General features: G+C 51.7%; 2 protein-coding genes across 3 annotated transcripts; one reads left to right on the top strand and one right to left on the bottom strand.

Annotated features, from left to right (window-relative positions):
- The first annotated feature begins 37545 nt into the window (after window positions 1-37545).
- SLC1A7 (solute carrier family 1 member 7) lies at window positions 37546-80585 on the top strand. 2 transcript variants are annotated; one of them, XM_021683912.1, is made up of 11 exons: window positions 37546-37729; window positions 42630-42709; window positions 60077-60292; window positions 68276-68318; window positions 70539-70761; window positions 74403-74502; window positions 75205-75438; window positions 77374-77568; window positions 78346-78480; window positions 78912-79014; window positions 79634-80585. In XM_021683912.1, the coding sequence occupies exons 1-11, from the start codon at window positions 37553-37555 to the stop codon at window positions 79850-79852; spliced, it is 1725 nt and encodes a 574-aa protein (XP_021539587.1). In that variant the 5' UTR covers window positions 37546-37552; the 3' UTR covers window positions 79853-80585. The 2 variants fall into 2 exon arrangements, with proteins under 2 accessions (XP_021539587.1, XP_021539588.1); XM_021683913.1 differs by lacking the exons at window positions 68276-68318; window positions 70539-70761; window positions 74403-74502; ... (3 more) ...; window positions 78912-79014; window positions 79634-80585 and adding an exon at window positions 64642-64687 and having other exon boundaries at window positions 37595-37729.
- A 1782-nt stretch (window positions 80586-82367) lies between these two features.
- PODN (podocan) lies at window positions 82368-104967 on the bottom strand. Its single transcript, XM_021683911.2, has 11 exons — window positions 104936-104967; window positions 97985-98301; window positions 96590-96683; window positions 95165-95229; window positions 93473-93582; window positions 92250-92406; window positions 91829-91944; window positions 90601-91258; window positions 87416-87564; window positions 85936-86146; window positions 82368-83312 (listed from the first exon to the last, which is right to left on the bottom strand). The coding sequence occupies exons 2-10, from the start codon at window positions 98294-98296 to the stop codon at window positions 85963-85965; spliced, it is 1845 nt and encodes a 614-aa protein (XP_021539586.1). The 5' UTR covers window positions 98297-98301; window positions 104936-104967; the 3' UTR covers window positions 82368-83312; window positions 85936-85962.
- Between the last annotated feature and the right edge of the window lie 486 nt (window positions 104968-105453).

Here is a 105453-nt window from a genome sequence, read left to right as displayed (position 1 = left end):
CATTCCTTTCCCCCAAAGTCCCAGACTCTTATCCCACTTCTCCTTAGTTCAGGATGGTTCCAATATATACCTGATAGTTGTTTCATATTATGTAATATTAAACAGATAGTTCAGGTATATACCTCATTTTGCCTGACTGTCTTTGGAATATCCATGTCTGTGTGGATTCCTCATATGTAGACTATTAAATGTGATTTTCCCCTGTAACTCTGTCTCGTGTCAATTTGATTCTGAGTCCAACTAGAAGGACCCTTGAAGGGGAGAGCAATTCTTGCTCCTCAACACCATCATGTCACCCCAGGGATCCTATGCCGTAATCACACTGAACTACTCAGCATTCCCAGACCTTGTCCTTACTCCATGCCTTTTGTTTAGCTGTGACTCCATCTAGGATGTTCTTTCCATGCATCTCTGCCTAGTATACCCCAACATCCTCCAAACCCCACTTTAAAACCCACAACCTCCATGAAGTCTTCCTCAGTCCTCATCCTTCCTCTTTCCCACAAGAACACATCCCTCCCTCCATTGCACATTTACCCTCCTTTATTGTCATATATGTGAACCCTAACTAGATTATGATTGATTTCATTAATAGTTCATCTACAATAGATTTTGAGGTCCTCCAAGACAGGGATCTTGCTTTTATTTATGCACCCAGGTGCCTAACACAAGGCCTGTCATGGATAGCTGCTTTCCTTCTTTTTCTTTGGGATGGCCTTCGTGCCTGTATCACGTTAAGGGTAACCATGAGTTGGAAGACTGGAAACATCAACTTTTGCTATGTAAAGGCCAAGAAAGTTCCTCTACTTAGAGAATCCTGAAGAGTACATTGTTTGTATTGAGTAATCCCAGAGTTTTGCTCTGCTTCAAATTAATATGAAGGGCGCCTGAGTGGCTCAGTTGGTTAAGCGACTGCCTTCGGCTCAGGTCATGATCCTGGAGTCCCGGGATCGAGTCCCACATCGGGCTCCCTGCTTGGCAGGGAGTCTGCTTCTCCCTCTGACCTTCCTCCCTCTCGTGCTCTCTGTCTCTCATTCTCTCTGTCTCAAATAAATAAATAAAATCTTTAAAAAAAATTAATATGAAACAGCAAAACATGGTGGTCAGGTTAAAATTTTTGTTGTTGTTGTTTTTGTTTTTGTTTTTTTGTGAGAGAGAGAGAGAGTGTGTGCGTGTGAGGGAGAGAGAGAATCTTAAGCAGACTCGGCGCTGAGCACAGAGCCCAACACGGGGCTTGATCCAAGGACCCTGAGATCATGCCCTGAGCCAAAATCAGAGTCAGATGCTTAACCGACTTTAAGGCGCCCCTTAAAGTAATATTCTTATTCAAAATCAAAGTTCTTAAGGACAACAAACTTTAAATAGACATCAGAAGATTTCACATCTCAATGAAAAAGAGACCCGGGTTTTAAAGAAATGACAGGGACTAGTACCTAGACTTGGCCTGGCAGCCCCACATTCTTTAGTTCTACTGGCTCTTACCTGGACTAAATATTGCTTAAAATAAGGAAACTCACAGGCCAGGCCTCAAAAATTGATTTAGTGGGATTTGTTGTAACAAACTCCAAACCTTTAAAGAGAAACAGTATGTGAAAAAGTATTTAAATACAAAAAATTGAAACCCAAGTATAAAAAATGTGCTCCCTGCCCCATTGTGATGGTTAATTTTATGCATCAACTTGACTGGGCTAAGGGATGCTCAGGTAGGTGGTAAAACATTACTTTTGGTGTGTCTGTGAGGGTGTTTCTGGAAGAGATTAGCATTTGAATCAATAGACTGAGTAAAGAAGATTGCCCTCAACAGTGCAGGGGGGCATCCTCCAATCCACTGAGGGTCTGGATAGAACAAACAGGCGGAGGAAGGGTCAATTTGTTCTCTGCTTGAACTGGACATCCGTCTTCTGTCCAAGAACATCAATACCCCTGGTTCTCAAGCCTTCAGGTTTGGACTGGAGCTACATCACCAGCTTTCCTGGACTTCCAGCTTGCAGACAGACTTCTCAGCCTCCATCATCTTGTAAACCAATTCGTTATAATAGATCTCTTTCTGTATATCTATATATATTCTATTGCTTCTGTTTCTCTAGAGAACCCTGACTAATACACTCATTAAAAAACTTTTTAAACTCATGTGTGGATACACTAGATATTTGATTAAGCCAGTGAATGAGGAATTCATGGTATGTGAAAAAAAAATCTGTCCTTTTAACTCATAACTAACCTGACATCTATATATATTCTATTGCTTCTGTTTCTCTAGAGAACCCTGACCAATACACTCATTAAAAAACTTTTTAAACTCACGTGTGGATACACTAGATATTTGATTAAGCCAGTGAATGAGGAATTCATGGTATGTGAAAAAAAAAAAAATCTGTCCTTTTAACTCATGACCAATCTGACATTCACTTGAAGGTACTCTCAAGACACAAAAATAATGGCCTTGTCCCACCTCCTAGGTGTGATGGGTTATAAAAGACCACTTCCCAATGGAAACCTTCATCCCCACCGGGTCCTTAGGCCCCAGTTCTTTTCTGCCCTTTTGCCAATTTCAGTGACAAGAACCTTAATGAGAGTGTGCATGTGTATGCTCTGGGTTAGCAAAAACCTCACAGAATTCAACAACACAGAAACCTCAGTCAGATTTTTTTAAAGATTATATGAGAAAAGAACAAATAATGACAAAAGGAGGGGCGCCTGGGTGGCTCAGTCGTTAAGCGTCTGCCTTCGGCTCAGGTCATGATCCCAGGGTCCTGGGATCGAGCCCCACATCGGGCTCCCTGCTCTGCGGGAAGCCTGCTTCTCCCTCTCCCACTCCTCCTGCTTGTGTTCCCTCTCTGGCTGTGTCTCTGTCAAATAAATAAAATATTAAAAATAATAATAATAATAATAATGACAAAAGGAGCTGATGTCAAGAATTTCGCGTTTAAAAAATCACACACAACTTCCAGGTCTATGGGGAGATCAGTGCTTCTCAGGGATGCCCCGGAGGCAATACAAAGGTACCCATCAAAGATGATGAGTATCTGCAGACGGGCCAATAAAATGATGGCTTTTAGAGCAATCTAGGTTTGAAATAAAAGAAACGCCTGGCCAATATTCACTTTCTAATTATTCACAGTTAACAGAGTTATCTGAGAAAGGTTAAAGGGACAGACCCCTGGATACAGACAGCTTTTAGGATATGTAGGTGGATGACTGACAGGTGGAGAGGGATATGAAATAGATAGCAATGCCACATAGAAGGTCAATGGTGGAGGCACTGGGTAGACAGATAAATGTAGACATAGAGAATCACAGAACGCATTTTAACAAGATCCCCAGGTGAGTCATAGGCACCTTAGTGTTTGACACTGGTCTCTCCCGTTGGACCAGTACCGCCTACCTCATTCTAACAAGGAACATTTGTCAGTGACATTTGTACATTTATCACTTTGTAATTCACAAAGCACATTTCAAATAGTAAAAGGGAAAGCAACCGAAAAGCACTGATGGCCCCCTGTGCTGTGCACTGATCTATATAAGCTCATTAACCCTCACAACCACGCTTTGAGACAAGCAAGGTTGCCAACAGGTACTCCCAGAACTCAAAGAGTTTGACCAGGGAAATCCATCCAGGATGCATTCTCACATCACACTAATTTGAAGACACCCTACTGAGCCAGAGCAAGCTTGTGACCATGACTAAATTAACATGATTAACATGTACCTTCCCGAAGGGTCACCATATTGTCCGACACATTCTTTTTGGCCCAGAGATCCCGAGGTTCTTTGGTTCAATTTCAGAGTGCTACTTTAAGTCAGTTTGTTACCACATTTTTGAGGATCCGTTAGATTGGGTGCAACCAAGGCCTCTCTGTGATACACCTAATGTCAGGTTATCAGAATTTCCATCTACCTCACATGGTTTGAGCAATTTTGAACAGCGATCTATGGGTCACCCACCTTGTACTTTACAGGCTCCCTGATAATTTGAAATAGTGTAATATGAGATAACAATAAAGCCTGACTTTATGTATACAACTTTAAAATAATGCAACTCACTGGAATAAAAAAAAAAATCAATCACGACACAACTTCAAAGCGGGGGTAAATTGTGAACGGTGTTTCCATTCCTGCCACACGGTGGCGCCACTTCAGCCAGTAAACAGAAATCCTTGCCGGGTCCTGTCGGTATTGTCTAAACTGGGCTGTGGTTTACAGAGTGTCTTCTAGTAATGGTGGTGGCTTTTATGTAGTCTTTGTGCTTTAAAATCTCTTTAAACATCTTATAACGATGTCATTCAAACCTTCCATAAGGGGCAGTGCCACTGAGAGAGCTGAATATCGATTATAATAAAGGGAGATGTGTATAACCCCGTGATACCCTCTGCTGTTCATTAGCAGAGACCACACCATAAAATATTAGAGATAATACTGAGAATATACAAAGCAAAAGTATGCTACAGAGGCTGTTGACTGATGATTTCCTAGAATGCATTTCCCTAAGAAATACACTTCAGCGAAAATGAGCAGTAGGTGACAGGCACTTGGATTCCCGCCCTGAGTAGACAGGGTTTGTTTATCGCATGTTCTCAGCCATATGCTGGGAGATCCCTAGTGACCAAACTATGGTTTAGCTGCTGGTTCGTTTCGCAGTTAGGCCCGTGGACCAGGGAGAGACAATCTGGCTTCAAATCCTGCTCCCACCACTTCCCAGCAGCATGATTTGGGGCAACTCGTTAACTCTCTATATCTTATCAGAAAACTGGGCACTTAACAGTGCCTGGCTCACAGGGTTGCTGTATGAGAACTAAATGAAACGATGTAGTAGGGGCCTATCCCAGGTAACTTGGGACAGAGTAAGTGCTCTGGGACAGAGTAAGTGCTGGGACAGAGTAAGTGCTCATCAAATGTTAGCCACACTCCTCCTCAGCAATACTACTGTCCCAGCTCAGGGCCACGCCAAATCCCCCGGAGATGGAGAGCTCCCATCAGACAGAATTCTTTCCTCTTCATCTCTATTCAAATCTGACATGAAACTAACCGAGCTTTTCTTGGAAAATCAGGGCGTTATTCAGTTCCTTGCCAATCTCATTTTGGAGTCGTGGGAAAACTTCAGAGTTTTCCTGAAATCGTAGGAAGGGCTGTGATAGCCCCATGAATCAAGGCTGGCAAGAGGTTGGCAGAGTCTTCAGGGACCTGTTCCTCCCCTTTGCCATGTCCTCCCTCCTTCTCTGGGCTTCTCTAACCACCTCCTCACATCCCTGGACACAGCATCCCATGAACTTGGCCCAGAGTTCTCCCCGCCCCTCCACTGAATCTCAGAGAGCTGCACTCCATTAGAACCGTCCTTACTCCTCCTCTGGAGGCCTTCTTGCCATTTGTAGGGAACAGGCTGTTTTAGAGACGAGTTAAAGGGTGAGAAAGGAAAGAAGGGGGTTACGGGGACATGTCTTGCCCTCCTCAGAGTGGCATTTAGGTGGGAAGATTTAATAGTAAATATTGATGTCAGTTTGGACATTGGGGCCAGTCTGGAGGGCGGGAGTGGAGGTTGCTTCTGATTGCGAGACTGGACAGGGCCCCGCTACCGGCAAAGGCCCGGAGGACGGAGAACAGGAGGGATGCTTGGAGCTGCAGCCCTGCCAGGTTCAGAACCTTTCTACTTTTTCCCCATAGACCTCAAAGGTTTTAGCTACCAACCTGCGGTTTTAAAAGAGTCTATTCACTTTGCCATTACACACACACACACACACACACACCTGGGTATATAAACAAGAGAGGGGCCTCAGGGAGAATTGTTGGGGTAAAAGACAGGACAAGATATACAAGCCTTCCAGTGGTCTAGGATTCCGAGGTCCTCACTTGGATAAAATTCTAGAAAGAGCCCTGGAGACCTGGACCGTTGCCCTTAACTCCGTCGATAATTTGCTGTGTTACCTTGGGAAAGTCACTTTTTCCAGCCTTTGTTTGGAAAGTGAGGGGGTCTGACAGCATGATCTCTGCGACCCCAGGTGAGGACTCCCCTCTCGTGATGCTGTTCTACCCCCATACTGTGCTCCAGCCCCTGAGAGACACTCAGTTTCTGCCACAGCTCCTTGCACAGCTTCCAGCACAAAGTAGATACTTGGTAGATTGGGTGTTCAATGAGCGAATAATGAAAACATTGCCATTGTTGGCCATGCCCCATGTGCCCTGCACCGTGCCAGGGACCTTTATGGACATTTGTATAATTCCGACAGCACCTCGAGGTGGGATTTCTTTTTAACTTCTGATGCGGGAAGTTGAGTTGATCGTGCCTCTTGGTTAACAGCCCGTTGTTGTCATTGGTCCGGGGGATGTTCTTTTCTGCTTTGATCCCCCACCCCCACCGCTAATCTCCGCTCCTCTTCCTCTCCTCTCATAGGCATCTATTCTAACACTTTTGATACATCTGTAAATACGTATGTGTTCTTGTAAAGTATGTTCTCTTGCTTTGTGTGTGCTTGTGTTTTGTGTGTATGTCCATGGTATCGTGATACCCGTGCTCTGCTTCTTACGTTTTTAGCCAACACCGTTTTGCAGAGTCGCCCACATTGCTGTCTAGCCCACGGCCTCTGCCTGCTGCCAGAATCCCATAGCTGCAGCCCCCACAGCTTACTGGTCCGCTCCTCTGGCAGGGAAACCCTTCCATGCCTTTGCTCCCTGCTGGCATGGACACCACCACCAGGAATATCCTCCTACACATCCCCTTCTCTGTCCCCTGAAGAGAATTTCCCTGGGAGATCGTTCAGGAGCAGCCGTGCTGGGTCACAGGGCACAGGCAAAGCAGAGATTATAGTCCCTTTTCTTCGTTTTTGTTTTTTTTTGAGAGAGAGAGAGAGCGCGCGCGTGCATGTGCTACTGGGAGTGGGGGGGATGCCAAGGGCAGGGAGAGAGGGAGAGAGAGTCTTAAGCAGGCTCCATACCCAGCACAGAGCTGGACGTGGGGCTCAATCTTATGACCCTGAGATCAAGACCTCAGCAGAAATCAAGAGTCGGACACTTAATCGACTAAGCCACCCAGGCGCCACTGTAGTCCAATTTTAGAGCTGAAAAACAGTGTTTACATTACACAAACAGAAATTGGGGATCTAGGATTCATTTCCAGAATTTCTGCCTCCAGATCCTGGTCTAGTTCCAAGGGGCCTCTATAAATAACTGGTCCAAATCAGCTCAACAAGTAGTTTCTCTGTTATGTGAATCTCAGTAATGAACTCAGATAAACCGACTGGGTTGTCTAGACAGCTTGGCATTTGCTATTAAGGGCGTACTCGCCGTGGTGGGTACATTGCCCTGAGACTGTGGCTTGAGGAACTCGGGCTTCTTTGAATTACTGGCAATCTCTTGCACATTATAGCAAAAAGCAGTCAAAAGCATGTCCCACATGTATCGTCTTACTTCTCATAACAACCCTGTGAGGTAGGAACAGTCAACATTTCCATTTTATAGCAAAGGACTCTGAGGTTCAGCATCATTTATCTGCAAAGTGGCAGGGCTGAGAACCAACCCTAGGCCTCTGGACCCAAGTCTAGTGTAATTTCCACCCCCAGCCCCACCCCCACCCCATCACCCCCGGAGCTGGTAGCCTAGGAAAACAAGCCTGCCCCCCACATTCAGGCATTTGGATGAGATCACAATAGCTCAGAACCTTGAGCCAGTTGTTTGCAAATCCTGTCTGCAGATGTCTGGCATTCAGCAGTGCTAGCCCCAGCCAGGAGAGACCCCAGCTGGAGCACAGAAGGGAGAGGGCCATGGAGCCAGGGAGAGCTTCTCACCTGGGCGATTCTGGAGCTGCCGTGTTTCACACTGTTTTGGCTGGTGGCTGCAAGGGGCTGTGACCTGAACCAATGAGGGGACAATCTGGCTTCTCTCTCCCAGCCCTCCCCCAGACAGTGAGAAATGTCAGTGATGGCAAAAGAAAAATCAATGGGCTCTGCTCTTGAAGCCTTTCCTGACAAATACCTCTAGTTTACTTTATTCCATTCCATTCGGCTTGCAAAGCCATGCACTTTAAAAAATGTACTGTGGTTGCCCCACATCGGGCTCTCTGCTCAGCAGGAGGCCTGCTTCTCCCTCTCCCACTCCCCCTGCTTGTGTTCTTGCTCTCTCTGTCTCTGTCAAATAAATAAATAAATCTTTAAAAAAATTTTTTTAATAAATAAATAAAAAACGTACTGTGGTTCCATTTGACAAACATTTACTATCTGCCCTGTGCCAGGAAGCGTGCTCAGCACGGAGGTTTTCAATGATCAAGCTCATGAGCTGTGAGACACCGAGCAAGAAAAGTCACCCCTGCGAGCAGTGGGTGATACCTGCTGCGCAGGGGGGTTGCAGGGCAAGCACCCCCTCAGCACGGAGTGAACGCTTGACGAGCAGGTTTTGGTGGTATTACTACTCGATGTGGTAAGTGAGGAAGGTGGTAAATATGAACTATTAGGGAGAGAGAATGCCCTCTGGAGAGAGCCGCGAGGCCACAGTAGGCTCTTCTGAGCAGAGATGAGATGTAGCTGATCCTGAGCTGTGAGACAAGTTCCCTGGGGAAGAGACATGGGTAGCAGAGGGAAGTGTGGGTGACATGATGATGTTCCCGCCCTGTGTGATGCTCCTGGACCCCGTGCTGCCCCGCTCCCCTCTGTAGCCCGTTTGGGTCTCTCTCAGGCACTGCCAACCTGGGCTTGCACCCATGTGCTTCCAAGCCTGTCTTCCCCCAAGACTAGAGTGCCTGAGGTCTGGACCTATGGAGTCAGCCCTTAGCACAGGGGCATTCACAAGGGCATCCTCTTTAGCGATTTGTTAGGTGACTGAAAAACACAGAAGCATAAAAAAGCATGAAGCATACAAGCAGTGGTGAAGAGTTCTGTCAGCAGGCACGTTGGGCAGACATGGGGAATGGCAGAGATCAAAGCTGGAAGTTAGCAGTGGTGAGGCCGTCAAGGGCCCTGTGTGGTGGGCGGGGGATTTCTCTGGATGGCTCAGACGAGGGTGGTAGCAGTGAGAGAGACAAAATGCAGGAAAAAGAAAGGATCAGTCCCTAAATGGATTTGTGGGGGTGAGGGGTTAGTGGAAGCAGTTGGGGATGGCATTCTGCTGCATCCTGAACTGGCCTCCTACTTTTGGATAATTACCATGTTTGCCGAGAGTCGACAAATACTTTTTCAGATGGGGCCTCTGACATTCTGCCGTGGTTGATGGGTTTCCATCTTGACTTCCTGGCATGGACGGTACTTGTATTGTTCAGGGTTCTCCAGAGAAACAGAACCAACAGGTTATGTATATACCCAGGTATATACATATATATACATGTGTGTGTGTGTCTGTGTGGATGTGTATACAGAGACGGGGAGAGAGACAGAGATTTATTTTAAGGAATTGGCTTATATGATTATGGGGATACAAGTCTGAAATCTGCAGGGTAGACCAGCAGGCTGGAGACCCAGGCAAGAGTTACAGTTCAAGTCCAAAGGCCATCTGCTGGTAGAATTCCTTCTTGCTCAGGGGAGATCAGTCTTTGTTCTATTCAGGCCTTCAACTTATTAGATGAAGCTCACTCACATTATGGAGGGTAATCTGCTTTATTCAAAATCCACCAATTTAAATGTTATTCTTATCCCAAAACACCCTCACAGAAACATCCAGGATAATGTTTGAACAAATATCTGGGCGCCATGGCCTAGACAAGTTGATGCATTAAATTAACCATCACAGTACTCTAGAAATCAGCCACATTCCTGACATGGGCAGGATACAGCAGTGATACTCTCTCTCCCTCTCTCTCTCTCTCTCTCTCAGCTATTTTCACACTCCAACAGGGTCACTTTGGGGAAAACTTCAGGGGATGTCTCCGGCCCTGTATTGCCCACATAGGCCACACCGTCCATTGTTCTCTCCTCACCCCAGGGGCCAGGACATATCTGTAAGGAAGCAATTTCTGTTGTCCTATCTTCAAGTTCACTTATCCTTTCTTCTGCCTACTCAAATCTGCCTTTGCATCCCTCTAGTGAATTTTTCATTTCAGTTATTGCTTTTTTCAGCTCCAGCCTTTCTTTTTGCTTGATTTTTAAGTTTTCTCTCATCTTACTGGCATTTTTATTTCATACATAATTTTCTTCACTTTCTCCACGTCTTCCTTTAGTTCTTCGAGCATCTTTAAGACAGGTGTTTTAAAGTCTTCATCCAGTATATCTGCCGTTAGGTCTTTTTCAGGGACACTTTCTGTTGATTTTTTTTTTTTCCCCTTTGAATAGTCCACACTTTCCTGTTTCTTTGTATGCCTTGTGATTTTTTTTTGTTGGAAATTGGACATTTGAATCTAATAATCTGGTAACTCTAGAAATCAGATTCTCCTCCTTCCCCAGGGTTTGCTGGGTTTTGTTATTATTTTTAGTTACTGGTTTTGTTGTTTTGATTGTTGTAGGCTGTCTTTTTGCTGAGGATCAGCCTGAGGTATAAACTTAACATCTTCTCAGGTCTTTTCTAGGCACATGCTTTCATTTTCTAATTTCCCTTGAAAAAAAATTTTTTTAACGTCTTAGTCATTAATGTCTGTCTCCCAAAAGGAAAAAAAGAGAAAAATGAAGGGCGGTGGGCACCAACCAGTAAAATTCCCAGCAAGTCACTTCAGCTGGAGGGGGAGGGGCTTGCAACTATGGCGGGAGGTGTGACAGCCATGGCAGCCACCTCTCTGCACCTTCTGTGATCAGAAGCAGCAGTCAGTGTCAGAGCACAGATATTTGGAGAACAGGATTCTTTTTGCCTGCTCTGGCTCTTGCAAGTTGTGTGCAGTCTGCTCCAGGAACACTCGCACAGCTGCCTGCCATGTGGCTGGGGATGGGGGGTGGGGGGTGGGCAGCTGCTACTGTACTAAGAGCTAAAATTGATCAAAATTCACTACAATTTACTGTCCAAGTCTTTCCCTGGAATTTACAAGCCTTAAACAGACTCCAGAGTTCCAAGATAGTTACATCAGACAGATTCTTCCAGTGCAATTGTTGTCTAGGTGGGGAGACAGATTCCTAGTGCTTCCAATGCTCCATCTTCCCAGAACCCCCTCTTGTATTTAGTCTTAGAGTATTGTTTGGCTCACCAGATGGACTGAAAGAAGAGGGCATTCCAGGCGTTGGGAAGAGCATGTGCAAAGACTGCGACAAGAACGGGTATGGGTCGGCTAGGGAAATGAAGAGAACTTTAGTACACGCATGGGACAATGGGAAGAGGGGGAAGGGGAAGGAAAGTAAAGAGAGATGGAGACAAGAACAGTCTTTGGCTTTTGTGGTAAATAAATTCTCATGGCAAAATTCCTGCTGCTGTGAAATTCAAAATTGTATTCAAAACATAGGATATACAGTGATCAACCAAAAGCCCTGCGTTTGAAGTGTTAAGTAAATTTCATTTGTTCAGCTTTTCTAAACACAGCTATAAACAGAGCTAAACAGAGCTTGAAAGGATGTTTTGAATTTTTTGTTAAAAGGGCAGAGTCAAAAAACTTTTTGCTGTTTTCAAGGAAATTGTCTTCTCTGTGCTTTGGAAATGGTGTCTACCACCTTACATAGTTAACAGAAGTGGAGGGTCCTGTGGTCCCAACACCTCCTGGGCACAGCAGCTTCTCGGGAGCCTCTTCTGAGGCTCCTTCCTGCAGGTCCTCTGCCTTCCTCTCCTCTGCTGCCTCCAACCTTTCTCCTCGATAACAACCTAACAGCCCCACAGCCTGTTTACCCACCATCTAAACAACCAAGGAACTCCATGGGGGAGGCAGGGGGTGGTGGGTAATGAGAGTAGTCTGCATTCCATTTTATGGGCAATACATAATACACATTATGGGTAATACATAATACATAATACACAAGCTCCAATTGGGCATTTAGTTCAACAATAGCTCCCAAGGTGGGTATAGCCCCACAGCCAGCACCATCCAACTTCTGCCCATTGTGTGTGGCACTTGAGACTTTTCACAGCACTATTTTTAAATAATAGCATGCCATCTGCCTCTTTAAGAAGTATTAAGGTCTGTTCAATGAGGAACATATATAAGGGCACTTAGGCACTCTGATTGAGTCAACTAGAAAGTTCTATTAACTAGAAAATTCCATCTTTCAAAGAATTCAGAAAACAAAGAGTTCATTGGAATCTCCCTAAAATAAGTCTTCTGGATTTACTTCCCTAAACTTCATCTAAGAACTTGGAGTTGCAGCAATAATTTCAGCTTAACCTAGAGAGCTGTTCATTCCCTTGACAATAATTTATTTAGCATCTACTATGTGTCAGGCACTGTACTGGTTGTAGTGGTTCAACTTCACTGGTGATTCTCATAACCAAGGAGTAGGAGCTTATGTGCACTCAGTTGAGCAGAATGGAGAGACTGCCCAATGGAAATAAAGACCCCAATGACAACAAACAGAGGCTATCGATTTAGAGCTTGCCGCAAAAAAGGAGTCAGCCCCCATCACTTGCATTTGGCAGAGACTCAAAGGCAGGCACTGGAACCAGAAAGCTTTATAGTTTAAAAAAAAAAAAAAAAGGAGGGCTTCAGGGTGCTCTGCTGGAGGCTGTTGGCAAAGGGAAGCTGGAAACAGCTGACTAGAAGCAGGGCGCCTGTATGTGATTGGCTTGGGATGTCTTCAGCTTTCTCTGGCTAGTCCTGAGCTGGAAGTGGGGGCAAAGAATAGGAAAGTTGACGGTCATTGACCAAGTCCTGACTGTTCTGGGCTGATTACTGCAGAGGTTTGTGGTTTCTCTTCCCAAGCTGGTTGCTGCAGAGGTTGTGGGTCAGAGTTCCATTTGTCATTATGGTCTGGCCATTGTCTATTTATATATTCAGTCTCTCAGTACACACACATCCCTGATTTTCATTTTCAGACTATTTAAGGCATTCATCACACAGGACACAAGCCAGAGGCAAAACTGGGTTAAGAAGTGAGGAGTGGAGTTGAGCACAGTGATGGACAGACAGCAAACCGTGGAGTCCACGGTTCTATCAGTGAGGCAGGGAGACAAGTCTGGGATGTCAGACTTCTGTTATGGCTCATCCTCAATTCCTTTCAATTCATTCTGTTCACTCAACAATACTTCTATTGGTTATTTCTGGGAGAAGGGTTGTCTTCTGTTTCCTCCATGATGCTTCCCCCAGTAACCACCACCTGTTCTGATGTGTCAGCCGGCTCCCCTCCCCCAAGTTTCTGAATCTCCCTTCCTCCAGTTTCTTTCTTTTTTTTTTTTTTAAGATTTTCTTTATTTATTTGAGAGAGAGAATGAGAGAGAAAGAACACATGAGAGGGGATAGGGTCAGAGGGCGAAGCAGACTCCCTGCCGAGCAGGGAGCCCGATGTGGGCCTCGATCCAGGGACTCCAGGATCATGACCTGAGCCGAAGGCAGTCGCTTAACCAACTGAGCCACCCAGGCGCCCCCCTTCCTCCAGTTTCTTAAATGGGTTGAATGGTGTCTTCCCCCGCCACACACACCAAAGCAGGGGAAAATGTCTACATCCCAATCCCTGGAATCTGTGACTGTGACCTTATTTGGTAAAAGGGTCTTTGCAAATGTACTTAAGTATCTTAGGATAGGATTATTCTCAATTATCTGGGCAGGCCCTAAATCCAATGAGTGTCCTTGTAAGAGTGAGTCAGAGGGAGACCACACAGACACAGAGGAGAAAGCAATGTGAAGATGGAGGCAGAGATTGGAAGGATGCGGCTACAGACTAAGGAGCACCAAGGATTGACTCCAGTAGTCACTGGAAGCTGGGAGAGAGGCATGAACTGGATTCTCTGGTAGAGCCTCCGGGGGGAGCATGGCCCTGCTGACACCCGGATTTAGGACTTCTGGCCTTGAGAACTGTGAGCGACTAGATTTCTGTTGTTTTTTTTTTTTAAAGATTTTATTTATTTATTTGAGAGAGAGAGAGTGAGAGACAGAGAGCATGAGAGCGGGGAGGGTCAGAGGGAGAGGCAGACTCCCTACCGAGCAGGGAGCCAGATGCGGGACTCGATCCCGGGACTCCAGGATCATGACCTGAGCCGAAGGCAGTCGCCCAACCAACTGAGCCACCCAGGCGCCCTAGATTTCTGTTGTTTTAAGCCACCGAGTTTTGTGGTGATTTATTACAACAGCCACAGGAAACGAATGGTATTACAGATGAAGAAAATGGGGCTCTGAGAGGTCAATCCAGATAGAGCCCCCAAATCCCATAGAGCTAAGAAGGAGGAGAGCCTGGACTGCAATTTGATCTTTCTGACCCCAAAGCCCACACTTTGTCATTAAGCCATACTGCCTCCGAAAGGTTAGTACAAATAAAAATTCTAATTTGCATCCTATCTTCAAACTACATTTCCAGGAGTAAGATGACAAAGTCAGGAGTGGAACACTTGTCATGTTCTGAAAATGTACATCATAACCACCCGGGCTGGGTAATTTCCATCATGCCACCCCAGCGGCATGCACTTGGCATCCTTCTCTGCCCTGCTCTGTGACCCAGGAGGCCGAACCCTATAAACTCATCACCCAAGTGCCCTGTCCCCTGGCTTCAGGTTGGGTGGAAGGAGAGAGCGATTGGCTATTTCTTGCTCTGCCTCCTCTGTTCTGCCTGCAGTTTGGACCCTCACCCTCAAACCCACCACTGCTGGCTTCAGTCCTCTCTGGTTTCAGCAGTGACAGCTTCCTTCCTCTCCCCCTTCAGACCCATGTATGGGTGGGACTGGTTCTCCTGTTGCTTGTCCCAGAGTGTTTCACCATCTCAGCTTGGTTCCCTTAATTCTGCCCACTCTTTCCTAAGCACCCTCATTCTCTCCCTTGAGTTAACCTTCTGAGTGCACCATTTTTCCTGCAGAATGGTTGTACTGTTCATAAGTTTCTTGACCATGAATGATCCCATTGAAGCCTGAGATCTGGAAGTGCAAGAAAAAGTTGCCAGACAGGTGTGGAATCCCTTTGGATGGATCTTCCTGTCCCGTCCCCCAGCCATGAATTCTGCGTAAGGAGTGTGGGCTCAGCTACCCTGTCCTCTTTCCCCAGGTAAACGCACCTCTTCTAGATAGAGCCACCTTCCAGGAATTTGGGATTGGGACCCAGAGACTGCTATTCCTCATGATGGTGCTAAAGCAGAAAGTCAAGCAGGTACTGGGATCTGGGACCAGTGATCTACATGGCATGTTGTAACCTGGTCTGTACAGAAAGAGAGAGAGAAGACTGAGGGGATGCAGTGAGAGAAGCAGGTGTGACAGAGATCACTCTAGAAGGGATAGAGAAGGAATCTGAACACTTGACTTTTCAGTTCTTCGTTCTAGACCATTGTGAAACCCAAGTGGCCTTGTCTTCAGGCCTTCTGACCTCCATTTCCCTTCTCATAAATCGCCCCCCTTTGGTTTGAGCCAGTTGGAGCTTATCTCTGTTGAACCAAATTTTCCCTGGCAAAGACCCATTTGCCACATGACACAAAGGTTCAACTTGACCCCCTGGGGAGAGCTCCACCTAAGGACCCCATCATAGGTAAGCAGGTGTGAGGCCTTAACTGCATCTATTACAGGACCCATATGGTGCTCACACCTAGGAGGTGCAGGGATGTCTGAACATCATGGTGTTCCCCAATCCTGAGGGGTGGAGGCCTGTGCAGCACCCTGCCCAGGCTTAGACTACTGTCTGGAGGTGGAGGGGAGGGCGGCTGCTTGTAACAAGGGCCCAGCAGTGTGTACCAAAGGCCTAAACACTGTGCATACTCTTATCTGAAGGTCATAATCAGGCATGCAAAGGTGTTATTCACAAGGGTACTCTTCCAGCACTAATATAATATCAAAAAGCTAGAAATAAGCAAATTTCCAACTATCAGGGATTAGTCAACTAAATTGTGGGACAGCCATTTGACATATTATAAAGCAGCCGCTAAAAAAAAAGCCTTAGGAAAATTTGGTTATTCACAGGAAAAGTTGTTCATAGTATATTAAGAAGCAATATCTATAATAGTTAAAATGCAGAAGCAACCCAACTGTCCACTGACAGATGAATGGATAAGCAAAATTTGGTATATATATATATACACACACACCATGGAATATTATTCAAAAAAAGAAGGAAATTCTGTTATATGCGACCACATGGATGAACCTTGAGGACATGATACTAAGTGAAATGAACCGGTCACAAAAAGACAAATACTGTATGATTCCACTCACCTGAAGTTCCTCGGGTAGTCAGATTCATAGAGAGAGAAAGTAGCTTGGTGGTTTCCGCAGGCTGCTGGAGGGGGCGGGGAGTCCCTGTTTAACGGGTAGAGTGTTTCAGTTTTTTGTGTTTTTTTTTTAAGATTTTATTTATTTATTCATGAGAGAGAGAGAGGCAGAGGGAGAAGCAGGCTCCCAAGGAGTAGGGAGCCCGATGCGGGGCTCAATCCCAGGACCCTGAGATCATGACCTGAGCCGGAGGCAGACGCTTAACCGTCTGAGCCACCCAGGCGCCCTAGAGTGTTTCAGTTTTGCAAGATGAAAAGAGTTCTGGAGATGAATGGTAGTGATGGCACAACAAACAAATATACTTAATACCACTGAACTGTACACTTAGAAATGATTACCATGGAAAATTTCATGTTGTATTTCACTACAATAAAAAATTTTGGAAACAAAAAGCAATATGTATGTGATCCAGCAATTTCAGTTCTGGATATATACTCAAAAGAATGGAAAGCAGGGGCGCCTGCGTGGCTCAGTGAGCATCCGACTCTTGATTTTGGCTCAGATCATGATCAGGTCATGAGATCAAGCCCCGCATTGGGCTCCACACTCAGCTTAAGGTTCTCTCTCTCCCTCTCCCTCTGCATCCCCCCCCCCACTTGCACGAGCTCTTGCTCTCTCTCTCAAAAAAAAAAAAAAAAGAATTGAAAGCAGAGACTCAGATACTTGCACACCCATGTTCATAGCAGCATTATTCACAAGAGCCAAAAGGTGGAAGCCCCCCAAGTGTCCATGGATAGATGAATGAACAAAACGTGGCATATACATGCAATGGGAGATTAATCAGCCTTTTTCTCCTCTTTTGCTCATATGAGATCTTGTCTCTCCCTTCTTCACCTTCACCAGAGGATAACATCTGTTCACCAACAAGTCTAAGCCCAACTGATAACTCCTCCAGGAAGCCTTCCTTGACCCCCCTAGACTGTGTTTGGAGCTCCTTCTTACCTCCATGGTCTCCCAAGTCCCCTCTATGTGGCACGTCACACAAACCGTGAGCAACTTGAAGCAGTAGCAGGTCTCATCGTGCCCAGCTTGGGAAGGAGCTTGGGTTAGCTGAGCTGAAAGAACCCATCTCCTACTTGAGCTGGAGCTGGTTTCTTGAGGGAGATCACCCAGTGCTTGCAGCTAGATGTACAGCTTAATTTCCACCCCATTTGGAAAATGATGCCAAATTTCTATTTTCCTGAAAAAGGGAGATGAATCATAAATCTAGGGGTTTTCTCATCTTGCTTCTTTCTTTCATGATATCATGGTGAAAGCAGAAATATTCTGGCAGAGGCTGTGCTCCTGCAGGGGAATAAAGTTGTGGTGTGGTAGAAGACACACGACCTGGGATTCAGATCTGCGGGGAGAACATTGGGGGGATAAATCCTAAAAGAATGACTCCACTTCTCTGTGTCTTAAGTTCCTCATTAAATTTCAGTGATAATCTCTCACCAGACTATTTTGCAGGATTATTGTGGGAGAAAATGAAAAATAATGGATAATGAAAAGATGGAAGAAAGGGAGTGAGGGAGAAGGATGGACAGATGGAAAGAGATAAGGAGGGAGGAAGGCAAGGAAGTGAAGGGGGATGATAGATGAGAGAGGGAAAGAAGAAAGAGATACAGACAGTGCTAGGTGACCAGCTGTTTAGAGAGCCAACTCCAGGGCACAGCAATATCAGAAAAAAAAACAACAAAAGGCCGGAAGTCTATGGTCCTTGCCTGGACTCTCCAGAAGCCCTCATAGGGGAAACAGAGTAGAAATTAGTTGGATCAAACATGTTAAACTTCACTGTCTCTGGCGCCCAGTTTCACCATCAAAAATATAAATTCAATAAGATAATTAGCATTCTAAACTGACTTGATTCCATTATTTTTTAAAAAGATTTTATTTATTTATTTGACAGAGAGGGAGAGAGAGAGCACAAGCAGGTGGTGTAGCAGAGGGAAAGGGAGAAGCAGGCTCCCCGCTGAGCAAGGAGCCCGATTCGGGGCTTGATCCCAGGACCCCGGGATCACAACCCGAGACAAAGGCAGTCGCCCAACCAACTGAGCCACCGAGGCACCCCGATTCCATTATTTTTTAAGATTTTATTTATTTATTTAAGAGAGAGAGAGATCACGAGTAGGGGGAAGGGTAGAGGGAGAAGCAGACTCCCCACTGAACAAGGAGCCCAATGCGAGATTCAATCCCAGGACCCTGAGATCATGACCTGACCTGAAGGCAGACGCTTAACCGACTAAGCCACCCAGGCACTCCAACTTGATTCCATTTTTAGCCTTTATTGAAAATTGATCATTTTGGGGTGCCTGGGTGGCTCAGTCGGTTAAGCGACTGCCTTCGGCTCAGGTCATGATCCTGGAGTTCCAGGATCGAGTCCCGCGTCGGGCTCCCTGCTCAGCGGGGAGTCTGCTTCTCCGTCTGACTCTCCTCCCTCTCATGCTCTCTGTCTCTCATTCTCTCTCTCGCAAATAAAAAAAAAAAATTGATCATTTTGAAGGGGAAACATAACTTTCTTGGCAAGTGACAGGTCTGCGTATGTCCTGTATTTGAACTTTGTCAGTGTTTTTCACCTCAAGAGCAGGGAACCCATCATATTGGACATTCGGTGCCTGCATCGGCCCTCACCTAGAAGAGGGTCTTGGGCATTAGGGTACCCTTTCAGTGAGACATCCGGACCTGGATCTAGTATATACTAGAAGAACTAAGCAGATACTTCATTAATCCATAGAAGGTCCTCATCTCTGTGCTAATTAATTAAACAGTTAGTAGGGGCACTGAAAGCTGATAATGGATAATGAATGCCTCTAGGGCTATATTCTTCCAGTATTTCTTATACTTTTGCTACATGCCAGGAATTGTTCTAGGTGATGGGGGTACGGCAGGGCACAAGTATTACAAAATGTAACCCCACTTGCCCCCCCCCAAAAAAAAACCCTTACAAAATCTTACCAGAAGCTGGGTCCATAGATTTGCCTATTTGAAAAGAAAAAAAGAAAGGGAAGAAGCAAGGAAAGACTGCACTGCCTTACAGTGCAGATTAAGACGCAGAAGATGGGTTCATTTTGAGCTTTCTAGCTGTGTGACCTTGGGAAAGTCACTTGACCTCTCTGCCTCAATTTCCTCATCTGTAAAATAGGGTTAACAGAAATATCTAATAAAATTGTTGTGAGGATTAAATTAATTAAGGCGCACAATGTGCTGAGAATAATTCCTGGCACACGTTGAGCACCCAGCAAAGGCTGGCTATTCATTGCTGTTGCTGTCTTAACCCCGAGTGCGTCACCCCACAGATCTGCTTCAGCTCCCCTGTAAGATGGGGGATAATTGTAACAACTCCCTCGAGGGTAAAGTTCAAGTGAGAGAAGAAAGTGGAAGCGCTTTATAAACGGGGTGTTTAAATTAGGGACTCAAAGCCTCTAGGGGCTAGCTGTTCAGGGTGATGAGGGGTGACGAGGTGGAAGGTGGTAGAGAGTCACGGGGACTGAGCGGAGTGCAATGCCAACACCGAGCTCCAGCGATTGTGGTCATGCAGATGTTTCCAATGAAGCCACAAATCCAGATTTTTATGTAAGACCTCCAGTTTCTAAATGTTGGCAATTAAGTCAGATTTTTGTTAAACACTTTGAGGCCAATCAAAACAAGGGTGCCGGCTGCCAATCTAGATGTGACTTGTTATAAACTTTTACAACTATTACTTAATAAACCAAGGTTGGGGGGAGAACTATGAAAACAGCTGATGTAATAAACAAGCTGAAAAGCCAAGAAATAACTAACATTAGTTGGGTGCCACGTGTCGTGCACATTATTGCATTTGATTCTCTCAGCAATCCCAAGGGCTAGGCATAAGCATCCCCATTCTACAGTTGGGGAAACTGAGGGCCGGAGATGCCTAAGGTTGGTGAGTGGCCCATGGGGTTGGATGCCATGTCTCTGTGACTCCCAAACTCTTTTCAGTCTGACGGGGTGGCAAGATGAGCAGCACAGTCTCACCTGAGCCCACAGGCCCCCTGACTTCACTGCAGAACTAAAATGCCAAACGGAAACTTACATGAAGACCATTAAAGTAAACCGTGATTGGACATTCGGCACCTGAATCGGCCCTCACCTAGAAGAGGGTCTTGGGCATTAGGGTACCCTTTCAGTGAGGCATCCGGACCTGGATCTAGTATATACTAGGACTAAGCAGATACTTCATTCATCCAACAACTATTTCTTGAGCGCCTACTCTGCGCCAGACATAATATTAGTGTTGGAAATATAGTGAGCAATGGAAAAGCAACACCCTTACCCTAGTCTTACCCTAGGGGGAGAAAGAAAAGCAAGTAAACACAATAACATGATTTTAGCTATAATAATTGTTGGAAAGAAAAATAAAACAGGTTAAGAGGATAGAGGGTGGTTGAGGAGCAGTTTATTTTATTGAACACATTTTTTTAATTAAGATTTTCTTGAGTAGGTAATACATTCACATATTTTAAAAATCAAAATGATAAAAAGATATACCTGGAGGGGCACCTGGGTGGCTCAGTTGGTTAACCGTCCAACTCTTGATTTTGGTTCAGGTCTTGATCTCGGGGTCACGGGATGGAGCCCCAGTCGGGCTCTGAATTCAGTGCAGGAGTCCTCTGGAGATTCTCTCTCCCTCTTCCCCCCCCCCCCCCTCATGTGATCTCTCTCTAAATAAATAAATTTTTAAAATTTTAAAAAAAAAAAAAAAAGATACACCTGGAGAAGCCTTGCTCCAGCCTCTGTTTATCCCATTTCCTGGCCCAATGGGTCTCAAAATCCAACCTTCGGGTTGGCAACCTGGGAACTTGTTAGAAGTAGTTTTGGGCTCCATCCCAGACCTACTGAATCAGAAGCAACAGGAGTGGAAGCCACTAATCTGTGTTTAACGAGCCCTCCAGGTGATCCTGGTCCAGGCTGAAGTTTAAGAGCCGCTGCTCTAGTCTAACTAATAAACATTCTTCTTTATTTCTCATGTACCCTTCCAGCACTTCTTTTGTAAATACTCATAACACAAATAATTCATTTTTGTTTTCCCCCTTCTTATACAATTACCCTTCTGCACCTTAGTTTTATTACTTAATATATTTTAGAAATCTTTCTGTTCAACAAAAAGTTCATTATTTTCTATACATCCTTACCGCTCCATTGTGTGGACACACCATAGAATATTTAACCAGCTTCCACCTAATGATGGTCCGTTATCGCCATCTTTCGCTATTACGATGTGCTATTCCGCAACCAATAACCTTGTGCACATGCCATTTCACATTGATGCGAGACAGAGGGTGGGTTCCTAGAGGCCAGATGTAGGAGTGAAGGGTAGCTGAATTTGGGGATTTCATAGCTAGTGTTTGCTGCTCACAGAGGTTTTTGCTGTCTCAGGCGCAATGGATGAGAACGTCCTGTTTCACCACAAATTTACCAACAAAATGCGTCGGACTTTTGCCAATCTGTCAGGTAAAACATTGTAGCCTGGTATTGTTTTAATCTGTATTTTCTCCGACTTGGAAGGACGTTGACCATCTTTGCATATGTCTCGGGGTCATCCGTGGACTACCCATTCTTGTCTCTTGCCCATCTTTTTCTCCTCTATTTCTAGAAGCTTTGTTTATATTAGGGGGATTCATCCTTTCTGATATGAACTGCAAATAATTTTTCCCAGTTTGTCACTTGCCTTTTGACTTCATGGAGCTTTTCTGCTTGTTTACTTTTGTTTCCCATTTTTAAAATTAAACCTAACGTTTAGTGTTTGAATATCTGAATTTTGTAACGCATCCAAAATCAATTACAAGGCTCACGAGGGCTTGTCAGAAGCAAGTGACCAAGTCCTGACGAAGACAACTGAGACCCAAAAAACGTTAGTCTTTTGTCTACAATATTTGTATACAAACATTTATGTAGTACATACTATGTGTCAGGAACAAATAAAATGGCTTATTTTTTTGAGTTGTATATTTTTTTCCTACAGTATTTCATTACAAATATTTGCCGCTGTATATAATTATATCCAGCGGATGTAATATTTTTCCATGGATGGGGCCAGGAATACAACATGCAATGCAGGGAATAATTTTTTTTATTTCCCCAAAGAACACATTGTTGTAAGAACCAAGCACTGATTTACAACTGAAATTCTGGAATGCAGCCCATTTGCAGGTCCCAAGTAAGTGGTTTGGTGCATTTTATGTCTGCAACTCAATGCTCAGCTCTGTGAAGGCAAAGACCAGGTCCCCCACAGTGCTCACTGAATACTTCGGAGAACAGCTTACTAATTGACTGGTTATGGAGAAGGTGGCCTGGGTGCATCAGGTCTGTAAGTGCCGCGCCTGCGCACAAGCTGTGCTCGTGGTCTGGGCTCCTTCCCCGTCCCTAGTCTCCAAAGCCTGGGCCTTGGGAAGCAGGGCCCTTGTCACTTCCGGGTCACGCCCCCCCCCCCCCCCGCCGACACTGTTGGGCCTGGAGGGACCATTTCCTGCAGATGAGGAGTAGACAATTGGCCAGAGCCTGAGAACTGTCTTGGTGTGCAGAGTTCATCACCATCTGGGCTGGCCCAGCCCCTCTGACCACAAAAACCCCTGTGAGCTCAAGATAACCCTTCTCTCTCTGAAGCTTCTGGGAGGAGACAAGGCAGAAAAGAGAAAATAAACTAATATTTCTGTTTTACTTATTTGGACTTCCAAACCATGGTGAGGTCGGGGTACCATGAATCCCCATTGGTAGCCTGAGGAAACAGACTCAGAAAGAAAACGGGCTTGTTTATGGTCACAGAATTAACAGAGACCTGGCCTGGAATAATAACAGTAACAGCTAACAGTTATTGAGAGCTTGCCACGGGCCCGAAACTGCCGAGCTGTTCTAAGCGTGTGCATGACGGATGTGGTCCGTTAAAGTCGGTGTGGCCACAGTAGGAAGCGGGAACGGGGCTTCAAAGAAAGATGTGTATTATGCTCACAGATCCCAGAGAGGTAGCCACTGCATGCCACAGGGCAGGGCGACAGGGGAAAGCACCAGTGCTGCTCAGGGTACAGAAAAGAGTGAGGGAGAGCCTAGGCCAGAACCTTTGTTGGGGTTTCTTCAGGAAAGATAGGCAGGGCAGGGTAAACAGTTTGAGTCATTCTGGCAGGCTTTGGGCTCTAGGGGTGGCCGCTAGTTGCTCTGGTAGCCTGTCCCGGGATGACTTAGGGCCTGGTGTGTGAGGGTTAGGTAAGGAGGTGGGTAAGGGGGTATAGACTCAGGACTCACTGGTTTGCTTATCAAAGGCAAGCTCATGGGTAGGGTGATATTGTCTTTGGGAATTAGCTAGCTCTGGGAGGGGCAACCTCTTCCTGGGTCTGTAAAGCCCCCAGAAGCCAGAGCATCAGGAATATAAGAAACTGTAGTTAATGTAGTTGGCCCTGTAATGAATGGATGCCAAAGACAAATATAGCATCTAAGAAAATACACAACATAGTGCTTTTCGTGAGCAATGCTATCGAATGCTCATAACTGTCCAACAGTTATTAAGAGGTGCTCAGCATCATTAGCCATTAGGAAAATGCAAATTAAAACCACAAGGAGATGCCACTTTGTACCCACCAGGATGGCTATAATAAAAAAGACAGTAATAACTGTGGGAGCAGACGTGAAGAAATTGGAATCTCATACATTGCTGGCAGGAGTTAAAATGGTGTATCCACTTTAGAAAATAGTTTGGCAGTTTCTTAAAATTTAGACATAAATTTATATTTATCGACCTAGTAATTTGGCTTGTAGATATCTACTAAAGATAAATAAAAACATGTGTCCACAAAAAGACTTGTATGTGAAAGTTCACAGCAACATTATTCTGAAAACAAAATGTATGCTATGCATACAATGCAATATTGTTCACCAGTAAGAGGAATGAACTAATGATAATATGCTACAAACATGGATGAACTTAAAAAATATGCTAACTGAAAGAAGTCAAATGAAAAAAAAGTCCACATTGTATTATTCCACATATATAAAATGTCCAGAAAAGACAAATCTATGGAGACAGGCTGCACACTGGTGTTTGCCTGGGGATGGAGGTGGGAACAGGGATTGAATAAAGATGGGCGTGATGAGTCTTTTGGGGATGATGGAAATGTTCTATGATTGGATTGTGGTGATGATTGCACAACTCAGTACATTTACTAAAACCATTGAATTGTATGCTTAAAAGGGATGAATGATACAATATGTAAATTATGCCTAAATAAAGATTTTTTAAAAAATAACAAAAGATAAATAGGAAAACCTTATGCTGGGAAGTTATGAAACATACATTAAAAAAAAAACAAAAAAAACCCCACCAAAAAGTAGGGGCGCCTGGGTGGCTCAGTTGGTTAAGTGTGTGACTCTTGATTTCAGCTCAGGTCATGATCTCAGGGTGGTAAGATCAAATCCCGAGTGGGGCTCTGCACTGGGTGTGGAGCCTGCTTGGGATTCTCTCTCTCCCTCTCCTTCTGCCCCTCCCCACTCGTGCTCTTTCTCTCTCTAAAAAGAAAAAAAAAAAGGAAAAGAGAAATCAAAAAGTAGAAATCCTTTTAGCAAACTAAGAATAAAAGAGAACTCCCTTAATCTGATGAAGAGTATCTACAAAAAAAAAAAAAAAGACTTGGGGCGCCTGGGTGGCTCAGTTGGTTAAGCAACTGCCTTCGGCTCAGGTCATGATCCTGGAGTCCCAGGATCGAGTCCCGCATCGGGCTCCCTGCTCAGCAGGGAGTCTGCTTCTCCCTCTGACCCTCCCCCCTCTTGTGCTCTGTCTCTAAAATAAATAAATAAAATCTTTAACAAAAAAAAAAAAAGACTTAAACAATAATAATACTTAATGGTAAAATGTTGAAAGCATTTCTCTTTAAGATCAGGAACAAGACATGAATGCCCACAAATCATGGTTTTTCATTCAGCTCTGTACTAGAGGTCTTAACCACTGCAGTAGGCAAAAAAAGGGGGAAAAAGAAAAAAAAAGCTATAAAATGTATGAGGACTGAAATGGAAGAACCAAAGTTGTCATTATTTGTTCATGATATGCCTGTGTACACATAACCCCTCAAAGTACAAGAGAATTTAGTAAGTCAACAGGATACAAAATCCAGGTACAAAAATTAATTTTATTTCTATATACCCTCAACAGACAGAAAATGCAATTAAACAGGATACTATTTACAACAGCATCAAAATATATAAAGTATATAGGACTAGATCTAAAAAAAAGATATTTTTTTTACATATGGAGAAAAATGATAAAACTACTGAAACAAGATCTAAATAAGTAAAGATACACCATGTTCATGAAGATGTCATAAAGATGTCAAATATCATAAAGTATCATAAAGATGTCAAATCTATCCAGTTGATCAATAATTGCCATGCAATTACAATAAAAATCAGAATTTTTTTTCTGGAACTTGACAAGTTTTTTTTTCTAAATTTTTGTGTGCCTTTATTGAAGACCTATACATTCCTGAAGAGGAAGAAAAAGATAAAGAGACTTACGTGGCAAAGTATCAAGAATTATAAACTTATGGGAGGCCTGGGTGGCTCAGTCAGTTAAGCATCTGCCTTCGGCTCAGGTCATGATCCCAGGGCCCTGGGATCAAGTCCCACATCGGGCTCCCTGCTCAGAGGGAAGCCTGCTTCTCCCTCTCCCTGCTGCTCCCCCTGCTTGTGCTCTCTCTCCCTCTGACAAACAAACAAACAAATAAATAAAATCCTTTAAAAAAAGGAATTATAAACTTACAGTCATTAAGACAAAGTGGTGTTGACAAATGTATACAGAACTTGATTTTATTATAGGGAAGGCATTTAGTTCAAGGTGAAAGGATAGATTTTCAACATGAAGTACTGGGACAATTTGCTAACCTTAAGGAAAACATAATTTTTGATTCTTAGTCTTTAACGAGGTTGGCCAGACTGTTACAGAACCTGGACTGGATTGCCGGATGGAAGAACCAAGCAGCACCCGGAGATCTTGGAGGATAGGAGGTTTATTTATCATCGGCAGGCTCAGAGGAGAGTGGTCTCCAAAGGTCTGAGCCCTGAGCACAAACAAAGGGGGCAATTTATACACTTCTACTTCCGCATATTTGGCACTTTTGGCGCGTGCGCGAAGCGGGGCAGGGAGAAGAACATGGATTGGTGTGCACAGGAAGCAGAGCAGGGAAAAGAACCCGGAAGAGCCCTGAGCAAGGACTGGGACTCTCTGCTGGCTCGTTCGGCCATCTTAGGACACAGATTTTCCTTATCAAGACCTGTATGAGAAAAGTAGAAGTACACAACTTTTAGAAATTTACATAGAAAAGCAACTTTATTAGGGTAGGGAAGATTTTTAAAAGAAGACAAAAACAAGGGCACCTGGGTGGCTTAGTCAGTTAAGCATCTGCCTTTGGCTCAGGTCATGATCCTGGGGTCCTGGGATTGAGCCCTGCATCAGGCTCCCTGCTCAGGGGGGAATCTGCTTCTCCCTCTACCCCCCGACCCGCTCGTGCTCCCTCCCTCTCTCACACGCTCTCTCTGTCTCTCAAATAAGTAAAATCTTTTTTTAAAAAAAGAAGACAAAAACAAATCATAAAAAAAGATTGATACATTTGATTACATTAAAATTACATCTAAAGATATAGATAAGCCATCAACAGGGAAACTTTTATAAAAAATGTGTTAATATCCAGATTATATGAAGAGCAATATGAAAAGACAAACAACCCAATTAAAAATGAGTAAAAGAAATGAACAGAGGGCGCCTGGGTGGCTCAGTTGGTTAAGCGACTGCCTTTGGCTCAGGTCACGATCCCAGAGTCCTGGGATCGAGTCCCGCCTCAGCGGGGAGCCTGCTTCTCCCTCTGACCCTCTCCACTCTGATGCTGTTTCTCTTTCTCTCTCAAATAAGTAAATAAAATCTTAAAAAAAAAAAAAGAAATGAACAGAAATTTCACTGAAGAGGAAACACAGATGGGTCACAAACACATTAAAATGTATTCAATTTCAGCAATCGGGGGAATGCAAATATACTCCATAATGTAATACTATTTCACACTTACCAGATTGGCAAGAGTTAAAAAGTAATTAATACCAAATGTTGGAGAGCATGTGGAGCAATGGGAACTTTCACACATTGTGGATGAATGCATCAATTGGTAAAAGTCATTTGGAAAACGGGTGGTATTACCTAGTAAAGTTGAACATCTGCATAACCTAATGACCTAGTAATCCCACTGCTATGTAACCTAGAGAGTCTTGCACATGTGCATATAAACATTCAAGAACGTTTATAGTGACATTGTGCATTATAGTCAAAAATTGGAGAAACACAAATGTCCATCAACATGATAAATAAATAATACTCCATTCATACCACAGAATGCTGTGTAGCAAAGTAAAAAAAATAAATTACAGCGGGTGCCTGGGTGGCTCAGTCGGTTAAGCCTCTGGCTCTTGATTTCAGCTCGGGTCATGATCTCAGGGTCGTGGAATTGAGCTCCACATCAGGCTCCGCGATCAGCAGGGAATCTTGCTTGGGATTTTCTCTCCCTTTCCCTCTGACCCCATGCTCTCTCTCTGTCTAAAAATAAATAAATAAATATTTAAAAAAATAAATTACAGCTACACTTAATGAATTGAATCTCAAGAGCATGAAGTTGAGTGGAAAAAAAAGTCAATGTGATTCAACTTATGTAAGTTCAAAAATAGGCAAAAGCAAATAATATAATCTATACAGAAAAGCAATGAAATGATAAGACACAAAACTTGGGAGAGGGGAAAATAAATAAAATAACAACTCTTTTTTTTAAATAATCAGCACATGAGGTGGTCAAGACATTTAGTTCAAGGTGAACTTAATTGTGGCATCCTAAGATTTTATTGATCATAGCTTGGGGCCAAGGGAAACACACCGCCCCTTTGCTAAAGCAAAATTGCCCTGACCCATAACCCTCCTCAGAGTTTGGATGCTGTCAGTGGTCAGGGAGTCAAGGCAGCCTTACTGACCCGAATAGGAGTCAATCCCTGATCTTGACCTCTTGATTCTTGAGCCAATGAGTAATGATTCTTAGCACTGTTGCCCATATTGTCATCCTCAAGTGCCACATTCACCATCAATCAATCAATCATTAACAAGCTCTGGATTTAATGATGAGATAAAATGAGATTTAATTACAAGTCAGAGCCAGTTTATTTTTAACCTTAGGTAAGTCCCTTTCCTTTGCCGGCATCTCTTCCCTCCTCTGTAAAACATGGCGTAGTCTAGATCAGAGTACTTGACCCTTTCGAATACATACCTTCTGCAGAGGAACAGAAAAATTTCACACTTCCCAGAGCTAAGGATGCGGACTTTACAGGGGAACATTCTCCTCTCCCCTGACCTTGGGAATTTTCTTGGCTGGTGGCGTTAGGTAGAACCAGCTCCACTAGCCAAGAAGGTTTTGTTGAGCTCTACTCTGTTGTTCCTGGAGTAAAAAAGGAGAGGATTTGTGTTCATTTTCCAAAAATAAAATTAGGATATTGACTATGCTTTTTAAAGCAAAACCTCCCTCAGAGGTTCTGCCATGGCCCTCAAGAGGTGGTGGGGCACCCACTCCCTCCCAGAGCGGAGAATCACTTAATCAGACGACTGGTCTGTGGTTGTGCTCAGCTCTGGAATGTGGTCTAGATGCCTGAGAAGATCCAGGAGGGAAGGTTAATGAGCTGCTCTCCTGAGCTCCTCATTTCTGCCTTCGCGAAGGCTCATCTCTGGTCTGAAGATTCTCCATGATCACTGCAAATCCCTCTTTAGCCAGGCTCTGACTGAAGGGTTCCACTGGCCAGCCATCTGCGCCATGTTTTCCTGCAAAATCAGCCCCCTCCCCTTCCACCAGCTCTAAGAAAGGGAAATCATCCAAACACAGGCTTGTGGGATGATGGGGAGGGGACTGTGTGTATCTCAGCTTTCCTGATGGCCAGTTTTCAGCAGGATTTTCCTTACCGTTGCCCAGATGAGAGTTCTCAGGGGTCACCACCCACCCCTAGGTCTAGGGGTGAGCAGACACTATGGGAGAGAGGGTCTGGAAAAGATCACTGAGGGCCCAGTGCCTTCCTCCCCTCACCCTTATCCCAGCAGTTGTTTGAAGCCCTCCTGCTACGTGCCCCCAAGACATCATCTAGCTTTTGTTTGTGTTTCTCTGGGAACAAGGAGTTTACTACCTCCAGACGGAGCCCATTGTATCTTCAAACATTTATGGTTGTCAGATTCCAAAATGCTGAGGAATCAGGCCTTAGAAATAGTGATGCAGGGGGAAGGAGGGAAGATGGAAGAGCTTTTGAATAAATTGTTCTTTCGGCTTGAGCTTTCTTAATTGAGGTCTCTATATCTTGCAGCCATTTACTGAACAGTTACTACGTGCCAAGCCCATTAATGGTTTTTCACATAAGATTCTAAACTTCCCCAACAGCGATGAATTCGGTATAATTAATATTCTCATTTCATGGACAAGGAAATAGAGAGTCAAAGCAGTGAGGCAACATGCCTAAAAGAGACCCCAGTTCTGTTCCTGACTTGGCACCTGATTTCCAAGCTAGTTAATGGTGGGGCTGGGGTTTAAATCCCAGTCTCTCTGGCACCAAACCCCTTGCCTCCACCGTGATGTCTGCCTGTCCCACAGCCTCCTTGTAGCCTCATGAAGCAAGGAGTCATCTTTGAGTTGAAAAAGCCAAGAAGACTCAGGGAGGTCAAATGACTTCCTGATTGCATTCCTCAGTGTCAGAACACGAACCTAAATCTTTGCCCTTCTCCTGACTCTGCCATCCTCTGCCCAGAGCCTCCACGCATCACCTGCTCTCATCTTGATTTTTTCCAGAAACCAAGGCTCAGTCCATTTCTTGTTCAATTCCTTAATCTGATTCTCTAACATCTGTGGTCCCAATGGCCCAAGATCATCCTTTCCCCAGTCACTGGCCACTGTGGTTCTGCAGACGGCTATCCTGCGTCCGCCGTCCCGCCTCCCCCATTCAGCAACCACTAACCTCAGCACCTTCCCAAAGGACATGAGCACCAGGCAGCCAGAGGCAGCACAGAGCAACCTGGACACAGGTTGCACAGGAGGTGGTGGCTGTGGAGGGTCTGACTCCAGAAGGGGGTCTACTCAGTTACTGGCGTGCAGCTTAGGGGGTGGAGGCAATTCTGCACCATAAAGGAGATAGAGGCTGAAGACTAACAGCCAATGACAGGATTCTTTAAGAAGTGTTCTGGGTTTAGGGAGGACTGAGGAGGGAGAGACCCCAGTTCTGTTCCTGACTTGGCACCTGATTTCCAAGTGGCCCTGCCTTGGCTTCTTTCCTTCTCGGAGCTTCAGAGAGTAGAGCAGAATATCTCTGGGGCTCCCTGTGGGCTCTAAGCCTGGGCTTAGTGGCTGTGTGGGCCCAAACAAGTGAGACAATGAGGGCTGAAAAGGAGTGAGAGATCACATGGACCAGATGTGGCCTGCAGTCTCTTCTGTCCCTGCGGTGGGGCAGGGTGGGGCAGGGTGGGGGCAGGGTGGAGGCAGGGGGTGGGGTGCAGGTGCCTGCTGACATAAAGGGGAAGGGTAGACATCAGAGAAGGCAGAGCAACAGGGAACCTCGAGCAGCTGATCCGAAGTTCCGGAGCAACCTTATAGGAGATGTTAGGCAATTTACACAAGAAAGAAAAGAAAGCCAAGGTTAAGCATGATTTGTCAAGAGGTGAGGGGCTAGGACAATGTGCTAGATATTTGCTGTGTCTGCACAGTACATCCACTTTTGTAACTGCTATCACACACAGCTCCAGGATTACCACAGAAGTGGCCATTTTAAACAATGTGGCCCTGCCCCCTACCCCTAATGGCCACAGGTGATTGGTTCAAGCCGGGCCAATCAGAACCTTCCCTGGGAATTTTGGATTTGGAGTGAAACAGAGCTGCCGGTAGCCGTGTTTCCTCCACAAGGATCAGTGCAGTAGCAGAAATGCTCCATTTCTCCATTAGAGAAAGAATAATACAGCACAAATGTCATCACCAAAATTGTAGGCGCAATGAGAACAGAGACTGTTGTCTATTTCTCTTTATTGCTGTATCCCTAGAATATGCTTGGCATGTAATAATAATGATAATAATAGGGACATATATATAGTGCTTACTATGATCAGACAACTGTACTAAGTGCTTCAAATGTGTAATTCATTTAATTTCCATAACAACCCTAAAAGAACATTATTATTCCCGTATTCCATATGAGAAAACTGAGACACAGGGTATCTTGTCTAAAGTCACAGAGACAGTTGGTCTGGGAGCCAGGATGCAAACACAAGTCATCTAGTTCTGGAGTCTGTGCTCTTAATCACTATTTTACACATTACTTCTTAGTAAACATGCTGAATGCAGAATGAATGAGTGGATCAGGCATGCAGAAAGGAAAGAGAGAATTCTGCTGACAACTGAGCACCTAGTTCAGACGGTCTTTGCAGCCCGACTCTGCTTTTGCCCATGGGTTCTGTGAAAGTCTCACCATCCAGTCTTACAAACAGGATTGGTTCCATGGACAGCTAAAGGGTCCTGTGCTTGGTTTAATGCTCTGCTGTCACCGTCTCTGAATTCTTAAATTACTTTGAATTTGTGGTTCATAAGCAAAGTCTGACAGGCCAATGGAGCATCATGTGAGCAGAGAAGGCGGGTACAGTATAAATGACCCCCCCCCCCCAGTTTCTTGCCACTCCGCTTGTATTAGCGTCTGTGGTGCTCAGAATTTGGTTAACTGGCAACACATGGAAGCTCAGCAAAACCCAAAGCCAAGTCCAAGGAAAGCATGTTATGTCTATAACATGGCTGGATCCCACGACCCTGAGATCAAGACCTGAGCCGAAATCAAGAGCTGGACGCTTAACCCACTGAGCCACCCAGGTGCCCCTGCAGTGCCAGTTTTAAATGCAAATATAAGAGCATTTATCTTGTATGCAGAGTCACCAAAATTACACAATTTGTATTTAGTAGTCCATACATATATATGTATTTTGTTCTTAACCAGAACAGTGAAAACACCGTATAAAACTGACTCAGTGATCTTATTTCACCTCTTGATTCTTATGCATTCTACCAGTACATTCTCTACCTTTGGCTTACTGGTGAGTAAAGAAGGAATGAAAAGCAGAGGAACTATATGGGTAGCCCTGTCTTTCCTTTCTCTTCGATATCATTTTCAGTATCGGCGGTGGCTAGCACGGGGAAGTTACACCGGTGAGAAAGGATATAAGGTTCCGTGACCGTTTACCTTTCTTAGAATGCCATCATCTTCTTTCTGTGTTCAAAGCAAGTTCTGGCTTGAGGAAAGCATGGTTTCTCATGGCTGACAACACTCCTGCTTACTCAGTTGTAGACACGCTCAGTGTCGAGTCTGCTTGAGATTCTCGTCCTCTTCCTCTCCCTCTGCCCCTGCTCTCTCTCTCTAAAATATATAAATAAATCTTAGGGGCGCCTGGGTGGCTCAGTTGGTTAAGCGACTGCCTTCGGCTCAGGTCATGATCCTGGAGTCCCGGGATCGAGTCCCGCATCGGGCTCCCTGCTCGGCAGGGAGTCTGCTTCTCCCTCTGACCCTCCTCCCTCTCATTCTCTCTGTCTCAAATAAATAAATAAAAATCTTTAATAAAAAAAAATAATAAAATAAAATATATAAATAAATCTTAAAAAAAAAAAAACCCTGGCACTGCAAATATAAAGATGAATGGGAAAATTCATGTGAATAATCTAAATTTTTAATTTGTATTATTTGAGAATGACATTAAATAGCAAACAAAAACACCATAATAAGTTGAGAAAGAGACTGAGGAAGAAAGAAAAAAGCTTCGTATTTTAGGACCTTTAATGCACTTTTCCCCTGCTTTTTGAACAAAAATCTCCACATGTTCCTTTTGCACTGGGTTCCACAAATTATGTCATCAGCCTGCTTATAAATTCCTTTTCTACCTAAGCCAGTTTGATTTAATTTCCTGTTATTTGCTAACAAGAGCCCTAATTCGGAATCTTAATTTGAACTTGCTGGGGGTTGTAACTTTACACTTTGCTCCAGCTATTGTATTCAAATGAATGGGGGTATGATGCAGTGTAAAGAACACGGGCTTTTACGGAAGCGGAAAAGAGGCTCAGGGAGGTTTACTAATTGGGGCAAAGTCACAGAGCTTCCAAAGGAAAGATCTGAGAGTGGAATCTGGCTCATTGTGACTGTAGAAAGTTCGATAGAACTTTCTGTGATAAGGAAAATGTTCTGTGGCTGTGCAGCTCTACACGGTGGCCGCGAGCCACATGTGGCTATCGAGCCCTGGAAATGTGGCTCCTGGAACCAAAGAACTGAATTTTAAGCTTGATTTGTCATTAATTTGAATGTAAATAGTGTGACTAGTGCTACTGTATCAGACCGCCCAGATCCAGAATCTGTGTCCTCACCCTGTAACGCAGCACCAGAATGATTCTGTGAGTGTTTGTAGAGGGGCTGGATTGCCCACTGGTTCCCTCTGGTGCATGGCTCTCTGACAGAGCTTGGCACGTAGTATGTACTCAACAAACAGCAGCTAAGTGGTTTCATGGGTGTTCAGGCCCAGTTTCTATAGATGAACAGTCTGGACAGGAGGGGCTGGAAGGTGCCACGAGAGTCACTTTACCCCCGTCTGAGGCAAACATGGGAAAGGACCTCCTCAGTGGAGGTCAGGACAGCCCCCCAGTGACTCACACTAGCAGGAATCCACACCAAGATGGGTAAGATGTCCACAGAAAACCTTCCCGGAAGGACCCAGCCTGTAGTAGGCTGGGAAGGCTTGTCAGGGAGGAGATCAAGGCGCCTCTGGTATGTCTCTGGAAAGCAGCCAACGAACCCAGAGCTGTCATCACCATAACGCAGCTCAGAGCTCAGACAGCTCAACCCAAACTTATTTTGATACATGGTGGAAGGGGTGAGGTCCCAGGCCCGTGGGCCACTCCAGCACACTGCTCCATGGCGGGTTCCAGAACCAGCTCTTGCACCTCTGAACTGGGCGCCTCTTTCAAAACAGGCTCTCCTCTTGCCTCCCCCTTGACCAGCACCCCCTTCCTTGGGTTAACTCCTGGTTTACTCGGGTCTCTGACTAACTGACCCCTCCTCCAGGAAGCCTTCCTCCCCAGGCTGAGTTGACCCCTCTGTTGGTGCTGGAGAATCATCAATCAATAGCAAATAAATCTACTTCACTCTGTTCTCATAAATATTTCCTTGTCAGAGCCACTTAGTAGGGAGCCAGGGTTAATGCGCAGGTGGCGACCACAGAAAGGCCTGAGTAGGAGAAAGAGAAGGAATGCTATAACTGGGAGAGTTGGGGAAGGCTTCAAGGAAGATGGGGCATTGGATCTGTGCTTTTGGAGTCGGGGGAAGGACATTCCAGGCAGAGGAAACAGCACGGACGCAGGTGTGGAGGACGGAGAGAGGTGCGGGGCTAAGGGACTTGCGGTGGGTGGTGTCAGAGAAGCTCCAGGTCTGTCGAATGGGAGGAGGTGGGATGCTGGAGAGGTGAGCAAACGCAAGCCCTTGAGACCCTCAAACGCCTCCCTAAGGAGCAAGGACTTCATCCCGGAGGGTGGAGTGTTCCAAAGTTGTGTTCCCCAATCACTAGACCCACGGACATCTCTGCAGCAGAAGAGGGCTGAGAGTCTTATCCCCACTTGGAGACTTCCTCCAACAGATATTAGTATCGTAAAACTAAATAGTAAAACTAATAGTAGCTCCCTGTGAGTGTCTGCAAGGCACCAGGCAATGCTCTGAGCACTTAGCTTGCATCACCATATTTGATCCACATCACAACCCTATCAACTAGGTACTGCTGTAGTATTCCTATTTTATAGAGAAGCTAAGCAATTTGCCCAAGATCACATAGCTAGTAAGCAGTATACCTAAAATTTGAATTTGAGCAGTCTGACTTGGAACTGTCCTGGAGTAAAGAACCTGCTTGACTTTGTTTCATCCCGCATTTCCCAACTTGTTTTTAATTACTGAAAAAAATTTTGCATATCTAGTAACATTGTAAGGCAATTGATTCTGTGGGCAATGGGGAGCTATTAAAGAGTTCTTATCCAGGATCCTTTCAATTTGATTTGCAAATATCCTTAGTAAGCTCATTATCAGTCACTCACACTTCAGTGTGAATTAGTCCTTTCTTAGAGTCCCCTCAATTTTCTTACAAGCTTCCTAAGGGCAAGTACTCTGTCAACTCATTGCTGTGTCCCCAGTACCCAAGACGGGTGGCATGACATGGTGCTATAAAAAGGTTTGCTTGAATGAGTTGTACTTTGGCCTGTTGAAGACAGTGGGAGCAGTGGAAAGAAAGACCTAAGTCTGGGAAGTAGGGGGTGGTATTGTCAGAATGGGAAGGACAGGAGGCAGGAGCCATTGTGGGGAGTCAGAGTCTTGGGGCTAAAGTGGAGATCAAGACTCACCTACATGGTATGGCTAAAGGCCAGGCCTGGATATTGATTAAAACACAAATCCAAATATCTACTCAGAATATTTTCTCCTTTAGACAGTAATTAAACCAACTGGTTAACTGGAAAATGAGGTATTCCTTGGAGGCGAAGGTGTATCAGGAAATTCTTGGCTTTAAGAATCAGAGTTGGAAAAAACACACCTCTCGGACATGTATCCACTCCATCCTCATTCCCCCAAAGTTACTGGCAAAGAGCAGGGCCTTCGGAAGTTTGGCTTTTTGAACTAAGGGGTCCTTAGAAAGCATTCAGCCCCTTTCTTTCTTTCTTTCTTTTTTTTTTTTTTTGGAGACTTTTTATTAATTCTTTTTTTCACTAGGCTCCATGCCCAACGTGAAGCTCAAACTCACAACCCTGAGATCAAGAGTCACATGCTCTACTGCCTGAGCCAGCCAGGCCCCGCCTCCCCTTCTCTCATTCGACGAAGGGCAAGACTGAGGTCCAGAGAAGGCGAGGTCACAGAGCTGGTTAAGTTGGGACCAACACCAAAGGGTCCCCGCCCAGTCGGAAGCTCTGTGCATAGCTTAGGGCCTGCACCCAGCGCCCTCTGCCTGGACCGGCAGTTCCTTGGCCCCGTCCTCTCCATCTTCCTCCTTCTCCCCTATGTCAGGGAAGGCAGTCACCGTGCACAACCCCCCCTACCACAGACTGCGCTCCCTGCTGCCGCCTGACTGCCCCTAAGGAGATTACAGACTCCCAGGGAAACAGACTAGAGTTAATTCCCTCTAGCTTTAAAGGCCAGGCCAGGCCACAAGAAAGAGCAAAAAGAAAACCTTTCTCAAAAAATTGCTAAATGTGGATGATGATCCTCACAGTCCTTTCCCTGTTGGGCCTGATGCGGTCCAGCACTGCTTTCACAAATAATCTCAGGATGGGATGCTGCACCAGCCCCAACAAAGTAGACACTATTATTATGTTTGTCTTATGGATGGGGAAACTGAGGCACTGCGTGCTTATATGGCTTGCCCAGCGTCACGCAGCTGGTCAGTGGCAGAGCAGGGACTTGAATAGTCCCTTGGTTGTGTCATTTTTAAAAATAATAGGCCCTGAGAGCCTACAGGGTTCCCAGCTTCAGGCTTGAAGCAACCATGAGGGATACACGTCACAGTGAATGGCAGGCCCCAAGCCTGAACCCAGCTCCACTGGACTCAGATCCTACATGCTCCACAATACTGCTAAGCACTTTCGAAGCCATCTCTCTGCTCCTGGGGTACCAATCAAACCAACACAGGCCTGAATTCCACTCCACTACTGTGAGCTCCGTGACCATGACCAAGGGGCTCTGACTCCTGGGGTCTCAATCTCCCTTTCAGTAAAATGAATGTTGGAATTTTAGGGTTGTTGGGATGACCCCTATGACTCACACAGGTCAAGCAGGTGAACAGGCCTGGCACACAGCGTATACCCCTTGCCTCAGTTTCCTCATCTGTAAAATGATACTCATAGTACTCACTTGTCAGAATTGATATTAGGATTAAATGCCTTGATGCAAGTAAGCAATGTGCTTCTAGAACAGCACCTGGTACACAGTAAATGCTTAATTTATGTTAGTGACTGCTAGTATCTTATTGCTTTGCCACAGTTCTTTCTGGAATAAAGCGGGGGTAAAAATCAAACCAACCAAGCAAGTCTCTGGGCCCCTCCCGTTTGAGAGGTGCACTTGGCTTTGAGGTCCAAATCCCCAGACCACATGGCCTGCTCTAATTTCCCAGGCCCTAATCTGTTTCTGGCTCCTAATGATGCAGCTGGTAATAGGATTGTGGCTTCCCTCTGGGGCAGCCATGCAGGCCATGTGCCCACCTGCCTGCTGAGCAGCCAGACCCCCTGGCTGGGACCCTGTGCCCTCAGCTGGCCTCACGTGCATGGAATGGTGCTGTGCCCCGTGCCGGCAGGCTGGGCTCACCATGGTGCCAGGTGCCATCCTGGCACGAGGGAAGGACGTGTGCAAGCGAAATGGACTGCTCATCCTGTCTGTGTTGTCTGTCACCGTGGGCTGCCTTCTCGGCTTCTTCCTGAGGACCCGTCGCCTCTCACCACAGGTCAGCCATCCAGAGCTTCTCGGGGGTCCCCGTCGAGGAGGGGTATGTGGGCCTGAGGGATCTGGGAATTTATCTCACTCCATGGCTCCCTGGTGACATGATAGTGGGGGAGTCCCTTGGCCTCTCTGGGTTTCAGTCTTCTCATCTGTAGCATGGGTGTGATGAAACCCTGCAGAACTAGAGTGACAGCCAGTAAAATGGCAGAGGAAGTGGTTACAGATGGCATCACCAGGTGAGCGAGAGGCCAGGGCATCTCATTAGAACAAGCACAAGGTGAAGAGGACGGGAGCAGGAAGAAGGGGCTCAGGCATCAGAGAACACCTCCCAGAGCAGCTCAGATGACAAAAGACCCAGGAAGGGTATTCCGGGCAGAGGTAACAGCTGGAGCGAGACCCAGGGCCATAAAATACTTGGGCGTGTGTGGAGCAGACTGTTCACAGCAGCTGGGATGTAGCCCGTGAGGCAGGGGCTGGAGCCCCAGGGGCCCTCGGGGGCCTGGCCCGCCGCGAGCCACTTTGGGCAGGGGAGCGAAATGGTCAGATCTCAACTCGGAGAGATCACTCTGGTGCTGAGTGCAGGATGAGGGAGTGGTGGGACAGGCAGGGGACCAGGTGAGGAGGTGGTGACAGGGGTGAGACCTGACAGCAGGATGAACAGGGCCCATGTGAGAACTGTTTCCAGAAAAGGAACCCTCTGGACATGGTGGCAGATTGGGTGCAGGGCTGGGAAGCAGGGCCGGCCCCTGGCGTTCTGGCCTGTGTAACTACAAGGGTGGCAATGCCTTGCCTGGGCAAGGGCCCCTGTCCCTCTCAGCACCCATCTCCCACAGGACAGGGAGGGACACTCCCACGGCACTGGAGAAAACATGATTCTGACCCTTGTTAAAACAGTAAGGGAGACTTTGTTCAGGACTACTGGGATAGGTGTCAAGACCATGGGAACAGGGGAGAGAGATCAGGCTCATGTCCAAACACAACAAAGACAGCTGGGGACTTAGAGACAATGAACATAGTGAGGGGGCCAACTGAGAGAACATTGCTAAGAGGAGACGTGGAGGGTAGAGGGATTCTTGCTGAAGGTAGAGAGGGGGCATTCTCACTAACCTGACGTGGCAGGATTTTTGCTATAATTGGGCCAGGCAGGCCGAAGACAAGGCCCAAGGATGAGGCCTGGCCGAAAAGAGAGCCCCGATTAGCTAGTCTCATGTTTGTTCGAGGAGAGTCTTTGTCAATGGGCTCCTGGAAGATCCCCTATTTCACAAAATTCCTCTTCCTGCAGCTCACCAACACCTAATATGATCTACACCTGGGGCTCAAGCATCATATTTCATCTTCCATGAAAAGGGAGACACCCCCTCCCTGAGAACTGAGCCCCTATTACAAGGGTAACACTGTTAAGCCACTCTCAGCTATTAAGGGAGAGACTTGGACTCTGGAGGCAGCAGAACCTTGAACTTTGACTCTACTCGGAAACGGCTGTGTGGCCCTTGGCAAAATCCTATCTCCTCTCTGGACCTCGTTTTCCTTATCTGGAGTGGGGGGGCACTATATGTCTATTAGAACTGTCGTGAGAATAAACAAGGACTCATCAGTGCCAGGCATACAGTGGCGCTGAGTGGCTGGTACTTCACTCCTCCCTCCCTCATCTGCCTGTCCAAGTCCTAACTGTGTCGAGAGCCATCTCATATTCCATATCTTACAAAAATTCTTCCAGACCTGCCCCCACTTGAAATAATCCTCTGCTCCCCCGCTCACCCCACACTCAGCCTTCCCCTGTAGCCAGCTGCCGACTGTCCTGCTTCTGAGGCTTTTGTGCAGGTGTCTGGAGCTCCCAGCAGATTTTGACTTGCTGAACATCACATGGGCTTTCATGAGCCAAAATGTGAGTCTAGCTCAGGGCTTGTCACAGAGAGAACCCTCACCTCTTTGCTGAATTAAATGGGCAACGGCACAATCTGCAATCTTTCTTTAATTTCCCTGAGCAACAAAAAATATATTTCCTGCCGGAAGATTATTTTGTGAAAACAAATTGGAATCCTTATTATTAAAAGCCAAGCTCATCTGGGGCCTCCTTTGCCAAAGCTGCCTGCCCCATCTGCTTGGAAATGCAAATGTGTTCTGGTCTGGATTAACCTGCCAGATAAACCTAAGAAAAGGATGTGGAGTCTGATCAGTGATTTGGCAGGAATTGGCTTTCTCAGCATCTTACTTTGAAATCCAGGGGTTGTTTCTATGATCTCTGCCTGTGACTCAGAAATTAAACCCTCCTTATTTTGTAAGCTTATGCAACAGGCACAATTTGTAAACAATTTGCAAAATGGAAGCATGTCCTCCTTGTGAAAAGAACTTACAAGATCGCAGATTTTATCTTTGGAAATAGTATCTCATGTAAAAACATAGATCATTTTGAAGGGTCCCTGGGTGGCTCAAGTGTCCAACTCTTGATTTCGGCTCAGGTCATAATCTTGGGGTTCTAAGATCGAGCCCCATGTGGGGCTATGCACTGGGCGTGGAACCTGCTTGGGATTCTCTCTTTCCCTCTCCCCCTGCCCCTTCCCCTGCCGCGCACATGTGTGTATGCTCTCTCTCCCTCTCTAAAAACAAACAAATAAATAAAAATAGAGATCATTTTGAGAGCTTCAGTTAAACCATAGTGAATTTACAATTGCATCCATTTTCCTTTCCTTCTTGGAATTCCACTAAAACTATAGTAATGGAATTTTTTAAAGATATAGACTCCCAAGAGAATATAAAAGGAGACAATTGAGAAAAGTTGAGGGAATACCATAAATTAGGCAAAGATGGGAAGAAGATAGAGTTGAATGACCTCACTCAGCAGAGCACAGAAAGCTAAACCCTGTGTCTATAGAGGTAGATGCCATGTCAGTTTGGCTCGGAGAACTCCAGAAAGGTTCTGCACTTGAAAGTGCACAGAGCTGCAGGAGGCCAGGTGAAGCAAGGAGGTGAAATCAGAGACATTGGTTGGAATTTTGTAACTGGGGCACTTAGGCTGTCAGTCGCTTCCAGTTCCTGTAATCAGGGGACTCCTCATCCGCCCATCTCTACCGCCCTACCTGTGACTCACAGAGAAGCTTCACTTCGGGAAATTCGGTCCACCTGTGTGTACTGGGGGAGGGGAGGTGATGAGGCACATGCATCCCACAAATGAGTGGACATTTGCCTTCGAGTGTGGGATCCCCGTAAGACTGCTCTCAGCTGGGCTTAGGCACATCCTCACCCCCTAGTCGGAGGTGAGAAGAGACTTCTCACTGAGCCTCAGAGAAAAGATCTCCAAATCCTGCTATAAAGGCGATTCTTCCCCCATCCCATTTTATCCAGAGTAAACAAGTCAGACTGTCACCCATCACCTTCCTTGAGGAGCCATCACCTGACAAGTTCCACTCGCGCGCACACACAAGTTCAGGGCCTCACACTTACATCCAAGCAGAAAGCCAGAGTCAAAGCTTCTAACAGAGACAGGGACTAAACAAACGGAAAAGGGTCTCTAATGAAGCAGAGACAAAGTAGGAATTAGAAGAAAATTGTTTAAATCTTGTCTTAAGTTCTTCGGAGATGTGAGAGAAGATACAGTGACTGTAAGACAGAATAGGATGCAAAAAGAAGGAACAATCCGAGAACAAGAAAGAATTTTTGCAGGGCACCTGGGTGGCTCAGTTGTTAAGTGTCTGCCTTCGGCTCAGGTCATGGTCCCAGGGTCCTGGGATCAAGCCCTGCATCAGGCTCCTTGCTCCACAGGAAGCCTGCTTCTCCCTCTCCCACTCCCCCTGCTTGTGTTCCCTCTCTCGCTGTCAAAAAATAAATAAAATCTTAAAAAAAAAAAAGAAAGAAAAAAGAATTTTTGGAAATTAAAAATCGACGAGGCAAGATAAACATGTCAATAGCTAGGATAAAGTTGCAGAAATCTCCCAGAAAGTAAAACAAAACAAGATGAAAATAGAAGAAAATTAGAGGTGTCCAACATCCAACTCTCTAATAAGAGAGTTTTCGAGAGAGCTAACCGAAAAAATGGGGAGAAAATTTTCACAGGGCATGTAAGAAATTTTCTCAGAAGTGAAAAATACGCACAGCACTATGAATTTAAAAAAAAAAAAGAAAGAAGAAACTCTCATGCCGTGGTACATCACCATGAAAATTACAGAAAACTGGAAATTAACAGAAAATCCTTAAATGGTTCTGAGGGAATAAAACAAGTCTCCACCAAGGAATAGGAAGAATGGCTCCAAACATCATAAGCAACACCAGAATCTAGAAGACAAAGGGAAATACCTTTGAAAATTTAGAGGGAAAATTCTTTCAAACTAAGAATCTTATATATGGCCAGACTAATATCTGAGGTAAGGGTAGGATAAAGGCATTTTTGCTCATGTAAGGACTAAGTTTCTCTCCCATTCACCCTTATTTCATAAAGATTTTCTAGAGCATTGGAAATGATAGTAGAACAGGACAAGGGGGCCTGATTTCTGGTCCTGCACTGTCACTGCTAAGTCCTCTCCATCTCTTGACTCAGCTGGACTAGAAGATCTTTAAAATCCCTTCTCAGCACCAAAATTCTATGAGTTGGGGCTTTTCAAAGTATCAGACCATTAACCAAGTGTTTAGCTTTGGTGGAAGGAAGGAAGGAAGGAAGGAAGGGAGGAAGGGAGGAAGAGAAAGATGGTTGCAAGTACAAAAACTTAACTTGGATGATGGCCACAGAGCTAGTTCCGGGGGCGTCAAGATTAGAACCCAAGTCTGTTTGGCTCCAAAGCCGGTGCTTCCTCCGTGGCCTCTGCCGTCCGCGTGGTACACAGGAGCGTGCGGGTGGAACGGTGTTTGAAGACTGTGAACAACTGTCAAGTCGGTACCACCTGCTATAATCCCCGCTCTTGCTGTATTTTCAGGAAATTAATTACTTCCAGTTTCCTGGGGAGCTCTTGATGAGGATGTTGAAGATGCTGATCCTACCACTGGTGGTCTCCAGGTGAGGGAGGGGCACATGTTTGGCTGGGAGGGGAGGGGGTTCTGTACGAATTCGGTAGGTGCTACACTCCTGCTGTGGGCAGCTGGCCTGTGGCCACAGGCCTGGGGAATAGCATGCCATGGGGTCTCTGTGGTCACTGGGTTGTGGCATGGGCTGCTGGAGCCTTGGGCTTCAGTGGCACCACTGATTTCCAGCCCATTCAAGGGACTTTTTCGTGACTTGAACAAGTGATTTGGTGTCAGGGGACGTGACCTGACTCCCAGGTAACTCAGGGCCAGGGAGGTCAGGGATGGCTTCCCAGAGGAGAGGCTCTTTATGGTGAATGCTGCAGGGCATGAGGAAAAGACAACTTTGGAGATACTCATGAGATGATATCCTGGCTCAGCTGTGCAACCTTGGACAGGCGCCCAGACTCCTCTGAGCTTCAGCTTCCTCATCTGCAAAATGAGAATAATAACACCTACAATAACGGATTGTTGCAAGGACTGCCCGAGGCTATACGTATTTGCATGCGCTAGATGTTTGGGAGGGGCTGGGTTCTTGCTCAAGCATGAAAGACCTTGTATGCCCGGCTAAAGAATTCACACTTACTCACTGGGGGAGGGCCACTGGAAATCACTGGAGATACCTGTCCCCTAACACTGACATGCTGGGTGACCTAGAGCCAACCCCTGCCCCTCTCTGTGTAATGAGCTGGCCCCTCCAGGTGGTATCTGAGAGCCTTCTTTGCTCTGAGGCTGTGGGTTTGGAATCCTCACCTCCCAGGACTTCTGTGCAGGGAGGGACATGGACACACCTCTGAGTCCTGTGTGTATGTTGGTGGGGGGTAGTGGCTCTGTCCCCTGGGGCAGGGTCATCGGCTTCCCCAGCCTCAGCTCCTCCCCCCCTTCCCTCCAGGGCAGGGAGGCCAGTGAATGGTACCCTCTGCCCTCCACCCCCAGTTCATCTTCCTGCAGGTAGCATTTAGGTCTCTCAGGACTCAGCCCCCCAAGGATCTTGCTGAAACGCTGCCTCCCTCCCTCCAAAATCTTTCCCTGACTCCTCAACCCACTCTAGTTGTCTCCTCTTTATGCATCTTTTGAGTCATTCACTGAGTCAGTGAATCAGTGAAAGTCACCAGTAGCTTGCATGTTGCTAAATCCAAAGAACACTCAGTTCCTGCTCTCCATGACCTCTCTCTCCATAGCAGCTGATGCACTTGACAGAGCAGCTGATGCCCCTTTCCCTCTTGAATTCCTCCTCAGAGCTGTTGTCTGTTCTCTGTCCCTCCGTCCCAGTCTCTCTTCCTCTACTTCTCAGGACTTCTCTCGTCCATCCTCGTGGCTTTGATGTACCACCTGCAAGCCCGGCACTCCCAAGTACTCCCAGGCCTCTCGTCTGACCCCCACACTCAAACTACCTATTCGACATCTCCCCTGGATGCTTAACACGTGTCTCAAATTCAGTGCAACAGCTTGAGATTTTACCCCACAAACCAGTTCCTTCCCCTTATTTCTGCTGGTCCATAAATGGCGGCTCCATCCACCCAGTTCTTCAAGCCCCCTTGCTAATTATTCCCTTCCCACTCCCACCGTCAGCCAGTCCATCAGTGACTGCGGCCGGTTCTTCCTCCCAAACCCAACCCAGCTTCCCCCCCGCCGACCCAGGTCCAGACTCCACGGTCCCCTCACTGGCCTCCTTGCTTCTGTTCCTGTTCCCCTCCCACCCGTTCTCCACCTTGTGGTCAGAACCACCTCCTGAAAAGCCATCTGGGCTTGCTATCCATTAACCTAAAACCCACCCATGGCTGCCTCAGCATTTCAAACAAACCCTTCCACCCTTCCCCTGATCTCGGAGGCCCTGCCTGATCCTCCCCTACCTGCACCCCACTTCAAGGCCCCACTCACTCCAGTCCCACAGGCCTTGTAGACCAGACCAACCCTGCCCCATCTCAGGGTCTCCACACAGGCTGTTCCTTTTGCCTGCAACACACTTCCCCGCACTCTACAGCTCTTCCTCCTCCTCTTCCTTTAGATCTCCACCTGCACATCACTGCCTTAGAACGGCCCGCCTCACCCGTCCCTCCCCTCTCCCCCCAGCACCAGCTTCGCTCTGCCTCACCAAGCCCTGCTCCTTTCCCTGCTCAGCACTGACCATACGCTGTCATCCTGTTTGGACTCACTTGGCCCCTTGTTTCTTTAACTCCCATAGGACCGCAAATGCGGTAAAGGCAGAGATACTACTCTGCGGAGGTTCCACTCTCCACCTAGCCAAGTGCCTGGCACACAGTAGGTACTCCTTAATGCCTGTCAGGTGAGTTAGCGAAGGAGCCCAACAATCATGCCCCGTGCTCTCGGGGCACTTGGCCCTGTCATGCGCGCTGCAGATACAGAGACGCCTAAGGGTCAGGCCCCGAGGAGCTCACAGGCTGTGAGGGAGACGGAGAGAAAACACAAGGTTACAGGACAGCTAAACAAGTATGTTGGCGGAGGAAGCACAGGACTCTTTTTTTTTTTTCTTCTCCTTATGATATAAAGCATGGGACTCCTGTCAGGCAGCTTTCCCAACCTTGACCTCTAACCATCCTTACTTCCCCGGGCGTCGCCTCTTATTCAGAATCCAAACACCTCAGGGGCAGGGGCCAGGCCCTTGCACGGACCTGGAGTCACACAGACCTGGGGTCCTGCCCTGGCCCTGCCATTGCCTGGCTGTGTGACCTTGGGCAAGTCATTTAACTTTTAAAAAGTCCTAGAGTCAGGGGTGCCTGGGTGGCTCAGTCAGTTGAGCGTCTGACTCTTGATCTTAGCTCAGGTCTTGATCCCGGGGTCATGGGTTCAAGCCCCACGGTGGGCTCCACACTGTGTGTAGACACTACTTTTTTTTTTTTTTTTAGATTTTATTTATTTATTTGAGAGAGAGAGAGAGAGAGAGAGAAACAGCATGAGAGGGGAGAGGGTCAGAGGGAGAAGCAGGCTCCCCACTGAGCTGGGAGCCCGATGTGGGACTCAATCCCAGGACTCTGGGATCATGACCTGAGCCGAAGGCAGTCGCTTAACCAACTGAGCCACCCAGGAGCCCTGGGTATGGAAACTACTTAAAAAAAAAAGCCCTGTAGTCAGATTCAGAGGCCTGGGTCCCCGACCTGCTTCCTCCACAAATTATCATGTGATCTTAGGTAAGGCACCCGCACTCTGGGCCTTGGTTTACCCAGCTTACCTAGTGACTAAGGGCCTGTCCACCTCTCCGAATCCTGGCTCTCAGAGGCCCAGTCTTTCTCCACTAGATGAAAGTGCGTTCTCTGCGCTGGGAACGGAATGTTGTATTAACTTGAGAAAAGCCAGTGTGTGTTCACACATTTCCTTTGTTTATTATACAGTTTGGGCTGGTGCAGAGCGGCTGTACCACTGAAAAATGGAAGTGCTTTCAGTTTCCTACTCAGGGAGAATTAAATGTTCTCGGGGGGAAAATGACACATTTCTGAGCCCCAAACCCTGCATCCCTGAACTCATCTTCTTTTGGCTTCAACTGGTCTGTAATCCATCCATCCATCAGGCGCCCACAGTCCCCTGAGCTCTTGCTCCTGGCCAGTTCAGGGCTGGTGATCCCTGTCCTCAAGGGGCAGCCACCCTGGTGTGGGGGGTCATCACTTAGGATGGAGCAAAATCACCAGAGCTGCTTTGACCACTCAGATGTCAGGCTTCACACCGGGCTTACTAAACCAGAACTGCCAAAGGGGCCCAAGTAGGGGATGGTTTAAAAGTTCCACAAGTGTTTGAATGGTTAAGCAAAACAAAAAAAACCCTCAGTTCATAGTCCTGCATCTTCCCGTTCTTAGGCCTCTTTTCTCTAGAATCCACTCCAAGCCAGCACCTAGCCTGAGCCCCCTCAGCTGAGTGCATCCTCCCGTTGGCCAGTTGTAGCTTCATGATTCAGTGAGGGTGGGGAGCCCCAGGTACTGGCTGGCTTGGCTGAGAATCTGCAGGAAACTCCAGGGGAGGAGCTGGGGCTTTGGAGTCATGCACTGGAGGTGTGAACCTAATCAAGTCTCTCAGCTTCTGAGCCTTAGTGACCTTCCCTATAAAATGGGAAAAACACCCACTTCCCTTCTGAGAATGAAATAAGATAATGTCCTTGGAGCACCCAGCAAAGCTCCTGATATATGATGAATGTCGCCTGTTTTTTTCTGACTCATGAGAGCTTCACCAGGTTTCTCCAAGGCCCAGAGAGGTTTCATGAAACCCTCCACCTCGGTTCTGCTGTCTGCAGGCAACCCCTTTGGGTGACCTCTTCCACCCACTGCTTACTCGTCACTTCCTCTGGGAAGCCTCTCTGGGCTCAGGCACACTTGGGAACACGGATACAGACCTGCACCCCCGTGTTCGTGGCAGCCTTCGCAGGCGCATGGACTAGGTACCACGCATGTCCACGTGACACACACGTGTTGCCCTTGCCCAGAGCCATTCCGTGTGCCATGGCTGTCGCTGTCACCTCACCCTCCAGGAATTCTTAGTGCCTCTTGCTTTCCTCTGCCCTCACACTCCTGCAACTAGTCAGGGGACAGACAGCCTTTGCCAGTCTTCCATTCACACGCAGATCCCTTGCTTCAAACAGCACACAAATTTAGCAATTTCACTGACAGTTGGGAGTCAAGATCACAGGGACGGATTATATTGAGGAGTGTAAGCCCTTCAGCCATCTCTGGGTTCCCTCTCTCTCTGTATATTAGTTATCTATTACTCTGGAACAAATTACCACAAACTTAGCCATTAATTATCTACCTCTTTCCATGGGTCAGAAGCCCAGGCACAGCTTAGTTGGATCCTCTGCTTGGGGTCTCATGAGGCTGCAGTCGAAGCGTACGTTTAGCTGTGTTCTCATCTGAAGGCTTGGCCAGGGAAACATCTATTTCCAAGCTCATCTGGGTCGTTGGCAGAAGTCATTTCCTTGTGGCTGTATGTCTGAGGGTCCAGCTTCTTAACAGCTATCAGTTGAAGGCCAGCCTCAGGTCCTAGAGGCTATCAGCGGTTCCCTGACTTCTGGCTCTCTCCAAAGGCGACTCCCAACATGGCTTTTGGCTTCATCAGGGCCAAGAGAAGGATCCCTCACTCTCCAGACTTCTGAGACAGTCTTATATAACATAATCATGGGAGTGACATCCCATCACCTTTGCCATATCCTATTAGTTAGAAGTCACAGACCCCATCTACACTTAGGGAGGGAGATTATCCAAGGGTGTGGATCACTGGGGGTCAACATAGGGTGTATCCACCTCTTTCCTTCTCTCTCCCCACCTTCCTTCTCTTTACCACTATTTTAAGACCAGCCAGAAATCCTGTCCTCCTTGTCTTTCAAAAGTCACCTCCACTCCTGCCCCGTTCCTGTGGGGCGGGGTGGGGGGGTGTGGAGGTGCTGCTCAGCTTCTGGTCCACGTGGCTCATCAAGGAATTTCTTCTAAACAAGGACAACTCTCTTATCATAAAAAATTCTGAAGAATATGAATTCCTCTATCCCTTTTACAGGAACATCGCAGGGCCTGCTCTACAGTAGGTGCCTAATAAATGCATATTACATGAGTAAAGAGCAGTGGAAGGGCAGCTGAGGCAGAATTCAGGGACGGTTCATGACCGACATTTGAACTGACCCTTGGAGAGGATGATTCAGAGTTGCCTTTTAAAGACGTTTTTGTACTTTAAAAAATTCTATAATTATAAACCCTTTAGAGAATCCAGAAAAAAGATCCTCCTATCATCCCAGAATCCTAATTCTGCCACTGTGATCTTTTCCCCTATAAATGGTTGCTCTAACTTTTTTAGTAGTGAATCACCAGGCCCAGGGTGTGGTCCTTGGCTGACTGGTTCAGAAGCTCATCCTCATCTGAGCCCCGGAGCTGGTGAGACCAGTCCTCCGATGCTGGCAAGAGGCAACGAAATACACGAAATGCCGATGTATTCATTCACAGAGATAACCCCAGTTGCCAAGGAGGTCAGGTGCACGCAGTCTCTGGCCGGAGCATTTCTCCCTGTAGGCTCGCCACTCGGGGAACCCACTGGGTCAATGTTTGCTGGCAGGACGATCTAGTTTTTTAATTGTATGGCCAGTGTGACGCCGGGTCTGCCATTTGAGTTAACTTCTGGGTCAACCTGGTGGAGTCCCATCATATATGCATTTAACTCAAGCAAATTCAATGACATATGCTGTGGGAAACCGAGAAAAAGAGTTTAAAGGAGGCAGGAGGCTGCCCCCATTCAGAGAGCTGTGCTCCTGATGAGCGTACCATGCGAGAGGTGGGTGCGCTTCACCCTAAGCCAGTCTCAGTTCCCACGTGCCTCTCAAAGCGTGAGCATTTCCCTGAAGCAGTTGTGATCAGCTGGTGTTCACCTAAACAAACAGCAGCCCATAACATAACAATAAAAAAAATTAAAAAAAAAAAAGAAACAGCAGCCCATTTCCCAAGAAAACCGTCTTGAGTGAACTTACATGGAATTATACCTCCTCAACTTTATGGGCAACTTAAGGGATCTCCGGGGCAAATTTAATTCTCCTTGGCTTTTGTTCTCCGTACTGACTTCAGAACTGAATGTGCCGAATAAGGGCCTGCTCCTCTGTACAGCAGGGAGCCTAACGTCTTCCTCTTGAGGTTTATACCCCAGTGGCCAAAGTCAGCTTATTTCCTTTAGGGGAAGCTTCCAGCCAGGTAGCTGGAACTGGAGGATTTGATCTTGCCACTAGCCCTGTTGCTCTGGTTCCTTCCACATGGTGTTGCTGTCGAACACAGGCCCTGCATGGTCTGGTTCACATCAGCACCCTGCCCCCTTCAGGTGTGTGTCCCTGCTCTGGCTCCTAGATCCCCCAAGTGCCTGGTCATTGTTCTCAAAGCAGCCTCAGTCATGCCCTGAGTTTGGCTCCTTGGGATTGAGCCCTGATCCCTTTTCCCTCCTGTTGGGTTAGCCCTGGGGCCTTTTAGCGCCAGCAGATCTTGGTCATAGGTACCCTAGTATACCCTGACCCTAACTTCAAATGGCAGGGAGCAGGGTGTGGGATCTTAGTCTCTTTTCTCCCAGAAGGCCCCTGAGCCTCTCATGCAAACTGAGGCACTTTTCATAACTCTGCATGCAGATCTTAAGGTCTCAAGGTCTTAAGGTGTGTCCATCAAACCACAGAAGTCTCTCCTTTCCCCTGGACTAAGGTGCTTCTTACCTTGTATTTGCCATTTGAAAATGTTTTCTTTTTTTTTTTAAGATTTTATTTATTTGAGAAAGAGAGTGAGTGAGAGAGAGCACAAGCAGGGGGAGCAGCAAAGGGAGAGGGAGAAGCAGTCTCCCTGCTGAGCAGGAAGCCGGATGCAGGGTGCGATCCCAGGACCCCAGAATGATGACCTGAGCCGAAGGCAGACACTTAACTGACTGAGCCACCCAGGTGCCCTTGAAATTGTTTTCTAAAAATGAAATTGGTTGCAAGGAAACGAGCTATCTCTACCTATGAACACAGAAGCCTCAGACAAAATTTAGAAAATTCTGCCTCCCGGTACATTGGTGCAAGAATAGTCAGATGGTTAGGACCTGCCACAGCACTGTCATGTCCTTGAACTGGCCTCCCATGGGTGGTGCTTAGGTGGGTCCTGAGCGCTTTGCCGCTCTCCGCTCTCTTCTCTGTGCCCCTCTGCGGACAGAGCCGTGCTAATCATTCCTCTTCCACTAGAAAAGTCAATCTTTGGAGCCTTGGGGTCCTTCCTTTCCCATTTTCTCTGTTATAGCACCTGTCACTATTCGATCCCTTTTGCTTTTTAATTTATAGTTTACCCCAAAGGGTACTGGCAACTTCCTGTTCCTTTAAGTTCTCAGAGGAGATGTCACTGTTACTTCCACAAAAATAAGTCTATGTGTTTCTTTTTTTCTTTTTCATTCAATGTGATGTCATAAGAATTGTCCACACTGCACCCTTGTCTCCATAATCTTGTTTTCATCTTCCACTTGGGCCAGAGCAGAGTTTGCGAAACCCTTTTCCTTTCACTCGACACTTAGGATGCTGCTGGATGTCCTTTTGGGGCATCACTGTGTCCCACGACTCTGGAGTTACCTCAAGTTCTGTTATTTACCACATTCTTGGCTTCAGCCATAAAAGAGACACAATGCCGTCAGCCAACTGACAAAGCCGTAGCCAGCAGGTGCTTTCTTATTTTTATTTTTTGGTGGCCCATCAAGGCCCCAAATGGGCTGGAGTTTGCTTCTGAGCTTGGGAAGTCAACTGCGCCTTGTTTTCACACATCCCCAGACAAGTGACACCAGGAAGCAGGGGTGGGTGGGACCAACATCTGGATCCAGCAAGGGCCTCTAATTCTCCACTTGTTCTTTGCCAAACCCTCCTCTCCCCTCATTCTTCAGTTTCTTAAACCAGCCATCATTCAAGGGAAACTGAATCCATGTGTTTGTGATTCACTGATGCTGAACATGGCAGAATATTTTGTAAGCTTCACATCACAGCAAAGAAATCCAAGTGCGTGTGTGGGTTTGTGCGGGACTGTGTGGTGTGTATTTTCACCTGTGTGTATGGTGTGTACGTCTGCGCGTGCATATGCATTCCTGTGTGTGTGTTGTTTTCCTTTCTGTTTCTTGTAAGAATTTTCAACTGATTTTTCTTAGAATCAGGAAATCATGTTTGGCCAAAGAAACCTAACACTCCCTTCCCCCGCCTCCTGAGGAACTCCAGCTTGGCAGAAAACACCCAAACACCCACGTTCTGACTTATTGGAGACGGTCCTGGGCTGCACAGCCGTTGAGTCTGGTTCGGGAGCCAGTGTGCAGGGGGCAGCCGCCCCGGGCTCCCCAGCCCACCGTGAGTGGGAGGGAGGCAGGAGGAAGGAGCAGCCTGTGCTCTCGCTCTGCCCCTCACGCCATGGGGCGACTTCTCTTAGCAAAGCTCTGCTGACCTCTCTGATGGGAGCCCTGGGATCTGTCCTTGGCCCTCTTGCCCAGTCAGCTGACCGCCTTACTCATCAGGAGGGGGAACATGGCCCAGCTGTGGGCTGCGGGTGGGGTCAGACCTTCAGCCTGGTGACTCTGAAAACCTCCCGTTTTATCAACCGATCACAGGCTCCCATGCTCTTTCCCCTGTCCAGGTAGAGAATTCCTATTCATCCTGCAAGGATCCATTCAGCAGCCACCTCCTCCGGGAAGCCTAGATTCCCAGGCCGGGCTAGACCCTCTTCTGGCCTCTCCCAATCACAGCCATGACCCAGGGTTCCGTGTTGTCCAGTACAGGCCTCTCCACCAACTGGCTGGAGCTCCTTGAGGACCACGAGCCCATCTCATTCCCTCCTGGGACCCACAGCACCCAGAGCAAGTGTTCAGCATGGGGCAAGATGGGAACATACTGGAGTTTGGGGAGGTGGGGGAGGTTCTGAAAAGCTCCCACTGCCCTTCTCTGTGGAGACCACTGCCCTGGAGGGTCTCTTTTGACCTGGAGAAAGCCTCCCTTGGGCAGCCCAGCCTGAGCCCTCGGTGGAGAGACACCAGGAGCCCAGCTGGCAGAGGGAGAGGAGCAGAAGACCTATGTTCCCTTCTACCCTGGGGCAGGGGGTGGTTTTTCCTTCCTCTGGAGCAGGGCTCCTAACCATGGCATGGTGGCACTGGTCATAACCAGGCATCCCAAGGACGTTGTTCCTCATGGTAGAGAGGACAGTCTGCAACTGTAGACCAGAGTGGTCCTCCGTGGGAACACTCTGGCTCCCTCACACCTGACATTCTTTGCTTTGTGGGAAAGAAAGGAGTAGGAGTTCAGCTCTCATGGAGTTAGGACCTGGACAGGACCCTTATTACACATGGGCACACAGCCTTCCTGGTGGAGAGTGGTTGACTGTGAGCTCTGAGGGAGCTTTAGTTCCCCAACCTTTTACTTTCGATTCCATTCAAGCTTGTTATTTGCAGATTATTTGTGAGCTTGTTATTTGCGAGCCCCAATTAAGCACTGTTCTGGTGCCCAGGGGTCTGGCTGGGAAAGAGGGACCTTCAGAGGGCAGCTGGGGATGACAAGACAGCAGTGTCCTGCTAGACCCATGCCTGGCTCTGTACCCGCCCTCCACCCAGCCGTCCTCCTTTCCCATCCTACCTCTGCACTCTGAGCCCCACAACATCTAAAGTGGAACCAAAGAGCTTTGGTCTATGTAGCTCCAGAGGGCAGGGCTGGGCCCAGAATGGGGAGTTCTCTTCCCTGAATGTGGATTTCATTCTGGCACTGGGAAGGACTTTCTAATGAGCATAGCTAGCCCATATGGAGGGGCTGACGTAAGGTAGTGAGTTCTCTGCCCTCTCAAGTGTGCAAGCAGAGGCAGTAGAGAAATGTGTGCCCTGGGTAAGGGGTACTGGGACCTGACTTGAGCCAAATAGGAGTCTGGGCATCCTGCCTCAGGTCTTAGAAAGAGTTGGCTTGAGGATGGGGGTGTGGCAGAGCCATCTGGGAAGAGTAACTCGGTGCCAACGTGGTACTTGCTGTCAGCTGCTGGGCCTGTCATCTGCTCCGGGGAAAAAGCAAGCCGTGATGCTTGGAAGGGCTGAAGGGATTCTCATGGACCCCCAGATGCCTCCTTCCAGCTGCCTTTCTAGTGGACTCCCTGCAGCTGCATCCCGGGACCAGCTTGGGGGAACTTCCCTGACTGCGTCAGCCAAGGCCAGAGCCCAAGGACTTGGCCATGAGGCTCAGGGCTCCTTCCTGTCTCAGACATCCTAGCGCCAAGATGTTTTGACTATGGGTGTTGTCATGCTAGTAGACCAGGGTTTGAAGCTACCTATCGGGTGGCCTTAGCAATTGCTTGCACACTTACAGTGACTGGGAGTTCACTACTTCTCAAGGTGGTCCCTTCCAGGGCAGAAAGTTATACCTGGTGCTGAGCTGAGATCTCCTTCCCTGTGGCTTGCCCCACCAATCCCAGCATTCCCCAGGTTTGCTCTGCTCCCCGCTCTACAGCCCCCGCCCCCTCAGCTACTTCCCCAGGCCCGCATCTCTGTCACCACCACCTACCTCAGCTGCAAGACACACACCTCCCTCCCCCATCCTTTTCCCAGTGGGTCTCAATGTCAGGGTGGGTCCATGGCCTCCTTGACAAGCTCCCAGGCTTCCGGCCCCACAGGCAGTGGGCCCACCGGCCCTTCAGCAGCCCTATTCCTTACGTGACTCAGCAAGCTGGCAGCAAGCCAACCCCAAAGTTCCCCTTCCCACATGCTGCTGCTATGGCTCGGCCCCCACCCCCACCCCAGAGTCTCTCCTCTCCCCAGTTGTGGAAGCCTGGTCTGGCCCAACCTATGTCCGTGCTCAGTTTTATCGTGTCAGAATTGGCCTGTGGTCCCAGCCTGCTGGGGTCTGCGTCGTCCCAACTTCCTCATCCCACACATTAGCTGTTCCTCCCAGCTTCCTGTCCTCTGCAAATCCGATCCACATGCCGTCAGCGACCTTGGCCAAGCCATTGATAAAAATGACCAGGAAGGGGAGGCTGAAAGAAGAGGCCTGAATCACACCTCCAGGGACCCTCTCAGATTCTCTTCACCCAGGAGAGGGCCCTACCTGAGACAGTCACACCAAAAAGTCCCTGTCTGTTCCCAAAAGTTCCGGTGCCAACTGTCTCAACGTCACACAGATACACAGTGCCAGGGGTAGTCCCCTAAACCTGGTGAGGGGACCAGAGCTGGTCTAGGGGACTTGCTCTCATAGAACCCACAATGGGTGCTTATGGTCATCAAAGCTGACCTTTTAACAATCTCGTCTAGAATGGCACCTTGGCTTAACATCACACACTCCACAAACCTGCACCCAGACCAGGCCCTGGGCTCTGAGGACCTGGAGCTGAGCCAGATCCAGCCCTTCCCTGGAGGAGCTCAGTCTGCTGGGGCAGGCAGTCTCAGAAGAGACCATGACATCGTAGAGCGAATGCTAATAACTGGAATGTATTGAATATTTATGATGTACCAGAGACTGTGCTAAATCTAGATTAACCCTCACCACCAACCATCATTACCTCCATTTTATCCTCCTGTGGAAACTGAGGCACACAGAGGTTTGGGAACTTGACGAGGGCTCCCCTATTGAGGAATACGTGTAGGAGCAGGTAGGAGCTGCCTTGCCTAGCCAGGTGGGCCCAGAGGGGCCTTCCGAGGGACGTGGTGCCTCAGTGGAGACTGGACAGATGAGCAGCAGTAGGAGGGGACAGGGAAGGGAAGCAGGAAGGGCGGGGGCAAGGGGACTGGGTTCCTTTGGAATTCCCTGCTTCACCAGCACTCATTCCCTGCCAGCTTCCCAGTTGGGCCCTGGAGATTCAGAGGGGGGCATACCAGCAGAGTGCCCTCTAACTAACTGGGAAGCACAGGGTTCCCTCGGGCGAAGGGTAACATGGCACCTCAAGGTAGGTTTCCCAGAAGAGAGGACATCTAGGCTGGCCGTGGAAAGGGCAAGTGGAAATGAGTGGGGTTGGGGAAATGTGTGTGGGGAGGAGGGTGGGGAGATAGAAAGTTCCAGGCTGAAGGAATAACCGTGCAAAGGTGGTTCACGGAGCAGCATAGAGACCAGGGTGGCTGGAGCGCGTGGGTGAGGAGCTGGAGACTGAGTCAGGCCACAGGACCCAAGGCCACGGAGGAGTGTGCAAAGTTCTGAGGGCAGTGGGGAGCCGCCGAGGACTTCAAATGGGGTGGGGGTGGGGGGCGGCCAACAGTCCAGGTACTCTGTCCACTGTCCCCAGTGCAGTGCACGGCAGCAATGGTGCCTCCCGAGGTTAGGTGGGCATGATACCCACCTCAGCGGCTGGTGTTAGAACCAGTGACGGGTCAGTAAACAGCCTCTTTCACCCTCCATGAGGAGCCCGGCAGCTGCTGCTTCCCTTCCCCCACCCCTGCACGTGGAGCAGTTACCAGACTGAAACAGGCTGGGCCTTTGAGCCCAGCCTGCTCCCCAATCACTGCAATCTCTTGATCCACAATCCCTGGGCTCTGGGTGGTGGCCATATGGCTCAGGAGGGAGTCCCAGAGCTCTCAGCTCCCTGAGGCTCTTCCCCAGGGCCCTGAAGGACCGCGGGGGCTCCAAGGAGCACCCAGCCAGAGACTGGGAGTAGGTGAGGCAAGGTTACCTATTCTCTCCTCACCATAAATTACGTGCCAGTAGGGGCACTGGAGGGCATCCTCACAGAACCTCCCACTCAGTCTAGAAGCCTTGATCTAGCATCTGAACAGGTGGCTGGCCATCCAGGCTCCACTTGGATACCTCCAAAGATGGGGAGCTCACCACCACAAATCCATCATGGGACAAGTCATCAACTCTGAGTTGAACTATAGAGGTATGACATGGACTCTATGACATTAGAATCATGGTCAGCCAAACTAGAAGACACTTTTCTTCCACAGGAGTTAAAGCAGCTCCCTATTGTGGAGAGGCACTGGGATCAGGGGAAGCCCCACAGGGTTCTGAATCAGAAACCCCTGTTCCAGTCTTGACTCCACAGCTTCCCAGCTGGGTGGCTTAGCCAATTATTTCCCCCTCCCTGAGATCTATTTTCCTTCTCTGTAACTTCAGCTGCATAGTCCAATAAGGCAGCCACTAGTCATAAGTGGGTTACTGAACCCTCAAAATGTGGCTAGTGCAGCTGAGGAACTTAACTTTTTTAAGAAATTATTTTAAATTAAAAATTTAACACCAGAAGCAGTATAAACATTTTTATATTGATTATGTATTGAAATGATAATATTTTGGATAGACCGGGTTAAAGTATTAAAATGAATTTCACAAAAAAATGAATTTCACTTATTTTTTTCACTTTTTACAATGGGACCACTAGGAAATTTAAAATTTTACATTTGTGGCCTAGCTTGTAATTCCGTAGGGCAGTGCCGACTTAGAATGTTTTTTAAGGATCAAATGAGGTGGATGTTCAGGTGTTTGGGGACATTTAAGGTCCAGATTATGGTTTCTGTGGCTGCCAGGTACTCAAGGGATTGTGTTTTCCATCACACGAGCAAGACATGCTCATTCTAGAAATAACAGAGAACGTGGATAAACAGTACAACAGAATGAAAATCACCCATAATCCCACCACCCAAAGATAGCTACTGTAAACTCTCTCTTGCTAGTGTTTTTTTCTGTGCATATCCACGTGAGTCCTTGCAAGCCACCCTACCCCAGCTTACAGGTTCTCAGAAAGGTCACTTTAACAGCTTGGCCCAAAAGTATGGGACCTCGAGGAGCCCCCACTTGTCAAAGGCGGGACCTTGAACTTGCTTTCTTGTTACCATGAGTCCCTGGAGTGGCCCATGCGCACGTGGGGCCCAGGCTTTCCTCGTACTGAGCTCCCAGTCTTCTTGGCCTCCGCCAACGCCCGCGGTCACCAACCTGGCTGCTCCGTCATCAGCCGTTGCCAGCGGCTCCCTCCCCGCGAGCTCCCGCCTTCGCTACTCACCTCCCTCTCCAGCCAGTAGGAAAACCCTTCCCATTTTGGAGCCTCCACAGGGGAACTGCTTGGAGCCCAGGTGATGGAATTCTTTCCATGTTTTCCATCAGCCCTCTCCTTTCCAGAGCCCCTGAGTCCAGGGCCTCTCTTGCTGTATCTAGAACCTACACTCCCTCCCTTCCCACATCCTGGTCAGTCCCTGAGTGGGAACCACCTCTGTGTTAGACCTCTTCTTCTTCGGGTCGCCTTCGGAGGGGCCCTTTGTCCCTTTCTGCAATGTGTTACGGACACGCTTCTCGAGCACAATCCCTCAAGCATGTCTGCGCAGGTGCATCTGGACTGCAAACCTGGAGAAGGGTCTCTGTCACAGGAGGCTCTAGGGCTCCCTGCAGAGCTACGGACTAGCTCGGACCTTGCTTTCTCCACCTAACCTTCAATAGGAACATCTTTCCAATGACACCATTGCTTCTAATGGTTGCTCAGAACGCCACTGTGTGGGTATGCTATAATTTTTAATCTCATTCTGCATTGACGAACTAGGGGCCTGAGTCCCGGTCTAATTCTGCATTGACATTCTTAGGTCCGTCCTAGATGTTTGCTCTCACAAATACCACTTTAGGGTCCCTCCCAGTACACTTCACTTAGATGTTCTCAAATCTGACGAGTTCTCCCTTTTCAGACAGCCAGCCAATTCTGTGGGATGAATTGTACTGGACCCCACTTTTCCCCCTGTCCCCCTTGGCCTGGCACTCAAGGCCACCCCCACTCCTGAGCACAGTCTGTCTGTCCCCCATATCACCGTTCCTCGAATTTGACCTAAGCTCTGATCACACTGTGCCCACACTTGCCAGCCTCCCTGTTGGCTACTGCTGTCTCATTGCCTGGGATATCTGCTCCATCTCCAAATCCTCCTCATCCTCCCAAGAACCACTCATATGCCCCCTCCTCCAGGAAGCCCTTCCTGACTCTCCTAGCTAGAAGTGACCCCTCCCTCCTCTGAGTAAAGAGAGCATCTCCTTGTCCTCTTGCCTATGAGACTAATGCAGCCACCCTGGCTCCTGGTTCCTTGAGTCCACTTGTCCTGGAGTGTCTCACTCTGTCTCCTTCCTGCCCTCCTGCCACACCAGGAGCAGCTTGAGGCTGGGGAGAGATTCTGATTTCTTTCTGTGGACACAGGGCATGGCACGGAGTGGGCATGCACTAAAGGTTTGAATAAATACATGAAGGGAAGAGGACAGGCCTGGAGTTGGGGCCTGTGTTCTGGTCCAGCTGCTGCTAGTGTTGTGTGTGACCTCAGGCAGGTCGTCCTCTCAGGGCCCCTGCTTCCCTGTGAGCTGAAGCAGTTGGACTTCGCTGTAGGGATTTCTGTTGCGGTCAGCAGGCTGTTTGGCCCTCGGCTGATGTGCTGGCCCCAGGCTGGGGATAATCTCTCTGGTGCATAATAATTGCAGGGCAGCCCCCCATTTCCCTTACCTGCACAATCCCATTATGAGCCCTTCAGGATTTATGTCTGAGACCCACCGTAAGCCCATCACTAACATATGGCATACTGGCAGACAAGGGATGAACAGAGATTGTAAATATTCATTCATTCATTCCTTCATTCAGCAAGCTGCTACCAAGCTACACTCAGCTGGGTCGCGTGCCTGACTCTGTGGACCCATCACTGAACAGACCCAGACCCCGGCCCAGTCCCGGAGGAACTTCCAGTAAACAGTCAGCAACTCAGTGAGGTGGGGGCTGGGGCAAAGGACAGCACAGGGCCTGTGGAAGCCCAGAGAAGGAGCCTTTGCCCCAGCCAGTGGTCAGGGAAGGCTTCCTGGAGGAGGGGACCCTTCAACTGTGTCTTAACAGAGCAAGGAAGCGCAGGGCACTCATGCAGCAGCTACAGCCTGAAGTGGGGAGAAGCTTACAGTGCTCAGCTTGATGCTGGGTGCCGCTTGAGTGTAGTCTAATGATAAGAGGAGCAGGATGGGGAGGGATTATCCACTCTTGTTTACATGATCAACACCAGACAAATACTTCCTTTATCTGAAAGAATGAAAGGGCTTTGGGGAAAAATCCTTTTGGCAGCAAAGCAAAGCACAAGCATCTCCTTAACTAATCTCTCAACCCCACCCCACCAACAGCCAAGAGAAGAGTAACTCTGAGCTGACCTGCACAGGTAGGCCCAGAGCCCAGGGCAAGGCAGGGTCAGGAGCCACGGGGAGAGAGAGACCCACAAGCCCCCTCAACACAACCTCCCAAGACGATGACGAAGGGGAATCTGGGCTCAGGTGGTAACCTAAGATGGCCATAGGGTGGCACCTCTCCAAGAAACCACGGCCCCATTTCAGAGATGGGATCCTGAGGCCCAAAGATGTCCCACAAGCAGTGGGCAGAGCCAGGACTAGGACCCAGCCTAGGCTCTAACTCACTCCCATCATTAGTTCATTCAGCAAGCCTGCAGTAACCCCCTGCCTGATAGCAGCCCTGAGAGCTCACACTCCACACGCACTGGGGACCCACAGAGAAGTCACACCTGCCCCTCTCCTCTCAGGTCCTCAGTCTGATGAAAGAGACAGACAGGGATAGCCAGGGTCATGACAGAGGCCAAGGACTGTCCCTGGGGAGAGGCAGGTAGTCCAAGATGTCACCAAAGTGGTGACATTGCACTTGGTCTTACCTAGTGAGTAGCACTTTGGCCGAGTGGAGGAACCTGGTAATGACACCAGACAAAGGAAACAGCACTGGCAAGGGCCTGGAGGCATGCAAGGGTGTGGCGGCTGCCCCCCGGGCGTGGACCAGAGAACAGAGCAACAAACCAGGCTAGAGGGACCACAGGACTGGATTGCTGGGGGGGGGGGGGGGGACATGCCCGCATGGTCCCTCCAGCTCTGTGAGGGTGCTGGGCACAGCCAGGAGGGGTGTGAGTGGGTCCGCCTGAGTGGCCCCCCACCCCCAGACCCTGACCCACATCGCTCTCCCAGCTTGATGTCCGGCCTCGCTTCCCTGGATGCCAAGACCTCCAGCCGCCTGGGCATCCTCACCGTGGCGTACTACCTGTGGACCACCTTCATGGCAGTCATCGTGGGCATCATCATGGTCTCCATCATTCACCCAGGCGGGGTGGCCCAGAAGGAGACGACAGAGCAGAGCAGGAAGGCCATCATGAGCTCTGCCGATGCCCTGCTGGACCTCATCCGGTAACTCTCACCCTGACCCCCTGCTTGGGAACGCCATACCTGGGCTGGGGCCACTGGCTCCACAGGCCTGGCCCCCCATGTCTGCCAGAGGCTACATAGGGCACGGGGAGGGGGTGCCCAGGGTCTGCTCTTGGATTTCGTGTGGCCACAGAAGCCACACAAACAGCTCAGCCCCTGTGCAGCCCACTGGGTTAACACTGCACTGTGTGCGTCTGTCAGACTGGGAGCACCTTGAGGGCAGGACGGGGGTATGGGAGCCACGGCCCAGCACGCAGCCGGGCACCAGGGAGGTTATCAGTGGCTGTTTGCCGACTGAGCTTGCTTGTGTGCACCCAGCCTCTACTGAGGAAGGCCAGCAGTCACTCCCCTCACCACCTGTTCCTTCTTGGTCCTCTTCTTGCAGACAAGGGAGTGAGGCTCAAAGAGATGAAGTGACTTTTCCAGGGTCGTCCCGTGGGCAGGTCACGGAGCCAGGATTTTTGCCCGGTGGTGCCCCTGCCTGAGCCACGTGGACACTGCTAACCATGTGTGTCAGGGACCTGAGCCCTCCTCCCAGAAAGCGCTGTAGACCCAGCGATACATCCAAGTCCAAACCCCTTTCCCTAAGACTCCATGCAGGCCATGCACCTCCTCTCCATCACTCATTCACCCCTGCCAATGCCCGCCCTGTGCCAGGCACTCAAGCCTGGCCCTAGTTCCAGAGGAGAGAAAGGTTCACGAATAGACAGCAACAGCATGGGGGTGGGAGTCACGATGAGGGAGGCAGGGGCTGTAGGTGAGAGCGAAGAGCAGGCTCAGGGGAGGCAAAGGGAGGGATGAGTGGCAGGACCAGGGAGCCAGGAGCCCATTCTTCGTGAAGGCAAAGGTGTGCAAAGGTCCTGAGCTGAGAGGGAAAGTGTGGGGAGATGTCCTCACCTGCTCAGCGTGACTGGGGCACGGGGGGAGGTGGGGTTGGGGTGGGAACAGTCACTGCTGGAGAAGCAAAGGGGTCCTATCACGAAGGACAATGTAACCCAGGCTGAAAGCTGTGTTTTATCCTAAAGGCCATAGGAAATGGGCTTGAAACACAGAAGCGGCTTGATCCCATTCAAAAGGCTCGCTCTGCTGCAGAGTGGGGGTGAATGGGGGGTGAGGGGAGAAGGGGAGGACAGGCAGGGAGAGGGACACAATGGTGGCCCTGGGCACAGGGAGAGGGCAGACTGAAGGCTGCTCAGAAGGTAAAACCAGCAGGAGCTGCGCAGGGCAGAAGGGAGGAGGGCATGGAGGAGGGGGCGGTGCTGATCCCAATGGCCTGAACACCCAGCTGTGTGGTCACCGAGTCGCAGGACAATGCTAGAGCAGGTGTGGACATCCTGGGGAAGGTGTCCACTGGTGGTTGGCTGGTGGATCTGAGTCTTCGGGAGAGCCTGAGCTGGAGACGGAGGGTGGCAGGCTGCCCATCTTGGGCCACCATCTCTCATATCCTGCATCCAATTTGTTGGCAAATTGTCAGCTCTACCTTCAAAATAATATCCCTTGTCCCTTCTGTCCTCCTGTGCCACTCTCACATCTCCCAGACCACTATCACATCTCACTAGAGGGTCCAACCGGGTCACCCTGCTTTCTCTCTGCTTCCCTCCAGTCTGGTCTCAGCCAGCAGCCAGAGGGATCCTGCTCATGACTCATCACATGTCAACACACTCCGCAATGTTCACTATGGCCTATAGGCCCTTCCTGCTTGATGCACCACCACATACCCACGGCCTGTGATCTCTGCTCCAACTCTCCCTCCCCTCCCTCCAGCCCTGCAGGCCTCCTGCCAGTCGCCAAATATCTGTAAGATCCCGTCCTGGTGCCTTGTCCTCATTGCAGCCTCTGCCTGGCTGGACCTTCCTGTAGGGATTAATGGCTCCTCCCCTCACTCCACCTCTGCTCCGTGTCACCTCCTAACCTCTGTCACACTCTCTCCTCATAGACTTTAGTACTACCTGACATCCTGTGTGTTTGTTTCTTCTTGTGACTCTATCAGGGCATAAGATGTTCCACGAGGGCTAGATTGTTACAAATCCGTTCCCTGCTGCACCCTGGAGCCAAGAACAGCTCTGAGGAGGGGCTCAGTGTTTGCTGAAGGCAGACACGGGATACAGGGTCACTGATGGGGTTGGGGTCTGAGCCAGGAGAGGAGACTCACTGGCACAGGGAGAAGGTGCCACGCATGTGGCCCCGCGGCCCCGGGCTAAGCCTCGGCCCCCACCACATTAGAGGTTTGCGTAGAGCTGACAGAGCAGGAGCAAGCAGAGGGCCAGGAGGGGAACCAGGAGAGCAGATATCCTAGAGGCCAAGGGAAGAATAATTTCGAGAAGCTTCATTTCTAAGATCCATTATTTCTAAGATTTGGTGGCTATGATTCATCCTTTCTTGGATTCTATGATTCGAAACAGCCTTTCCTCGTGGTGGAAGGAGCTGGTGCTCGGGAGTCCCCGCCCTCCCCACCAGGGCCTCCCCTGCTGAGGGGCTGAGGGCTCTGGATCGGACACACGTGTCAGAGTCAAATGTTCCAGGAGTGGCTCCTGCTCTTGGTTGCTTTTCACGTGGTGAAAATTGATCCTTCTGGTTTGAGGCTTTTCCCCAGTTGCTCTCAACCCCAAGGCAAGTTGTTTTGCAAAGCTGAGTGGTTTGACATCACGGTCACTGTTTCTTAGTCAGAGAGTGGGGCAGCAGAGAGCGGTCATATGCTTCCGGGGACAGGGAACCATTACCTTGGGGATGGGAGGTCTTGTCACAACTCTGTCAATAAGACAGTGTGGCCCTTCCAGGACTCAGTTTCCCCAGCAGTTTTCAAGATCCCTTCTAGCTCTGTGGTTCTGAAGCACAAAGGCCTACACACCAATGAGGAAGCTGCAGGACTTGAGCAGAAGCTCCTGGAGGTGGATTCTGGGAGATGAGGTTGGGAGGACAGTACAGAATCCAACCTTGAAGACCTTGAAGCCAGGCTGAAAGGTTGGCTGTTATGCTTTAGAAACAGGAAGCTGGTGAGTTTGGGAAGGATGGACTAGAGCAGGGCAGAGTGGTCAGGATGTGACTGGAGGCAGGGGAATGCCCTGTTTGGGGTGCAGTCACTTCCACTCCATTCACCCCCCCTTTATAAGGCACCTGCTCTGGGTGAAGACATTGTGCTGAGAGCAGCAAATGCAAGTCCTGCACCAGGCTGTCCTATTAGGACAGACAGAGAAGAAGAATGCACTGGACACTCTCAGAGATTCTTCTTAGATGCTCTGACATTCTGAGAGGCTGTGCAGAAAATGAGAACACCAGGACGGAGGGGGCCCCCTCACCCTCGCTGTGGCCCAGAGCAGGTGGCCAGCGAGCATTGATAACTGAGAACAGGGACAGCCAGGGCAGGGAACTGGGAAGTGTGGGCAGGTGTGACACAGGAAAAGTCACAAAGATGTAGGGGACAAGAGAGCACAGGAATAAGGCCGGCGGCACACCTCAGGGCCGGGAAGATAGCCATCTCTCAAAGATGATTCCAGAGGAACACAACAGGCCATGTCCCTGGACAACTCACAGAGACATGAATTCATTTCCCAAGGCTCCAGAAAACCGACATCTGCTCAGAGTTCAGCCTCACAGAAGACCACCCAAACAAGTGGATGCTAATCAGAGCTGGGCCCCTTCTTTTTTTTCCAATCTTATTAAAACACCAGAGAGATGAAGTAATGACTTGGCTCTATTTATAGCTCCCAGTCACCCTCTCAGGGATCGGATGCAGCTCTCAGGAGCCGTGCTTGGGAAGGAACAACCCCCACCTGGGAGGTTGAGGACATGGGATTAAGGGCAAATTTGGAATGTCACAGTCTTGGGACATAGAATAGGTAAGAAGAGGTGGTGGCAGGCTGTGGCCCTGCCCCAAGCGCATGCGGGAAGGCCCAGGCCGGAGGGTGCCTGTACTTGATGTACATGGCTATTAATGTCTCTCAAGCACATTCCATGTGCATTTATGCCACCGGGAGCCTGGAAAGTCTTCCCATGGGCATTCAAAGTCAAAAGAAAATGTACATTTTCCTGTTTAATAATCAAAAGTGTAATTCTTCATTAAAGTTTGCAGGATGAGTTCATCGATTATGAGTATGAGCACGTGTATTAGTTAGGAGTTGCCGTTGGAGGGTAGTTAGAGAAACCCAGAGCAGCAGAGGCTGAACTGCGGTAAAGGCTCATTTTCTCCCAAATCAGCAGTCCAGTGGTGGGCAGCTTGTGGGCAGCAGGATCCCATGCTCCCCCCACCATGTTTACCACTTGGCTTTTGTCATCAGTGTATCTCATGGTCCAAGAAGGCTGCTGAAGCTCTAGCTATTACATCCATGTTCCAGGCAGAAGGAAGACAGTTGGAGGAAAGGACCAAAGGGTCCTGGCTGAGTGGGCACCTTTTCAAGAGTTTTCTGAAAGCACCACCCAATGACTCCCACTTCATCTCCTGGGCCACCCTTTGGTGAGCGAGGCTGGGAAATGGGGTTTGACGGCAGAGCCCCACTGATCCCGTAACATGCCGGGGCTCCTGTTGGTAAGGAAGGAGAGAATGGAGACTGGGTAGGCAACTAGCTACCCTGGCCACAACCCACGTTTTAAATTATTCTAATTTTCAAGGAGATTGTAAAGAAATGTACATCCTAGGTGTAAGCTTCATTTGGTCTCCTACAATTTGAATGTTCCTACTTTCTGCTCAGGCTAAAGCAGCCTTCCCTCGAAGTTTCATTAGAAAACCACCGTGTAAGTCCCTCGCACCTCGGGGGTTCTGCCCAGGAGAGATTTTCAAACTCTGAAGCACTGGTACAGCCTGGGCGTCCTCCCCTCCGGTCACGAGGGCCCAGTGGACTGGTGCCTTCTGGCAGCTGTGTGCCTGGTGAGGCCCCAGCACTAACCCTGACTTCGGTGCTTCGGATCTGCTTGATGTAAAAAGCCCTTGCAGGCAGCTACTATTCTGGTGGCAGGAATCTGCTTATAACTAGGGGGGAAAAAGCCTCATTTGAGTTTCTGAGATCCCAGTCCCTGACCCCTGCCTGCTTCTTCTCTCTCTTGTGACAAAGTTGAAATTAGTGGGAAAAGCCAGGACCACTCTTTCTGCCTTGCTAGCTCATTCTAAGCTCTCTTCCTCCTGCCATATGCTTACACTGAAGCATATTTTAGCAACAGTGGAAAAAAAAATATATAGTCCACTTTCCAACAGTGGCTGCTGGGGTGTAAGGTTAAGAAATGAAGCACACCCGAGGCGCCTGGGTGGCTCAGTCAGTTGGGCGTCTGCCTTCGGCTTGGGTCATGATCCCAGGGTCCTGGGATCAAGCCCCGCTCAGTGGGGAGTCTGCTTCTCCTCCCTCTCTGCCTCTCCCCTCAGCTTGTGCTCTCTCTTTCACTCACTCTCTCTCTCAAATAAATAAAATCCTTTAAAAAAAAGAAAAAAAGAAAGGACGCACACCCATACTCTTGTATGTAATTCCAGGTACATATGAGCAGAGTCTCGAAAGAGAAGAGACTTGCCAAGAGCAAGCGTGAGTGGTAAGGCCAGTCCATGTGGCCTGTCTGAGGAAATGCAAGCACATGAACAAAAACCTTTGTTAGCATCTCTGATTTAGAAAAGATTCTTAGAAGCGGATTGTAAAGACAAAGGTGCAATGGTTTTAAGACCCTCAATAGGAATTGCAAATTTCCTTACAGAAAGGTTGCTGCCAGAACAGGGAGGGAGGGGGAGAGGCGTGTCCCCAAACCTCCTCAGCATTGAGTATTGTCCTCTAAAAATCCTATACCAGTTTGAGAGGTGAAAATGTCTAATTTATCAATGAAGCTGAACACTTAAAAGCTTTTTTGGGCTACTATGGTCCTTCTTTTGCAAGGTGAGCTGTCTGGCCATGACTTTCAATCATTTTTCTATTGAGGTACTAATGTTTCTGTGGTCCAATTATTTATGCAGCAAACATATACTGAGCGCCTGTTATGTGCCAGGCAGCCTTCCAGTCGCTGGGGACACAGCAGGGAACAAAACAGAGATCCCTGCCTTCCAGGAAGCTGATGTTCTGGGGAGAAGAGACAGTGAAGGAGGAGACAAAGACAAGATTTATAAAAGCTCTTTAAAGATTTAGGATGTTAACACTTTGTCACATAGTTTTCCTAGTTTATCATTTGCTTTATAATTTTATTTGTATTTGAATCCATCTTAGAGAACTTCTCAATTTATTTAGCTTTTTATTTTAGCATAATTTCAAGCTTACAGAAAAGTTGCAAACATAGGAGAGAGTTCCCACATACCTTTACCCCAGCCTTCCCTGATGTTAGCAACATACATAACGATGGCACAGATGTCGAAATTAAGAAATTAAATTAGTATAACACTATTAACTAAATTACAGACCTTGCTTGGATTTCACCAGTTTTTCCACTAATGTCTTTTTTTCTGCTCCCAAAGCCAACCCAGGATACTGTGCTGCACTTAGGACATTCTTAATTTCTATATAGTAAAATTTATTGATTTTTTTAATTGCTCATTTTTTTTCTTAGTCAGTCCTTCCCTGTTCTGAGATCTGAAAAATACTAACCTATATTTTCTTCTAGCTTTTTATGGTTTCATTTTAAAAATTATTTCTTTAACCTATCTGGAATTTATTTTGATGCAAAGTATAAATAGGGATCTAACTTTTTATTTAAATAGTTGGTTTGGCTGCATAATACTCTATTACAAATCCTTCCTTTCCTCACTGATCTGTGAAGTGACTTTTATCAAAAATGAAGTACTTCAGGGTGCCTGGGTGGCTCAGTTGTTAAGCGTCATGATCCCAGGGTCCTGGGATCAAGCCCCACATCAGGTTCCCTGCTCCGCGGGAAGCCTGCTTCTCCCTCTCCCACTCCCCCTGCTTGTGTTCCCTCTCTCGCTGTGTCTCCCTGTGTCAAATAAATAAATAAAATCTTTCCAAAAAAAAAATGAAGGACTTAGAGGCGCCTGGCTGGCTCAGTGGGAAAAGCGTGGGACTCTTGATCTCGGGGTCATGGGTTGGAGCCCCACGTTGGGTGTAGATATTACTAAAACAAATAAATACACTTTATTTTTTTTTAAATAAGGTACTTAAGATGTACTAGGTTCTGGGTGCCTGGGTGGCTCAGCTGGTTAAGCAACTGCCTTCAGCTCAGGTCGTGATCCTGGAGTCCCGGGATCGAGTCCCGCATCAGGCTCCCTGCTCGGCAGGGAGTCTGCTTCTCCCTCTGACCCTCCTCCCTCTCATGCTCTCTGTCTCTCATTCTCTCTCTCTCTCAAATAAATAAATAAAATCTTAAAAAAAAAAAAAAGATGTACTAGGTTCTGTTTCTGGGCTACATGTTATGTTCTCTTGATTTTTCTGTTGGCAGCTGTATCAATATTGTACTTTAAATTCTATCTTTATAGTATATGTTCATATCCAGTAGGACAAGACCCCTCCTCCCTCAGCTTTATGAAAATCATGTCAATAAGAATTATGATCTATGTGCCAGGTCCTGTATTGGGCACCACAGAGAAGCTTGGAACCACTGAGGCAGACCCGTGAGCCAGTGCCACCCTGCAGTACTCTGGAGCATGGGTGACCCCCGAGGAAAGGCCCGCAGAGTCGGCCAGTAATCAGAGAAGGCGTGGCCTCTGACTGACTGGAGTAGGAGCTAGCCAGGGAAGCAGGAGGGACATTGTAGGCAGAAGGAACAGTGTGGACCAAGGCCTGGGTGCTAGGGAAGTATGCAGTGTCTCTAGGGAACCGTATGCAATTGGTGTTGGAGTTTTGAGTACTGGGGATTGGGAGGTGGGGTGGGGGGTAGGGGTGGCTGGTGGTAGGAAGACGTGAGGTGGGGGTGGGCTAGGTCATGGAAGGCCTTGAGGTGTTCAGATGGGAGGGAGGTGGGCTAGGTCACGGAAGGCCCTGAGGTGTTCAGATGACCCCATGGGCCCTCCTGTCCTGGGCTCTGGAATTCTTCAGTTACTGACTCTCTTCCCAGGAACATGTTCCCAGCCAACCTGGTGGAAGCCACATTCAAACAGGTGAGTGGGTCCTGGGGCGAGGGGCGAGGGAGCAGGGCAGGTAGGGCCAGCCTGGGCCAGGCTGGGAGGTGTCAGGTTTACCCAGCAAGTCTCCCTGCCTCCCACACTGTTCCTTCTGGAGAGGAGGGGAGGTGGGGCGATCAAGATCCTTAGAGCCTCCCCTGGCCACACCCCTGCCCAGGGTTCCAGCTTCTTAGGAAGAGAACTGACAGGGTAGGGGGACGCAGCCATGCTCTAGGTTCACCCCCGTGCTCGCACACCCCCAATCACTGGATCCTCACAGTAACCCTGGGCTCAGTGCACCCACCCCCTGTTCCAGATGAGGAAATCTAGGCTAGAGGCTTGGAAGGATTAAAGGACCTGCCCAAAGTTATACAGCTAGTAAATGACAGTGCTGGTCAGGAAACCCAGGCCTGTCTGGCGTCTAAGTCTGTGTTCTTTTTCTTTTTAAAATAACCCCTTTTCCCTGTAGTTAAGAACAATAATCATGTTCAGTATAAAATATTAGGAAAACACTAAAATACAAAGCAGAAAATAAAAATCTTCTCTTGTTCTAGGACCAAGCAACAGTGGTAGTAGTTGTGACACATTTAGTCTTTTTTCTCTGCATAAATATGTTTTGGAAAAACAAAATTGGGGTAATAGTACATAGACGGTGTGTATCTTGCTTTTTCCCCAAGCTCATTATAGCATGAGCATTTGCCCTGGTTACTAAGTGTTTCTTTAAAATACACTATTTGCGGTTATACAAGAGCCCATGGTGGGGCCATCCCTCATTTCGGTGGGCCTCGAGGTTGTTTTCAAAGTTTTTTCTTTTTGGAAATGATGGTAAATATCTTGGTGCGCCAATTTTTGTCTGCCCTTCTAATAATTTCTAATCCTTTTCCCCTCATAAAATGTTGTCTGGTTGGTTGACAATCCAGCAAGCATTTCCCGACTCCCTTGCCTGGGCTGGGCCCTGCATTGGGACTGAGGACACAAAGGAGGAGGTTGAGGGTTGGAGAGGAGGCTCGAAAATAAGGAGCTGTGAAACCTTGAGCTAATCACTGTATCTTTCCTAATCTCCTGGGCCTTTATCTATGAAATGAGCCAGAGAATGACGGGCCCTCAGTGCTAGGCAAGGGAGTTCTGATTTTATTCCAATAGTGATGGGGAATTACTGAAGGCGTGAGAGAGAAAGAATGAATGTTGCTCTACCTTATACCTACCCCGAATGCCCTTTCTCTTTTGGCAAACTCCTACCCATCCTTCAAGGCCTAACTCAAATGTCCCCTTCTTTGGGAAGCTGTCTGACCCCTGAGGCAAAGTAAGTCACTCCCTCCTCAATGCTGTCAGAGCAGAACTCATGTCTGGTTCATCTTTGTGTCCCTGGCGTCCACCACAGCATGTTCAGTGTTGGAATGATGATGATGGTGGTGGTGGCATGATAACAGCGGTTAACGGTAACGACCACGTAAGGCATGCCACACGCCAGGCACTGTTGAAACACTTCACGTATGTTGTCTCATTTAATCTAACAAGCTAGATACGACTGTGACCCCCATTTTACAGATAAAGAAACTGAAGCATGGAAACTTGAGGTCCCATATATTTCCTGAGTGGTTCCCCCACCCCAACCCCCAGAAGACCTACCTCATTGACACTGTGGTGTTGGGAGGAGAGAGGACTCCCTTGTTTGGACTCCTAGTGCCCAAGGAATGAGAGGGGAAGACCCAGGGAGGGCAGAGGAGGAAAGGGAGCTGGCTTGGAGGCTCAGTTCCTCCCAGCTGGATCCTCTTCTCCTCAAAAAGGCTTGGGGCAAGCTGAACTTTTTCAAAGAGAAGGTCCAAGTTTCCATCAGTGGCAGGCAGGGCTGGCTGGCTGTTAGGTGGATGGAAAATGGATGCTTGGAAGGCATAAGTAGGTGAATGGAAAATTATCTGGGTAGAAGAAGAGATGGGTAGTGAGGGACCCAGATGGGTGCGATGACGCAGAGAAGGAAGAAGAGGGAGGAAGGGGTGGAGAGACGCATGGCTGGGGAGTGTGTCCATGGATAAAGGACTCTCAGTTTTCTTTTTGGTAAAATCTTGGTAATACTCCTGCCTACCTCACAGGGTTATTGTCAGTCAAATAGTTCTTGACTGCATCCAAATGTGCCTCCAAGATGTTATTGTTGTTGTTGATGACATTAAGAACAGTATTTGGCCCTGACTCCTTCCTGGTTGGGGTGTCGCCCACTAGTACCGCACCAAGACCACCCCCGTTGTCAAATCCCCCAAGATGGCATGGGAGGAGACCCCTCCTCGGCAGATCCTCGTCTATGGGGTCCAGGAAGAGAATGGCTCTCGTGTTCAGAACTTCGCCCTGGACCTGACCCCGCCACCTGAGGTTGTTTACAAGTCAGAGCCTGATACCATCGACGGCATGAACGTGCTGGGCATTGTCATCTTCTCTGCCACCATGGGTATGTGCTGCCCGCCCCACACTGGCAGTGGCCTGCAGCCAGTCCCCTTTGCATCCATCCTTCTCTGCCACCCTGTACCCACTAATGTGAATAACCTGGAGTCTCCTATCTTCCAGGTGGCTCCTTTCTTTCCTAGCCAGTGGAGTGGCTTAAGTCCCCATTCTATGACCGAGGGGTGTCTCCTGTCCTCCCCCCGGCTAGAGCTGGTGTTCCTCACTTGGAATTCTCCCTCCCTGGGTGCTAGTCAGCCTCCAGGGGTGTCAGCTTGCCCTTAAAGAGGGCCATCCCTGGGCCCCCCTCCTAGCAGCCTGTTCCATTTTACTGAGGTCTGGGGTTCCTGGGGCAGGGTGGGGGGACATTACAATAAAGAACAGGAAAAATCTAAAACTCTCAGTCATTACCATTTCTCTAAAGCCCTTATTTCTCCCCTCCATCTCCCACAGGGGCTTCTCACTGGCCAACTGTCTCCTCAGACATGTCTGTGTCAGTTCTCAGGGCCCACAGTTGGCTTCCTGACCACATCCTCCCCTTTGCTACTCTTCTCTGGGAGGTGCCAAGACCCCCAGCCATAGGCTATTACCATGAAGCCAGTGAAGCTTAACTTGCAAAGGTCTTTCTGTACCTTTTTTTGCGTGCGCATTTGCACACACACACACACACACATACACACTATTATTTTTCCGTAGAGAGGGCCCCAAACTGTATAAGCGTCAGATCCCACAAAACCTATGGGTCTGCCTCTGCCAGCAACACCCAACACACACACGAAACCCTTGTCCTTCGTGGGGACAAGCCATCCAGAACAATCTAGCTCGTCAATCCCCATCTTGTCCTTCAAGACCATGTCAGAGGTCATTGTCTTATTCTAAAATTGGCATCAACCTCCCTCTTCACCCTGGCCAAGGGCCTGGGAGGGCCTCTCCCACCTCCCTGACTTCTCCACAAGGTTTTCTCACCATCCTCTGGTTGCTCACGCAGGGCATCCGGGCGCCATTTTCTGCCTCGGCCTCTGCCCCAGCCCGCATCCAAATCTGTCAGGTCTACCTCTGAAACCTCTCTCCGAACCTGCATTTCCCTCTGCCCTCTGCCACCCCCGTGGTTCAGGGCCACCGTCACCTCTCACCTGGTTTCTGCACGAGCCTCCTGAAGAGTCCCTGTCCTGGTGTGTCCTCCTCACCGGCTCGTAAAGTCCTGCAAAAAGCCTCCAGGGGCTCTCCAGTGCACTTGGAAAGGGGGCCCGAGCGCTGCACGCGGCCTGCGGAGCTCCGCGTGCCCCGGCGCAGCTGCCCCCCAACTCCTCTGCTCCCGCTCTCTTCCCGCCCCACCCGCTCCCGGCCGCCATGCTGCTTTCCCGTTTCCGGAAGCCTCCTCCCCAAAGCCCTTCCCACTTCCTGCCAACTGGCCGCTCCGGCCCCTTCCTCTCCCCTGCACCTTTCTCATCCTTGCCGGGGGTGGGGGGACGGAGGTCTGCATACGCATCGTGTCCTCGGGAAAGTCTTACCGACCCCCTCCCCCGACTGATCAGGTGCCCCATGTTCCTCCTTAAACGTCTGACCGACTGCAGTTATCTGTTTCTGTTGAAGTCGCACAGAAGCAGGTCTGAGCTCCATGCAGGCAGAGATGGGCCTGGCTTGTTCCCCATTTATCCCCACAGCCCACTGCCCGGACTGGCAAGAGCAGGCACGCGGGAAAATCTGTTGGAGAGATGGGTGGATGGCTGGATGAATGGATGGGCCATGGTGGATGAGGAAGCTCTTAACGTCTTGGCTCGACGGTCAGGCACGCAGAGGGGCCAGGGCCTCAAGGACCCGAGTGTGTGACAAGATGGTGCTTGGAAGCGCTTGCAGCACATCTGGCAATCGGTCCTCAGTGGACACTCCTCCTCCTCCTCCCCAGCCGCCTCTCTTAGAGGTGGGAACATATAAACAGGACGTCTGCTGGCGGAGCGAAAGAAACCCGGGGACCCTTGGACTCAGTTCACTAAGTGTTGACTGGACGTGTGTAACTGTCCACGTGTCAGTGCATCCGTGTTTGTATATGTGGGCCCAAGTGTGTATGCAGATCTGTGTATGTGTGTCCAAGTCAGCGTGTGCCTGGGCCCGTGCGTGCATCTGTGCGGGCCCACCTCAGGGTGTGCCTGCTTCTGTGTGTGCCCACATCTGAGTGTGAGCAAGCCACACTTGCCCAGCTGCTCCGAATGGTCCCCTCAACACAGCCTCCTCTCCCCATCTCTCCCCTGGTGTTGGGACGTGGCTGATGCTGAGGTCTCATTAGCCTTGACTATTGCAGGAGGCCTCCTGCCACACCCTGGGTCCTGTGCACACCAGCACCCAGCCAGCCAGAACCCTTAGGTGCCTCCAGGGAAATCTAAGTGGAGACTAACTCAGGCAGGAAGAAGCTGAGGAGCAACAGAGCTGGCAGGGGACCTGGGTCTCAGCTCAGCCAGGCTTCCACAGGCTAGATGGGCGGGGCTAGGCTGTGTCACCTCCAGCTTGGGCCTCTCCTAATCACAGCAGCAGGGTCCTGTGTTATCCCATCACTGTGTGGTAGCTGTTCTGTGGACCGTGTGGGCTCAGGGCTTCTGGGGCAGGGAAAGGGCCTCTCTCTGGAGTCCCGTAGGCCAGGGTTCAAATCCCGGCCCTGCTTCTCCCTGGCTGACCCAGGTGGTGAGCCCCTCCAAGCACATTGCCAGCAAGCTTTCCAAGGGCAGCCACAGAGTGCTTTGCTCTCTGTTTTTGTGTCACCAGAAGGGACAGCTGTCCCTTGTCCATGTTTCAGGAGTGGCCTGATGGTGCTCACTCGCATACAGCTCACCTGAAAGAGTACATAAATGAACACCCCCCAAGGAAGGGAATAACAGGGGCTCCAGGAAAGGCTTTATTAGTCATTCCTTTGTTCCTTCCGTCATTAGGTGCTTATCGTTGAGCACCTACAATGTGCCAGCGAAGGAAATACTGTTGTTGCCCTCATGGAGCTAACCTTCTGCTGGAGGAGATGAGAAGAAACAACGGACAACTGGAAAATAATAGTTATAAGTTGTAATAGTGATATAAAGGGATCAGAAAGAGATGAGACAGAGAAGAACAAACCAGGAGTATGCCGAGGGGAGTGGGGACAGGTCCCCAGGCCGTGTGCGGAGCCATGCGGACAGGGTTTCGGGCACCAGGACCTAGGTGGGCAAAGGCCCTGTGGCAGTGAGAAGCTTGATGTATTCTAGAAACATAAGGAAGGCCAGTGATGCCAGAGCATAGTGAGAAGGTGAAAAGCAGGGCCAGATGGAGGTGGGAGGTATAGACGGGTCAGACTGACTGGGGCCTGAAGCAGTGGGGAACTTGGTGATGGTCTGAGGGCTCAGGAAGCCAGTGAGGGGTGTTTGGCAGGGAGCATTTTTATGGATGAGCAAGGAGGACGAGACAAGAGCCCTGGTCCAGTGGTGGTGGCCGAGAAGGAAGGGAAAGGGTTGGGGGAAGCGCTGGTGCATCAAAGGCTGCTGGGAAGTCGGCCAAGGCCCGCGGGCTCCATGCGCACGTGACTCTGTCCGCGCTTCGCCACCAGCCTGTGCCAGCACGTGATGATGTCGTGCGCAACTGCATCTCAGTCTGTGGCATCCGTGATATGCTTGTGTGTCCCTGTCCCCGCAGGCATCATGCTGGGCCGCATGGGTGACAGCGGAACCCCTCTAGTCAGCTTTTGCCAGTGCCTCAATGAGTCCGTCATGAAGATTGTGGCAGTGGCTGTGTGGTAAGCCTCATGGGGGGACAGGAGCGTCCTCTTCTACCTTCACCCGCCCCCTTCCAGCCCTGCCCTGTGCAGATGGAGGGACACCCACGGTCCCTTCCTCTGCTTTCCTAGCGTAAGCAGAAAGCTGCACAGGAGGCTCAGCCCTGGCCTGGGGCCTCCAGAGCTACACATTTTCCCCTGGATTCCAGTCCTTCCCCCCCCCCCCCCGCCCCCCGCCAGCCCTGACCAGGCCTCATTCCAGCCCTGAGCCTGCCATTTCTGGCCTGGTCAGGCCCACTGGAGGAAAGTTACAAGCTAAGCGTAGCCCTGCTCTCCTGGCCCAGTTTCCCCATCACATGGAGTCTCATCAGCTCAGCTTTTGAAGAAGAGGAACACTGGAAGCGAGAACCAGCTGCCCCTCTTGGTTCAGAGCTCAGGCCTTAGGAATCTTCTAGTCCAACCAGTTCAGATGGGGAAATGCAGAGGCTTGCCCAACGTCACGCATGAAGTTTGTGGCACTGCTGGGTTGAAACAAGGGCTTGCTGAGGGCAGGGCACTCCTCAAAGGCCTAGACGGGAAGGCACAGAGGCCAGAGGTCTTGCAGGGCTGGGCTGGTTGGGGGCTGGGGTATGAATGACGCCATGTGCCCTGGTACTGCATCGCTGCCTGGGACCCTTACCTGCCTGGCCCTGAGCTGGCTGCCCGTCCCCACCCTGCCCCCAGGTACTTCCCCTTCGGCATTGTGTTCCTCATCGCTGGCAAGATCCTGGAGATGGATGACCCCACGGCTGTCAGAAAGAAGCTGGGCTTCTATGCGGTCACTGTGGTGTGTGGGCTGGTGGTCCACGGCCTCTTCATCCTGCCCCTGCTCTACTTCTTCATTACCAAAAAGAACCCCATTGTCTTCATCCGCGGTGTCCTCCAGGCCCTGCTCATCGCACTAGCCACCTCCTCCAGGTAGCCCCGGGTGATGCGCAGGGTGGGGAGAGGGCAGTGGCTGAATCTGTTCCTCTGTCCCGCCGTCATGTGTCCATAGCCATAGAACCTGGCAAGTTTCAGTGTGGCCCACTTCACAAACTTGGGGGGAGCTATGGTAATGAGACCGATTTTTGAAACGGATTGCTTGAGGTCCCACCCGCCCGCCGAATGGCAGGAAGCCCTTATTGCCTCTTAACGCCTTCCCCTCCCCTACTGCCCGAGTCTCTAAGGCCCACTCAGTCCATGTGGGGGTGGCTTCTGCACACCTGGGGTCGGGACAGCTGACAAGGGATGAATCTGCAATTGCTCTCGCCTTTCTCTGCCACACCATGCTTCTATTGGAGTCGGGCCCTGCGTTGTTTAGGGACTTGGCCCATCTGCAGCCACGGGGACATCCTGGCTGGATGCCCTGTCACACCTGGACAGTGTCACTAGCCAGTGGGGATTTGAATCACGGTTCCATCACCCACTGGCTGTGTGGCTGTGGGCAAGTCACTTGAACTCCCTGGGCATCCATTTCCTCACATACAAATTGGGGGTTATGGTGGCCTCTGCCTCAGAGGGTTGCCATGGGAATGAGTGGGGATAAGCCACCAAAGGGCAAGAAGGCTGGTCTGGGCTAGATGAAGTGGCACCTGCTCTCCAGGATCCCAGCCCACAGCAGAGTGCGGAAGAGCCCAGGGGGTTGGAGTCATGCAAACCCAGGTGTCTTTCAAGGGGGAGAAAGTGCTCTATACTCCAGGAAGAAAGGGTGGTTCTCCCCAAAGCAGATGTCCAAGCTCCATATGAAGGAATTCACCTGAGCTCAGGCCCGTGTCTCTCTGGAGCCAAAGCCTGGCTCTTCCTTCCAGCCCTTATTGCCTTCTCTTCTCTGGGCCTCACCCTTCCAATCTGTCAAATGGGAATGAAGGCCACCACAGAGATCCTTCCTCGGCAGCCACATGACCCCATCCTTGGCAGCCAAAGCACCTCAGGAAGAACTGAGGAGAAGCAGAGGCCCAGGGAGGAGAAGCCCCAGAAGCCTCATCCAGGAACCTCCACACAGGGCAGGGCCAGGAGGTGGAAAGGAAAGACAAAGTCCCAAGTGGCTGCTGGCCCCCAGGCCACAGGCCAAGCCCTGCTGGAGCCAGCAGCCCTGGGCCATCTCCTGCTTGGCAGGAGCCACAGCCTTGGGCCCAGCACACTGGGAAGTGGACATGGGCCCCCAGGCAGTGGCCTGTGGCAGAGGAAGGGCACTGGGGCCACCCCAACCTGCGTTTTTGTCTCAGCACGGCCACCAGGAGCTTCGTTGCAAACACTGTAATAGTGATCGGAGTGGTTTCTGCCGTCTGAGTGCTTGCCAAGTGCCAGACACCGTTTAAAGCGCTTTCTCGTTGAACCACCCTCATAGCGCTGTAATCTAGGTATCGCGTGGGACAGGGAGACTAAGGCATGCACAGGTTGAGGAACCTGCCAGAGCCACTTGGCTAGTGGGAGGCTGGGATCGAAATCCAGCAAGTCCGGCCACTTCATCTAAGCGTGGCACAGCGCTGTGACTCTGGGTCAGCCCCTCGTCCCCTCTGGGCTTCCGTTTTTTTCATCTGTAAAACAGCCTCAAAACCCCTCCCTCACAGGAAGCCAAGAGGATCGGATGAGCGTATGTAAAGCACAATGCCTGGTGCATAGTAGGTGCTCTGCTGGTGGCTACTCCTTTCCCAACCTGTGTGGTTGGTGGGGGTCTCTCAGGTGCTAGGCCTGGGCGGGCCTGGCTGGGCCACTGATCTCACACTCCCCAAGGATGCCACTTGAGACCACTGCAAAGCTCCTTCAGCCTCTTCTCACCAGTGATGAGTAGGCTGCGTGGGGTGGGGACAAGATTCCTGTCCCTGGCAGAGGAAGAGGGTGGTAGGCAGACACTGACCCCTCTGCCCACAGCTCAGCCACACTGCCCATCACCTTCAAGTGCCTGCTGGAAAACAACCACATTGACCGGCGCATTGCCCGCTTTGTGCTGCCTGTGGGCGCCACCATCAACATGGACGGCACCGCACTCTACGAGGCTGTGGCCGCCATCTTCATTGCCCAGGTCAACAATTATGAGCTGGACTTCGGCCAGATCATCACCATCAGGTACATACCTGACACCCATACCCAGTGTAGATTGGCGCGGGGGGAGAGGAGGACACTGGAAGGGCCTTTAGGATTCTTGAGCTCCCAGATATGATGGGGTCTCGGGGAAGAGGTTTGTTCCAGGCCACACAGCAAGTCAGTGCTGCGGCTGGATTGTGACCTGGCGTCTGTGACTCAGGGCTCCTTCCCCAGCGGCACCCTGCAGAGCAGGCTGGGAAGCTGAGGCCCAGAGGAGGGCCTGCAGTCTGCACACGCAGGGCAGCGAGGGGGCTGCAGGCAGGCACGGGGTGAGCAGAGGCGGGGGCCGGGACGAGGGACAGAGGGGGGACTGCTAGTGTGGCTGGAGCTGAGGGAAGGGTGCTGGGGTGAGGGGCAGAGGCCGTGGGGAAGGCCTTGCGTGCCAGCCCGAGGGCACAAGTCTGGCCCTGGCAACCAGGCCCCAGAAGCAGGCTGGGCAGGGCTGTGTGGGGTCGACCTGAATCCCCGGGCAGCTTCCTGGAACCCTACCGAGGCAGTGGCTCCAGGGACAGGCTTCTCCACAAACTCCTCAGGAGTTTCTGCTGAGGCCAGGGATGGAGGCCACGGGGCCAGAGGACCTTGAGCAGGCACACGCGCCCCCACTGCGAGAACTTCCCGATGTGGCTTTCCCGACAAGCCCGGCCCCATGTGGCTGTCCCCAGAGGTCCTGGCATTCTGGCTTCCTTCTTGGAGCCAGGGCCCCAGCAGCGAGGCCTGCCCCTCCTGCTTCTCCCCCTGCTCTGCCTGCCCCTCCTGCAGCATCACGGCCACCGCGGCCAGCATCGGGGCGGCTGGCATCCCCCAGGCTGGGCTCGTCACCATGGTCATTGTGCTGACGTCCGTGGGACTGCCCACTGACGACATCACCCTCATCATCGCTGTCGACTGGGCTCTGTGAGTGGGGTTCGCCGGGCAGCCGGCGGGGGTGGGGGGTGGGCCGGGGAACTGCGGTGGTTTGGCCCAGCGGGGGTGCCGTGCTCACGGACACCAGCCCAGCCGGTGGCATAGTGTGTGGGGCCCAGGGTCCGAAAACGAAAATGTGCCCACCCCTGTTCAAAACTGATAAAGAACTTCCAGAGGGTGGGAGCAGAGCCTTAGACCCAGCCCAGGCCCTTCTAAGCACGGGCACAGTCACGTGCCCAGGAAGCCAGCCGTTCGTCAACCTGCTCTGGCATCGCCCCCGGTGGGGGCGGGGGGGCTGGTAGGCTCAAGAGGACCCGAAAGGCACCTTGCTGCGGGCCCCAGCCTGGGCTGAGCGCCACCCACCACCAGCTCCTCCTACAGAAAAAAGTGCCCGCCACTCACTGCCCACTTTGGCTCACCAGGGACCGCTTCCGCACCATGATTAACGTGCTGGGTGATGCGCTGGCGGCCGGGATCATGGCCCACATCTGCCGGAAGGACTTTGCTCAGGAAACAGGCACTGAGGTGAGAGCAGTGCCTCCCTCCTGGCCTGGCCGCTGCGAGGGTGAGCTGTGGGTGGCGGGGGGGATGTTACCAGGTCCTCTCACCGGGGCCGGCAGCCTTCTGCCCAGCCCTCCCTGCCTCTGGCCTCGGTCTCCTCCTCTGTACGGGGGTGACTGATTCCTCTAACGGCTGCTTGCTGAGCACTCACCACGGCGGTGGGTGGGTCGTGGGACGAGCAGTGGGAACAACGGAAGATGAAGCCCTGGAGCCTGGACCCTCGCGTGGAGGTGTGTTTGTCCTGCTGACAACAATGCAAATGTTTGTACGTCTGCACAGGGCTTCATGGTTTTCAGGGTTCCTTCAATAACTCTGTAGCAGGCTCTCCCACTCTGTGTGTGGGGGGGACAGGCAGGGGAGCCACCAACTCGCTCGCCAGATGGTGTGGCCCTCCTCCACTAAAACAGCCTCAGAAGGAAGCAGGACAGAGTGGAACTGGGGGCCCAGAGAGGGCCTGGGTGACCTATCAAGGTCCCACAGCCCATCTGTAGGAAAACCAATCACATGGTTTGCTCATTCAGTCCACCCCAGTGTCTAACCTCACTCCCTCCTGCTGCTACCAAGGCCTGTTTCCCCTCCCCAGAAACTGCCGCCCTGTGAGACCAAGCCGGTGAGCCTCCAGGAGATCGTGGCAACCCAGCAGAACGGCTGTGTGAAGAGCGTGGCTGAGGCCTCAGAGCTGACCCTGGGTCCCGCCTGTCCCCACCACATCCCCGTCCAGGTGGAGCAGGACGAGGAGTCAGCTGCCACCTGTCTGGACCACTGCACCATTGAGATTAGTGAGCTTGAGACCAATGTCTGAGCCTGCAGGACCGCAGGGGCCAGGGGAGGCCTCCAGGGTTAGGCGCCAAGGGCAGGATCTCAACTCCCCTACTTTTCTGAGCACCTGCCAGGAGCCAGGCTCACACACTCTTCCCACCCTTGAGAGGCCAGAATGAGCCCCACTTGTCGGACAGTGGAGTTCCGGAAAGGGAAAAACCGCAGGTGGGAGTCCCAGCTGGAGAATGATGAGCCGGCATGGCCTAAGCCCCGGCTGTGACATGTCTACTGTGATGGCCTAGGAGGGTGGCAGGCAGGCACTATATGGTCTCACTTTCTGGATCACACAGTTGAGGCTCTGTGAGCTGAAAACCTTCACGCCAGGTCTCAGAGCAAATAATGTCAGGGCCAGGACTCTCACTCAAGTCTTTCAAGCCTTGGCCACTCCTTCCCAGAGAACGGGGGCCTGCAGGGCCAGACGCCAAGGGTTTCTGCCCCCCTCCGGGAGCTCTGAGCCACCACTACCTTCAGTTTATGAAGACATAACAACAGCCTGGTTCTGCCCCAGCGGTGTCCCTGCCCAGGCCCGTCCCCCTCCCTGCCCTGTAACACGTGGCCTCAGACAAAGCTCTCCCCGAGGACAGCCCAGCCCAAGGCTGAGGCCCACTGTCTGCCGCGTGCCACAGCCCATCCGAGCAGTTGTCTCTCACAAAGCTCAGCCGACGTGGAGAGGGGATGTCTTCAGAAGAGCTGCAGGGACCCTTAGAGATATCTGGGCCAGCCTGCCACAGGATAGGTGGGCCAGCCAGGACTGGGGAGGCAGGCGTGATGGGATGCTTTGGTCAAGTTGCCCATGGAGCCCTGGGGTCAGCCCTCTACGCAAGCCTGTGTGACGAAGTGGTGTTAGATTTTCTACTCCTTTCTGTGTTTGCATATTCAGTGATAACTAAATAAAGGTATTTTGTTTTTTAAGTCTGTGGGCGTAGCGACCACACCCTGGCCAGCATTTCTTTATTGGGCTAATATAGGCTGTCTGCGATGCAGACTGGCCCGACTGGGCAGCCAATGTAGGGTCAGGCCTGTCCATGTAGCCAGAGGATAGACAGGTCTAGCTGGCCTGGCAGTGTGTGGACAGGCCTGTCTGGGCAGCCAGAGTGCAAACGAGCCTGTCCTGGGGGCTGGAATGAAGCCAGGCCTGTCTGAGCTGTCATAGGTAGGAGGCAGAGTACGAATCAGCTTCTCCGGGGGCCTGTCTCCACAGCCAGTGTGGACAGACCACAGAGATCAGTCCCCACAAAAGAGACAAATTTCCTCAAAATAGTCTGATCCCTTTAGTGAATGCTTTGCTTTCAGGAGCGGACGTGCCCAAAGACATTTCCAGACTCTCTCCCTCATTCTCCTCAGGCCCAGGGTGCCTCCAGGAAGCTCATAGGGGACACAGAAGAGCCCTGGCCACACGGCCTGTTCTGAATGGGCTCTGGGGAGAAGACGCAGCTCTAGGGTCTTGCGCGGAGGAGCCCTGGAAGACACTGAAGCGGGGGGAGGGGATGGGCTTCCCAAAGTCACTCAGAGACTCAGGAGGGCACTTGCCCTCCCAGCCCCCACTCCTGAACTACTTCCTATCCTCCTCCCAGGGCCGCAGTCTGAGGAGTCCAGGAAGGGCCCTGATCCTAGGATCCCCGTTCCATTGCAGAGCCAGGGGCTGGAGGGTCTACCATGGGAACATCCTTCCTTCATTAAGGCCTAATCACCAAAGAGAGGTCAGAGGTCAAGCTATCAGTCATTCCCACAATCATGTGGACGGGCTAAAACATCCCTTCCTCGTGTCACATCTCTAAGGCCCTTTGAGCAGTGGAGCCTGGCCCACCCCAAGGCAGGAATCTGCTCTTTACTGGGCTCGACAGGAGCATGCTTACACACCTCCAGGAGCGGGAGGACACTGCTTCCTGGGCGTCTCATCCACTGTGGGGCGGCTCTGCTCGCCAGAGTTTCTGCTTTGCTCTAAGCCGGGTGCTGCCCCTCCCAGTTCCAGCTCTGGCCCTGCTGGGGCTGGTGAGAGCACTAGACATGTCCGTCATTTCTTCCCTGGGCAGGCCTGCAAAGACCTGGGCCCCCAAGGGACTCTGCTCTAGCTCGGGCCTGCCTCCAGGCTCCTTCCCATCCCAGCTGTCCTGGGGACACCCCCATCAGTGATGCCCGCTCAGGGCGCAGGCGGTCCTCCGGGTAAGCCTGAGTAGCCCAAAGCCAGGAGGTCCTCTGCTCAGATGCTCAGCCTCTGGAAGTGCAGAGTGAGCTCACAAGCCCCGTGTGGTGGTCCTGGCCGGACCTGCTGACCCCCACCAAGCAGACGGGCCACACATGCCTCAGGCCTCCTTACCTGTGACTAAACCCCACACCCCTGGACCTCGGCCCGTGAGATGACTTGTGGGCCCAACAACTAAACTCTGCGCCGACTCCTGCCGGTCTGGACAGGCCCTGAGGTGCTTGTGTCCTGCCCACCCCCAGCCGGGCGCCGGCCCAGCACCTGACAGGAAGCACACACAGACACGGCCACGGGCTGCCAGAAAGGGGTAATGCTTTTATATTAGTTTTTCTGTAACAAGAAAAATCAGCTTTGAGGTGGGTTTTTTTTTTTATCATTTTTTTCTTAAAAAGAATTCAAAGTCCAAAGGCACCCAGAACTCCCCCACAGGCCCAAAGAATAAAAAAGGTATGTCATCAGGGCAGCTGGGCCCTTCCTCCTTGCTTAGCCCTGCCCCTCCACCTCACTCCTGCCCAAGGCCCCAGCCGCCCCGGGAGACTTTCCCTCTGGCCTCGGTGGGATTTCTGTCAAAGACGTGCCTGTGGCCAGCCGGGGCATGGCAGAGGGTGACCGCCCCAGCGGCTGGGGGCCAGGGCAGCAGTCCCAAAGAGGGGAACAGAAACGTCAGCTTCTGTGAGTTCCAGAGGGTGGCGGGCCCCTGGCCAGAGAGCTCCAAGATAACTCTGTCTTCTCCAGTGGACGGATGGACAGACGGCTGAGCAGATGGCAAGCTGTTCTGGCCAGTTCTGGCTGGGGCAAGAGGTGTTGGTGGCAGGGGCCACAGAGGGCTGTCTGCATGTGACTTGTTTGGGGGGGGGGGGGGGGGGGTCCATGGTAAAGGGAGCAGGCACCCGTGGGAGCCAGGGCAGGGTCAGACCCTTCCCCGAGTCTGCATGAGTCCAGGGGCATGATGGCGATGGAGGGCCTGGGAGGGGAGCGGAACTGTTCGGTGGGCGCCGTGCAGCCCGCAGTGTGTGGACGTGTCGTGGTGCCTGCCCATGTGTGGACGTGTCGTGGTGCCTGCCCATGTGTGGCTGAGGGCGCTGCCGGAACGGGTGGGGATGGGAGACTGTGTGCTCAGCCTGTGTGGTGGCGGCGGGCGGCTGGTGGGGGCGGCACTGGGTGCGTCTGTGAGCATGGCAGACCGGGGCTCACAGGGCACGGGTACGTGCTGCAGAAAGGGGTCCGGCGGTCCGCTGTCCTGCAGAACATGTGGAAGAGTCAGGGGCAGACCTGCCGGCTTTGGGAAGGTGGGCTCGAGCTAGGAGGCCCCCCTGAGGGGACTCTGGGAGGGCTAGGCCACTGCAGGCGGGAGGGGGAGTTGCTCCTGGGGGCCCAGAGCCAGCAGGCCACCCACTGGGCAGTGTTCTCCCTGACTGGCCAGGCCTGGTATCGACTCGCCTCTGGCCACTCCCCAGGGCCCCTCCCAGGCAACCCCCCAACAGACCTGCCTGAGGCCAATGGCCTCCAGAGGGGGCAGATTCTCCCCCATCCCAGGACTCCACAGCCCCCTCAGGAGGGCCAGAGCATCCTCACTGAACAGCTGGTCACCCCCCCTCCCTGATCCCCGGCTCTGCCTGAGGACAATTTCTAGACAGGAGGTCTCCACCTTCTCCCCTAGGGCCCCAGCAGCAGCGGAAGGGGACTCCCAAGCATGGCCTCTGGGCCTGTTCTCCGAGCTAGGATAACGACCCCATGCACATCCTTCTGTCAGCCCCACCTCCCTCTGTCATCCCCCCATGGGGTCCTCACCACCACCCTGCAGTCTCCTCTCTGACCCAAGCCCCTACTTCAAGTCAGTGTCCTAACAGTGGCCCAGGGGCCCCTTCCCATGGTCACAGCCTGACCCTGTGACCCTGCCAGCTCAGCTCATTCTGACCACAGCTCTCCTCCCGGCTACTCACCACACGGTGCCCACTCTCCAACGTCCCTCTCCAGAGGCCCTGCCCACCCCACTCTCCTGTCTACACCTCCTTCCCTTCCCAGACTGACCCCCAGGGTCCACGCTGCAGCCATTCGCTTGCCAGTACCCTCAACATCCTCGTTCCTTACCCTTCTGTCCCACACACCTGGCCAAAAACCCCGCCACGGATGGATCCAATGGCCCATCTTCTCCACACCCACCCCGGTCAGCCGAGCGCCTCCTGCTGCACAGAGAAAACAGAAGGCTGAAGGCATCGGGCTGATAGGACTGCGTGTCCAGCCACCAAGCCACTAAGCTGTGTGTGACTGCAGCCACTCGGTCCTCCGTCCCTCCTGCCAAAGCCGGTCCCTCCTACCGTCTCTACGGGGCTAGCTCCGCCCTGCTCTTCTCTGTCCCGTCTTTAACCCCCTCCTCCAGGCCAGCCCCTCCCCATCAGCGCTCCAACCGGCTCTGTTTCTGAACAGGGCAAGAGGTAATTGGAGCCCCACCTGAACCTCACACCCCCGTCCCCCTGCCACCCTCTCATGTCCTCTCTTCACAGCCAAACTTCTTGAGAGAGGTGTGTACGCTCCGTGGGGTCTCTCCTTGCCAGCTCCTTTCTCCACCCCCACTGCCCTTGAGGCCACTCCCCCACAAGGTCACAGCTGAGCTCCTCGTGGACAAATATGGGGGGTCCTTGCTAGGGCTCCCTCCACCTGCCTCTCAGCGCACTAACATGGCTGCTCTCTCCACAAGGGCCTTGTGCATGGGGACACAGTGTGTAGTCGCATGCACGCGTCCTCCACGCGTGTGCAAGCACGTACCTGTTCTGCTCCTGCGGATGTTCCATGGAGCACGTGCATGTGTGTCTGTGTGCACTATGTGTTCTGCAAGTGTGTGCTCTGTGCGAGCGTATGCGTGTTTATTATTTTTTTTTTTTAAGATTTTTAATTTTTTATTAGAGAGATAGCGAGCACAAGCAGGGGGAGCGGCAGGCAGAGGGAGAGGGAGAAGCAGGCTCCCTGCTCAGCAGGGAGCCCGATGCAGGACTCGATCCCAGGACCCCAGGATCATGACCCCAGCTGAAGGCAGACGCTTAACCGTCTGAGCCAGCCAGGCGCCCCGAGTGTATGTGTGTCTAGACACACGTGTGAGCATGGGTACATGTGTGTGCACAATGTGCCCACGTGGGGTGTTTGTTTTGCACATGCATATAATCTCCCTCTGTCCTTGACTGCCTGGGGTTTTCCTACCTCCTTCCCTCCCTGCTTCCCTCCAGCCCCTTCTGCAGGCTCCCTTGCAGCTGGCCATGGCCTCACACTCTCCCCAAGCGAGCTCCCTGAGCCTCCTGTGGCCTCCGGACTATTTCTAGGCTGATGATGGCTGGACCCCCATCTCCAGCCTACAACTCACTCTCCAGCCCCAGACCCGTATATCTGGCCCACCCCTGGGCCGCCGCCTGAGCCCCCCCCCCCCCCCCCCGGCCTATCTAACTCAACATTCCTACCACCTCAACAAATCTGCTCCCCCAGTACTATCATCCTCCCGGGATTCCAAGCTAGGTCTGGGGGCTTGTCTTCTCCCTCACCTCATGCCCAGCAGGGCGACTCTGGCCTCTGGAGTCTGCTTGTCCCTCCCCAACCCCCTTCAGGCCATCTGCTTGTGTGCATCCTCACTGGCTCCCCCATCACCTGTGGCCTGGCTCACAGCAGTAGCCTTCTCCTGGGCTCCCATATCCATTCCCTGCTTCCACCATCCCAGCCCCTGCGCATGTCCCATTGGGGTGCTCATCACCTTGGAGAGTCCCCAGCCTGTGCCAGCCTCCCACAGGCTTGCCAGCCCCTCACCCAGGGCCCATGCTGGGGTCAGGGATAGGACACTGGTGGGGAGAGGTCAGTGCGCCCCCACACAGACCACCTACCTATGTCACATCCGGTTCACCCTGTCACTATTGCCTCTCCTCATCCTCTTCATCCTCGTCCTCCTCGTCTTCCTCATCTTCCTCTTCCAACTGGCCCCGGTCCTTGGAAACGTCAGCAAACTCAAAGTTGCCTTCTATGTCCAAGACCTGCAGGTGCTTCAGCCTCCGGAAGGCACTTTCCACCACGGAGCCCACAGCCAGCTTGTTAAACCTGTGCGGGCCGCCATGTGCGGTCAGTGCCAGAGGCCTGACCCTCAGAGTCCCCACCCCCACCCACCCTAGCAGGGAAAGAGGGAACAAGATCTCCAGGAAGAGGGCACAGTAAGCACAAAAGGGGTGCAGGGCTGGGGGGGGCAGTGCTGAGAAGCAAGGTGCATCATGTAAGTCCCAGCTGTTCAGTGTGGCTATAGCTTGGAGCGGGGAGTGAGCCCAGACCCTGGGCCACTCATCTCCTACAGTGAGGGGCAGGCCCCCATCTGCAAATGCTCCAAGATTTGGGAGTGGCAGACGTGGGCGCCTCCTCTCTGCCTGGGATTACCTCCCTCTGGGATTAACCCCAAGGCCTGGGGCTCCAGGGTTGCCAGCCTAGAGTTGCCTGGTATGGCGTGGTACATAGGCAAGGCCATGGTCAAGCTGGGCCAGGGCGGCACTCGGGCTGAGGGGGGGCAGAGGCTGGGCTCTGATATCAGGCCCCTCAACTCTTTGTGCATTAGTCCCCCACAGGAGCCAAGGCATAGGTCACACTCTACCCCAACCCAGCCACCAATCCCCTGCAGGTGCACATTCTGCCTTCTCGAATCTGCCCCTTCTCTCTGAGTCCGGGGGTTGGTTAGGTAGGATGTTGGGAAGAACCACCCTGACTCTGCTGTCCTGGGGAGTGGGCTCCCCCATTAAAATCATCCTAGGGGCGCCTGGGTGGCTCAGTCAGTTAAGCACCAAACTCTTGATTTCGGCTCAGGTCAGGATCTCAGGGTCGTGAGATCGAGCCCCACCTCGGGCTCTATGCTGGTCATGGAGCATGCTTAAGATTCTCTCTGTCTCCCTCTGTCCTTCTCCCCTCTCCCTCTGTCTCTTTAAAAAAATAAAATAAAATAAAAAATTCATTTTAAACCCCACAGCTCAGTGAGGACCTGAACATCTGCCATCTGAGGCCCAGGCTCAATCCTGGCCAGCTGCGGGCACAGCAGTCACCTGCACTCTCTGGTACCCCTTCCTGCCACAGTAACATCAATAATGCCCACACGCACAGCTTGTTAAAGTTTCTGAAGTCGTTTTACAAACCTATAAACCTCACCAGGCCCGGCCAGACTGTCCCCACCCTTGAGAGCTGATGAAACAGAGGCTGAGGGGGTGTGGGATGTACCCAGGGTCACAAAGCCAGTCAGTGAAGCCAGGCTTCGAACACTGATCTAGCTGGTAGCTGTTCCCGGATGCCTCAGCGATCCTGCCAGAGCCAGGCTGACCCTGGGGGCCCTCCTACCTGAGAAAGATCCCTTTGAGGTTGGGTGTGGAGTCGAAGGCATTGGCGGGCACGGTGCTAATCTTGTTGTTCTGCAGGTACAGGTACTCGAGGGACTCGGGGAGCCCCTCGGGGATCTCTGTGAGTTGATTCCCAGCGATGTCCAGCAGCTGTATGAGTGACCAGGGGAGTCAAAGCACTTAACGTCTTGCAAAGATCCCACCCACCCCGTGGTCTATCTAAATCTTATGACAACCCTGTGAGGTGGGATCTAGAACTACCCCCATTTTCCAGGAGGGGAAACAGAGGCTCAGAGAGGTTAAGAGATCTGTCCAAGGCCACGCAGCCTGCATGAGGCTGGAACCCAAACCCTTGTTCTAACTATGTCCTGCCCAGCTCCTTCTGCCTTTCCACATGAATTCACAGCCAAGATATCTGGGTGGCACAGTCCCTCCTCCTTGGCACGCCTGTCCCCCACATCAGACTGAAGGCCCCAGAAGGGCAGAGGCCAGGGATCCTCCAGTCTTTGAATATCCCCACACTGGTCCCAGATGAGGGTGGGGGTGGGGGTCCATATGGGTGGGGCTGCTCATTCACGGACTTCAGAGGTCATGTGGGCAGAGGCTGGGAGCAAGGCTTCAAGGCCCACAGTGACCCTGGCATGGCAGCCAGCCCTAGGCTGGTCAGTCTCGGGGTTGGCACATGCCTAGAGTGCCGGCCGCAGGTGGCCAGGGAAATGGGGTAGTTTTCCCAGGGCGGAGCAAACATGCGGTGGCAGGAGACCTGGACGTGCATGGGTCCAGCGCCCTGCCTTCCCCAGGCCATCAGCACACACTCGCTCCCACACACCTGGGCAGGTACAGGTGCTTCCATCCTCCCTGAGCTCCCTTCCTCACCCCGACAGGCTGAAGCTCAGGGTCAGGAAACTGGGGGCCATGAATCGAGATTCAAGATTCAAGGGGAAACAAGCTTTACACACCTTGGGGAGCCTCCCCGTCACCTCCCCTACCCAGCAGGAATCCCTGCTCCCTGCTGTGTTCCCGCCACACAGCCCTGGCACCGCCTCATTCGTTCCAAACATCCTCAGTGCCCACGGGTGCCGGGGAAATGGACTCCACGGAGATGCTGCCTCTGCCATCGGAGGCTGCGGGCGGGGGTGGACCCAAAATCTGACGACAGCCGGTGGAACTGGGCTGTGTGGAGGGGACGCAGGGGAGGGGCCTGACCCAGCCTTGGGTCAGGGGAGCACAGCAGCCGGCACAGGCGGGGGCTCTGAAGCAGGGGGAGCAGCTGCTTTAGAGAGATCCCACAGTGCGAGGAAGAACCCCCCACCAGACACCTCATCCCTGACTGAAGTCACCCAGGCCGCACCTGCCCATCACTGAGGGCTTCCTGAAGGAGGTGACACCTGGACTAAGTCCTAGGTATATCACAAGCTCTAGGAGGGTAGTGCCCCTCCATCTGTCTTACTCCCCGCCAGGTCCTCAGTTCTAGAGCAGCTGTGTCTGCACATGGCGGAGGCCCGGGACAGGCTGCGGAACGAAGGAGTGAGCAGGTGTTAGCAGGGTGCTGGGCTTCAGCGGCGGGGCCAGGAGGAATGACACCCAGTGTGCCTGGGAGACTAAGGAGCTTGGCTGGGAGCAGAAGCAGGCCAGCCCTGAGAACTGTGGCAAGGATTCTGCTCTGGGTTCTAAGAGCAATGGGGAGCCATGGGAGGGTTCTGAGCAAGACTGGAAGGTGAGCGTGTGTTTTTCAAGATACCCACCAACTGCACATGGGATGTAGGAGTGGAGAGCTCCTATGAAGCTGGGGTCCAAGTATGAAATGGGGGTGTCTTGGCTTGGAGTATGGGCAGTAGGGATGGAGAAAAGTGAGTTGAGAGGTGTGACAGTAGAAATGGCAGAGTTCAGTAACAATGGGTGTTGGGGGGCAGTGGCATGGAAAGGGGGTGTCAGGGGCAGCGTCCGGGTCTCCCGTGGGCACCCCTTCAGCAAGTTAGAAAATGGAGTAGGTGGAGCAGGTGTGGAGGAGAAGACGATGGGATCTGGGCTCCTGAGGACAATCCACGAGGGCCTGGCCCAGGCAGCTGGATCCCGGTGTCTGGCCTTCAGCAGGGCCATCTGGGTGAGGAGAGACCCCAGCTAGCTGTTCCTGCAGGGCCAGCTGCCTACCCCCAGCTCCCACCCTGATCCGCCCTCAGGGCTGAGCCCTGCCTGCCTGCCCCCTCCCACTCTGTGGGCTCGCCCCTGCACCCCCCTCAGATATGCTCATCATGACTGCTCTCCCAAAATACAGGTACTGTGAGCCTACCACACAGAGGTCCCCGGGGCCAGCAGTGAACACAACAGACTAAAATGCCTGCCCCTCATTCTAGCAGAAGGGCAGGCAACAAACAAGCAGACAAATGACCTAATGCCCAGAGGGATGAGGATTATGAAGAAAAACAAAGCACAGGAGGGTGATAGCTGGTGAAGGAAGACCTCCCAAGCAGGTAACATTTGAGCAGAGCCCTGAGAGACAGGGAGGAGCAAGTCCGGGGGTGGGGGGTGGGGGGTGGAGGGTGTACATTTGGGGAAGGGGTCCCCCCAACCCCCTGTAGTGCAGCAGAGTGGGGGCACTTCCTGACCTTGCAGCACCAAGGCCCTGCCTCCCAGATTTCTCTACTCAAGTTCCCTCTTGGTCCTCACTGAGTGGGGGCTTTCACTTAGAGCCAGATACCCCAACTGATTCAGACTGTGGCCACAGCAGCCTCGCCCACTCAGCAGCCCCAGCATGCTTCAGGTAGCCTCCCCCAGCCCTCCGCACGGTGAGGTCAGCCTGCCTCCCAGACCTTGCGCCCTCCCCTCCCCCAAGCCCAGCCTTTCCCAGCCACCTGTTCCTGAGCCTTCAGATGGGTGAGCTTGACTCTCCAGTGCCCCCCGCACTGGCCCCACCCGCCCCTGGACCGTGGGCCTCCTACTTGCAGCCATGAACCCCCTTATCCCCACAGCCCTCCTGCAGGTGCTGAGCTCAGGCCGGCCATAGCAGCCGCTCGCTGCTGTGCCTGGCATGCCAGCCATACCGACTGCTTCCTGGTCTAGCCCCCACCCCACAGCCAGGCCCTCCCACCCACCCCTCAGCTGAGCCCACACGATGGGTGGGCGCGGGGCAGCCATGGCAGCCGCACCCCACCGGGCATGACCCAGCCCCTTTCCCCTCGCCCTTACCTGCAGATGGGCCAGGTCCGCCCAGGCCCGGGGGCCCAGGGCCCGGCTGCGCAGCCGGTTGCCGGTGAGGTAGAGCTCACGCAGCTGGGCCATGCCGGCCAGCGCCCCGCGTGCCAGGGCGGCCAGCTCGTTGCGCTTGACCTTCAGCACATGCACGTTGCGCGGCAGCCCGGGTGGCAAGGTGTGCAGCCGGTTACCGGACAGGTCCAGCGAGCGCAGCAGGCGCAGCTTGCGGAAGGCATCGCGGTGCACCTGCGGGCTGGTGATGCGGTTGTAGCTGAGGTTGAGCTCCTCCAGGAAGTAGGTGGTGGCGAAGTCGTCGCGGCCGATGCCGGTGATCTGGTTATGCAGGATCATGAGCGTGCGCACGCGGCGGGGCAGGCCGCTGGGCACACGCTCCAGCGCGTTGTTGTACAGGTGCACCGTGTGCAGCCGCTTAAGGCCCTGGAAGGCCCGAGGGTGGATGCCGCGCGCGTGCAGCTGGTTGCTGTGCAGCAGCAGGTACTCGAGGCTGCGGATGGGCGTCAGCACATCTGCGTCCACGCTCCGGATGGCGTTCTTCTCCAGGTGCAGCAGCACCAGGCTGCGCGGCAGGCCCGCGGGGACCCGCGACAGGTTGTTGCTGGACAGATCGAGGTACTCCAGGCTGGAGAGCTTCCTGCGGGGGCGGGGGGGGGGGAGGCGGGATGAGGATGGTTGGCGGGGGCCCACGTGGTGCTCGTTGCCATCATTCCTCCCGAGGGAGACGGCAAGGGAACTGCGTCTAATTCATCCCAGCTCTGCCGCTGGGTGACCCACGAGGGGACCTCAGTCCTCTCCCGCCTCTCCTTGGGTTGATGCAATGCTGTATTGGTGTAGGAAGAATCTAGCGTGGTTTCTGACACAAAGGAGCTTCTCTGAAGACCAGTTGTTTAAGGCCTTCTGTAGCCACCCTGGGCCTAAAAAGTGAAAATTCATTTGCCTTCAACAAATACACTCCAGTCTCAACTTTGTACAAGAAGCCAGCCTCTGAAGATGCCTCACCGGAACTTTGGCGGGCTTTATCTACACATCACTCGTTCTCGGGGACAGAAATGTCAGCAGAGGCACAGCCCCAAAGTTCCTTCCCCAGGAAGCTGGCCAGGGACAGGTGGGGGGTGGGGGGTGTGTGCGCGAGGCCCTGGCTGCTGGGCCGGGGGAGCAGCGTCCCGGGTCCCGGGCTCCCACAGGGGGCCCAGGCGGGGCTTACCAGAAGGTTTCGTTATCCAAGCCCTCGTCAGTCAGGTAGTTGTTCTGCAGGTACAGCTCACGCAGGTTGCTCAGCTCACTGAAGGCACCTGGTGGGATCTTCTCCAGCTTGTTGTTCTAAGGGGTGGGATGGTCGGGAGGGGAGCATGAGGGACAGCCAAAGGGTGAGGGCAGGGCCTTGGAATGAGATGTGGAGAGGGGCCTGGGGAGCCGTGGGAGGAGGGCCAGGCCTGGAGCATTCTGCATGTGATATCGACAGCCAGGTACCTGGGCTTCTGCCTCATTCCCTACAGTGGACACTGTGCCCTCTGGCCTGTGCCCAGGGCCCCACAGCCTTACCACTGGGCCTAAGTGGACCGGGGCTCTTCCCCCATTGCAGGTCCCTACTCTTTTGCTGCCCCTCCCCACGCTCTCCCTCCCACCTTGAGATGCAGCTTATAGAGGGCAGGCGGCAGGTGCTTGGGCACATGGCGCAGGAAGTTGCTGGACAGAATGAGGATCTCGACGTTGCTAGAGCCGTTGAACATGTTGTCCGGCAGCCCGGCATCCGCCAGTTTGTTGTTGTGCAGGTACACGGACCTGGGGAATGAGGCACAGGTCCTCACCCACCCGGGCCCCCTCCACCAGCTCACCTGATGAGCCTTCAGATCCTGCCCAGGTTGGGCCTGGGCCCAGGGTACCCTCTTCCCATTTGAAGAACCTCAGACCCCTCCCAATCCAGTCCCCCCTACACAGCCAAGGAGACCAAGGACCCACCTGAGGCTGCCGCACACCTCAGTGGCAGAAACAGGATTCTGGATCCCTGCCTGGCAACTCCACGCAGCTGGCTCTGAGTTCTGTGGGACTTCCCGCAGATGGGGACTGTCCCTGCCACCTCTTTGTCTCAAGTGTCCAGTACAGGGCCCAGCTCAGAGGAGGTGACCTCTCATTCATTCAGCAAATATATAGTGAGTGTCCCTATGTGCCAGGACTATTCTAGACTCTGAAGAGATAAGCCGTGGACACAACCAACAAGACCCTGCCATCATGCCGCTAACATACTAGAGGGAGCAAAGACCAGAAATAAGAGAAACAGAAGATATTTAAACATGGAAGATATAACTCATTCTTGCTGTGTGACCTCTCTTGGGCCTCAGCCTTCTCATCGGTGGGATGGGACCACACACAGTGACCCTGGCTCCTTCGGGGGATGGAGCCAATCAAGTGAGGTAACAGATTACGGGACAGAAGCAGCACTGGGGGTTGTCAGTACCCCCTAGCACCACCCTGCCCTGTTCACACCCCTCTGCTAGGAGGCCTCACTCCTTCCAAAGCAGCGCTCCGTGAGAGCCAGCTCTACCTGTTGGAAGATGCTTCCTTCCCCCACGGGCTGCGGAAGGAGGGAAAAACCCTCACCCAGCTCCCCACGATTCCGCAGACATCACTCTCTGATCTTGTCTCCTGGACAGATTCCTCTCAGCCTTCAGATCCTGCAGCCCAGGCACCCCCACCACAGCGCTGAGCCAGGGGCATCCTGCCAGCTGCCCAGCATGCCCCTCCTCCAGGGCCTGTCTGGGCTTTCTCGGCCTTGCTCAGGGCTGGGAGTGTCTGTCTCAGCTCCTCCCTCTTCCCCAGCTGGAGCCCAGGGCCCCATCTGACTTCTCACCTCAGGTTTGGCTTCTGGCCGAAAGTGAGCCCGTAGATCTTGGTGAGATAGTTGGCAGCGAAGTCCACACTGATCAGGGTATTTGGCAGGAACCGGGGTGCCAAGGTCAGCTAGAAAGGGAAGAGTTGGGGCAGAAAGACCAATGGAGGGCAGAGGCGGACTCTGGGTCCCCTCCAATTTGTCACCTGCTTGCAACCAGAGCCATCTTTCTCAACTGGAAACCCATCCCACTCCCCTGATAACACAAAAACAGAACCTCCATGGCTCCCTCCAGCCCTGAACATGGAAAGCCCTCTAGGCCTGGAGAGTCCTCCTGGTCTCTCCCCTCATTGCTCCCCAGCACAGACTCTCTGTACAGCCACCATGAGGACCCACACTCCTCCAGACGACCCGCCCCAGTATCTAGCCTTCATTCATTCAACAGTAGGCCCTGAGTCTGCAACATTGCAGGCCTGGTTCCAGGTGCTGGACATGCCCTGGGGAACAAAACAGAGAAGTGTCCCCATCCCCACCCCCTAAAGCTTGCATCTTAGTGGAGAAGACAAGGAACAAGGAACAAAAGTATCGGAGAGTGGTAACACGTTAGAACAGACTGAAGACAGAACAACTGGGTTGGGTGCGCAGGGAACAGGGGATACTTAAGGCATGAAGGCACCGCTAATGCCATCTGAGGGAAGAGCACCCATGGCGGCAGGGGCAGCGAGGGCAGGCCCCGCGTGGGGGCTGCCACGTCCAGGGGCTGGAGTAGAGGGAGTGAGGGGGAACAGGAGTTGGGAGGCCCACACACAGGCCCTCTGACCACAGGCCACGGGGAGAAGCGTGGCTTTCATTCCGGGTGGAAAGTGAAGCCTTGGGAGTGTTTGAGCTGGGGAAGGGGGGATGAAGGGGCTGGTGGACCAGGGCCAGAGGGGAGCCGAGGGCTCACAGTGGGACTGGGTGTGGGTGAGCAATGCACCCTGGATTTGTGGCTCAGACTCAGATTTTTTTTTTTAAGATTTTATTTATTTATTTGAGAGAGACAATGAGATAGAGAGAGCATGAGAGGGGATAGGGTCAGAGGGAGAAGCAGACTCCCCGCCGAGCAGGGAGCCCGACGCGGGACTCGATCCCAGGACTCCAGGATCATGACCTGAGCTGAAGGCAGTCACTTAACCAACTGAGCCACCCAGGCACCCCTCAGACTCAGATTTGAGTCTTGAGTGGAAGGAGTAGAAAGGGCTGGGGACGGCCATTGCATATGGCCATGATGCAGATGGGTGCTAAAGCCCGGGGAGGGGATGGGTCTCCTCGAGAGAGCTCAGAGAGAAGGGGCCAAGACAGAGCCCTGGGACACACCAACTGTTTTGAAGTCGAGTGCCTTTGTGCCTCTTCTCCTGCCGTCTCTTCAGCAGTGCCTCCCCCTTAGGGCCCCTGGCCAAAATCCTGTTACCCTTCATGGCCCTGCTCAAATGACACCTCCTCCAAGAAGCGCTCCAAGTACCCCCTCGCTAGTGGGGATGAGCTGTCACCCCCTACACTTCCGTAAGGCCTGGGCCTCTGTTTTCATTATCTGGCCACTCTGATGCCCTGCATTAAAGTGTGGGGTCCTACCAGGACCATGTCTGAGCAGCAAGGGGGACCCAGCGGCCACCCTCGAAAAGGCCCTAGTGAAAGTTCCCTGAGCTCAGCCCCAGACACCAGGGGGCCCCTTACCTTGTTATTGGCCAAGTACAGGTAATTGAGGTTGGTCAGATGTTCAAAAGCCTCCTCCGGGAGCCCTTCAAAGGACAGGCATCGGTCAGAGCCCTGGATGAAGGAGATGCTACAGGGGAGCACACCACCACCAACCCCCCCAATGCCCACCCCACTGGCCAGGATGGGGGAGGGCCCCCCTTGAGACAGGCTGGGTTCCGATCCCTTCCCAACCAGTCCCTGCAGGCCTGCCCAGCCCTCTCTTCTTTCCCCTTGCTCACAGGGGCCCCGGCTGAAAGGAGCAGGCGGAAAGGGCTCAAAAATGACCAGTCCTTCACCTGCTCGGGGCCACCCTGGCAGGAATGGGTCTTCATCAGGTCAGGCCACAGGGCAGAGGACCCAGCCCCGCCCTTCCTCACCAGGAAGGAGTGCTCCCCTCAGGTGTCAGAGACCCTCCTGACACCCAGCCGCAGGGCAGGGTGGGGCAGGGGCCCCTGCACCTCCCCACCACCTGGCCCAGCCCTGTCCCAAGCTGGCAGATGTGATGTCAGGACTTGGCTGTCGCTGGGAGGCCAGCCAAACTGGCCCTTCTCCAGTCCTTAGGCCAGCCTCTGACACTCAGTTCCGGGCTGCCAGCCCCTGGAGATGCTGGGACTCAGCCAAGTATCTAAGGAGAGGGAACAGTTACATAAACTGCGCGGCGTCCCTCTGGGGATGGCCCTGCTGCCGCTGAGTAGAGTGACGGCCACCGAGAGCGTTCAGCACCATGAAGGATGCTGCTGTGTTAACTGCTAGGAGCAACGAAGCAGTTATAGTAGTTACCCTATAAGCTACCCTATAAGCTCAGCTATGAATTAAAAAACACAAAGAAAAAAAAAGCCTAGATTGGACTATGCGGAGGGTTGTTCAACTGTATAAACTTCTCAAAACTCATCAAACTGTACTTTCACGTTGGGTAAACATTACAGTATATAAGTTAGACCTCAATAAAGTGGTTTTTTAAAAAGTGGAAAGAAATATACCAAAACATCAATACTGATGAACTCTGTGTGGCAGAATTATGAGTGGGTTTTTTCTTTTCCATTTCATTTTCTACATTTCCAAATTTTCTATTATAATCATAAATTATTTTCCTATCAGAAAAAAAATAACCTTTTACAAATCGAGGATTCTACAGCTCTTTGATTCTAAAGGCCTTCTGTGTATCTACCTACGAGCTCTGACAAAGGCCCTGGGAATCAAAGCTTCTTTGATTCTCAGGCACACCCGGGGGCAGGGGGGGGGGTGCCTCTCAGGCAACCTCGGGGAGCCCCTTGCCCATGGGGCCTTGCTGCCAGCCCAGCCCTGCTGTTTTCCATATCCCAGGATCCGCGGGGTGGAGCTCCTCCCATGGGCACCAGTGCCCCGCCTGGTGTCCCCGGCCCCGGGCTCTGGGGCATCCCTCACCTCGGGAAGTCAGGCGATTGTTCTGGAGGTTCAGAGTTTCCAGCCGATGCAACCTGGAGAGCTCCCCGGGGTAGATCTTCTCCAGCTGGTTGTTCTGGGGGTTGGGGGACAGGGGTGGTGAGGAGGCCTCACTAGAGGCCCAGGGCTCCTGCCTCAGTAGAGACTCACCCCCACCCCAGTCCCAGGAGCCAGTCCCTCGGTTGGGCACCTCCGTTGGGGTTCACCCCCATGCAGACAGACCTGGGGCTGGGCCAGGCCTGGGTCTGAGCATGGGAGGCCCAGCAGGGACCACAACAGACATGCAGGTCTCACCTTCCAGGAGCCCATACATGGGCATCTAGAGACAGTTCAAACTTGGAGTGCATCTCCCCTCCAGACCTGCTCCTTTCATGTTCCTACTTGGTGACAGGCATCCGCAGCCCGTTCTCCCCACCCCAAGCCAGAAAATACTTTGGGTTCCCTTTCTTGATGGGGAAAAACCTGTGGTCCTCACTCCTTTTGGAATGCTTTACCACCTCCTCCAGAAGCCTTCCTGAATTGGATTGGGGCCTGGATTAGGAGCTGCTCTGGGCCCCGCTGCACTAGTCCTCTGTGTCCATCTGTTACCTTTACCTGTTTAGATCCCTGTCTCCCCACCAGACTGTCCAAGTCCTCCCTCCGTGCCCAGCATCTGAGCTGGCACCAGAGGGGTAGAGCAGGTACCCAGGAGACATTTTATGAATAAATGAGTGAATGAACCAACAGCGAGTGTTGCTTTAACTTGTCCCTTTCCCTCACAGGCTACCCTGGCCTTGGACTCCCACCACCATCAACCTGGACCCATCAGCTTGGGTGACCGTGGGCCGGTCCCTTTCCTTCACTGGGCTTGACCTCTGGGAATGGGTACAACAGCCCCCCCGCTCCCCCAGGGCTCCTGGGCCACACGAAACTGGTCATGGGTGCACCAGCACTCCCAGAGTCCCCTGTCTGGAACACTGTGTCCCACTTCTCAAAACCTAGCCTATCAGTTGGAGAGAGTACTCTATCCTCTGAGCCCCCAGAGCACTCTATCCGGGTCTAATTTCTCTTATCTTCCTGGCCTGAAATGGCGTCTGGGGCATCCTGTCCATTCAGAGGGTTGGCTGCCAGGCAGATCCGTGTCCATTTCTCACAGAGTCTGACTCTGGGGGGTCTCAGCCCAGACTCCCCCAAGCAAAACAAAGCAGTTGTAATAGCACGGTACTCTGCGACCAGGGCGTCAGAGCGGGGACCGCCCTAGCACCCTGTGTCTGGCGTTGGGGAGCCACAAGTTCTGGGGGTTCTGGACGAGCCGGGGGCTGTGGGCAGGGGGATCGGGGACAGGAGCCGCGAGTGTAGGGGGCAGTGCCGTGACCGTTGTTGTGATGCCCGCGTCACCTGCAGGGACAGGTGGTTGGTGTGCTCAGGCAGGTCCCCCGGGAACTCGCGCAGGTCAATGCCACCGCAGTCCACAACGCCCTCCTGGGAGCAGGCACAGTCTCGGGGGCAGTTGATGGTGACGGGGCCAGGCCCTGGCTCCTCGGGTCTCAGCACCAACACCGGCCCCTCCTCCACAAATTCATTCTCGGCAGGGCTCAGGCTGTGGGTACCACTTCGGCCAAACCCCGGAGACCTCGCTGTGCCCACCAGTCCCAGCCGCAGCTGCGGTGGCAGCAACAAGATGAGCAGCAGTACCCTGCTCCGGGCCATGGTACCTGCAGGTACAGCAGACACAGGGCGAGGGCCCACAGAAGTCAGGACGGGGCCCTCCTGGGGTCCTGGGCACACATCTGATCCGCTGACTGCCACCCCTCCCTTCCCCACCCGCCTCCCCGTCATCAGGCCTGCCCTCCGGAGGCAAGGCAGCAACCCTTACCCGGCCTGGCCCCAAGGAACCTGTACCCCCACTTCACAGACGGGGAAGCTGAGGCCCGGGATGAACTGTGACTTGCAGGGCTTGGCTGGGACTTTGCGGAGCTCTTGCTGCCCTGGCACAGGCGGGACGGGAGGCTCTGCGCCTCCTCCAGAGCCACAGGGCCATGGCGGGCCAGCATCAGCAGGGTGCATCCCGGCTCTTCAGCCTGCCACTCTAGGATGTTCCGGACTTGACCCCGTCTCTCTTCCAATACCCCCACCCCAGGTATACCGGTCTACCTAGTAGATCCTCTCTCCAGGCCTTTGCACATGCTGTTCCTTCTGCCCGGAACACCCTCCCCCTCTCTTGTGCAGTCAGCAACTTCTCCAAGAACCAAGGTCAGCGTTGAGCTGCCCCAGGGCTCTCCCTTACTGTGCTCCCTAGGGTGGGGCATGAGTTGGGTTGGGCTGTGAATACCGGAAGGTGTCCTTCTCCCACAGAGGGCCGTGAGCCACCCTCAGGGTCTGGGTGGAGGCCCAGCACAGGGCCGGCACAGAGCAGGCCTCAGGTGAATGGACCTTCCCAGTTCCTTCTTCCTGATGCTTACACCCTCACCCGGGCCTGCTGTGCTCACATGATTGGGGCTACCTGCAAGAGACCACTCCCCAGCACCGCCCTCTAGGGTAGCAGGGGTGGGGGACTGGGGATGGCCTCAGGCCATGAGGAAGATGCAGGGGTCCCATCTTCTAGGAGCGCAGGGGCCTAGCTTGGCTCCAGGGGGCTGGGCCCTGGAGTTCTCTTTACAGAAACTCACTTAGCAAACATCTCCAGGGAATGCTAAGTTGTGACAGGCCACAGCCCAGGCGCACTGACTCTAGAGTCCCACAGACCCCAGTTTGAGTCCCCTTCCAGCACTGCACGGCCCTGACCTCCCTGAGCCAATTTTCCCATCCTACAACGCAGACGATACATCTAAAACCACAGCGTCTGCGAGGAGTCGGCACGTGGCCCCTCCTAGGGGATGGGCTGTGGCCGTCACTGCTACAGCAATTACGAGTGCAGGCATATAGCAAGCGCTTGGCCCTGGGGGCGGGGGGCACGCCTCAGTCTGAGGCCCTCACCCTGGCACTAGATTGGGGGCCACAGCCCACACAGCCACTAGAGAGGTCTGAGATGCTGGGCCTGGAGAACCTGGGAGCTGGCCACCAAAGCCGACGTCTGGTTAGGAAGGCAGGCGGGGGAGCCAGACCGGGGCTGCAGTCAGCTCTGGCTCTCAGTTTTGTCACCCACTAAACCTCGTCTTCCTCACCTGTCCATAGAGGTTACCAGAGCTGCCCTCATGGCGAGACCGTGAGAGTCAGAGAGAGGCACATACTGCACACCGTAAGTGCTCAATACATGTTAGCTCTTCCTACCACTAATATCCGTGGGCATTGTCCACTCCAGAGCCCCCTGCTTCCTCCCCTTCTCTTGTCCAAATCCTGCTTGTGTTTGCAGCCCAGCCCCAGGCCCACCGCCCCCCAGATTTGCAGACTCCAGCCTTTTGCATGAATTCCAGCTGCCCTGTGGCAATTGCGACGTTTCAGACACTGCTTTGTCCCACTCGCTGGCTCAGCCAGCTCTCCAAGGTGAGGTCCCGTCTGCCCTCAGCCCTGTGCCGGCACAGGGGACACAAGCGAGGTGGCAAATTTCCCTGCCCTCAGTCTGAGGGGGCAGCAGAGTCCAGTACAATAACTCCTGCCCAGACTGGGTGAGCCCTCTGAGGCCCCAGAGGAAGGTGTGAGGACGGAGAAGAGGGGCAGCATGCAGGCTTCTTAGAATCCATGTAGGTCTAGGAGGCCTAAGCAGACTCCGGCCCCAGCCCCTGGCCGGGCAGAAAACCAGGGAGCCTAGCACACACACAGCTCCTGGGCCCCAGGGATCAGTTGGCAGCAGCAAGTAACTTGCGGCAGCCTGGCCCTAGGCCCACCCTACCACACCCCTGCTGCCCCATCCCCTGACCAAATGGGCCATTAATCCTCAACCCGTCTACAGTCCATCACTCCCATGCACATTATAACCCTCCCCCCGCCACCCCCGACTGGCTCAACAACCTGCAGCCCCTGGAGCCACCAGCATTAGACCAGAGTCCCCCTCCCTCCCTGCCTGTGTGATCCCAGACCAGGGCTCTGGGAAGGGGAGTGTGGGCACAGGCCCAAACCCCAAATCAATCAGGGCAGGAGGCCAGGGAGAAAGATCCTTCCCACATATCTTTTTTTTTTTTTTTAAAGATTTTATTTATTTATTTGAGAGAGAGAGAGTGAGAGACAGAGAGCATGAGAGCGGGGAGGGTCAGAGGGAGAGGCAGACTCCCTGCCGAGCAGGGAGCCCGATGCGGGACTCGATCCCGGGACTCCAGGATCATGACCTGAGCCGAAGGCAGTCGCCCAACCAACTGAGCCACCCAGGCGCCCCCCTTCCCACATATCTTGTGCACTCACTGGACCAGCTAGTTTTCCTCCCTCCCCTTTCATTTGTATCTGTAAAGATCTATACACTGTATCTGTAGAAATGCTTAATTTATATTAACATTAGGAACCATATTGAAAATGCTATCACCGTCACTTTATAGATGAGGGAGCTAGCAATGGGACTGGCCAATGTGACACAGCAGGTAAGTGGTGAAGCTGAGTCCAGCCTGGGGCCCTTCCCTGGGCCAAGCACAGCTGGGCACTAAGGACCCAGGCAGACCCCACTCAAGTTTGGCTCTTGCCCTTAAGAAGCTCACACCTGCCCTGTCCAATGTGGTGGCCACATGCGGCTACTGAGCACTTAAAACGGGGCTAGTCTAAACTGAGAGGTGCCTTAAGTGTAAAATGTAGTGTACATGGATTCCAAAGACTAGTACAAAAAAGGATGTAAAATAGCTCATTATTAATATTAATGATATCTCATAAAATATTTATTTTTATATTCAGTTAACTTAAATAAATTACTGAAATTAATTTTACCGGTTTCATTTTACTTTTTTTTTTTTTTTTTAAAGATTTTATTTATTTGACAGAGAGAGCACAAGCAGAGGGAGAGAGAGGGAGAAGCAGGTTCCCTGCTGAGCAAGGAGTCCGATGTGGGACTCGATCCCAGGACCCTGGGATAGTGACCTGGGCCGAAGGCAGCCGCTTAACCGACTGAGCCACCCAGGCGCCCCTTCATTTTACTTTTTGAGTGCGGCTTCACGTTACATGGTGGCTTGCACTTACGGCTCACGTTCTACTCCTACCGGGCAGTGCCAGCGCGGACGCTAGCTGTGCTCTGAGTATTATAACCCCAGTGTCATCCAGGTGCGATGGAGGGAAGCTAGAGTCCGTAGGGGCCAGAGGAGAGCTGATCATGCCTGGGGGTCAAGAAGGCTTCTCTGAGGAAGCGAAGCCTTATCTAGCCATGAAGGACGAATATCGGGCAAAAGGGAAAAGCTGACATAAGCAAGGAGGTCAGCAGGCGCAAGAGAGCCCATTTGTGACCTCTACAAAGCTCGCTAGAGTGTCTGCTGGGTGTTGGGGACTGGGAGGGATGCAGGTGGGCAGTCCAGGCCAAGAAGGGATTGGAAGCCAGGTTAGGGAGAGTGATCCTTATCTTACGATCTTAGGAAAGATGAGGAACCACTGCAGAGCCGGAGTGTGGCATAGGTGGGTTTATGGATGGACCAGTGCGGAGCTCTCCGAGGCTGTGCAATGGTACAGGAGAGGGGTAGTTGGCCTGGTCTGGGCAAAGAGAGGTGCTGGGATGGAGAGGAGGAACTGGATTCACAGGAGAGGCAGGAAGAACAGACCAGGCTTGGAAGCTCCCATCTCCTCCTCTGGACCTTGGGATCCTGGGCAGTCTCAGCTCCACCACCTGGTTTTCTGTGTGACCTTGGCCATGTCATGGCCCATCTGAGTCTCAATTTGTTGTTGTTGTTGTTCTTCTAACAATGTTGAGCAAGATTAGCCCCTAAAGCCCCTTCTGTGTGCTCAGCCACGCTGGGAGCTGTGTGTGGAAGAACAGAGGAGAGCAGGCCCCTGGTCTCTATACATCCCGAGTGAGGAGCCCCCCCCCGGTGAGGAACAACTCACACACTGGGACAGCAAATGGCCAGTGAGGGGAGCAGCTCAGGCTGCAGTGAGCTCTTTCTCAGGGCGAGCGCTTTAGCCACAGGAGGACATGGTTCCACTCCTGACTGCTGTGTGAGTCTGGACAAGTCACTTCACCGCCCGAGCCTCTGTTTACTAGTCTGGGCAATCCTCATGAGGATTGAAATGGAATGACATATCCATCTGATGTTGGCATCAAGCAAGTGCGACACACACGGGGTTACTGTTACTGAGGAAGTCCCCGGGACCTGCTGCCTCTCACCCCACCTACCACCCCTGGGGAACCAAACCTCAAGGCCCAGAAGGGCTTAAGTGGGGGATTAAGGCAAGACTAGAAGAAGGAAAGGGAAGGGAGACCCAAATCAGGACACAGATCCTCAGCCCCTAGCAGCACCTTCCTTCTCCACTCAAATACCGTAAAAAATCACTAATCACCCACTGTGTGCTGGGCCCCAGACAGCTGCATCTTACCATCTCTAATAGAAATCCCCAAACTAAAAGATAGTCTTCCTACTCTGCAGATAGGAAACTCAAGCACAAAGGGGCTCCCATTGCTGCCCATCCCCAGCAAACTGCTACTCAAATGTCCCTGCTCTGGGTAGCTGCTGCTCTCCCCAGACTGGGTTAGGAGGTTCTTTAGTGCTCCCACAGCACGCCTGGTCCACTGCATCCTGCAAGATTTGGCAAAGCCTTTCCTGACTCCCCAGGCATGGAGCAGGTGCTCAGGAAGTGTTTGCTGAATGAAGAAATGAAATTGTGAAAGGCAGAAAAGATTTGCAACGTTATCTGGTCTGACCCTCTCAGTTTACAGATTAGTATGTTGAAGTTAAGACCAGGACTGGAATTTGTGTCTTCTGACTCCTGCCCAGAGCCTTGAACTGCTCTTGAAGGCTGAGTAGGAGCTCTCCAGGGGGACAAAGGGGAGGAAAAGTACTTCAGACAGAGGGAAAGGCATGAGCAAAGGCACAGTGTGAGGATGGAAGAGGGAGGTGCCTTTAAAGAAAGGTAAACAGGATGAGGCAGGGGAGGAGCTTAGGGCTGGAGGTCCAAGCCTCCAAGGGTGTCAGCCACTATGCTAAGGTGCTGGTGATAGGGAGCCATCAAGGGTACCAGGCAGGTCATGGTCAGAGGTCTTATGTATGACTGTACAGGCCTAAAGATGCCACCATCAGTCACCCATCCCCTAAGATTCAGATAGAAAGAACAAAGTATGTTCCCACAAGATTGCGTGAAAACAGTCACGTGAATCTAAGATTTCTTAACTTGCACTCCAGGCTCCAGCAGACTGGGCCGTGGGCCCTAAAAGGGGACATGAGCACCCAGGGTCTCTCGCGGTTCATAGCAGTGGTGCGTCTTGGAGCCGCTAGCCCACAGCTTCACTTTTCCCCGCCGGCCCAAAGCGCAAGGGCAGCCACTCAGCTTGCGGGGGGCCTCAACGGATCCGTGATGCGCTCCAAGTGCCAGGCGCGCATCCCTCTGTGCCTTGGGGCCCAGGGACTGTCAGAGCCGCTCGCACCCTCTTGCGGCGCCCGCTCCTCTCCTTAAGTTCCGGCTGCAGCTGCCTCGCACCCGGAGACCCAGCGGCTGCCCTGCCCGGAGCCCGCCACCGCCGCCTCCCCTTCCACCTGGCGGCTCCTCAGGGATTCTAAAGCCCCCGCCCCAGCCCGGCGGTTCAAGGACCAACAACCTGGGACTTCCGCCGCTTCAGAGGGAGGGCGCCGACCTCGCTTCTCGCGCTCCGCGCCCCCCCTTCCTCAGTCCAGCTGTCCCCGCGGCAGACAGACGGACACCAGGTGCCAGCTGAGAGCTCTGGCTTGCCGAGTGCGCGGCGCGGGGCTGGGGAGCCAAGCCGCGAGCGGGTCCGAGCGGTGGTCGCGCGGGCTCCGCCACACCTGTCCGCGCTTCCCGGAAGCACACCTCGGCCCCGCTCTAGGACTCAGTTTCTCTGTCTGTAACCAGGTTGAAGGGTGAACTAGCCGGGGTGAGCTGACGTAGAAAGACGCGCGTCTCTAAGTCCAGGGGTCCACGCCCCTCCCCAGTTCCACCTGGCCCCACATTCCCGGTCGCCTGCCCACGTCCTTCCACTCCCCCCTCCCATCCGCCCTCAGATTCTTTCCAGATGTGCGCGGGGGGGGGGGGGCGCGACCAGCCTCTGGCCGGCGAGGAGAAAAGGCCCCTGCCGGGGTCGCGATCGCGGAGGGGGTCGCACGCCCAAGGTGGAGCTCTCGACTGCGCACTCGGTACACCGCTCCCACCGAGGGGGCGAGTGCGGCGGCCCGGCCCGGGGTAGCTGCGGGAGCCGTCCGGACCCGGCGGGGACGTCCGAGTCCGCTGCCCAGGCTCGGCCCCGACCCCTTGGCCCACCCGGCTGCCCGCGCCGGGTACCTGCTGCGCCCCTGCGCCGCGCCGCGCCCCGCCGGCCGTCCGCGCTGTCCCGAGTCTCCGCTGCGCTCCGCGGGCGCGGGCTCCTTCCATTCAAGTCGAGCCGTGAGCTCGGCGACGCAAGTTTTGTTGTGGGTTTTCTCCTCCCCGCCTCTCTCCCGCCCCCCCTCCACACCGCGTGCATCTGCTGGACGCCGGCCTCCTCCGGACACAGGCGTAGGGTCCCCACAGACGCGGGGGAGGGGAGAGGGCCTGCCCCCTCCCCGCGTGGACTTGGCCAGGCCCCCCTTCCCGGGGAGGCAGAGCCCCCGCACCGACCCCTCTCCCCCTCTCCGCCCCCGCGGGGCCACCGTACCACGCCCCCCCACCCCCACCAAGAGGCTGGGAAGGCGGGGTGTCTAGCCCGCAACGCTTCCTAGTTCCCGCCTTCCGCAGGGGAACTGGACCCCCTTTAGGCCCCAGCACCTGAGAGGAGGGCAGGGGAGAGGGCCCCTTCACCCAAGTGCCTCTGAGCCCAGTTT

This window comes from Neomonachus schauinslandi, chromosome 4 (genome assembly GCF_002201575.2).
Source record: "Neomonachus schauinslandi chromosome 4, ASM220157v2, whole genome shotgun sequence".
Taxonomy (NCBI): domain Eukaryota; kingdom Metazoa; phylum Chordata; class Mammalia; order Carnivora; family Phocidae; genus Neomonachus; species Neomonachus schauinslandi.
Note: the sequence above shows the minus strand (reverse complement) of the source record. Positions and strands in the feature narration are given on the sequence as shown.

What these genes read in the sequence shown, in the direction of transcription:
- SLC1A7 (XM_021683912.1), top strand. Translation starts at nt 37,553, where the DNA reads ATGGAATGGTGCTGTGCCCCGTGCCGGCAGGCTGGGCTCACCATGGTG. An exon ending in CTACCACTGGTGGTCTCCAG is followed by an intron (nt 42,710 to 60,076) that starts GTGAGGGAGGGG and finishes TCGCTCTCCCAG; the next exon opens with CTTGATGTCCGGCCTCGCTT. An exon ending in CTCAGGAAACAGGCACTGAG is followed by an intron (nt 79,015 to 79,633) that starts GTGAGAGCAGTG and finishes TCCCCTCCCCAG; the next exon opens with AAACTGCCGCCCTGTGAGAC.
- PODN (XM_021683911.2), bottom strand. Translation starts at nt 98,296, where the DNA reads ATGGCCCGGAGCAGGGTACTGCTGCTCATCTTGTTGCTGCCACCGCAG. An exon ending in CCAACCACCTGTCCCTGCAG is followed by an intron (nt 96,684 to 97,984) that starts GTGACGCGGGCA and finishes CCCAACCCCCAG; the next exon opens with AACAACCAGCTGGAGAAGAT. An exon ending in CAATCGCCTGACTTCCCGAG is followed by an intron (nt 95,230 to 96,589) that starts GTGAGGGATGCC and finishes TGTCCTTTGAAG; the next exon opens with GGCTCCCGGAGGAGGCTTTT.